This window comes from Jaculus jaculus, chromosome X (assembly GCF_020740685.1).
Source record: "Jaculus jaculus isolate mJacJac1 chromosome X, mJacJac1.mat.Y.cur, whole genome shotgun sequence".
Taxonomy (NCBI): Eukaryota; Metazoa; Chordata; class Mammalia; order Rodentia; family Dipodidae; genus Jaculus; species Jaculus jaculus.
Genome location: NC_059125.1, coordinates 40,932,360 through 41,076,538, shown reverse-complemented (window position 1 = coordinate 41,076,538; position 144,179 = coordinate 40,932,360). Strand labels below are relative to the sequence as shown.

The window sequence follows — 144,179 nt, the reverse complement described above, 5'->3', positions numbered from 1 at the left end:
GTATCATAGGGTATGCAATAAAGCCATGGCTTATTTTTCAAAGAGCAGGCCAGTGCCAGGCAATGCTTCAGCCAGTCTAAGAGGGAAATGAAGGCCTTTCATTATGTGGGTGGAGAAGTACTTTTGCTCTTGTGGACATGGTAGATTGTTGCCAGTATGGCTCCTAATGAAGTATACTTTCCAATATCCACACCCATGGACAGACCCCATTCACATTGACTGAGTTGGCCAGATATCTTGCATGGTGTTGGCATGATTTGATAAGCACTTGAGCATGGAGGCTTGCCTATTCTTATGGTGTGACTGTTTATGCCCCTCCAAATTTAGACGGTAGATGCTAATACCCAACATGCTAGTGTGATGGTTAGCCTTGTCAGTTTTATTGGCTTGAGAGATAATCAAGAGATCAGGAAAGCACACTATGGGGTGTGTCTGTGAGGATATTTTCAGAGACAATTAAATCCTGATGGCTGTGACCTAATCAATGGGTTAATCATTTGATGAATTCATAATATGATGACATTACTGAGAGGTAGGGTCTTTGGAGGATGTCTGTCCTTGGGACTGCTTACCTTGGCTTCTTCCTGTATTCGTCACTTTTCTCTATTCCTGCCTACCATGAAGTGGGCATGTGCTCTCAACACGATGATGTCCTGCTCGAGGGCAGCGAACTAAGGAACCTTAGACTGAGCCCTCTGAAACCGTGACCCAAAGCTTGTCTTCCTTGAGAGCATTCCAGTCAGCTATCTGGTTTTGGAAATAAGCAAAGTGATGGATGCAAAGAGAATTAAGAGGTGGGCTCTTCTGGAGGTGATATGGTAACCCTCCATGGTGCTGGAGGGAGCCTGTGACCCTTTTTGTGCTGTGAGGATGCAGCAATGGGGCACCATCTGTGAAGCAGAGAGTAGGCTTTCACCAGACATCAAATCTGCCTCTGTCTTGACCTTGGACTTCCCAGCCTCCAGAACGGTGAGAAGTAAATTTCTGTTGCTCATAAATTATGTAGTCTAAGGCATTTTTTTTTTCACAGCAGCAGAATAAAACTAAAATGGCTACTTCCCCCACTGCTCTCAGTGTGTGGCAAAGCCTGGTTGAGCTTCCTTGTGATGAAAACCACACCAAAACAAAACAAAACATGCAGAGCAGAAGATCCAAGTTTGCGGAATCACTTTTTATCTCAGGATAATCTAGCCTATAAAAAATTTTGTATCAGGGCTGGAGAGATGGCTTAGCAGTTAAGGCGCTTGCCTGCAAAGCCCAAGGACTGAGGTTTGATTCCCCAGTACCCACGTAATCCAGATGCACAAGATGGTACAGGCATCTGGAATTCTTTTGCAGTGGCTAGAGGCCCGGGTATGCCTATTCTCTCTCTCTCTCTCTCTCTCTCTCTCTCTCTCTCTCTCTCTCTCTCTCTCTCTCTGCTTCTCTCTCTCTCCAATTAATCAATAATACACACACACACACACACACACACACACACACATTGTTTGTTTGTTTGTTTTATTTTGTTTTTCGAGGTAGGGTCTCACTCTAGTCCAGGCTGACATGGAGAATTGAACCTGGGGTCGTTAGGCTTTACAAGCAAGTGCTTTTAACCATCTGAGCAACTCTCCAGCCCCCATTTTATTTCTTGAAATGGGTCTTCCTATGTAGCCTGGCTCTTTTGAATTTGCTATCATCCTGTCTCAGCCTCCTGAGTGCTGAGATTATAGGCATGGACCACCACGCATGGCCCAAAGTGCAATTTTCCCATGAATTTTTACTTGAATACCACAAGGTATCAAATATATTAGCTCCTTGTAATTCCTATCAATGTTGGACTTGGGGATCAACCAACTCCCAAGTTCTCCTCCTAGTACCCTGCTACCAACGATCTTATCCTTTCGGGCAACATTTCTACTCTTAGAGCCCTCCACTGTTTGTTGCAACCTCCTTGTGGGTACATTCACATTGGCTTGCTTTCTTCATCAGGGAAACTGATGGCTTAATGCCAGGAAAGCCATTCTAGCCATGCAAAGTGCTGTGGGAGCGCAAGGCAATGTGGTGTTATCATCTATAGGAACTACCATCAAATCCAATTGTTTCCCTTTGGGGCAATGAATGGGTTTTGAGTTTTTCAAGGTCATTTTGCTTTTTGGCTTCTCTTCTTTTTAAAAAAATTTTTTTTGTTTATTTTTATTTATTTATTTGAGAGCAATAGACAGAGAGAGAGTGAGAGGGAGAGAGAGAGAGAGAGAATGGGCATGCCAGGGCCTCCAGCCACTGCAAACGAACTCCAGACGCGTGCACCCCCTTGTGCATCTGGCTAACGTGGGTCCTGGGGAATCGAGCCTCGAACCGGGGTCCTTAGGCTTCACAGGCAAGTGCTTAACCACTAAGCCATCTCTCCAGCCCTGGCTTCTCTTCTTTACAGTGCACATATCAGTGCGTTCAGGAGCAACAGTGATATCCCAAAGCTTTCTCTAATTATCACTTGCTATATTTTCAAACCAGTAGAGCTATCTACAGGGGCCATCATCATTAAGAGGCTTGCCGCTTGTTTCAGGAGGAGCTGTCCCAGACCTGGTCTCCTTATGCACTGCAACTGAATCATAGCTGTCCGTGCCATCAGTACTGCTCTTTCATATTAGATTTCTTCTTGGGGCATACTATGAGTGACATGCTTCCCATGGATGCTTCACGGATGCACAGGGGCAACAGGGTGGTGCACTCTTGGGGTCATATTCTACATGTGCAAGAGTGCATCTCGCTATGGCAAAACAAGTCATATTGGGCCCATCAAGATAGCCCAGCTAGAAAAAATGCTTGCCTTAGCAGGGCGTGGTAGCACATGCCTTTAATCTCAGCACTCAGGAGGCAGAGGTAGGAGGATCACTGAGAGCTCGAGGCCACCCTGAGACTCCATAGTGAATTCCAGGTTCAGCCTGAACCAAAGTGAGACCCTACCTCGAAAAACCAAAAAGAAAGAAAGAAAGAAAGAAAGAAAGAAAGAAAGAAAGAAAGAAAGAAAGAAAGAAAGAAAGATGCTTGCCTTGTAAGCATAAGGATCCAAGTTCAATCTCCAGGACCCACATAAAAAAAAGCTGAGTATGGGCTGGAGGGATGGCTTAGCGGTTAAGACGTTTGCCTGCAAAGCCAAAGGACCCAGGTTCAATTCCCCAGGACCCACGTTAGCCTGGCATGCCCATTCTTTCTCTCTCTTTCTCTTCCTCTTTCTCTCCCTCCCAAATCAATTAAAAAAAAAAAAGCTGAGTGTGTTATGACCTGTTGATAATACCATCGCTGAAAAGGCAGAGACATGATGATCCCTAGGGTTGGCTGGCCAGCCAGTTAATCCAAACTGGCAAGCCCCAGGCTATGAAAGTCCCTCTTTAGAAAAGAGGTAGATGACATTCCTGAAGAACAAAACTTGAGGTTGTATTGTGGTCTGTGTGTGTGTGTGTGTGTGTGTGTTCATGCGTGCACGTGCGTGTGCACACACACACCTCCCATAGGCACACACATGGAAGGAATGGCCATAGGTTGCATCAGAACCACATAAAGTGAACACCAGTAGACCAAAAAAAAAAAAAAAAAAAGCCTTAACCCCCATTTCCTGGTCTGTTTCTATGAGATGGAGATTTTAATACACCAGCATTTAGCTACCAGTATTGAGAGCTATTGTTCCAAAAAGGAAAATGGCTCAAGGTGTCTGGCATGAGGCTTATGTGAGTCTTGGCAACAAGTCTTGGGTCCCCTCTCGTGTTATGTTGAAAAAACAGAGATTCGGTGGGGGGGGGGATGGTATTTTTTATTTCCTCTTTTCTTTCTTTAAAAGACTAGATTCCTCGTCTTTTCTCAGCTACCAACAACAGTGTCACAGCAGAGGCAGATGAGCTGAGCGTCCAGGGTTAACCTGGGGATTTTGACTCAATGGACCTTGAAGAACAGACAGCTCCAATGGAACTCTTCCAACAATGCTTGCTCTTTTATTTGTATTTTTTAAGTGATGCCAGCAGTGGAAGGGAGGGGGTGTGGAATTATACAAATGATTTCTCCATAAAAGCTTTGCTCCGAATTATCTTCTAGAGACCACCCACACCTAATCCTTAATGCAGAGTTATAGACTGGGGCCAAGTTCCTGGGTGGGGCTTGGAGACTGTGTGAATGGCTATAGCCTTGTTCTGGGTGGAAGAGCAGGAGGGAGATTGGGCCGTTCGAGCATATATAGCTGCTCCTAAGGGAACATGCTGCTTGGGGGTGGTCACGGAGGCAAAAGCATGTGTATGCATGTGTTCATATATGGGAGTGAGGGTATGTGTGGATGTCAGAGGACAACGTTTGTGTAGTGATCCTCACCTTCCACCTTGTTTGAAGTAGGGTCTGTCTCTTAGTCACTGCTCCATTTGCCTGGGGAGCTGGCCCATGAGCTTCCAGTAGATTTTCTTATCTCTGCCTTCCATCTTGCTGTAGGCACGCTGGGATTACAGGCTCCTGCCAGAATGACCTGCTTTGTGTGGGCGCTGTGGTTCCGAACTCAGATACTCATGCTTGCGAAGGAAGCAATTAATCTACTGCACCATTTCTTCAGGTTCCCTCTGCCCACCCAGAAAAAGCATTTTATCCGGAGTTGAGTAGTGCCTCCTTATACAGTAAGCACTCCACTCCGTGGGAGTATGGTTTTGGTTGTCACAGTGGTTGGGGGTACTACTGTTCTTAGTGGACAGGGGTGTCAAGGGTGCTTAATATCCTATATTGGGAAGACTGTTCTATGCAATAGGGTTTTGTCCAGGCTCAAATACCGATACTGTGCCCAGTGACAGACAGAACTACTACCATGTGAGCCGGGCATGGTGGCGCATGCCTTTAATCCCAGCACTTGGGAGACAGAGGTAGGAGGATCGCCATGAGTTCGAGGCCATCCTGAGACTACATCGTAAATTCCAGGTCAGTCTGAGCTAGAGTGAGACCCTACCTCGAAGAAAAAAAAAAAAAAAAAAAAAAGAACCAGTACCAAGTGTCCTTTCTAGTTTCAAGTGTTCTTTCAGTTGGTTAATAGAGACTAGGAATCATTTTTTAATGTGACTCGTGGGGTTGGGCAGGGACTGCTCTGAGTAAGAAAACTGGTGGACCCATGAAAAGCCTGGCCAGAGTGCAGCCCCAGGAGAGCAGGGGGAACAGATGCTTGCATATGCCCCCCGACACCAGAGGTCAGGCTGAGGCCACCCAGTAGGAGGAGCAGGGGTCAGTGCGGGGGAGTGGGAGGAGGCTGCATAGAGTGGGAAAGAGGGCCAACGTCCTGCTGTGAGGCTGAGAGCCCAGAGAGCACGGGCTCCGAAGTCAGAGGACCCACGATAGGAATTTAGGAAAGGGCAGAATAAAGAAGCAAAGGGAGGCTAGAGGATAGCACAGCAGTTAAGAGCGCTTCCTGTGTAAGTATGAGGGCCTGAGGAGGCCTAACAGACAGCTCAAGTTTGATCCCCAGGGCCCATATTAACAGCTGGGTGTGGCCCTGCCTGTAACGCACGTCCCATAGAAATGCACAAGCCATAGGGATGGCTGGGGAGATAGATTGTTAGCAGAAAATTTCCAGTGCCAGGGATGGGATGCCTTCCAGTGAGTTGTGGGCCAGGGAGGTCCCTGATGCCCCCAAAACATTACAGGCCATTGCCGAGGCCCTTGGTTTCCCACCAGGAATAGATGGTAAGACCCTATTGCTGAAGACTCCACATACTTGGGCTGCAAGGCCTCTGAGAAATCCTGCTGGAGCTGAGCTGAAAACCTCCTCCATGTAGACCAGCTGACACAAAGCTGGAAGAAGCCATTCTGCTTGCAGTTCAATAGGAGAGAGAGAAATCACCAGTGAAGATATTCCACAGTGGACACTGTAAGCCTTATATTTGGCCAAACAGGCCAAATGAACCAATGGGTGCAATAGTGGCATGTCTGTTATGGTGGAAACCAACTGCCCTCTAATAGGACTGGAGGCCCGCTCCATGGGAGGGAATACATCCCTGATACTGAAAACCTACAACAGGAGTAATCATGAGTCCTAGGGGTGTAATGTCTGCTGGTGTCTGGCTAAATATATATACTATGCTCACCAAACTGCCCAGTAAGCCCTTCTCTTAATGTTTATACCCATATATTAATGCTACTCTCACTTTTTTGTTAGAGAACTTTCTATTTGCAGATGGCAGTGACCTTGAGATGACTCAGAAGGCATCACGGTGCTGAGAAGTGACAGAGGAGTGCTCAGCACTGCAATATTTCTATCACACCTTCCAAGGCTCAGGGTCCATTGCAGAAGAAGTGGCAAAAAGAATGTACGAGCCAAAGGAAGGGTAGGACTCCTTACAACGTGCTCCCCCCAGACACAAAATGGCCTGGATATCCATGACCTCACAGTGCCTGACACTACCTACCCAAGACCATCATAAAAAAGTGGAAAACAAAATGATGACACCAAAATAAAAGAGAGACAGATTAAGAGGGGGAGGGGATATGATGGAGAGTGGAGTTTCAAAGGGGAAAGTGGGGGGAGGTAGGGAATTACCATAGGATATTGTTTACAATCATGGAAGTTGTTAATTATAAAAAAATAAAAATAAAAAAGAATGGCTGGGGTGCCTCAAAAAAAAAACCAAACAAACAAAAACAAAAAAAAAAACCCTGCAAGCTGAATCAATGAAATCAATAAGAATGGATAGAAGAGTCACAGAGCAATATACCTGAAATTCAGCTCAAGCCACTGTAGCACATACACATGCATACACCACACACACACACACACACACACATGAACGCACACATGCACACGCGCGTGCACACACACACACACACACACGAATGCACACATGCACACGCATGCATGTATGCACCTATGCAGAAAAAAAGAAAAGAAAGGAAGCAAGCAAAGGGGACCCGTTCAGAGGCAAGGCAGGTCTAGGCTACGCAGTGAGGCTCTCTGATGCTGGCTTGATGTCCTGCTCCACGTCTCCACTGCTCCAGGAGGGACCTGGCCTCTGGCTCTGCTAGTACCTAGAGGAGACCCAGGGCAGTGAACAGGACTCATTTGAGCTGCAATTGTCCTGGCATGGCCTTGCCTGCTTGGTGCAGGATGTGGTAGTCTCTGCGAAGTGAGATCCGTTCTGTCCCCAGGGTGTGGAAGGAACCAGAGCCTTCTGGAAGCTACAGTATGAGCTGCATCCCTCCGCCACACAACCATTGCACAATAGGCCAGGCCGAAGGTTCTTCAAGTCACCCAACTGTCCTTGTTGGCTGACTGCTCATTCTGTGTCCCACAGCTCTGGGCTAGGCCAAGGGACTTTTCAAAAGCAGGTATTCAGGTCAGTTCCGAGCCTGCGCTTTGTCTTCTGCTCATCTGTGGTTTCCAAGGTAAAGGCGTGAGATGAAGGTGGCATGGACAGAACTCAAGCATGAGGCAGGGGTGGGGAGTAGGGGAGGAGCTGCCTTCCCACTCGTGCTGGGGGCAGGGACTGGGGCCCAGCTGCTGACATTTTTACAAAGCAAATAAGTGTGGGGCCAAGCTGGTGACCTCAGTGTGATGGAAAAAGATGGTCAGCTGCTTGGCTGCCAGAAATAGCATGTTTCTCAGCCCACCTGTTAGGAAGCGGAAAGGGAGATGTTGAGTAATACCATACCCTTACCATCCCAGCAGACGGTTACCAAATGCTTGCTACATGCCTGGCATGGCACTAGGCGCTCCATGTTGGCAGACAAGGAAACTGAGGCTGAGATGTACATTATTCATCCCACACTGGACAGCTAAGAAATGGTGGAGAAGGGGTATGAATCTTGGCAGTCTTGTCCCAGAACCAACAGAGAGCTCACTGGACATCCGGGCCTTGCAGCCAGGAGCCTTGAAACAGGTTCTATGTAGGGAGGGTTTTGTGTACATGTGGGTGAATGGGCACATGCCCACTGATTTTGCTTGGGCTTATGTTCTGGTTATCTACTGTGTAATGAGTTAAATAGCTAGCTGCCATTTAACGACTGTCACAGTTCTGGGGCTTGACTGCCTTCAGGTAGAAGGTTCTCCGTCCTGCTCTGTCTCTCTTGGTTCTTCCTATGCAGTTGCCTGGGGCAAAGACACATTAAAGGCTTCCTTTCTCACGCAGCCATCTGGGCATTGATGGTTGTTGTTAGCTAGGACCTTCATTGAAGGGGCTCTAGAGATCCTCCCTGTGGGCTTCCCTACAGCATGGATACTTGTTTTTTTTAATTTTTAAATTTTTTTTGTTTATTTTTTATTTATTTATTTGAGAGCAACAGACAGAGAAAGAGGGAGAGAGAGAGAATGGGCGTGCCAGAGCCCCCAGCCACTGCAAACGAACTCCAGACGCATGTGCCCCCTTGTGCATCTGGCTAACGTGGGTCCTGGGGAATCAAGCCTCGAACCGGAGTCCTTAGGCTTCACAGGCAAACGCTTAACCGCTAAGCCATCTCTCCAGCCCTTTTTAAAATTTTTTTTTTTTTTTTGGTTTTTTGAGGTAGGGTCTCACTCTGGTCCAGGCTGACCTGGAATTAACTCTGTCATCTCAGAGTGGCCTTGAACTCATGGCAATCCTCCTACCTCTGCCTCCCGAGTGCTGGGATTAAAGGCGTGCGCCACCACGCCCGGCTCCCTTTTTAAAATTGTAATCCATTTATTTATTTATTTTCAAGGAGAGAGACACAGACACAGACACACATACAGAGAGAGAGAGAGAGAGAGAGAGAGAGAGAATGGGTGTGCTAGGGCTTTCAGTCACTGCAAATGAACTCCAGATGTATATGCCACTTTGTGCATCTGGCTTTCCATGGGTATTGAGGAATTGAACCTGGCTTATTAGGCTTTGCAGGCAAGCAACTTAACTGCTGAGCCATATCTCCAGCCCTGGATACTTGTTTTTAAGAGTAAACTATGTCATGTAAAGTGTGTTACAAGCTGACACTTTTTTATTGTCACCTATCTGTCCCCATTCAAGGGGAAACAGCTGTAGAAACCATATATATGTGTGTGTGTGTGTGTGTGTATGTAAATAAACATATGCATAGACCATAGCTGTTTAAAATTTTAAAGTTTTGTTTATTTTTATTTATTTATTTGAGAGCAACAGACAGACAGAGAAGGAGGGAGAGAGAGAGAGAGAGAGAGAGAGAGATATTGAGAATGGGTGTGCGAAGACCTCCAGCCACTGCAAATGAATTCCAGATGCATGCGCCACCTTGTGCATCTGGCTTACATGGGTCCAGGAGAATTGGGCCTCGAACCTGGTGTCCTTAGGCTTCACAAGCAAACCCTTAACCACTAAGCAATCTCTCTAGCCCCTTAAAATATTTTTTATTGACAACTTCCATAATTTTTTTTTAAATTTTATTTATTTATTTGAGAGCGACAGACACAGAGAGAAAGACAGATAGAGGGAGAGAGAGAGAATGGGCGTGCCAGGGCTTCCGGCCTCTGCAAACGAACTCCAGACGCGTGCACCCCCTTGTGCATCTGGCTAACGTGGGACCTGGGGAAGCGAGCCTCGAACCGGTGTCCTTAGGCTTCACAGGCAAGCGCTTAACCGCTATGCCATTTCTCCAGCCCGACAACTTCCATAATTTAAACAATATCCTATTGTAATTCCCTCCCTACCCCATCTTCCCCTTTAAAAGTCCACTCTCCATCATAGTCCCTCCCCCTCTCAATCAGTCTTTCTTTTATTTCGATGTCATCATCTTTTCCTCCTCTTATGACGGTCTTGTGTAGGTAATGTCAGGCCCTGTGAGGTCATGGATATCCAGGCCATTTTGTGCCTGGAGGAGCACGATGTAAGGAGTCCTACCCTTCCTTTCCTTTGGCTCTTACTTCTTTCCAGGAATTTTTATGATTACTTTTTTTTTTGTTTTTGTTTTTCAAGGTAGGGTCTCACTCTAGCCCAGGCCGACCTAGAATTCACTATGTAGTCTCAGGCTGGCCTCAAACTCATGGTGATCCTCTTTCCTCTGCCTCCCGAGTACTGGGATTAAAGGCATGCGCCGCCACACCTGGCTCTAGAGTATTTTTTGATGGGGATAATGTTTACATTTAGCCAGAGAACAGTGTGAGCTTCCCTCTAGGATCTATGACCTTCCAAGCCATAGGCTTTTGAGTCGGTTCTCAGAACCAGGCATGACTTCCCTCCCGTGGAGTGGGTCTCATACCAATCAGAGAGCAGTTGATTTCCCCCATGACTTATGTGCGCCTATGGGTAAATGTTGCTTGGCAGATAGATTTTGAAGCTTGCAGCATCCAGTGTGCGTTCCCAATGTTGATAACCTTTATGCCCCAGCAGCTCCCATAGCACTATGACAGCTAACCAGCAGGGAGACGGCTTCCATCTTGGTTCCAGCATGACTCTCAATGTCCTGCTACAGCCTATGGTGTCTTTAGCAACAGCGTCTTACCATCTAGTTCCAGTGGGTAACCAAGCACTTTGGCAATAGCCTGCATTGTTTGGGGAGGCCTTATGAGCCTTCCTGACTAGCAGCTCACTGTGGGGATAGGGGATTACCCATCTATGGCACTGGGATTTACCTGCCATAACCTGTGGCTTCAAGGTAAAGTTTTCTCCACCCTAGCAGGGTATTGTTTTTAAATTATTTATTTATTTATTTATGAGAAAGAGGGAGAGAGAATGGGCGCGCCAGGGCTTCCAGCCACTGGAGATGAACTCCAGGAGCATGTTCCCCTTTGTGCATCTGGCTTATGTGGGTCCTAGAGAGTCAAACAGTGATCCTTTGGCTTTGCAGGCAAACACCTTAACCACTAAGCCATCTCTCCAGCCCCCAGCAGAGTACTTTTATCCAAACGATCTCTCTCTTTATCTATCTTTTTCTTAACAAAACTAGATTTTTAATTTAGATAACAAAGAAGTAGGTTTCTGTAGTTCTTATTCATTCCATCTTGAGTTTTATGTATCTTCCCATTCCCTCCCTTACCCCAGTACCCCTCCACACTTCCATCCCCTGTATTCTGTCCATTTACTTGCCTGTCTACTATCCCCTCCTCTCAGCCCTCCCTGCTTCTCTTCTTTCTAAACCATATTCTAACTTCCTAACCAGTACTACTGATGCTTACTACAATGTAGAAATAAATCAAACCATTCCATGTTTGACTCTACCTATGAGAGGACATGCTGCATTTGTCTTATTGAGCCTGGATCACCTTACTTAGTATAATTGTTTCCAGATCCATCCATTTTTCTGAAAATTTCATTTTTAGTTAGGGCTGACTAGATCTCCATTGTATATATGTACCACATCTTCATTATCCATTCATTAGATGAGGGGCATCTGGGCTGATTCCATCTCCTAGCTATTGTGAATAGAGCAGCAAAACATGGCTGAGCAAGTGTTTCTATAGTAAGCTGTGGAGATGGTCAAATCTTTATGGCATATACCTAGGAATGGTATAGCTGGGTTATATGGCAGATCTATTTCTAGAGTTTTGAGGAGCCTCCATACTGATTTCCATAGACGTTCCACCAGTTTACACTTTCACCTATGTTGGATAAGAATCCAGGCAGACCTGGAATTCACTATGTGGTCTCAGGGGGGCCTCAAACTCCCAGCGATCCAGCTACCTCTACCTCCCAAGTGCTCAGATTAAAGGCGTGCACCACCATGCCTGGCTGATTATTTGATGAAAGCCATTCTGACTGGAGTGAGATGGAATCTCAAAATAGTTGTAATTTGCATTTCCCTGATGGCTAACAATATTGGACATTTTTAGATGTTTATTGGTTATTTATATTTCTTCCTTTGAGAATTGCTCCATTGTTTGAGTCGATTGATTTTTATTGCTTAGTTTTGGGAGTTGTCTGTGTATTCTAGATATTAAACCTCCATCAGCTGTATAGCTGGTGAAGATTTTCTCCCATTCTGTAGGTTGTTAATTGACTTGATGATTGTCTTAGCTGTACAATAGCTTTTAGTTTCATGAGATCCCATTGGTTGTTTGTCCTATTTGCTGGGCTACTGTGATCTTATTCAGAAAGCCTTTCTTTGTACCTATATCTTGGAGTGTTCTCCCTACTTTTTCTTATAGTCATTTAGAGTTTCATGTCTTATATAGAGGTCGTTGATCCATTTGGACTTGATGTTTTAAATATTTTATAAATATATGTGTTTATTTATTTATTTACAAGCAGACAGAGAGGAGAGGGGGAGAGAAAGAGAGAGAATGGGTGTGCCAGGGTGTCCAGTCACTGTAAAGGAACTCCAGATGAATGTGCCACCCTGTGCATTTGGCTTTATGTGGGTTCTTATGCTCTTTCCACTACCTCTTCCACAGTAGTTCCTTAGCTATTGAAAGATTTGATAGATATATGTCTCATTAAATGCTAAATACTCAATTGTCATTTTTTCTCAGCAATTTGATGAGTTCTGATTCTCCTCAGCAGCCATTGCCATCTGAAAAGAGAAAACTTCTCAAACTTAAAGTTATAGCAGAACTAATATGGGCATAAACCTAAGTATTTAGAGGGCAATTTGGTGGGCATAATATATCTATATGGCCAAGCAACATTTGTAGCTTTCTGCCTAGGGCTTATGACCTTATCAGCATAGGATTTTAACTAGGTTTTCAGATTCAGGCATGAATTCCCTTGCTTGGAGTAGGCTTCCAATCCAATCAGAGAGCAGTTGGTTACTCCCATAACAAATATACCACTATTGCACTAGTGGGCTGGCCAGTTGTGTAACTTGCATGTCCATTGCTAGTTAAGACTAAGACTATTGATAACTTTTCTCTCCCAGCAGGGTTCATAGCACTTTCCAACAGTATCACCACTAGTCAACAGGGAGGAGGTTTCCAACTCAGCTCTTGCTTGATTTTAGAGTGTCCTGCAAATGAAGTATATGGTGCCACCTTCGTTTCTTCTACTCCTCCTCCTCTTCCTCCTTTTTATTCTCAAGTGTTCTGCCAGTGAACTCTATCCCTAGACCTCTTCTGACTTTTTTTTGTGTTTTTTTGAGTTAGGGTCTCACTGTAGCCCAAGCTAACCTGGAATTCACTCTGTAGTCTCAGGGTGGCCTCAAACTCATGGCGATCCTCCGACCTCTGCTTCCCAAGTTCTGGGATTAAAGGTGTGTGCCACAACACCCAGCCTTTTTACTGTTTTGATACAGGCAGAGTCTTTCTTACTAAGTTGCTCAGGCTGGTATTAAACTCACTGTATAGCTCAGGCAGGCCTTGAACTTGGCATCTTCCTGCTACAGCCTCTGAAGCAGCTGGGAGTACATGCCTGCATTACCAGGCCCAGCTACCCTGTGATAGTTTATTGCAAGAACCTGAACAGAATATGACATTTTTCCTGAATGTCCTTGAGAGAATCCCCCTTCAAATGAAGTGAGTGGGGTTGATACAAGTTCCCAGATGCCTCTTCTCGGCTATAATAAAACCTATTGCAGTGGTTTGATCTAGGTGTCCCCCATAAACTTAGGTGTTCTGAATGCTAGGTTCCCAGCTGATGGAGATTTGGGAACTAATGCCTCCTGGAGGCAGTGTATTGTTGAGGGTGGGAATATGGGTGTTATAGCCAGTTTTCCCATGCCAGTGTTTGGCACACTCTCCTGGTGCCATCTGATGTTGGTCAGAAGGTGATGTCCACCTTTTGCTCATGTCATCGTTTTCCCCTGCTATCATGGAGCTTCCCCTCAAGTCGGTAAGCCAAAATAAGCCTTTTTTTCCCCCACAAGGTGCTCTGGGTTGGGTTTTTTCTGCCAGCAATGAGGACCTGACTGCAACACCTATAAGCACATAAAGCTCATCCCAGGCCCGTGCCAGGTGTCAAACCCGTTTGAGGGCAGGTGCAGGTCACGGGCACCATGGTAGCCACTGCCAGGCCCCAAGAGGGTCGTGGTCTGTGGACACCTATGTAGTTCCATGAATGTCCCAGTCCTGGCCCCTGGAGGTGTGCACTCAGCACCCTAGAGTTGGTGGAGGAACCTAGCAAGTGGATAAATAGGGCCAGCGCAGCCACTGGAAGTCCTAAGCCTGGCCACTCCTGGCACAGGGTGGATAAACCCTTCTTTTCCCTGGGCTATTGCCACCACATGAGGATCCAAGGCTCACCTGGCCCCCGATGCATTTTTTTTTAAATTTTTTATTTATTTATTTGAGAGCGACAGACACAGAGAGAAAGACAGATAGAGGGAGAGAGAGAGAATGGGCGCGCCAGGGCTTCCAGCCTCTGCAAACGAACTCCAGACGCGTGCGCCCCCTTGTGCATCTGGCTAACGTGGGACCTGGGGAACCGAGCCTCGAACCGGGGTCCTTAGGCTTCACAGGCAAGCGCTTAACCGCTAAGCCATCTCTCCAGCCCCCGATGCATTTTTTATTTTGCTCTTTCCTTTCCATGGTCCTGATGTGAATAATATAAAGTGACACAGAAAGGGCAACCTTTGCCACAAGAGGGGATCTGTCAGCTCTTTGAGCCTCCCTCCATTTGTTTTTGCCTCCTGAGCTCATGTCTCCCCTGTCCTGTCCTGCCTTGCTCTTGAACTTCTAAGATCCTCCTGCTTAATTCATGCACACGGCACACCTTCATCTCCTTCCCACAGGGTCTCAGTGGGCATAGTGTGGGTCCTGTGCCGGTCTGTGTCTGGGATATGGTTTCTCCCTCTTTGAATCATCAGTCTCTTCCATCTGCATTTCTCATTTCCTTTCTCCCTTTCCACTCTCTCTGAAGTTGAGCATGTGAGGAAAAGGGCCACTTCATATGGGAAAGGACTTGACTTGACCTCTTTTTGGTCACACACAGTATGGGACTCCCTCAGGGGTTATCCAGGGAAGGGAGGAGACCCGTCCAGAGAAGGTTTGTTATCCTTTCCTCAAGTTGAAGGCATAAAAGGTGAGTTTTGAGTCACAGACACTCGGGCCTTTTGTGTGTCACCTGGGTCTTCTGTAAGGAGTATGTGGAGTGTGTTGTTTGCAATGCACCTTAGCCTCTTAGCTTTGAACTAGAAAGCAGGCTATATCCATCAGGAGAAGGCATAGACAGTATTTCCTGGAGACTCTAGCCTCTAACCTGTAACTCGGTACTGTCCAATAGAAACAGAACGTGAGGCACATACATAATTTTCAATGGTCCAGAAACCACGTTCAGAAGAAAGAGGTGAGAATAATTTAAACAATATAGTTTATTTAACACCATTTATCTAAAATATTACCATTTTACTATGTAATGGAGAAAAAAAAATCTTAATGAAGTATTTGACATTCTTTTCTTGGAACTAAGCCTTGGAAATCCCCTGTGTCTTTCACACTTACAGCAAATCTCAATTTGGACTAGCCACACTGTAAGTGCTCCATAGTCACACACAGCCAGTGGCAACCATGCCAGACAGAAGAAGCGGAGCCTAGCCAAACCTGGGAACTTACACCTCCATCTCAGCTAGCCAAATGAGAGAGGCATGCAAATGTCCTTCATGTGTGCATGGGAAGGAGCAGACAAAGTGTGGAGAGGTCTCCAAACCTTCCTTCTCCCATTCCCTTGATCAGTGGTAACCATTATCAACGTGCTGGCGGATCCCATGTCCAGCCCTGTGGCTTAGTGGCTTCCAGTTCACACAGACTTCCATGCTGGTGAATTGTTGACCCACATTCTGTTCTGGGCAAGCTTAGGGTACAGTTTTCGAATGCTCTAGGCCTGGCCCCCTCCTCCAAGTCAGGGCCTCACCTCCTAGATCCACGCTCCTCCTCCTCTTCACCTTAGGTTCCAGGCACCCCTCTGGCCTGTCCCTTCTATATATAGTACTCTGTGGTGACAGCTGGCCCTGGGATGACTCATCAGTCACCAGTCACTGTTGGCGTTTCCGGATGGAACCCTGGGCATTGATGCATAGGGTGCTTTTGGCAGTTTCTGAACTCTTCCTAGTAAGTCCTGCCTTGGGAGATTGTTTAAAAAAAACATGGAGAGTGGGGGATTTGATTGATCAGTGGGTCCCTCGATGAAGGCCTCTGGGGGTCTGGAAAACCTGGTATGGCTGGGGAGACCTGATTCCAAGAAGTCTGTCAACACTGCGGAATTAATTCCTACTCTGAGGCCCTCAGCAGAGCTTTTGCTCTCTTCGTTAGTTGTTCTAAGTGCCTGGCTGGCCCTAGCCTGCCCCTTGAAGTGTGCCCCAGCAGGTGCCAGCTCCCTTCTAAAGCAACAGGGCTCCTCACAGGAAGGCCTGCTAGACCCATCTTTTTTTTTTTTAAGCAGGGCATCAAGCACCAAATGCTGGGTTATCTTTTTTTTTTTGTAATTTTATTTATTTCTTTATTTAAGAGTGACAGACAGAAAGAGAGAAAGAAGCAGATATATATAGAGAGAGAATGGGCACACCAGGGCCTCCAGCCACTGCAAATGAACTCCAGATGTGTGTGCCCCCTTGTGCATCTGGCTAACGTGGGTCCTGGGGAATCGAGCCTCGATCCGGGGTCCTTAGGCTTCACAGGCAAGTGCCTAACTGCTAAGCCATCTCTCCAGCCCCAAATGCTGGTTTTGTGGCTCAGTAGAAAGCAGGTGTTGGCATTCACTGCCTGTGTCATCTTGGGGAAGTCCCTTCTCCCCAAGCTTCTGTTAACTTCTCTGTAGCAATACGCTGTTACCACCATGGTTAGCCAGCTGGTGGCTTACAAAGCACAGAAGCATGTCCCTTGAAGTTTTGGACACTGACAGTGTGCTCTCAGGGTTCCAGCAGGATCAGCCTTGAGAAGGTTCTCTTCTGAATGGCAGACTTCCAGCTTCTCCCGAAAGAGACCAGGAACCCTCTGAAGTTTCCTTGGGAAGGGTGCTGTTCCCATCCATAAGGGCTCCACCCTCACGATGCTACACACCATTCCCCAAAGGGCCCTCCTCCTCATCCTGTCTCTTTGGGATTTGGGATTTCACCTCATGAATTTAGGGGATGCAGTTATGCATTCCTAATGATGGATTCACTTCAGTCTGAGTTCACAAGTACTTCAGACAAGAGAGCTGAGCCTTCCTATTCCCTTTCTGGCCATAGGTTCCCAGGGGTGGGAGGTAGAGACTCTCAGATACTTCTGGTTCTCAGAGCACAAGGGGAAAGTAGTATTAGCACCTCACAACAGGCCTCTCCAGACTCAAATGTGCAGGCTGTTAGAGGCTGAATGATGAATGCTCATAAGCAGCAATGGGGCTCAGGGGGGCATGGGTGGAGCACTAATAGTTCTGGTATACCCTTCTTGCTTATTTGTCCCTCCCATCAGTGTGGGGTCAGGCAAGCACCCCCATGTAGACTGGACTATGTTCCTGGAGGCAAGAAGTCCTTTCATAGGGTAGACCAACAACAGAGTGAATGAGGAGAGTGATCAAGATGAAGAAGGCAGTTTGACAGAGCACAGTTGGTAAAGTGCTTGCCAGCATACATGAAGCCCTGGCTTCTGTCCCTAGCATGTCATAAACTGGGTGTGATGCCATCTCCATGAGATCCCCGCACGTAGGAAGTGGAGATAGAAGGATCAGAAGTTCAAAGTCATCCTTATCTTCATAGTGAGTTTGAGGCCAGCCTGGGACACATGAGACCCTATCTCCAAAACAAAAGCCACCCAGGCCTAATGGTGCAGCCCTGTAATCCTAGCTACTCTGGAGGTTGAGGCATTTGCCTGGGCTACAGAGTTAAGTTCAAGACCATCCTGGTCAACTAAATTAGACCTTATATCAAAATAAAAAAGAGTGGCTAGGGACATCACACAGTGGGATAGATTGTTTGCCTAGTATGCATGAGGCCCTGAGTTCAAGCCCCAAAGGTGAAGACAGTCAAGGAGCTTCTGATCAGGCTTCCCTTCTAGGAGTGCTGAACCCCCTCCATAGTCAGAGGCAGGGTACAAAGCCAGGATTCCAGCACCTATAAGCGTTTTGTTCCTCATACAAGGTTACTTTGCTACTCCATGCTAGTTTTTTTTTTCTTTTTTTTTTTTTGGCTTGTGGGGCCTCAAGACATCTGTAGCACGGGTGTTTGGGGGCCTGGGTTTTTGTTACCTACTGTCCAGCTTCTTCCCCTTCCTTCCTCCCTCCCTCCTCCTCCTTTCCATCCTTTCTCCCCTTTCCCCAGGACTTGTAAGGGTCTCCTCTTCAGGTCACCCCACCACTACCACGGCTTCATCGGGAGGCCCCTCCCTGCCCCAGGCCAGTTTGGACTGGCCTTTCCTGCTGCTTCCAAGTCCTCTCCTGTTCTTCCAGACTTGGAAAGCTGGGGCGGGGGGGGGGGCGGTTGTCCTTATACAAGCCCCTTGCTCCCTGTTTCACTCTCCTAACTCCGGTGACCAACAGCAGGCATAGGGGACGGACGTATGATCCCGAGTCTACCTCATCAGTGTCGCTGTCTCCTCTGAGTTTTCCATTCAGCAGCAAAGGTAAGTTTATTTTCCATTCTCAGGAATTCACAGTTTGAATGATTTCACCGCTGCTCTGGTCAGGCTGCAGCTGGGATTCTGTTTATCGCAGGGTGAGGAATTTGACTTCCTGGCTTTTCCATCCCAGTAGAATTCTCTCTCTCCTCCTCTCCCCTTCCTTTTCATTGGCTTTCTTCTCCCGTTCTCCCTTCCCCCTCCTTCCTCGCTCTCGTCTTTTCTTGCCCTCTTCCTCCCTTTTTTTTTTCCCCAGTACTTTCCCCTACTTGGCTAACCCCTCCGGTTTTTCCTCCTCCTCCATTCTCCCCTTCCCTCCTCTGCCCCGTTACCTCTGCTCTTCTTCTTTTCTTCTTTCTCTGCTCTTTCTTCCCCTGCCTCTTCCCTACTGACAGTGACCCAGAACCAGAACCAGGGGTAGGCTAGTGTGGGAGAGAACACTCCAGAGCCTCCAGGCAAGCTCATACCTGAGGGGAGCAGCCGCAGCGGGGAGACAATGGACAATTGGCTGGGGACTGCATTTCTGATTCAGTTACCTGTTCCTGCCATGCACCATCACCACAGAGGCAGTCATTATCTTTAGCTTAAAAAAAATTGCTTGACACAAGGCATGGCTTGTCCTTGACATTCAGTCACAGCAGAATTGCAGAAGGATGCTTTAAGACGACCATTCAAACCAACGCTGTTGGGAAATTTTACAGAAATCCTATTGTTCTTTGAAAAGAAAAGTGTTGCATTATTTTTGTAACAATACTCGCTCTTCTGAGTTGGTCGCTTATTTTGCCTTTAGTCACTGGTTCATTAGTGGGGTTTTTTTTTTTTTTTTGGTGGCATCCCCCCCCCCCCAGTTGCTAGCCATCCTGTGGCCTGTGATCCTGCTTTGGCTGAGGAACTTTGAGCCAGCGAGTGCGGCCCTGGAATGCCAGGTCATGCTCAGCCAGTCTTGACCATGAGCTGTGCACGTGTGGACAGCGTGATCTCTGAGTTCCGGCTCGTGCAGCGAGCCCTCCACAAAGGTGCCTCTCACCAGCTCTCCCTTGGGGGAATCCCATTTGGGGAGCTCCGAAGTCCTAAAATATCCTCTGCCCCAGGGATTGTGCAGTGATTGCTCAAGACGGCACCAGCCTTGGCTGACCCACACCCACCTGAGATCAGAGTTGCCAAGTGTGGCTGTTCACATGGCGCGTGGGAACAATTCTCCTGGGTACAAACAACCCCACCTTGCCCGCTTGTTTGTGGGGGAAGGTTGCCATGTTTTTGATTCCTCACATAGGGGCAAGGTTTATGGGTGTTCCGTGGGGATAGTCAGTGTCACATACAAAATGACATAGCTATGAAAAGGATAGACCATAGTGGCTAATAGGTTTAATATGATCCAGGAGTTTCTTTCCTAACAGCTCTGCTAATTGTCTCTCTCCCGAAGAGCTCGCCTCCCTGTCTATTCAGCATCATCTCTAACAAACCCTGGGAGGAAGCCTCACAGCCACATGGGACCCCGGCTTGCCCATGTGCACACACTACAACACGATATTTAGCAGAAAAAGAGAGGGAGATTGCCATTTGCCAGTGCATGCTAAAGGAGTGCCGTGGTGCGAAACTCATTCCATGGCCCCTAACTCTGGGGCTGCCCAGTTCAGGAGGATCTGGGGCAGGTTTGAGAGCAAAAAGACCCCTGTCCAGTGGGCACAGTATGAGGAGTAAGTGTGGGGTAGCCTTTCTCTGGCTTTTCCCCAATAAAACCTGTCTCTGCTGTTGAGCCAAATCTTTCCTCTTGTTTCATTTTTTACTCTTTCCAGGCCATTTTTTTCCTAACAATTGTAAACTCGGGGGGCGGGGGAGGGTGGAGAAGAAATCCAAAAACACATTACTATCTAAGGCATTCATGTTAAGTGTTGGCATCTTGGAGAGGTTTGGTGAAAATCCATATATATCAGAAGAAATAGGCAGACCATGTGAAGATTCTGGGTTCTTACCTTGAAGCTCCTTCTCTGAGATGATCACTTGCTTGTGGAGGCCTCCCTGGCCCCTGGGGCATCTCCCTGTGCCCTCTGCATCCCCTTGGCTCCTTTTGCCAGCATCAGGATCCTTTGTAGGGGGTAGGGCACAATGTGGAGTTATGCTTGCTGTGCAGGTTCTTTGTTTGAGGTTTGTTTTCATGCTCTGTGATGGCAGAGAATATGTCCATTTCGTTCACCATATAGTCCCTACACATGGCCCAACCAAGAGCTTAACATGTGGTTCACACTCAGTATTAATTCTGTGGAAGGAATTATTACACAGCTTTAGGGCTTTCTAACCTTTTACCCTTTAAGGTGATTTTTATTTATTTGTTAAACACTTTTTTGGAGACAGGGTCCCATGGAGGTTGGCCTTGAATACACTATGTAGTTGAGGATGGCCTTGAACTCCTAATCCTCCTGCCTCAGTCTCCTAAGTTACTAACTAGAATTACAGGCTTGTGTCACCATACCCAGCTATTTTTGTTTTGTTTTGGTTTTTGGTTTTTCGAGGTAAGATCTCACTCTAGCTCAGGCTGACCTGGAATTCACTATGTAATTTCAGGGTGGCCTTGAACTCATGGTGATCCTCCTACCTCTGCCTCCAGAGTGCTGGGATTAAAGGCATGTGCCACCACGCCCAACATACCCAGCTATTTTTATTCATTCATTATGCTTTGTTAGAAAGAGCAGGTGTAACCAAAACTAAGTATTGTATTAATAAGGAATAAAAATAAATCAAAAATTAATCTTTTATTTTAAAAAATGCATTATTTATTTGAGAGAGAGAAAGAGGCAGAGAGAGAAAAAAAAGAAAGAGGAGAGAGAGAGAGAGAATGGGCACACCAGGGCCTCCATCCACTGCTCACGAACTCCAGATGCTTGTGCCCCCCTTGTGCATCTGGAGAGTTGAACCGGGATCTTTTGGCTTTGCAGGCAAACACCTTAACCGCTAAGCCATCTCTCCAGGCCGCCCCCCACATGAAACCTTACAAAAAACAGTTTTGGGTATGAAGCTCATATGTGTGTGGGAGTCGCCTGTGCACATGTGTGCATGCGCATGTGGAAGCCCAAGGATAGCCTCCGATAAGCCATCCACATGCGTTTGAGACAATTTGCTCACTGGCCTGGAGCCCGATGGTTAGTCTATAGTGGCTGGCTAGGGAGACCCAGGGATCTGCGCGTCTCCACCTCAGTGATGGGGATTACAGGCATAGCCACCATACTCAGCATTTTCACATGGATTCTGAGGCATTTTACTGAGTTATCTCAGTAGTCTCCTTAATTTTTTTTTAGATCAGCATACAAAAATAGGTCTCATTATGGCATCTTCCCACATGCAAATAATATATTTTGCTCATATTCACCACCCCCATTACCTCTCTTGTTCCTTTGGGATAGCTTTATAACATGAGCACCCCCACACCACTCATCTCTGGAGCGGGGATGCATCCAGAAGTCGAAGATGCCGGGCGTGGTGGCGTATGCCTTTAATCCCAGCACTGGGGAGGCAGAGCTAGGAGGATCACCATGAGGCTACCCTGAGACAACATAGTGAATTCCAGGTCAGCCTGGGCTGCAATGAGACCCAACCTCAAAAAACCAAAAAATTTAAAACACACACACACACAAACCAGAACTCGAGGGCTTGCCTAGCATGTGCCAGGCCCTAGGTTCCATTCCCAGCACCTCAAAATCTAGTTAATAAATAGCATGAGTCCATCCAAATTTTTGTGATACACCTTTCCATGAGAAGTGGAACGGGCTTCTCCTCCTCTTGGATGTGGATGTACTGGTGACTACTTCCATCAAGAGCAACAGAGAGGGCTGGAGAGATGGCTCAGCAGTTAAGGCGTTTGCCTGCAAAGCCAAAGGATCACAGTTCGACTCTCCAGATGCACAAGGGGACACAAGAATCTGGAGTTCATTTGCAGTGGCTGGAGGCCCTGGAGTGCCCATTCTCTCTCTCCCTCTCTCTGCCTCTCTCGTTGTCTCTCTCTCACAAATAAATAAATGACAATAAAGTTAAAAAAAAAAAAGAGAGAGAGAAACACAGAGCCAAGGCCACAAAAGGATATATAGCAGCTGTCATGTGAGAATTCTGAGTGGGCTCAATCCACAAGGGCCATGTAGAGAATGTGGAATCCACAGCACCAGCTGAGTCCAGCCTTCAAGTCACTGCTGCTCAAGGGCCATCTTATTCCAATCCCTGGGCTTCCAGGGCCTCTCAATGGCATTTCCAGATACGGTAGATCAGGGAAAAGGACACGTTGGCACACTGCCTGAGCCATAAAATTCCTGACCCAGGCAAACCATGACCATAACAAACTTGCTGTTAAGCTGCTCTGTCTTAGAATATATTTTTTTTATTTGTTTTTTCGAGGTAGGGTCTCACTCTAGCCCAGGCTGGCCTGGAATTCACTATATAGTCTCAGGGTGGCCTCGAACTCACGGCGATCCTCCTACCTCTGCCTCCAGAGTGCTGGGATTAAAGGCGTGCGCCACCACGCCCGGCTTAGAATATTTTTTTAAATAATATTTTATTTCTATTTATTTATTTGAGAGAGAGCCTCTAGCTGCTGCAAATGAACTCCAGATGTATGCACCACCTTGTGCATCTGGTTTTACGTGGGTCCTGGGGAACTGAACCTGGGTCCTTTGGCTTTGCAGGCAAGCACTTTAACTGCAAAGCCATCTCTCCGGCCCAGAATATTTTATTAATTCTTGTGAGTTTATTAATTATGCATCATTGAATAGTCATCTAATTTAGCAAGCGCCTCTTATGTACAGGTGATGGTTAGTCAGTGGTGAGCAAAGAAAAGACCCCTGCGTTCCGGGATCCTACTCTCTCTGGGCTGCTGCTGTAACTGTAGCTTGCAAAACCGTGTGTGTTGCTTTTTAACAATGATGAGTAGGTTTTTTTTTTTTTTTCAAAAGCGCTTCCAGATGGCATGGGGGAGGGGCACTTCCTGATGAGTTGCCAAGGGAAGCTCCAGAGGAAGGCGGATTAGATAACGCAGACCCGGGGAGACTGCTATCATCTGCTGGCTGTCAAGCACCACTGTCCCCGGTGTTGGCCGCGGCGAGGTGGACCCTCACACTCTGCAGGAGAGACCAGGGGAGTTGGGAGGGGCTGGGTCCCCCAGGCAGAAGGACAAAAAATAAAAATAAAATAAAACGCGTTCCTGGGAAACCCTGGAAGAGAGATGGCAACTGTCTCGTGAAGGAAAATGGCATTAACTTGTGCAAGGTGGGACTAGAGGGACTGAAGCTAAGCCAAGGCCCCTGGCCAGCACTTTGCAGGCTCCCCGAGTCGCTTGTGGATAACTGAGTTGCCCCAGGCACACCACTTGGGGAGCTGCTTGGATTTCTGCTCTTCCAGAAGTCTTTTTTGTTTTGTTTTGTTTTGCTGTTTTTTTTTTTTTTTAATTTGCTTTTCCGATGTAGGATCTTATTCTAGCACAGGCTGACTTGGGCACCCCGAGACTGACACACTAGACTTCTAGGTGCCTGTGTTCCTCGGTGGCGTCTGAGTGAGGACACCCCAGATTGAGTAGCTCAGGGAAATGGAAGCCTGAGCTTTCAATTGCTACCCATCTGCTCGCCATATATTGAGTGAGCCACAGATTCCAAGAACATTTCTAACTGTGAAAAAGATCCTTCCCTTCATGGACCTCACTTAAAATAAAAAAAAAAATGTGGGTTCTGCCAGGCGTCGCGGGGCATGCCATTAATCCCAGCACTCTGGAGGCAGAGGTAGGAGGATCGTCATGAGTTCAAGGCCATCCTGAGACTACATAGTGAATTCCAGGTCAGCTTGGGCTAGAACAAGACCCTACCTCTAACCACCCCCCCATAAAAATGTGGGGTCTAGGGAGCTGAAGTCAGGTACTCATGCCTATACAATTTGTCCACTAAGCCATCTCCCCAACCCACATTTTTTATTTTGACTTTGAGACAAGGTCTTACTCTAGCCCAAGCTACCTGGAGCTCACTCACAATGATTGTTCTACCTCAGACCTCCCAAGTACTGGTATTATAGGCATGAAGTACCATACCCACTGAGTCACACATTAAAAATATTATTTATTTGGGCTGGAGAGATGGCTTAGCGGTTAAGCGCTTGCCTGTGAAGCCTAAGGACCCCGGTTCGAGGCTCGGTTCCCCAGGTCCCACGTTAGCCAGATGCACAAGGGGGCGCACGTGTCTGGAGTTCGTGTGCAGAGGCTGGAAGCCCTGGCGCGCCCATTCTCTCTCTCCCTCTATCTGTCTTTCTCTCTGTGTCTGTCGCTCTCAAATAAATAAATAAATAAATATTATTTATTTGTGTGTGTAGGTGGGGATGCTATAGCATTCATGCAGTCAGAGGAAAACTTAGAGGTGTCTGTGCTCCACTTTCTTTGATGCAGGGTCTCTTGCTCCTGCAAATGAAGGGCTAGATTAGCTGACTTGAAAGCTTTGGATTCTCCTAGCTCCACCTCCCATTGTTACAGGTGCATTGGAATCACAGATGCATGCTCCACTTTGTATGTGGCCTTAGGTGGATGCTGGGGAAATGAACATGAGTCTGCAGGCTTTGCAAGCAAACACCTTTAACCATTGAGCAATATCCCCAGCCCGTGGAGTACGCTTTTTAATAAATAGTTTGGAGGCAGGCAAAGAGAAAATAAACAGAGATACAGGAAACTGAACCATTTGACTTAGAATTCAGAGTTGACTTTTTTTCAGCTTGCTTTCCCTGCCTCTGTAAGTTCCTGGCTGGCTGGCTGGTATCTCTTCTTAACCAAATGCCTCCTCTGAGCCCTGCCACTCATAGGAGCTTATAAGAATGTTCCAGGGGCTAGAGAGATGGCTCAGCTGCTAAGGCACTTGCCTTCTAAGCCTAAGAACTGGGGTTCAATTCCCTAGTACCCATGTAAAGCCAGATGCACAAAGAGGCACATGCATCTTGAGTTTATTTGTACTGGCTAGAGATCCTGCTCGCTCGCTCTCTCTCTCTCTTTCTCTCTCTCTCTCTTTCTCTCCTTGCAAATAAATAAATAAATACATTTTTAAAAGAATGTTCCAGGGCTAGAAAGATGGCTTCGTGGTTAAGGCACTTGCCAGCAAAGTCAAAGGACCCAGGTTTGATTCCCCAGCATCCACATATAGCCAGCTGCACAAGGTGGCACATGTTTCTAGAGTTCGTTTGCAGTGGCTAGAGGACCTGGTGTGCCTATTTTCTCTCTATTTGCCACTCTCTCTGAAATGAATACTAAATTAAATTTAATTTAATTTAAAAAAGAATGTTCCATTTGGGTGTTCTAGGCTTCATGTGTGATCCCAAAACTCAGGAGGCTGAGGAAAGAAAATCCTAAGCTGAAGGTCTGCCTGAGACCCTGTCTCAAAAACAATCAACCAACCAAACAACATAAATAGTACCAAACAGGGCTGGAGGGATTGTTTAGTGGTTAAGGTGCTTGCCTACAAAGCCAAAGGACCCAGGTTCGATTCCCCAGGACCCATGTTAGCCAGATGCACAAGGGGGTGCACACATGTGGAATTTGTTTGCAGTGGCTGGAAGCCCTGATGCGTCCATTCTCTCTCTCTCTCCCCCCCCCCTTTCTCTGTCAGATAAATAAATAAAAACAAATATGTTTTAAAAAGTGGGCTGGAGGGATGGCTTAGCGGTTAAGGTGTTTGCCTGCAAAGCCAAAGGACCCAGGTTCAATTCCCCAAGACCCAAGTTAGCCAGATGCACAAGGGGGCGCATGTGTCTGGAGTTTGTTTGCAGCAGCTAGAGGCCCTGGCACGCCCATTCTCTCTCTCTCTCTCTGTCTCTGTCTCCCTCTCTCCCTCTTTCTCTGTCAAATAAATAAATAAAAATAAAATAAAAGTACAAAACAGAGCTGAAGAGATGGCTTAGTATTTAAGGAGCTTGTCTTCAAAGCTAAAGGACCCAGGTTTGGTTCCCCCAGGACACACATAAGCCAGATACACAAAGTGGTGCATGCATCTAGAGTTCATTTGCAGTGGCTGGAGACCCTGGTGTTTCCATTCTCTCTCTCTCTCTAATAAATAAATAAGTAAGCTATTTTTTTCAAAAGTACCAAACAAAAAGAATGTTCTGGGCATGGGAGCTGGTTGAGTGAATAAAGCGCTTGCTTCCATAAATGTGAGGACCTGAGTTTGGATGCCTAGGAGCCACATAAAGCACTACAGAAGGATGGGAGGCAGAGCAAGAACCCCCTGAAGCTCACAGGCCAGCTAACCGAGCTTACACTGTGGGTGAAAAACAAAGAGAACTTGCCTCCAAAAAGGTGGAAGGAGCTTGGAGGGCACGGTGGTGCATCCCTCCAATCCCAGCACTCAGCAGGCAGAGGTAGGAGGATCACTGTGAGTTTGAGGCCAACCTGGGAGTACAGAGTGAGTGGAAACAAACAAACAACAACAACAACAACAAAAATGGTAGAAGGCGGGCTGGAGAGATGGCTTAGCGGTTCAGCGCTTGCCTGTGAAGCCTAAGGACCCCGGTTCGAGGCTCGGTTCCCCAAGTCCCACGTTAGCCAGATGCACAAGGGGGCGCACGCGTCTGGAGTTCGTTTGCAGAGGCTGGAAGCCCTGGCGCGCCCATTCTCTCTCTCTCCCTCTATCTGTCTTTCTCTCTGTCTCTGTCGCTCTCAAATAAATAAAAAAATAAAAATTAAAAAAAAATGGTAGAAGGCAAAGGCTGAAAGGCTGACACCAGAGGTTGTCCTTCCTCCCTCCATACCCTGTGGCTTGCAGTGTGCGTGCGGCAGGCGTGTGCACACACTCACACACATGGATTTAAAAAGAATGTTCTAGCGTCTGGGGATGTAGTTCAATGGTAGAGTGTTTGCCTAGCATGTGCAAAGCCCTGGGTTTCATTCCCAGTACCATGGAAGAGCAAACACCGCCCCTGCCGCCACCAATATGAAACAACAGAAAGAATGTTGCAGGCCCAAGACATTAGCCAAAGAGAAATAGATTTGTGTTTCTTCTCTTGCTTGACTAGCATGGACCATTTGAACATCAGAAGGGCCCCTTTCCAGTTCCAGCCATTTCTTTCCTGAGCGACTGACAGAACAGGCGATGCCATCTTCAGGAGACCCCTTATCCACTACTTTTGAACCCTCAGCCTATATATAGTACTATTACAGACCTTCCCTGGTTGACCACAAGACACCAAGACACACTACCTACATCGGAGGATGAACGTTGCTTCATTACTAGAAAGTTCTTTAGGCTAGAAATAGATGAATAGGGTTTTCTTTTTTTGGAGGGGGATGGGAATAACATTTCTCTAAGACAGAAATGTCGGGGTACCTGCAGTTAACAAGGCCCCCAACAGGAGAACAGGTTAAGACACTTACTCTTATTAGGAAAATAGGGTGCTTCCTGTGCCCTAGGCTTAATTCCAGCCGTTTCTCCCCTTTGGATTCCTGTCTTCCTCTGGTAAACCCCTTTGGATTAACCTGTCACACTCTGTCAGTCTTGATGCAGGCTGCTCTCTGTGTCCAGGTCCTGGTGGCATTATATTCTCTCCCACTTCGGAGTTGCATTATTTATTTTCTATCAAAAATTAGACCAGAAGCTCTGTGGAGGTGGGGGTGGGTGGGATTTATTTCTCTGATGTATTTCCTATCTTGTAGTGCCTAATTTACAGCTTGGGCAAGACGCATGTCATCCGAAAGTTGGCAAATTCTTAGCAAAACCATTTTGAACTCCCCAGGTGGCAGCTGAGGAACCCCACTTGTTCCTCTCTGCTTCTTTATCAATATCACTCTGCCCTTTGCAAATGAATTGCTGTCCCATGGCTCTCATAGAAGGGCATGGATGCGAGCAAGTGTGTGCTGCAAATGATGTAAGGGTGAGGAAGGGGAGATCTTTCCTGTTACTTTTCTCTGTGACACAAACTTTCTCCCTGTCCGTGACCCTTACCCCATGGGAACCTCAGGACCTCCCCTTCCTACAAGCTTTGGATCAGAAAAGATTTTTGCCATGAAGAAATCTGTACCCCAACCTCCCACGGTGGGTGGTGTGGGGGGTGTCTCCAAGGTGCACTCAGCTCCTTTGACTTGGAGCTCATGAAGGTCTGGGGTCCCAAGAGCCTTACTCTTGTTCTATAGTTCTATGGTTAGTCTTGCTCCTGTGGATGGCTTTGTGGCCTTTATTAGGTTGCCCTCCCAGCCATAGAATGATTAAAATTAGAAAGATAGAAGAGGCCAGGGCATGGGGGATCTGAAGTCTCATTTTGGGAGTGGAAATGGTCCAGCCATTCTGCGGAAGAGTTTCTGATAAGGTTACCCAGGAAGCCTGCTCTTGGGTATTGGCCCATGAGAAATGAAACCCTATGTTCCTACAAATATGTGCAGCGAATGTTCCAACTGCTTTTTGCCTAACAGCCCCCAGTCACAAATCCCTTAGATACTTACAAATGTGCATGGTGCCTTCATCCAGTGCAGCAGTGCCCAGTCATCAGAAGAAATCTAGCTGCTTATGATGGTGCACACTGAAATCCCAACACATAGAAGACTAAGGCAGAAAGACCTTTTGATTCCTTTCTTAACAAATGACATAAATCAATAAACATAGTTTGGAGCTATAGCTCAGGGGCAGAGTGCTTGCCTAGTATGCCCAAAGTTCTGGGTTCAATCCCTAGTACTACAACAAACAAACAAATATACATATGTCCATTCAAATTGGGATCAGCAGCTACAGATACAAAATCATGGATGAATCACAGACATGTTGAGGAAAAGAAACTAGACAGGAGCTATGTTCTATGCAATTCTACTTAAGTGACGTTTAAGAGTAGGTCAACTAATTTAGGGAAGGGATTCTGAATGTGTGCTGGCTGCCTGCTCCATTCTCTATTGGGAGACTTTAGGCAATGACTGCAGACATTTTTGTTGTCACACTGAGTGCATGTATATGCATTCCACTGGTATCTAGTGGGTTGAGGCCAGGGATTCTGCTGAACAGTGAACAGGCCAGGCCCCACCATAAAAAATATAGTGCCTTAAATGTCCATAGTGCCAAGATAGAGAACTTGGGTTTGGGATGACAGAAGTTAGAAGAGTGGTTATCTCCTCAGAGTGCTGACTGGAAAAGGGCACAAGGGAACTTTCTGGAATGATCACAATGTTCTATAATTGTCCTATCTAATATAGCAACTGTTAGACTAACTAACATGGATGTTTAAATTAAAATGAAACATAATTAAAAATTCAGTTCCTTAGTTGCACTAACTCAAGTGCTCAATAGCCGCCTATGACACGTCTAGATCATTTCCACCTTTGCAAAGTTAGATCAGGCAGCGGTGGCTCTATTTCTTGAGCCTGGCCTTGGAAAGCCATTGAGGCTACACTTGGGATGTGAATCTTACGCTGCATGTCAATTACATGCCTCAATACATATAAACCCAGTGGGGTGAGGAAAAGAGTCATCTCTGTGGGTGAGGAATGAAGATGCTGGCACGGGCCCAGCCCCCAAGAGCGTGGTTTCTGTCTTCCAGTTAGCTCTCCCAGGAACTGCCTATGCCTCCAGAAGCCAGTGGGGCTGGGAAGAGGTGGGGTTACGGAACCCTTCAAAAGGGCTTCAAAAGGCCAGGAAATGCCAAAGCCATTTACCCTACAGGGAATTCAAGGGCTACCCTGCCTTTTGGGGGACTGACTGGCTTGATCAAGTGGACTTGAGCAAAAGAAAAGGCTCTGTCTCCCTCCCCCATTGCCAGGTCGCCTCCCTCAACCAGGTCTGCAGGTTCTCTCTACAGAAATTGCTCCATTCCTCATCATTGCTGCCTCTCTCCCTCTTCTGGTGTGAGGGTTTTACAATAACAGCATTGTAACCACTTTGAGAAAACCAATAAAAAGGTGGTGACAAAAGAATAGCGAGCCGGCTGGAAATTGCACGCAGCAGCGCAGCAGCGCAGGCCTGGGCCTTTTGCCGCTGCGTATTTAATAGTACTCCCCAGCTGCAGGCTGCAAAGACGCACGTGTTTATTTGGGGGATGCGCTGTGGCTTAAATAATGAATCTCGTCTAAGCATTCAGATGAATGCAGGGAGCTGCTCCAGCCATCTCCCCCAACTGCGGCCAGTAAAGGGAGGCACAGACCTCCCTTTAGAGCCTTGGTCGGACCTGTAGAGCTGGCTGCTCTGTATGTGGGGGGGGGGGGGGAAGGTAGGAGCATGCATGTTCATTCTTCTTTCGTTCCTTCATTTATTCAGCCACAAAAATAGAGTGATCTACAAAGTACGGAGCCCATGATAGAAAATCAGTTATAAGGAAATGCCAATCCACACTGGACATTTCCAGAAGAATTACAAATCACAAACAACTCAGAGCAACTTTTATCTGAAATGATCCCGAGTGCTGGGCTCTGTCCTGTCTCATGGCCACTGGCTCATGGCTACCTTGTCTGTTGACCTTTGGGATCCCATGCTTTCCATATCTGACTGTCTGACCCCAGTTTCTTCATTTCCCCGCAGTTCTAAAGAGAAACCCAAAGTCCTTTAGATACTTGCCAATCCCTGCCTTCAAAAACAATTTTACAGGCTGAAGAGATGGCTTAGCAGTTAAGACACTTGCCTGCAAAGCTAAAGGTCCCAGGTTCAATTCCCCAGGACCCACGTAAACCTAGGTGGTGCATGCATCTGGAATTCACTTGCAGTGGCTAGAGACGATGGTGCACCCATTCTCGATCTGCCTCTTTCTCTCTATCTGTCCCAAATGAATAAAATGTTTAAAAATAATAATGATTTCATAAAGCTGGGCATGGAGGTGCAAGCCTTTAACCTCAGCGCTTGGGAAGCAGAGGATCACTGTGAGTTCAAGGCCACCCTGAGACTACAGAGTGAATTCCAGGTCAGCCTGGGCTAGAGTAAGACCCTACCTCGAAAAACAAAAGAAAATGAAATATAGAAAAATTGCAAAAATGATATAAACAATTCTGAGCTAGCCTTTACACACATTCTCCAAAGTTTAACATTTTGCTGATTTCCTTTATTATTTCTCTCTCTCTCTCTCTCTCTCTCTCTCTCTCTCTCTCTGTGTGTGTGTGTGTGTGTGTGTATTCTTTGAGGGTAAATTGCAGAAAACATGAGGACCCTTTTCCTCTGATATAAATCTTTTAAGAAGCAAGACCATTCCCTTACACAGTCATAGTACAATGGTGAAGACCAGGAAATTAATATTGCTACAATAATATTACCTAATCTATAGACATCCACATTCCTTCAACAGTCCTGCTACAATCCTTTTGTGGCAAAAGGAAAAAACAAATCTGACCCAAGATTCATATTGTATTTCATCGTCCCATGTCTTTAGTTGACTTTAATCTGTGCAAGTTCCTCGGTTCTGCATTAAGCTTTGTGATTTTTTTTTTTTTCATTCCTTCCTTGTTTTGCAGTGGTGGGGATAGGACTTGTGCATGCTGCTTTCACCACGGACCACACCCCCAGTTGGATTCAAGTGATTGTCCTACCTCAGGCTCCCAAGTAGCTGGGACCGCAGGTGGGCAAGTTTGTTATTTTATGAAATGTCCCTCGGCTTCGAGTTCCCCTTGCGCATATTAAGCAGTAATGCTGGGGCAAATATGTTGTGTCCTCTCCTTGGTGCAACTTAGGGGGCACACAATGTCAACTTGTTCACCCTCCCACTGTGGAAAGGGCAAGATCTGCCCTTTTCTTCAGTGTGATGTGGTGGATCTTCATTCGTAATTCATAGCTCCTGGTGGACAAAGCCCTTCACTATTTTGAGGGTCTTGGTCCCCAGAAGGAATGGCTGACAAGGTGCAGGTGGGATAACTCCTGCCTGTGTTTTGAACTCTCTAGGATGTCCACCAGGAGCTTTTCTAGTACATCACAGTTATATTCATAAGGATGCGGGGGAGGGGGGCTTCTGGCACCCAGACTACTCTAAACTCCCATCCCTTTTTTTTGTTTGTTTTTTCAAGGTAGGGTCTCACTCTAGCCCAGGCTGACCTGGAATTCACTATGGAGTCTCAGGGTGGCCTTGAACTCATGATGATCCTCCTACCTCTGCTTCCCGAGTGCTCGGATTAAAGGTGTGCGCCATCACGCCTGGTGACTCTTTTTTTTTTTTTTTTTTTTTTGGTTTTTCGAGGTAGGGTCTCACTCTAGCCCAGGCTGGTCTGGAATTCATTATGGAGTCTCAGGGTGGCCTCGAACTCACAGCGCTCCTCCTACCTCTGCCTCCCAGGTGCTGGGATTAAAGGCATGCGCCACCACACCTGACTCTGATGACTCTTTTCTTAAGCTTGAGATCAGAAGCTCCATCCCATTACTTCAGCAGGAGGTGTCCCAGAGTAGAAGCATGAGAATCGGAGTAGGCTGGCCATGGTGGCTCACCTGTCAGCCCAGCACATGGGATCTCTGTCTGGTGCAAAATGGTTAGCTAGACTAGATGAATTGGCGAGCCCTGAGTTCAAGTGCAAGACCCTGCTTCAGTAAAAAAGTGGAGAGGGCCGGGCGTGGTGGCAGACACCTTTAATCCCAGCACTCAGGAGGCAGAGGTAGGAGGATTGCCGAGAGTTCGAGGCCACCCTGAGACTACATAGCGAATTCCAGCCTGAGCCAGAGTGAGACTCTACCTCGAACCCCCCCCCAAAAAAAAGTACAGAGGGATGGAAGAGACTCCCCCACCCCATTGACCTCTGGCTTCTACCTGCATGTCCACACGTGTGTACATCCACACACATGTGCACCCACACACATATGAACATGCACATGCAAAATCGCACCACATTCTAGGTGGGGAGGAGGTGGAAATTGCAGAGTTTAAAGCACAGCGGGCAGCGCCTCACTGGGATTTTCTGGACTGCCAGGTCTAGCAACAATACTTGCCATCCTTTGTAGCTGTAACCTGATGCGCGACAGCCCCGTGAAACATCATTGAGTTTCTAAGATGGCCAGCATTGTCACCTGAGTGTGTGTCATTGTTGCCGATGAGGGAAGGAGCACCTTGACATTCCTGTTTGGGATTTCAAGTACTCTCATGTGATAGTGTTAGCTCTCATACCTCAGAGCATAGAGACTCTCAGGGAGAGGAGGAAGAATAACAAGAGGCCAATATCAAGACAGCCGACCGAGAAAACAGCAGGGCCCGATTTGGGTGAGAGCAAGACCACTTCGTGTCTGTGTGTGTACCAAGGGCCAAACTCTATCTAAGGTTGTTACCTAGTGATCCCAATGTCCCGCTATCAAGCCTTGGAACTATTTAAGATGAGTATTTTGGTAGCCACACTGTCTACATGTCTATGTGATAGGGGCTTGTATGTGTGTGTGTGCCCCTGTGTGCACATGTGCCCCTGTGTGTTCAGAGATGGAGATGCATTTGCACACTCTGTACTATGCAAAACCACATGAAACATAAGGGAAGCTATTTAAGATATTGATATTCTCCGTTAAACCAACAGCACACGAGAATGTCTCTGCCTATAAGAGCTTTATTTTGAAGGTGGACGGGAGACAGAGACACTTTCTCCTGCTGCAGCGCTGCCTGGCACCCAGCATCAGCACCTTGCAGCAATAAGCCTGAGTGCACAGAAACGATACTTCAACGAATGCCTAAAACCTGGTGAAACCATACTTCATAGTTAATCTGGTTACTCGGGGTTTATTTCACAGTCAGAAGTTCTTCTGATGGAAAGGGCTCCTGCTGGCTTCTCCCAGACACATGGCTGAATGAATGAATGAATGAATGCAACTTACCAGGGCAGATTTAAACTGCTTACTGAAACAAACTCTGGTCATTTTTCTTCCTTCTGTTTTCTCTTGAAACGTAAATCTGAGCCTCATATGGATGCTGTAAGAATCATTAATCCTTGATAACCGACTGTTTTATCTTTTGATTAAAAAAAGGCAGGCTGACTGACAGCTCACAGTGACAGGCTCATTAACAAGCCTGGTTCAGATGTGGTCTGGCAAACAAACACCCAGCGTGCCGTTCACCAGGCAGCACCCAGATGTGAAGGCCCTTTTGCTCCAGGGCTTAAAACGCGAGGGACAGGTAAACCTGCCTTGTCTTGCTGAGGCAGCAGAAAGTGTTCAAATTTTTTCAAATGGAGCGCATTCTGCGCTACTATCTGGTTGTCAAATTTTAATGGGTGCTTGTTAACAGGGACTCTGAAATATTGTGATGTATTTGACCATCAGCCGCTCCCGGGCTGCTGTTGGGACTGAGCCGGGGTGTGTTAATGGGCACCTTAACAGCCGAGGCCAGGGGTGGCTCCCACCGTCCTGTAGATGCTACTGGGTGGGAAGGGCCCAGTTGGTGGTGAGGGTAGGGTGAGGATGCAGGGGACCTTAGGAACCCAGACAGATAGCGGCCTAATGGGCTGTCTTGGCCGGTGACAAGGCCAGAAGACCCCTTTATTCCTGCCCGAGGCCAGGGAAGGCGGGAGCTGATTTCTGTTTGCCTGGGTGCAAAGTCACCTGGAAAAGTATGGGACCTCTGGCTTCCCCTTCTTCTTATTTTTCCTTCATTTCTCCAGTTTCCTACTCTCTCCCCCCTTCTTTTCTTTCCCTCCTTTCTCCACTTGGGGGTTCAAGGACTTTCTGGGACCCCTAGCACATCATTACACTTCCTTACTTCAACTTCTTCCAGATTTCTCCCCTCCCCCACTCCTCTATCTCCCCTCTTCCTCCTGTTTTCCTACCCCTCTTCTCTCTTCGTTCTTCCATTTCTTCTCCTTCTCCAGTCCTCTCCTGATTCCCTCCCTTTCTTCCCTAATGCTCAGTCCAAGATTTGAGAGTATCTAAATAGCTCCTGTTGAGTGCTGCTAGTAAAATGCCATTTCTCTAAATGGCATTTTCAGTCAGACTCCAGCTTGCTTGCTGCCTTCTCGCCCAGCCCCTCCCCCAACCTAGACCCTCCTCCCACCTAAAAAAAAAAAAAAAAAGAAGAAGAAAAAGAAAAAGAAAACCACACAAGATGGAGCCTCTGCTTGCTTGCCTGGTTGTCTAGGAAGGGTGGCAGACATTTCCTGGCACTTAAATCTGCGGAGATTGACCAAGAGACCTTCCAGGGCCTGGGAAAGGAGGCTGTGATTTCCAGGCTGAAGCAGCCCTGCCCAGGGCCTGGTGGCTGAGTACCTGGTGGCTGAGCAGCCCCAGCTCACACCCCGGGCTAGATTCAGGCCATTCCAAGCCAGATCTGCCCCAGAGGAAGTCAGAGCAGCTACTTTCCAAGAAGACTTCAAAATCAAGTTCTCAGAGGGAAGCCAAGTTTCCTGGACGGGGCAGAGGGTGTGTGTGGGTGTGTGCATGGTGTGCATGTGTGTGTGTCTTGTGCCCCTGGGGAGAGGGAATGACTGCTTTGGCGGGGGAGGAAGGTGACATTCTGCCTAGAGCCGCCACGCGTTCAGAAGAGGCAGGAGTGCTCTGCCAGTGGAAAGCTTATTTTGCCCAGCAGGACCAAAAATCCAATTAAAGAAAGAATGAGGGAAATGCGAAGTCTGGATTGCGCGCTGGTACCGCCCCTGCCGACTTTCTTGGCAGGGATCTTTGCTGAGGGGAAGGGCCGCGATGGCCCTGGGGATGGCCCAACAGACAGACTCTCACGCACCACAGCCAGACACAAAGCCATCGCCAGCCGCTGGGTCCTCCTGCCCCCACCACAACGGGTGCCGCAGCCTCCTGCGAGGACCCACTGGTGATCCTCGGTGGGGTGGAGGGCCCAACTAGCTGGCAGGAGCGAGGCCACCAGCCAGCCTAGGCTTCAGACCATTTGAGCCACCCACCCGCCCGCGCCTATTGACATGGGTGAGAATCGCACAGGCAGATTAAAGGCAGCATATGGCCCCCCAACTGGAAGCCAGCGGGGCTGAACCAACACTAGCAAATTGTGTTCAAACCGCATTGAGAATCCTGGCAGCTGCACCTGGCATGGGGAGCAGCCAGCGACCTGCATACAAAGGGAGTTTTATACACAGGGGGCCTTGGCAGCCACCGCCGCGGCACTGTCCCCTGCCCCGACGCCCAGCTCTCACCTCCCCCCTCCAACCAGATCTGGCCAATGGCTCTGGGACGGGGCACTCTGTCCAGGTTGCTTAACCTGGAGAAAGGAGGCCATGAGAGAAAAGTCGTCTTTGGAGCTTCTTAAGCTGGGATGGCTTTTTCAACGTCCTCTCCGGGTGCCCTCTGCCTGGGTGTCCCTCCTCTCAGTTTACCAAGGGCCACATTCCCCTAGCTAGGCAGGCAGGAAGCCCACAGTGGACAGTAAGAGGCCTGCAGTCTTTCCAGAAGAACTGGGAAGAGAAAGGTGACTGTGGCTTCCAGGCTTCTGTTAGCAGAACCCAAGTGAGGGAGCTTCCAAGTGTCCTCTGGTGTCAGGTGACATCCAAGCAGACTTGTCTCCCTTCAAAAGTGAATAGGAGGCAGAGGCACTTTGTGGAAGGTGAAGATACCACGTAGCTGGCAGGTAGAACTAAATGAGTGTGAGTGTGATGGAGCTGGGGAAAGGACATCGATTAACTTGCAAGAAACCAGCAGAGCCAGGTGGGGCAGTGCCCACACTCATGGGGTCAGTATGCAAAATGCGCTGGGCTCTGGTACCTGACTAATCGGATGTGGGCTGCAGGTCACTTGGGGATACAGCTGGGGACATGAGTGTGTTCAGTGGTAAGATCTGCTAAACCCAAAGAGATGTACCATGGGGATGGTGGACTTTGGGAATCTGCCTCACAGACTACACACAGTTGAGAGAATTCTAGTTATTGGTTTCCTGAGGACGCTCCATCCTGAAGACCGCCCCGGAGACCACATGAAGCAGCCAGCAGGTTGTGTCTCTCAATCTCTAGCCCCAAACTGTATCTCCTTCCTGATTAGCCACTGCCACGGTCCTGGAAGTAGAGTTTACGGGATAATTGGCACATCCTTAAACAATTGTGGGTGGACACTTTTGGTGGCTTCAGGGCCAGGCCCAGGGTTGTTGTCAGCGTTCTCTGCAGGAAAAGAGCCAATAGAGTGCAGTATAAAGGGGACGTATTAGATCAGCTTGCACAATAGAGGCTGGGAAGTCCAGCAATGGCTGTCTGAAGGCTGGAGACTCTGCGAACCCAGTACATGCTCAATCCGTGAGGCTGGATGCCTCAGAAGTCCTAATCTGGTGCTAAAGGCCTGGAGGATTTTTGGAGGGCCACTGGTCTTCAGTCCATGTTGGAGGACTGAAGAAGCTGGGTGCCAGTGTTTATGAAGGATGGTAGCAACAGGGTAGATGCATTTACCAGCAAGGAACAAGGGCAGCCAGGCAAAGACACTGCTTTTTTTTTTTTTTTCCTGGAATATCTTTATATACAGGCTGCCCCTGGAAGGGGAAAGATCTTCTTTCAGTTAATCCTTCCTGGAACAGTTCTCATAGACCTGCCCAAGGCATGTCTTTTACTCGATTCCTGATCTGATTAAGTTGACAATAGAAATGAACCATGTCACAGTTGTCATGAGCAGGCCCTTTGCATGGAGGCAGGGCTGTTAAATTTGCTGCCCAGACATGGGTTAAAAAGCAATCTCCATGCCCTGTGATCCTGGCATAGATCCTAGACTCCTTCTTCCCTTGTGGGAAGAGCGACTGCTAGTTTGAAAGGCAAGCTGACCGTCATGAATCTTCTGTGTGCTCTGGGCTGTCTCAGGCAAAGGTCAGGGCCTAGGAGCCTCAGCAGGCCCAGAAGAAGAAATCTCACCTTTGTTTTCCCTCTAAGTGGAACCGGACCCACACAGTGACCCACTCAAGGTCACACCGGGGTGACTAGGGAGACAGATCCAGACGACCTGAGCTGCCAATGCAGACTCCTGCACACTGCTCTTATTATCCAGCCAGCTGTGAAGGCTGGCCTTCCAGCTTCAAATTGTCCAGTAGTGGGGGCAAGACCATGACCATCCCTTCCTCTCCAAAAAAAAGATGAGGTCATCTTGGAAAGGGAACAGTCAGCTGTTCTCCAGCAGCGTTTCCTGGGGCAGGGCAGATAAAGTACACCATGGAGAGAGGCAGTTTTTTGCATCATTTTCTCATGGCCCAGCCCTCTTCCTTCAGTTCTGCCTTTCATCAGATTAGGGACATGGGACGGGGCCTGGGAACCAGGATTTGTTGACAAGGAGTGGACAGGCTTGGAGAGAGGCTGGGGCTTCCATGAACCAGGCTGGCTGCACTCTGTAATCTTCCCTAGACTGGGCAGAAATCCCCAAGAGCTGGAAAGGTGTACTCTATTGGGGTTCCTGTGGGAAGACTTCATATTAGAATGTTCCCTTCTTGTACTTAGCGACTATTTGGTTTGTTTGTTTATTTTGAGGCAGGGTCTCGCTGTAGTCCAAGCTGACCTGGAATTCACTATGTGGTCTCAGGGTGGCCTTGAATTTACAGTGATCCTCTTTACTACCTCTGCGTCCCGAGTGCTGCGATTATAAAGGCGTGCACTACCAAGCTCAGCTAAGTCACTATTTTTGAAAATTGCACCAGGCACTCATCTTTCACTTTTGGTAGCTAAAATAGCTGTTGATTTAGGCAATCAGCTTTCTTTTCTCTTCAGAACATTAACACACCCTTGTGGTCACATGGTCACATGCATACCATGTCGTTGCAACCGTAATTTGTGGTAGTAGTGGTTCCTCATTTGATCCAACTTCCTTGTGTTTACTTCCTGGAGTAGTTCCTTCCCATATGGCTATGGGTTTGGATAGGTGACTTGTCCTGGCCAATAGGACACTGTCAATTATGATTAATAGAGGATTAAAAAAAATCCTTGTGTGGGGCTGAAGACATGGCTCAGCAGTTAAAAGTGCTTGCTTGCAAAGCTTGATGGCCTGGGTTCGATTCCTCACTACCCATGTCAAGCCAGATGCACAAAGTGGCACATACATCTGGAGTTCCTTTGCAGTGGCATGAAGACCTGGCATGCCTATGTTCTCTCTCTCTCTCTCTCCTTGCAAATACATAAAAATATCTTTTTAAAAAAAGCTGAGCTAGAGAGATGGCTTAGCAGTTAAGGCTCTTGCCTGTGAAGCTTAAGGATGTGTCTGGAGTTCATTTACAGTTTCTAGAGGCCCTGGCGTGCCTGTTCTCTCTCTCTCCCCCTCCCTCTTTCACAAATAAATAAATAAATAACTTTTAAAAACCTTGTATGGTTGGCTGCAGTGATGCATGCCTGTAATCTCAGTATTTGGCAGGCAGAGGCAGGAGAATTACTGCTAATTCAAGGCCAGTAAGACCCTATCTCAATAGGTCAAAAATAAGTAAGTTAATGAATTAGTAATAATTTTTATGTATTGAGACTTGCCCTCTCAGCTGTCTTAGTTTGTTTTCTGTTTCTCTAACAAAATCGCCAAGGCTTGGTAATTTATAAAGAAAGTAGTATATTTGGCTCATGGTGGTGGAGTCTCAGAAGGCCAAGAGTGTGCTGCTAGAATCTGGTGAGGGCCTTCCTGCTGCTTCATACCATGGTGGAGGCATTATGTGCTAAAACAGAGCAAATGTACTACCTTTGGTGTGTCTTCCTCTTTTCTAAAGCCACTCTAGAATTACATCATGGGTGTCCCATCCTTATGACCTCATCAAATCCTAATGGCTCCACTTCCAAATACCATTAACATATGATTTAGAGGATTCAATTTCCAACATAATTAATTACCTTTTTTCTTTTGGCTTTCCAAGGTAGGGTCTCCCTTTAGCCCAGGCTGATCTGGAATTCACTATGGAGTCTCAGGCTGGCCTTGAATTCAGAGTGATCCTTCCCACCTCTGCCCCCCAAGTGTTGGGATTAAAGGTGTGTGCCTCCACTCCCAGCTCCAACATGTAACTTTTGAGGGACACAGTCAAACCATAGCACATGCTGTTTTTGGAACCTTTACAACTGCCAACTGTCTGGTTGAGGCAGATGGAGGTATGTGTCCCGGTCACTGCTGCCACCCAGCTGGCAGTCAGCATCAACCACAAGACATGCATGAGGCGGCCTTACATCAGTCAATGTCCTGGTAACCTGCTAGCTGACCACAGACACACGAGTGAGTCCCCAAGAACTGTTCAATATAGCCTGGCCAAAATCACAGCCCTGCACAATCATGGGTTGAAAAAATGATTGCTCCTTTAACCATTAAGATTTTTAAATTTTGTCTTTTATTTTTTTACCCTGAGGCAAAATAGACATAACATAACAATTATCACTTAAACCATTCCAACTATAGCTGCATCTTAACTTAGAATGGGGCAATCTCCTTGAAAAACCTGTCATAAGTTGTAAATGTCATAAATCAGAATCCATTTGAAGCCGGGTGTGGTGGCACACGACATTAATCCCAGTACTTGGGAGGCAGAAGTAGGTGGATCACTGTGAGTTCGAGACCACCCTGAAACTACATAGTGAATTCCAGGTCAACCTAGACTAGAGTGAGATCCTACCTTGAAAAACAAAACAAAACAAAACAAAATACATTTGAGCTGGGCCTAATGGTGCAGATCTATGACCCCAGCTACTCAGAAGGCTAAGGAAAGAGGATCACCAATTCAAGGCTTGTCTAGGTTCAGAAACTGAATTCAAGGCCAACATGAGCAGTCTAGTGAAATCCTGTCTCTAAATAAAAAGTAGGAGGGCAGGGGAGATGGCTCAATGGTTAAAGACACTTGCTTGCAAATTCTGCTGGCCTGGGATCAATTCCCCAGCACTCATGAAAAGCTGGACACATAAAAGGGCACATGTGTCTGGAGTTCTTTTGCAGGTGCAGGAGAACTTGGTGCCCCATCCCCCCACATGCATTTAAATAATAAACTTTTAAAATAAAATAAATAAAAAGTAGGGCTGGAGCGATGGCTCGGCAGTTAAGTGTGCTTCCTGCACAAGCATGAAGGCCTGAGGAAGCCTGGTACCGCCCGAGTTTGACTCCCCAGAACCCACATAAACAGCCGGGCGTGACCACACACACCTGGAACCCCAGTCCCATAAAGAAGCAGAGACCTGGGAAGTGCTGGAGCTTGAGAAGAAAACAGCAAATTCCAGGATCAGTAAGAGACTTCAGAGACACGGACTCAAAGAAGGACAGGTAAAAGAGCAATGGAGCAGGACACCCGATTTCAATTTTGCACTGTCGCCAGCACCGGTGAACCCACCCTGCTGCAGGAAAGGGCACATATAAGTATACCCCCCCCACATCTCCCAAAAAAGCAGCTAGGGATGTAACTCAGTGGAAGAATACTTGCCTAGCAAATCCTGTGTTGAATCCCTGGCATCTCTCTCTCTCTCTCTTTTCTCATAGCAGTAGACTGAACTAATAACCTCTTGTCTTTCAAGAGCTTAATGCCTACATTAACATGATATCCATGTAACTATCTGCATGGACATATGTCCATCCGAATACCACAGGGACTTGTCAGTGGTAGCAGACTAGGGAGGGATCCCTCCTCGCATCTGCTTGAGTCACTGTACTTGCAGTTCTTGGTGTGTGGGGGAGTCTTGTCCTGAGACCCTTAGTCACCAACCAGGAGGTTTGCAGCTAATGAGAGACCCAGGGCTTTGGCAAAAGATTAGAAAACCTTCGCTTTATTCTTTGAGGTTTCAAATTGTAGCAAGAGAGTGTGGAAACCACCACAAGGTGGATCCCAGTTACCAAATGGAGGGTATCGTGGCCACTTATGAGGCAGGTGAGTGTAGTGGTAGTGGAGGTAGTGGGCAAGAGCTTTCTAGAATCTTTACCAGCCAAGGGATTGAGTTGAGACATAGCTACTAGGATTTCACAGATGACAAGTGTTCTCACTGGCTGTGGCATGGATGCTACCGAAGGGTGATGGTCCCAGGGAGTTCGCCAAAGTGGCCATCTTGGAAGTTCTGGAACCAATTGCTGAAATGATATTCTCACGTGGTGTTTGCTGTGTCTATGACACTGATCAAGGGGAATGGACATCATCAACCTATTGAGTGGATTGAGAGAGACCACAGATGTCAGGATGGTTAGCTTCGTACATCAACAGAGCAGCCAGGACACAGGGCATGGGTGAGAGCAAGCTCATGGTGGGAAGTACAGGTTGGACTGCTAGCCAACTGGGCTTTACTTTCTCTTGAATCTGTCAGGAATGTCAGGGCTCGCTTGATCTCACTATACTTACCACTCATCTACCTACACCTCATTGCCTGAGAAGAGTCATAAGTCTAGGCTCAATGTCAAGGGGGGAGGGAAATACCTTCCACTTTGAGCGAGGAGAACTACAAGATCACATGGTAAGGGGCATAAAGACAAATTTGGAGGAGTGGGGAGAAACTGGGGAACCATGATACATACATCACTCCGTCCAATAGCCTGCAGACTGTTTATTAAGACCATTCTAATACAGTGGAGCATAGAGCACATGTCTGTAATTCTAGTGCTCAGGAGGGTAGTGAGTTCAAAGTCAGTCTGGGCTACATAGCAAAGCTCAAGACTTTGCATACCAAGGTAGGGGCTGTTGCTCGGCGTTGGAGTACTCATCTTGCACGGAAAGGCCACTACAGGAGAAAGAGAAAGACGAGAAAGAAAAGAAAGACCATACTAAATCTACACGAAACAATCCCAAAATCCCCAAGTCTCTGTGTGTGGGATGAGATGTGGGGAGAAGATGAGGGATCCTTGGTCTTTATCCAAACCTCTGACCTAATTCAAGTACCTCGTAACTTGCCTACCTTAGGCTCAGTGAATATTTGTCGACTGACTAATCAATGCAGACATTCACAGAGACAAAGAGAATCCTGTTGGGACTTGGATTGAATGTCACGGAGTCTTGCTCTTTCATGAAAGGACCCAGTTTCCACCCTCTGCTTCTGGGATTGACCACTGGTACTTCTTTCCTGCATCCCTTCCCAGTCAGTTAGGACGCAGCGCAGGGGTGGAAGTCGGAGGGCTGGCATGTTGGCCCCATCCACTTTGGCTCCTGAGCAGTCTTCTTGCTTGTTTCTACATCTATGCAGCTGATAGATAAATGTGCTTGTTCTCAGAGGCTGTAGAGACAACAGGTGCTTCGAGTGACATGGGTGCCCGCAGGGTGTGTGTAAGTCACATTTATGCCAAGAGGGCCTGATGATTTAGCTGGGGATAGCACACACGTGTATGCCAGATGCTGGGGCATTGAAACCTTGACAGTGTGTGGTTGGGAGGGGCGGCTCTGCACGGAGGAAGCAGCTGCCTCCTAGCAGTCCTTGGGGACCTGTGAGGTCTGGTCAAACACTGAGCTGAGGATGGGCTGCCAAGAAGCAGTGAGTCAACAGGGACTCTTCCTCTGCTTCCTCAGGAGGACAGCCAAGATGGGGTCGGCAGGAGTCAGACAAGGCCTGTCTGCATATGAAAAGGAAGGCTTCAAACCTGAAGCCCATCAGGCAAAGTGAGGTCGGTTTGTTTGTTTAGTTTTTAAGACAGGGTTTTGCCTTAAACTCACCATCCTGCTTTGGCTTCCTGAGTGTTGGGATTACAGGTGTGCACCAGGCTGCTTGGCCCTGGTGGATGAAGTTTTGCTGGTCAGGGATCCCATTTGTTTTTATTGTTATCATAAAAATAGTAATTATTCCCAGTAATCAAAGGTAATCATGTCCTATTGTACAAAGTCGGGAACATGCAGGAAAGTGTGACAATGACAGCGGCACCTGCCTATGATCTTTTTAATGATCATTGCTATTACATTTAACACATCTCTTTCCAGCATGTCATGGAAGTATACATAGTGCAGCAGTTCAGCGTGTGGGACGGGAATCTGACTCTCTGGATCCAAATCTGTGCCCTGTCAGCAAGCAAGTAAGAGCCCAAGGACGTGGTCTGAGTGCTGGGGAACGCTGTCTTGCAGACATGACATGAACGTTCCATGCAAAGTTCACAGAGGCTGTAGTGACTTGTACAAGACTTATATAATATTGGCCCAGTTACGGATGATGGGGGAGTGAGTGAGGACCCCACCTGCCCCTGAGGAGGTACTGTCAGTTGATGGCTGTTGGGGGTGGGGAACCACTTTTTTGTGTGTGTTATAGCAACTAGTAAGCTGCCCACGTTCTGGTAAATATCCTTACACATGCTCATCAAACAACTCTAATTAGGTGCAGTGGGTCACAAATAGCAACCAAAGTACAAGTAGGACAAGTTAGAAGGAAGCAAGGGTTCGGCAGGAGGGGGTGCGGGCCAAGTGAAAGTAATGGGAGGTAAAATAAAAATGCAAACTTGAACTCTATAACATTAGTAGTATCATTTTATTTATGAGAGGAGAGAGAGAATATGGGCAGGCACATCAGGGCCTCTTGCAGCAGCAAAGGAACTCCACCTACATGCATCACTTTCTGCAATCTGGCTTTGTGTGGGTACTGAGGAATTGAACCTTGCCAGCAGGCTTTGCAAGCAAGTACCTTTAACCATTTAACCTTCTCCCCAGCCCATAGCAGTATTATTTTAGACAGGTTATGTAACCTCTGTGTGGCCCACTTTCTCACCTTTAAAATGGGGATATGAGGGCTGGAGGGATGGCATAGTGGTTAAGGTGTTTGCCTGCAAAGCCAAAGGACCCAGGTTCAGTTCCCCAAGACCCATGTAAGCCAGATGCACAAGGGGATGCGCGTGTCTGGAGTTCATTTGCAGTGGCTGGAGGCCCTAGCGCACCCATTTTCTCTCTTTCTCTCTCTCTGTCAAATAAATAAATAAATAATAAAATATTTGGCCAGGCATGGTGGTGCATGCCTTTAATGCCAGCACTTGGGAGGCAGAGGTAGGAGGATTGTTCTGAGTTCAAGGCCACCCTGAGACTACATAGTGAATTCCCGGTCAGTCTGAGCTAGAGTGAGACCCTACTTTGATGGGGATATGAATAGCATTTGCCTTATAGAGACAGTACAAAAAGTAAATGAGATCATTCCTGTAAGTGTTGCACATATTAAGTGCTCGATAAATGCTAGCTCTTATTAATATATTTCCGTATGTCACCATTTATACTGAACCCTTTAGAACTTTTGAGTCTGGCGTGTTTCCTCACCTAATGTCCTACTATCAGCTTTTTCCTATTTCGTTAGAAACTGTCATAGAGCCGGGCGTGGTGGCATACACCAGTACTCAGGAGGCAGAGGTAGGAGGATCAAGGTGAGTTTGAGGCCAGCCTGAGACTAGTGAATAGTGAATTCCAGGTTAGTCTGGACTGGAGTGAGACCCTAACTCAAAAAAAAAAAAATAAGTTGTAGAGTATCACTATAAATGGCTTTGGCTTTTGAATGCTACACTTCATGAAATAATCACTAGGCCATCTCTCCAGGTTTTTGTTAATGTAAATAATACTGCAATGAGTATCTTTGCTAGGGAGCTCTGTTTCTATATTATATTATCTTTTCTTATAAAGTATAATATACTTGCCATAGAAAATGTACAGAAAGCAGTGAGGGGATGGCTCAGAAGTTAGAGGGGATTGCTTGCAAAGCCTGTCAGCCCAGGTTCAGTTCCACAGCCCCCACTTAAAGTCAGATGCACAGAGTGGTGCATGCATCTGGAGTTTGTTTCTAGTGGCAAGAGACCCTGGTGCACCCCTGTTCTCTCTTTCTTTCTAGCTCTCTCTGCTGGCAAATAAAGAAAAAGAAAATGCAGGGGCTGGAGGGATTACTTAGTGGTTAAGGCATGTACCTGCAAAGCCTAAGGATCCAGGTTCGATTCCCCAGAACCCACATAAACAAGATGCACAAGGTGACACATGCAGTTGGAGTTAGGGTGCAGTGGCTGGAGGTCCTGGTGTGCCCATTCTCTCTGTCTCTCTCTCTCTCTCTCTCTCAAATAAATAAATAAATAAACCTTTTTTTTTTTTTTAAAGAAAATGCTCGGAAAATGCAAAGAAGAAAATTAACAGAGGGGATGAGGGAGGGAACAAGGGAACCAGGGAATGAGGGGGGAGGAGAAAAAGAGGGACGGACTTTTGTTTTGGCAGAAATAAGTTGTTTGGGCCAGTCTGTGGTCCTAGCAGCATAAACATGGCCAGAGTTAAACAACAACCCGGGACAATAAGAGGGACATCACAAAGTTCCAGTGATTAATTGTCAACCAAGTACTACAAGTACCCTAACAAGCAGCACTTGCTCCAAATGACCCGTTCAGACACAGAAAGTCTGTGCAGCTTTTAAAGGACACTTGCTTTTGCTGTGTGACAGATTTTCTGGAGTCATTATAGCTAGAAAGCTTTTCACCAGGGAGGCTGTGAGTACCCTCATCCCTCCTCCCTCCCTCACCCGTCCTCTGGCCCAAGTCAATTTGGGGGATATCTTAGAGGTTTGAGCTTGCTCAGACCCCAGCTTACCTCCCCAGGTCTCCTTTGACATTCCTTGATGTTCCATGTTGGGTAAATGAGCTCCCCACACAGCGCTGAAGGAGGCTTTATGTGAGCCTTGAGCATCCCCAAGTCAAGAGTGGGCTCAAAGGGAAGAGATGACTTGGAAGAAAGACCTTTGAGCCTGTCGGGGGCCTCTGGAGGGATGTGGAGTAGAAGTTCAGTTCTGAAGTGATGATTGCTTCTGTCAGACCATCTGAAAGATGGAAGCAAGCAAGTTCTCCCACGTCTGTGTGTGCATGGATTCCTCCCTTCAGAAAAATGCAAAGGCATAGTTTCTCCTCCCCCGGAATCCAGGCTGACCTTGGGGCTTGGTTTTGCCAGTAGGATGAAGTGGCAATGTTGCTTTGTGACTTCTGTGTCTGAGCCAATTATACCTTTGTTCTCTGAGATAGAACTGTTATGTAGTGGTTCTCACCTATCTATCCTACTGGAAAGAGAAGCTGAATGGACAATAACAGCAATGCCAAGTCAGTAGCTAGCATCAACTGCCCATGTTACTTACATGTGATTCACCAAGGATGCTTTAGGTTTAGTCAAACTGCCAGCGAACTGCAGAAGCAGGAGCTGCGATTGCCAGGTGGATTGGAACAAAAGAACCAGCCTGCTGGGCAAGGCTGACCCATGGAATTGTGAGCAAAAAGCAATTGCTGGGCTGGAAAGATGACTCCTTAGTTAAAGGCACTTGCTTGCAAAGTCTGATGGCCTGGGTTTGATTTCCCCAGTACCCACCTAAAACCAGATGCATAAAGTGGTGAATGCATCTGTAGTTTGGTTATAGTAGCAAGAGGGCTTGTATGTCTGTTCCTTCTCTCTATGCTTGAACTTTGTTTTTGTTTTTTTTTTTTTTTTTTTTTTTTTTTTTTTGGAAAAGGCACTTGCTATTTTAAGCCATGTACAGAGCTGGTTGTTAGTGGAAGAGGAGCAAGTCTCAGGGATGGGATAATGACAGTGACAATGACCATAGATGAGGCAGTATGTTTTGACTCAGTACGGGTAAGAATTCTGAGATATGTGAAATCATCTAAGAAGGTGTGTGGTTTGAATCTGAAATATCTTCCACAGGCACATATTTTCAACATTTGGTTCCCAGCTTGTGGCTCTGTTTTGGAGGTCCGGCTGCAGAGCCTTTAAGTGGAGGCTGCCTGGTGGAAGTCACTAGGGGTGGGCCTTTGGTATAGACCAGCCCTAGTTCCGGTCAAGCTCTAGTTCCTGGTCCAACATAGTGAAGGAGCCTTGGGCCCACACTCCAGCCACCACATTCTCTGCCATTTCTTTTCCACTATGGTGGACTGAAATCCCTCTGAGTCTATGAGCCAAAATAAACTTCCCTCCCTTAAATGGTTTCCGTCTGGAATTTTATCACAGCCATAAGAAAATAACATAGAAGGGGACCACATGTGATGTTGGTGTCCTTGATTCAGAACATGAAGGAGAAGATGGAAGCTGCTTGCTGGTTTCTGGGAGGTGACTGTGGGGACCATATGGCTGACACAGTCCTCACTGGTGCTTGTCTTGATGCTTTGTTCCCTTTCACATTCATTCCTTCCACTTCCCCAAAGGAGGCTCTTGACAGGCCCCTTCCTGAGCTCCAGCTGGAAGACAAAATCACCCCTGCTTGGGCTTCTGTTGGCTTAGACCTTTTTTTTTTTTTTAACAAATATTTGTTCATTTTTTATTTATTTATTTGAGAGCGACAGACACAGAGAGAAAGACAGATAGAGGGAGAGAGAGAGAATGGGCGCGCCAGGGCTTCCAGCCTCTGCAAACGAACTCCAGACGCGTGTGCCCCCTTGTGCATCTGGCTAACGTGGGACCTGGGGAACCGAGCCTCGAACCGGGGTCTTTAGGCTTCACAGGCAAGTGCTTAACTGCTAAGCCATCTCTCCAGCCCTGGCTTAGACCTTTTTATATTTACATGCCACCTCCTTCTCAAAGTTTTTCTTGTAACTTTGGTCCTTTGGAATGTATACCCCTTACAATATGCTCTGCAGGGACCGACATTGTAAGCCCTCTGTAAAAGAGGTCCTGGCTGGCGTGTTTTATGAACCAGGTGTGAGCATGGGTTGAGACCAAGACAAGCAAGGCACCAGCCTGGGGACCAGTCTCCCTTCTCTCACAATACTGGGGAGCTAGGAGGGCAAGACAGAGACCCTCTGAAGGACCTCTTGTACTCATGTGCCAGTGGCTGGGTCACCATGCCTACCCTTGATGCCCATGTGCCCCACTACAGTTACAGGTATCCTCTTGTCAGGCTTGCTATAGAGCTTGGATAATCTTCCTTGGAAAAGCGAAATGTGCTTGCGAGCAAGCGCGCGCGCGCGCGCGCGCACACACACACACACACACACACACACACACACGCTCAGCACTCAGGCACGAAGACTGCCTCAGGGGAGACACTGTCTGCAGGAACCAGACTCCACAGCCTCCCAGGGGACTCGTCATCGTGTCTCTCGTCAAAGTGTCACTTGTCAAGCGTAGCTGTAGCTCAGCGCAACGCACCCCCTCAGTAGCTAGCGCCTCAGAGGAGAGCGGGTTCTGCCAGTTTCCAAGCAGGCACTGCCTGCCTGTCTTATCCTTGGCAATTTGTTGGCCTGGCCCCAGAAACCCTAAGATGAGCCGTAGGCACGAGGCAAGGCCACCTAGGTGGTTATTGGAGGTGTGCATAGAGGGTTTTGGGAGCCAGCCCTGGCTGGGCCAACTGCTGATGTCTTTAGGTCTCTCAAGAGTTCCTGGAGACTAGCAGGTGTGAGCAGCCTTGTCCTCCCCTTACCTTACAACGAAAAGCAAGAATAAAAGCAAAAACCTATCATGGGTCCGTGGCGCAGAGGTGGGGAGCGGCGGCAGCAGGTGCGGAAGGTCATGTGAGAGGATCGGGCTTTTCTGGACCTCGGGACTGTTCCGTGGGGCCTCTGAGGAGTCCCCAGAATCACCTTGGGATACCGAGCCCGACTCTCATCCCAACTTAATAGGGGCCTAGCTTTCTCCAAACAGCTTCACTCTTCTTGGATTGGACTTTGAGCCTCTGTCCTCTTAGCCCAGGGCTGAGAAGCCTGTGATCCAGTCTTTACAGTTTCCTTGGGCCTGGCCATCTGCACTGTTGCATTGGCTACATGTGGGGTTGGAATTCTGACATGTCATCAGGAAGAGACAGAGAGCAAATGCAGAAGCAGAAATTGACTCACTTTGCAGTGACCCCCCTGGGCTACAATCAGCTATGTGGTGTGACACAACTGAACTGTCCCGGGCCCAGTCAGTTGAAGACCCCAACCCCCTTGTTTTGGATTCCTCTGCTCCCTGGCCTGGTGCTCTTTGTACTCAGGAGTCTTCCACTACTACATCTCGTTCTGTCAGCATCAGAGCTGGACTCAGTGAGTGATACCTGGGAACCAGCTTCAACTTGCTAAGAGCTGGGAGCTAAACAGCTTCTTTCACTCTGGTCTTCATCAACCACAGTTTTGTGGTAGCTTGGAGTTGGAAGGAATTGTTCTATGGAGCGTGGCAAATGCTTGGAATTAGGGTTCCCCCTACCCAGAGAAGCAGCTCTTGACCATTGTCTAACACATCACTAATTCGATCCTACAGCAGGCAGCCGGGAGGACACTGTCAACGACTAACCCTCTCCCCACCACAGCTGAGACTGTATCTTTGTCACAGCCATATGCAGGGGTGGGAGGGAGGTTTCTCTTCCCTCAGCTTACCCACCCAGAAGCCTTCTCCAGAGGCAGCCAGGCAGGTCTTAAGTAGTCCTGAGATAGTCCAGTCCCGAGGGTTTACAAACATCATCTTTCAATCTCTTCAACTAAGAGCATGGGTGTGGTGGTTTGAGTCAGGTGTCCCCCATAAACTTAGGTGTTCTGAATGCTAGGTTCCCAGCTGATGGAGATTTGGGAATTAACGCCTCCTGGAGGGAGTGTATTGTTGGGGGCCGGCTTATGGGTATTAAAGCCAGTTTCCCCTTACCAGTGTTTGGCACACCCTCCTGTTGCTGTGGTCCACCTTCTGTTGGCCAGGGGGTGATGTCCACCCTCTGCTCATGCCATCGTTTTCCCCTGCCATCGTGGAGCATCCCCTCGAGCCTGTAAGCCAAAATAAATCTCTTTTTCCCAGAAGCTGCTCTTTGTTGGGTGATTTCTACCAGCAAGGCGAACCAGACTGCAACAATGGGCCATCTTGAAAGCCAGAGAACAAAACCTACCTTTTTCCTTGGGCATCTGGAATAGACATTCCTTGGACAGGAAACAAGGCTGTCAAAGACAGTCCAATGTCAGGGGCGTCAGATCACCAGAGGTACCAGATTGTCACAGTTGCTATGGATACTTAGGTTCTTGGGGAAATCAAGTCATTTGCCTGAGATCACTCAGCTGGTGATCAAATTGAAATATCAGTCTCTTTTCTCCTAATGTGAGGCTGGTTTAGCCTTCAGAGAGAGGCAGGTTCCCTAGTGTAGATAGGAACCTTGCTCCAGTGTGTGTGCATGTGTATAACCCCCACAGATAAAGACACAAACACAGTAGGGCCTGGAGGAGTGTAGATCAGCTGGTCGAGTCCCCATCATGTATTTCACCAGTCTCTCCAGGCCACCTTTGCCCTAACCAGGCCTCAACAAGTCATCAGAATCACCAGAAGGAATCGAGAGGCTGAATTTCAGAGTCACACACACCCAGGCCTGAGTTTGGATTTCACTAAGCCCTAGGTTGGACAGCCCCGCACAAGTCATTTGTTCTCTCTCAGCCCCACACCCAGCTGTCAAGAGGAGATCCTAATGCTATCTACCTCCCTGGGCTTATGGGAGGGGAAATGACACAGCCACAGGAGGGAGTGCTTAACTGTGGGCTCACTACACTTATGTCACTTCCTCTGCCCCATAGCAGCTGGGGCCTCCAGGAAACAACTGCCAAGATGGAATCAGATGAAAGGACCTCCCAGCCACAAGGAAAGATCACCCAGAGAAGAAATGGCCAGCCACAAAGGGCCATGCCTAGCCCCTGAAAGCTGAGACAGAGTCCCAAGGCACTATAGCCAGGGGCTGTCAACTGCTTGCACTTCTCAAGGGAACCTCTTTCAGAAAGGGAGATCTGAACTACGGGTCTTCATGGCTTACTTGCTTCTTCTAAACACTTCCTTGAAGAGTTCCCTTCTCGTGCCACTGTGGCCAGTACTGTGGAGTGACAGCTGACCAGCCCTGCTTCATGGTTCTCACTCACCTCCGTCCAGTGATTTCCTCAAGCCTCTCAGCAGCAAAGAACTTCAAGAACTCTTGTTCTGCTTTCCATGTCTCCCTCATTGGCAGGCTGTACCTGCCCAGGTTCAACTGGGTGGGAAACCAACTTCTGCCCATGCAGAGGGTAGTGGTTAGGTTCTGGAAAAGCATAGGAGACCAGAAATATTGCTGTGACCGTTTTTGGAAGCCAATGCACTACAGAACTTCTGTGAATCACAGAGGAGTTAGAAACTCCAATTGGTCTTCTTTGCCAGGAACGAGAGGAAGAAGTTGGACAAGTACAATTTTTTTTCAGTTTCTTCATGAAACTAGTACTTATTGAAGGCCTACTGTGTCCTAGGTTGTTTTAGATGCTGGGGACAGAAAATGAACAGAAATCCTAGTCCTGGGCTGGGAGGATGGCTCAGGGGGTAAAGTACTTGCCCCACAGACATGAGGACCTGAGTGCGTGTGGATCTCTAACACACACATAGAAGCCTGGCAAATTGACACAAATTTGTAATCCCAGCACTGGGGAGGCAGAGACAGGAGAATCCCTAAGGCTTGTTGGCTAGCTAATCTAGCAGATTTGGTGAGCTCTAGGTTCAGTGAGAAACTGTCATTAAAAAAAAAAAGAAAAGAAAAAAAACTGAATTGGCCGGGGGTGGTGGCGCACGCCTTTAATCCCAGCACTTGGGAGGCAGAGGTAAGAGGATTGCTGTGAGCTCGAGGCCACCCTGGGGCTACATCGTGAGTTCCAGGTCAGCGAGACCCTACCTCGACTAAAACAAAAAACAAAGCTAAATTGGAGAGCCACTGAGGCAGACACCAGGCACTGCCCTTTGACACCCACACGGATGTGCACACACGAGTGAGCACCTGAACACATACGCATTCCTGGGCTGTGGATCTGCACACCTGGTTCTGCTTCTCCAGAAAATGGAAGGGTCTGGGTTGAAGCGGGTCTGAGCTGTTGAGGATCCCCGGAAGGAAAGGATGTGTGGATGTAATTGGACACAGCGAACCCTTCCTGAACCAGTCGGTGTAAGTCCTAGAGGGGAGCCGCCTGGGACTAATGGCTATCCTGTGGGACTGAGATGCTCTGCAGAAGGAAAATTAGAGGGTACAATCCAGGTGGTCCCCTACATCTCCTGGCTAATCCAGCCTGACTGAGAAACCAAGTAGAGCGGGTTCCAGAAATGTAGGAAGACAGGAGAGGATGCAGTGTTCAGGAAGGTAGGAGACACGGAGGAGAGGTAGAAGGATGCCCGAGAGGGGAGCAGGACCACCCAGGGGTCCGGGAAGGGGTGCAGGGATGGAATGTTCCAGGAGGACCGGGGTTGGAGTGTGCGTCTGGGAGTCTTCTCCCGAAAGGCGTCGAGGCCTCGCGTGGGGCGCTGGATACTGGAGGCCCCCTCCACGCAGCACCTCTGACCACAAAGGGCAGGGGGGGTGCTGGGCCCGGCGGTGTTAGCAAGCCGTATTGATCGAGGGGCGGGCGCAGCGAGCGCGCCGAGAGCGGCTCCATCCATTAGGCCCGCTGCTCGCCTCCAATTAGAAAAAAAATCATTACTCAGCAGCCAGCAGCGGCCCGCGCGCCGCCCGCCCGGGACCGCCCGCGAGCGAGCGAGCCAGCGAGGGAACGGCGGCCTCCCCACCCCCGCGCTCCCCGCTCGCCGCCTCCGCGCCCCGCCTCCCCCGGCCCTAATGACAACTATTAGAACGGCCTCCCCGCACCCACCGCCCGGCGAGCACAAAAGCGCGAGATTCATTTGGTAATCGGGGTAATTACAGCGGGGCGCGGGGGCGCACGCGGCGATGGCGGGCGCGCTGGCGGAATGCTAAGGGGCCGGGCGCACCGCCCGTTCCCACCCCGCCGCCCTCCCCGCTCGGCCCCTCGCTCGCTCGGCTCCCAGGGCCACGGCTTCCGGAACTCCGGCTCTTCTCCGCGGCCGCCCGCTTCCAGCCGCTGCCAGGGGGTGAGGGGTGGGGTGGGGTTCCCAGGTGCGGGACGACAATCACCCCCCCGCCCCCGAATTCCCGGCTCCTTAGCCGTGGGCTTCCGCGGAGCGGCCAGCGGCGCCCGGGTACCAATTTGCCAAATCTAGGAGCCAGAGAAACCCTCCAAGGTCCGGATGCATAATAAATATCGTGTGTAATGTATTTACTCTGCTGCCCCCAGTTAATTTACACACCCGCGCCCTGCCGTGCGCCCTCCCCCGCGCGTCCCAGCCTCTCGTCGTTCCTATTTGCAGGCGCCAGGCTCGGTCCCCCGAGAGGGCTTTTTTACCCCCCCCTTAATTTTTTTTTTTTTTTGAGAGCTTTAGGATGGATGCAACGTGTCATTAAACCTGAAAGGAGCTGTTACTTATCAGTAATGGTGTTTTCCACAGGCCTTTTTTCCTCACCTGCACGGCGACAGGTACCGCCTGGGTGGCGCACTGAAACGGAGGTGCCCTAAGGCCTGTGTGTGTGTGTTGGGGGGGGTAATGTGTATGCAGATCTAGCAGGAGGTGGTCGAAGCATCGTAGGGGAACCCCGTCCGAACTGCGAGGAGAGATGGAGGCTTTTCCATCACCTAGAGACAGCCCCAGTTTGGTCCTGCAGGGTGCTGCACCCGGTGGGGGTGTGGATAGATGTTCTCCTTCCAGAGCTTCCTAGACACAGCAGCTCCTGAGAAATGGTCCCCTCGTCCTTATCCAGTGAGAAAGACGGCCTCTTAGAGGTGCTGTAGAAAGGCCCGGGGTCACTGTGGCACTCAGAGCAAAACACCTTATCCGGGGTGATTTCCCATAGGCCTCTCTGGGCAGCGGAATTATCTAACAGCGTAGGACTGTGCGCTGGACGCTGGCCCAGCAAATGGAATATTCACTAAGCTTTGGGTGTATACTTTTTTTTTTTGAAATTTATTTATTGTAGAGAGAGGAAGAAAGAGAGAGAGAAGGAAAGGGCGCGTCAGGGCCTCCAGCCACTGCAAACGAACTTCAGACGCATGCACCACCTTGTGCATCTGGCTTCCGAGAGGCACTGGGGAATCGAAACTGAGTCCTTTGGCTTTGCAGGCAAGCTCCTTAACTGTTAAACCATCTCTCTAGCCCCTTGTGTGTATTCTTGATGACCCACAACAGAGTTCTCAGAGGTGAAAAACAAACCCCTTTAATCCTTCCTGTACCCATCCTGGGCTGGGAGATTCTCAGGAGCCTAGCTTCTTGTCAGTGGTTGGCGTTGGGATGGGGATGGAGTCCTGCAAGGCCTTCCAGTAGGGGGCTGCCACTCCTAGAAGTGTGGGTGCAATTCTAAGTAAGTATACCGTTTTCTTTTTTCAAGGGAGGATTCTTAAAGGGATCTGAGGCAACCCCAAAGGTTAAGAACCACCTACCAGCTACTTGACCTTGTGTAGGTCTGATTGCTGATCTTCATTATCCGGAAGAACAAGGCCACCCCAAAGCGGTTGTTGTGATTAAAACAATGAGATAGTGCTTTAATATTTGTAAATTGTACAGGCATCTGCAAAGATAAATTATTAATGATACCCAAAATGGCTATGTGCATGTGTGCACATGTGTGCATGTATTTGTGAGTTGGTAGAGCTGGGGAAATGTGTGGAGGGGGTCACTGGTATATGCTGTCTGCTGTTGGGAAGCCTTTGTCCTGAACCTCATTTTCCTCTGTCAGAGGACCAAGCTGGACTGATCTTCAATGTAGCTTTCCCCTTTGAGAGTCAGGGAGCTTGGGTGTGTGGGTGAGCAAAAGGGTAGCCAGGTCTTCCTGTTCAAGCTCCTTTGATCCTCAGGAAATCCACGGCCTCCCCTGGGCACGTAACAGTCATTTGTTTGGAGTAGGCTAAGGCTCCTGTACCTCTTTGTCCAATAACCAAATCGATGGCTTAGTGGTCTTGGTCTAGCCCACCTACCTTCTCTACTTACAAATAGAAAAGGACACCAGACCTTCACAATTTCAGTCCTGGTATCCTTTCTGGTACACACCCTGGAGGAGTTCAAAAGCTACTGTCATTCTGCAACGACCAGAATCCAGAGTATTAAGTAGGCCCACAGAGAGGGGTCAGATGGATGGACAGATGTGATGCTGGCTCACTGTCTTCTTGCATACTCTGAGAAACTCAAGCAAGAGAAACTTGGCTGTCCTGAGACTAAGATTAGAGCCAGTATCCCTCCCTGGGGAAAAAAAAACAAAAACAAAAAAACAAAAACAAAAAAACAAAAACAAAAAAAGGCCTATAGCAGCCTTGAGAGGTCACTCCCCATAGCTGACAGCCTCCCTGCGCAGTCTCTCTAGTATCCTTGACCGTATCCCTGCTGAGGCTACAGTCTCCCCAGGCTGTTGCACTTGATGACCACAGGGACTTGAGTTGGGTCACTCCTGCCTGGCTGACATTTTCCTTTGCTGGTGGAAACCACCGCTCCCTCCTAACCCCTCCTTCCACCTGCATCAGGTTGGAAGCCCCTCCCCCACCTTCACCTCCTCCCTTTATTCTTTGCAGCCATCTTCCTCATGTGCATCTTCCACTGCTGATTCCAGCTTGGGGGCCATCTGGAGGCTACGAACTGCTAGAACCAATACTTGCTCGTGCCTCTCCATTTTCCGTAGGCCCGTGTGTGTGCAGGAGTATTTAGAAAGTAAAGAGTAGAGCTAGGTGCTCCATTCCAGAAAGTTCCATGTTCAGTGCTCTTCTGTGCCCCTTTGGCGCTAGGTGGCCAGCTGCCACATTCTGGCAGTAAGATTTCTCGTAACTTGTTTTTATTCCTCAGGTTGCTCCTGAGAATAACAGGTTCCATCTCTGTTCAAGGCCACTGTAGTCCAAAAGACGTCTCTGCTCACCAGCTTGCCCAGTTGTTCTGGAATGCGAGCGCAAATGCCAGACCTCCCTCAGAGACCCAGAACTCTCTGCACACAGGCACCCTGAGCCACCTCTGCAAATCTGTACAGTACACCCCTAGACCGGCTCCTAAGGAAGCATGGCTGGGTGGCTTGGGAGGCTGCACTCTGTCCGAGATGGGGCTAGTCAATGCAAAACCAAAGGCAGTGAATGGAGCAGAAAAGGCATGAGAAAACAAAGGCACCGCTCAAGCCACTGCCTGCTCCAGGAAAGGCAGTCATCTGCCCTAAGACAGATGAAGTGGATGGCTGTTTTTTGAAGGTGGGGGCAGAGGTCACAGCGGAGACAATGTGTCATCTTTGACATCAGGAGGGTGGATCCGTGAGGCTGGAAAGTGAAGCCTGGTTGGCTCAGTCTCTGTCTGACTTAGGAGACGCTATCTCTGATTCCATTCGCTGGGAGGAAAGAGCAAACCCTGAGCAAGGAGGATGTAGGGAGGAGGCGTGGGGTGTCCCTGAGGTCTGATGTCTTGTCCACCTCCTCCCTAGCGGCTCTGAAGACTTACAGACGGAGGTCAACACCCAGTTTGTAGTGGTGCTGCCTGTGGAGCTTCAGAAATGGTCAATGCCACCCTTGAGGGCTAATTGCCCCCCCCTTCCCAGAGCCACACTTTACTTGGCAAGTTCTAGGCTGCAGCTCTCTGCGCTTTGTGGACAGCACCTTTGGCCCTAGGGACCAGGTGGATCTACCAAAGCCTCTGGCTTCTGGACAACAGCCTGAAGCCTTCATCTCCCCAGAGGGGCCAGCAGGGTTGTCCGCTTCTAGGAGGGTCCTACGCAGTACCGTGGTTCTGCAAGGCGGGTACGGGCGAGAGACTTTTGGGGTACCTGCTCATTCTGTAGTCTATAGCCGTCCCTACCTGCTGCCAGCCACGGGCTCCAGATGGAAAGATACAGACAAGCAGTGAGCCAGCCAGGCCTTCGAGAGCTGGGAGAGCTGCCGAGGATTCCCGGCGCGCGAGCAAGCTTAGGCGCGTCACCTGTGCCGTGGGGACGACAGGCCTGCTTAGTCGCTCTGCAGCAACCCAGCCCTCCTTCTCGCTCCACCTCCTCACACTCTTCCCGCCAGCTGCACGCAGCTTCGGCAGGTTTCCTGGCTTTGGAGGGGGAGGGCTCAGCTTGGGCTGTGCCCCAAGCTTAAAACCCTCTTATCAAACGCCTACTCCTCCTTTCGCTTTCAGCTTAAGCTCCAGGAAGTATGGGCAACCCCCCACGGTAAACAAAGGCAAACGTTTTCTTTATCTGCAGCCTTTACTATGCTAATGCACGTAGGGAATCTTCCGGAGGGGGGTGGGGAGGCGCCAAGCCTTCTTGAAGTGTTTGGCCACAAAAGCCCTACGTCTATCTCGGGGTCTATTAACCCGATGGTGGTAAGGAGGAGGGGCTTAGATAAGGTTCCTCGGAACAAAAGGGGGCTAATAGAAACCCCTGGGGGATGGCGAGGGGGGATGCAAAGCCCCTGTCCTATGGCCTCACGTTGGCTCCTAGACCCCAGACTAGACTCTAGAGAACCAGCCCGGTTCCTAGTTACAAACTGGAGGATCAGATCCACGTATGGGGACCTAAAACCAACATGAGGTCTGGAGCCTTCTTTAGGAAAAGTAGTTTGGAGATACAAATTGCTACTTGGAGGGCCCTGCCAGGATTCCAGAAGGGGACTGTGCAAGCCAAGGTCTTCACCTTTGAGTGTCATTAGCATTAGGACCAAATTTCCACCTGTCCTGTCGGAGGTGTAAATTTGGAGCTGTGTGCAGCTGGGCACATCTTTGGGTGCAGCCACAGGTTGGACTCTTCCATACCGCAGTGCTAGGCCACAGCCTGCCTGCCTCTGGGCATACAGCCAGCCTGTGGTTTGTTCTGCCATGCCTGGCCAGGCCTCAGGCAAGTGATTGGCCCCAAGCACCACCTCTTGGAGCCGGCTGCCTGGGGAGGACAGCACCATATTGGTTGGACACATCGGTTCTCTTTTCCATCACCTGGGCTACTTTCAGTACCCTGTTCTATGTCCAGGAGGCCAATCCTTGCTCCTTTAGACTGGATCATGCTGCCTTCGTCATTGGTTTTCAGTTGGGTTCTGTCAATGGCAGACACCGGCAGGCCATCTGGTAGGGAGGAGGAGTCAGACCTTGCAGTATTTTATTTTCCCAGCTCGATGATTGCTGTTTTGCCAGTGGCTGTTTCTCCACCCACAGAGGCCCTCACCTGGTGTCCTCTCCAGGTCTACCAGCTGCTCCTAGACCCTTGCAGCTTTCTACTAAAACTTGCTACAGGGCACTTCCCAATAATCCTTGTGGTTTCCTAAGCTGCCCACCTCGGTAAACAGTTCACCAAGCGCTCCAGGTCTGAGTGCCTTCCATTTCCTGCTGGGGGCCTTGACTCACCTAGACAGCAGAAGAGGTGCACCTGGGCAGGTCCTAAGTTATCTCACCAATCACAGACAAGAGTTGCTTGGAGGTTCCCATTGGTTTACTTGAGTGTGCAAATAGGAGGCATGGTTCCTCCAGGTAAGCTTCCTATTGCACTCCACACTGTAGTTTAGTGTGTGAACTCCCTGGCTCATTCCTGCCCTGGTCACTAAGCACTTAACTGGCTTATCTATGTAGACTCCCCTTTTTGAATATTCAGATGAGGTTACGGGAGGAATATAACCTCTACTTTCCCCAGCTTTCTGGACTGGGGGGGGGGGAGGGGGTTGCTGTAATTTTTTAAGGATGTCATAGAACTGTTCATGGGATATGAAGTCAGCCACATAAATTATGAAACTTAAATGATGGTTCCAGTGATGGGCTGGTAAATGCTTAACAACTGGCTCCCTGCCCCCACTCAATCCTTGATTTGTAGCATCTGCTGATTGCCATGATGTAAATATTCCCCCCACAGCCAGTTGCATGCTCCCCACGTGATGTGCTGGCAGGGAGGCGCTGACCAAGGAGCTGGGAGGAGACTGGTATTTCTACCACACAGGCTAGACTAGAAAGCCTTCATGCCAGGGGTGATAAGTAGACCGTGGCAAGGTAGAAAGGCGTGAGTTTGGAGTATTTATTGGTTTTTAATATGATGTATCTCGTTTCAAATTTTAATTAATTAAATTTATTTATTAATGGTTGTGTTTCACCACTTGCTTGCAAATTTTCCCAAAAAAAAAAAAATTTCATGACTGGCTCTCATTAAACCAGCACACTCTGGCTCCAACATATCCTGGAAGGGTCCTATTGGTTAGGTGGTAATGAAAGAAAACCCAGTTTTCATCAAGGTAGAAAATGAAAACAAAGAAAAGCTGGTATTTCAATTGCGCCACCTTGTGGCACCACCTAACAGTACCGTACCTCCAGCAAACCCAACTCCCCCACTTTGGTCACACCATAAAATTCCAGGATGACCAAACATTGTGGTTTCCCAGAAACAATCTTCCTTTAACCCACTGTCTTGGGCTACCCCATTTACAATCTCAGAAATGCCCTGGTTTGATTAATAAAGACATAGTTACCCAACATGACCCCCTCCCCCTTCCCCTCCCCCCCTAAGGTAACTAGCTTGAGGGTAGGGACTAGTGTCTATCCGTCTATCCCATCGCATCCCTCAGGCCTAGGAGGCCTTCAACCTATGCTTGTCAAATGAGCAGTGAAAGTGAAGGCTACAGAACACGTTCCCCTGCCTCCTTGGTTACACTGATAACCACTGGGATTTGGAACTCTTTTTGTTGTGCAGAGATTTTTTTCAAGTAACGTGTTATCCCTGACCCTTCCGTCCTCATCTTTGCGCATGAAAAGCCAGGCTGAGAGGCATCAGAGCCTTGTCTCCCAGGGAGCGCGCCGCAGCCAGAGGGTGTTGGTCTGGCCATCTGCTGCAGGAATAGTCGAGCCGTGTGGGAGCCCAGCTGGCACGGGAATCCTTGGCTGTCCCCAGCAAACAGCATGGGGAGGAGAGCCGTGGGATCAATAGTAATTTCCTTCCGAAGAAGGGCGATGTAGTGCGGTTGGCAATGGCATTGGGTTTTCCCTGGCATGGAGGGCTCTAAATGCACTTGGCCCTCTTGCTTAGGAAATGGACTTCAGGAGAACGCTGGACAGGGGAGGGAACAAGGACAGGACTTTCTTGGCATGAGCCCAAGAAAGATTGCCAGGTTAGCTGCAGAAGCCAGCTTTCTCTGTGCTTGCATGTCATCAGCAGAAGCCACGTAGACACTTTGAGGCACTGACAGAAAGGAAATCATGAATGCTGGAACATTCCCACGGGCCTGCTGGCACCTCCCATGCAACATCCATCTACTCAGCACTTGAGGAGAGGCGTCTGTGTGTTCCTGGAACAGGTTGCGGCTCAGGTGGGAAAGGAGAACTACATCTACCCTCACTGTGGAGAGGGAGGGGAAGGAGTTAGCCAGCGTTTCTCAAGCAGGGCTGTCAGTGCAGAAAGAGGGGCGAGCCAGCAGTGCTCGGCATTGGCTAGGAGTCCTGCAGGAATGGGTCCGGTCCATGGGTTGCCAATGGCGAGATGACCAGCAGTTCTGTTGATGGGGTGGTGGATGAAATGCAAGATGACTCCTTCAGGGGATGGGGGTGCACCTCTGCACAATTGGAGTTGCCCTTAGCTGAAGGAAGCAGGGTTGCTTTGTCCTAGCGAATGCCCTCCCCCACTTCTGGAAGGCAACTCATCTTCAGTGACGAGTCCATGGGGGGCTATACAAAGGCTTGCCCGCTCACCTCAAATCTTCTTTTTATTCTGAGACCGGGTTTCGCTCTAGCCCAGGCTGACCTAGAACTCACTCTAGAGCCTCAGGCTGGCTTCGAACTCACAGTGGTACTTCTGGAATAAGTGCTGGGATTAAAGGCATACACTACCACGCCTGACTCCCTCACCTCAATTCTTGAAAGGCTATCCAGCTTCAGCACTTTGCACGGGTTCAGCTGAGGGCCCTTGAAATTTTACATCCTCACCTCCACCACCGCCCCCCCCCCCGCCCCATCCTGTGGTCTGCTTCCTTCACAGGTGAGATCACCAGAACAGTCAAGCTCCTACCTGCTGGTCTGCATCTCAGGAGCCATTTTCTGGGCCACCTGAAAACAGCCAGAGTGAGAGGGAGGAATGGTTTTTCAAAGGGACAGAAGGAGCCTGCAAGAAAGCAGGAAGGGTGAGCAAGCTGGCTGGAGGAATGTCCAGTCCTGTGGGCTACACCCAGGATGCAAAGTAAGAGAAGCCTGGGAGGAGTGACTTCATGTCTCCATATTGGTGGTCAGAGAGGAGTCATGATGGCAAGGTCTCCTGGTCTTAGGGTGGCTGGGAAGCATTCCCTTCTACCACCTAGTCAGAGCTGTGGCATTTCTTCATTTAGCATATATGTTCTTGCAATGGGCCTCATTGGCACCCAGTCTCTTCCTTCCTTAGGCTGATTTTAGGGCCTGGTTTGAGCTAGGAGTGAGAAAGGGCAGGCATTTTCTAGGGTTACAGTATGGATATACTCTTCTACCTTTCACAGCCCTTTCTTTTCTTTTTTCCTTCCTTCCTTTCCACCTTCCTTCCTTCTTTCCCTCCTTCCTTCCTTCCTTCCTTCCTTCCTTCCTTCCTTCCTTCCTTCCTTCCTTCCTCTCTCTCTCTCTCTCTCTCTCTCTCTCTCTCTCTCTCTCTTTCTTTTGAGGTAGGGTCTTGCTCTAGCCCAGGCTGACCTGGAATCCTGGAATTCACTAGGTAGTCTTAGGGTGGCTTCGAACTCATGGCGATCTTCCTACCTCTGCTTCCCAAGTGCTGGGATTAAAGGTATGTGACACCATCTGTATGTAAAACAGGGATAAGGAGATGATCATGCACATAAATAAATGTCCAGCATGAGGCCTGGTGTGCAGTAAGCACTCAGTAGCTGCCTTTATTTTCATTCCTGTCATTTGGGCTTGCTCTGTTCAACTTTGCCCTCTTTCATCAGAAATGCTTTCTGAGTATCCATTTGTATACAAGAGACAGGGAATGCCGTTGGTAGTAGTAGGGCAGAATATACAAACAGATGCCTACGCTGAGTCCTCTAGAGATTCAGCCCTATCCTGAAGCTATCTCACATATAGACAGTCTCACAGAGGAAGCAAACTTGGTTTTAAGGACTCCATTTATTTTCTTCCCTCCCTCCATCCCTCTCCTCTCTCTCTCTCTCTCTCCTTTTCGGAGGTAGGGTCTTGCTCTAGCTCAGGCTGATCTGGAATTCACTATGTGTATTCTCAGTGTGGCCTTGAACTCACAGAGATCCTCCTACCTCTGCCTGGGATTAAAGGTGTGTGCCACCACACCCGGCTTCCTTTTCCTTTTTCCCCTCCTCCTGTTCCCCTTCTTTCTTGTCTTTTTCCTTGAGACAAAGTCTTTCTATGTAGCTCAGGCTAGCCTAATGTTCCCTATGTAGTCTAGGCTGACCTCAAACTCACCGCAACCCTCCTGCCAAGTGGGGAATTACAGGCGTAAGCCACCAAGCCTAGCTAGCTACTCCATTTTCCAAATGGGGTACCTGAAGCTCAGAGGGAAACAGAGCTGCCCGCAGTTACCAAGTGCTGGCGGGTACACCTTCCTGTGTACCAGCCCTCAACCCACAGACCTCATGAGAAGATGTTCAGGTGTGTGTAATTCCCAGGGGTTTATCCTTGATGCTTCTGCAGCTAGTTCTCCCAATTTCTCCAAAAAGAAGGAAAGACGGCTTTGGGGTGCAGGCAGGGCTGCCTCCTGGAGCGCAGAGCCAAGCCTGGGAGCAGCCAGGAACTGCTCTTGTTTGTTCCCAAGCTTGCCAGAAGGGCACCTCCCTCCTCCCCACTGATGTTAGCTGATGACGTCTGGGCGGCATTCAGGCCATGCTGTCATTTGTCCCATGCTCATTCAGCTGATTAAAAGTCATCAATTGTTTTTTAAGCCACCAGCAGGCGAGCCACCAGGCACCATTTGTTATTGCTCGGCCATGCTGTGAGATGCTGTTTAAATGCACTGAGCAAAGCTTTCGGAAAGCAGAGGCCAAAAGCGGTTTGGGAGGAAAGCAAATAGGAGAGAAACGAGTGGGCCCACATCTTTGCCCGAAGGAACAATCAGGCCGGCAGCTGATGGACTGGTCCCCCTTTTAGAAGCTCCCACGCGGTTCTTTTCAGGGGCCTTTCTCGTGGGGCCAGAGCTACAGGGAGCCCCCTTCATCTTTGTGCCTGCTAAAATAACGTCTGATATGGCTAACAAATATTCACTTGGGGACTTTTTCATCTAATCTCCCCACTGCCAAGTTGTCTCCTTGCTTTTTGGAGGAGTTAGTGTTTGTGCAACAGGACTCAATGCCATCCTTGTTCCAACGCCTTCAGAGACAACCCCCCCCCCAATTGCCTATGCAATAAAGAATAAAACTGTGGCTTGGCATTTGAATTCTCTACGGTGTGGCCTAGGTTTTCTCCTCTGTCTGTCTTAGCCACTAAAATTAGACTTCAGTCAAATTAGACCTTTTGACCTTCCTCAGGCATGACTTCGCTCTACTCTCTTTGCTCATGCCATTCCTTCCATTTGAACCTCTTTGGAAGCCTGTGGCTCATCCACGATTGCATTGTGCTGGGGCCCATATCTGTCCTGTATTGTCACTGAGGCCAAAAATCCATATCCTCGGGCTGGAGAGATGGCTTAGCAGTTAAGCGCTTGCCTGTGAAGCCTAAGGACCCCGGTTCGAGGCTCGGTTCCCCAGGTCCCACGTTAGCCAGATGCACAAGGGGGCACACGCGTCTGGAGTTCGTTTGCAGAGGCTGGAAGCCCTGGCGTGCCCATTCTCTCTCTCTCCCTCTATCTGTCTTTCTCTCTGTGTCTGTCGCTCTCAAATAAATAAATAAATTTAAAACAAAATCCATATCCTCTTTGCCTCCACAGCCACATGTGTAGTAGAGGCTATTGCACCTTGCCCACATCCCCTGTGTGTACCATGTCTGTGCACACAGCTGTCAGCACCCATGTGCCCTTGCCTCGGAGGCCATCTCCAACCACATGAGCCCTCTGTATCTACAAGAGGTAGACAGGAAGCGTCAGGGGATTCGTTCTCCTCCATCAATGAGTGATGGGAGCCAGGGGGATAAATCTCCCAATTCTTTTCCCTCTTGGATGGGATAAGAGTTATTGCCCTAGGTCCATCCTTGGCAGCGGTTCCCAGTGGGACTGAGCCCCAGTTGCCCAAAGCCTGCTCAATGGTTACCTTCCCTTCCCAACATCCTCCCAGATTAACAATTGCACTAGGGCTGGGGATATAGCTCAGCGGTAGAGTACCTGTCTAGCATGTGCAAGGGCTCAGGTTCAATCCCCAGTAACACACAGACAAAGAGAGCCAAACAATTGTACTCAGACCCTTGTTTTAGGATCTGATTCTGGGAGATCCAAACTTAGACCAACGTCACTTTGTTCTGACTTGCCAAACCAGCTTAGATCCCCTGCAATCCTACTGTGCTACCTGGCTCATAGTGGGTACTCCGCGTAGTAGGTGATCAGCAGATGTTGCATGGCTTGAAAATCCTCTAAACAAAGTAAGTGAACATGTTTTCTATACATTGTTTTCTCTGTTTCCTTATGGCAGGGCTTAAGATCTAGCCTCAGTACTCCATACAACCCACATCTCAACCCAACTGCCCCCCAACCTCCACCTCTACCTCAAGTCTGTACACCTGATAGCTCCCTTCTCTGCACTGTCACTGAACCTAAATATGGCCACGTGGCCCTGCTTTTGTCCCTTATTTTACATGAGTTCGTTTTCTCATTCCACTGGGCTCCCCATCTCAGGAGTAAATCTCACAATTATAAGGGTTTCCTGTTAGTCACTTCAATCCCCAGCAAGAATGTGGAGGGCTAACCCTATATGAGTCAGAGTTCAGTATTAGGAGAAACAGCTGGATTTTCCAGCCACTGCTTAAGTAAATGCAAGGCTGAGTTTTGCTACTAACAAGAACAGGCTAGTGGAGTAGCCACAGATGGGCAAAATACATGTCGGTCCAGGGACCATGTCCTACCTTGGCTGCAGGAGCTTATAGTACTGCTCTTGGATTTCCATGAGACAGGAATCTACAGTGGATGTGGTGGTTTGAATAAAATGGCCCTCATAGGCTCTTGTGTTTTGAACACTTGGTCCCCAGCTGGTGGCAATTTGGGAAACTTATGGGGCCTTTGGGAGATGAAGCTTTGCTGGAGGAGGTGTGTTGCTCGGAGAGCCTTTAGGGTAATAAATTCCAGCTTCAAGCCCAGTAAGTAATCAGACTGCTTCTTTCTGCTGCCACGGAGATCTGATGCCCTACCAGGATGAAACTTCCCCTCAAAACTGGAAGCTGGAAATAAACCCTTTCCTTTCATCAGTTGCTTCTGGTCGGGTGTTTTGTCACAGCAATGAGAAGGTAACTGTTACAGTGGGAGTCTGTCACTTTGCTGAATGTGGCTTCCTCTCAGAGGTTCTGCAGAGCAGGGCTACATCACGCACCAAGGAACGCTCCCGCGCACAGGGAGAGGATTACCGTGGACCGCCAATCTGCTACGCCCTGAGCCCACGTCCTCCTTTGTTTCCAAGTCTCCTCATTCAAGGGGGAAATATGTGTTGTTCAGACAAGGAGGCCGTAACCAAGGCCAGGAGTTCAGTCAAGCTCATGGGCCTGAGGGCGCCGGAGTACCTGGAAAGAATATTCACTCCCTTGCAGACAATGTTCGTTTCCACCTCTGCTCAAAACAAAAGGCAGCCGGCCGGCCTACGGCTACGCTATGGAAAAACAAAACGCTGCAGTGCCTCACAGCTCCATCAACTTTCCCTTCTCACCACAGTCAGCTCCGGACAGCAGCTCGCGATGTTTGACACAGGAGCTGTGGCCCTCCAGGGCTCCTAGGCCCGTGATGCGCCCTGCCTGTGGGAGCGCTGGCTGGGTGCGAGCCGCGGGAAGTGCTCCTCGGGCTCGGGGCTCGGGTTTGGCCTGAACTCCAGGAGCCGCTTTCGGAGGGAAAGGCCTCTCTGGCTGCCTTGTGTGGAGCCGCTGTTACCCTGGAAACGGCCCTTCTGGCCTCCAGGGCCTAATAACATTCCTCAAAGTTTTCAGGAGTTGTGAGTTTTGGAATGATTACATAAATGTGGCTTTGTGGGCGCAGAACTCTGAGCGGGTAATACTTCGCCTCTTGAGTTAGGCCTGCGAAGAAAAACACAGCCAAACAAAGGAGAAAATGAAGGCTGTGAGTCAGAAAGACTTCTGGTTAAGAACTGTCGCTGCGGAATGGGAAACTCCTGGGCATCTTCATCCTTCTTAGATGACAGTTCCTGGAGGGTGCCCCAGTGACACTGGAACTGGGGGTACAGATTTGAGTATTCATGTCTATCCGTGAACAGGGCTCTTTATTATTCTCTAAACTTTGTCCCCAACCAGATAAGGGCCTTTCCTTGTGTCTTTCCAGGGTCATAGGCGAACGCCATGCACAGTGTGAGAAGTCAGTGAAGACAGTGTAGGAGATTGCTTCTAACTTACAGCGAGTCACTTATTGCGGATTTTGTTTTATTTTTTCACTGCTGAGATGGAACCCAGGACCTTGCAAATATTAAGCAAGTGCTGTGTCAGTGAGCCACACCTTGGCCTCTGGGGTTGCTGAGCAATTTAATTCAGCTGTCAAATGCAGATACATAAGGAGGAGTGAAGGAAGTTTCCAGAAGTAGATCCTCTGGAAGACAAAAAATTAAGAGAGGTTTTGGGATGCAGACCTTGAACCTTGAAGCTAGAAGGATCTTCTTTATTAGGACATGTGAAGGTAGAGGGGTAACTAGGAGCTATTGTGTCACCAGATGCTTTGGTTGGGGGAAATGAAAAGCTTTGAATTCCCAAACATTTTCTGCTTTGCTGTATTTTTATTGGTAACTGTTTTGCTTTTGGTTTTGATTTTTTCTTTCTCTCATTTTTTTGGGGGCGGTTTCGAGGTAGGGTCTCACTCTAGCCCAGGCTGACCTGGAATTCACTATAGAGTCTCAGGGTGGCCTCGAACTCGTGGTGATCCTCCTACCTCTGCCTCCCGAGTGCTGGGATTAAAGGCGTGCGCCACCACGTCTGGGTTGTTTTTGATTTTTTTGTTGTTGTTTTTGTTTTTTGAGGTAGGGTCTCACTCTGGTCCAGGCTGACCTGGAATTCACTATGGAGTCTCAGGGTGGCCTCGAACTCATGGCGATCCTCCTACCTCTGCCTCCTGAGTGCTGGGATTAAAGGCGTGCGCCACCATGCCTGGCTTGGTTTTGATTTTTTTCAAGGTAGGCTTTCGCTCTAGCCTAGGCTGACCTGGATCTCACATTGCAGTCCTAGGCTGGCCCTGAACTCACAGCTATCCTCCTGCTTCTGCCTCCCAACTGCTGGGAGTAAAGGCATGCACCACCATGCCTAGCTTTTATTGATAAGTTTAATGTATGAATTTGCAGTAATTTGACCATATGCCCATCCCTTTATTTCTCCTTTAATTTTCCTCACCCCTATTCCCCTTTCATGGTAGTCCTTCCTGTTTTGTCGTCTCTTTCCTTTGGTCCTCCTTTGTCCTTCATGTCCCAGTGTTGGTGATCATTGTGGGGTCATGAATGTAGCTGGCTCACGTTGGGAGGGCAGTTCTCCAGGCCTATGTACCCTGCGGCTCTTATATTCTTTCTGTACCCTCTTCTGCAGTGCTCACTGAGTTTGCAGGGTGTTATAGAAATCTCCTTTGGTTAGGCTGGAGAGATTGCTTGGTGGTTAAGGTGCTTGCCTGCAAACTGGAAGGACCCAGATTCCATTCCCCAGGACCCACATAAGCCAGATGCACCAGGTGGTCCATGCATCGGGAACTCATTTTCAACAGCTGGAGGCCCTGGGGTGCCCATTCTCTCTCTCTCTCTCTGTCTCATAAATAAACAAATAAATAACAGTTTAATTTTTTTTTAAAAGAAATCTCTTTTGGTGCTGAGCACTTGGCAACCTCTTATTTTCTACTTGGATGAGTTTTAAGTCTCCTCAATGTTTACCACCATCTCTATAGAGATAGTTCTCTGAATAGTAGTGAGAGCAGCACTCAGATTCTTCCTGAGACTTCTGTGATGTTCCCTGAACCCTGGTAGATGTGATAAAGATGACTCATCTTGTGCTAAGCAGTCAGCTTTCTCTTCTTGTCATTTTGATGAGTCGTGAGTCTCCTTGGTCTTTGCTGCTATCTGTGAAAAGAAAGTTCTCTAAATGATAATGAGAACAGCATTAATCAAAGGGCTCAACACACATATACACAGAAGGGTTTGTGATGAACTTAATGTCTCCCTTTAGCCAAAGATCAGTGGAAGCTTCCCTCCAGGGTCTGTGACCTTCTAAGCCACAGGCTTTTGACTTGGTTCTCAGTAACAGGCATGAATTTCTTCACACTGGGCAGGCTTCATATTCAATCAGAGAGCTGTTGACTTCCTCCACAACTTATGTGCCACTATTACACCCATGGGTACATCTTGCCTGACTGCCAGCCATGCTTCTCAGCATATTGTTACAGGGTCTCACTATGTAGCCTTGGTTGGTTTGGAAGTAGCTCTGAATCCTTCTGCCTTAGCCTCCAGAGTACTGAGATCACAGGTCTCACCATGTCCCACTTACTCTATTGTTTCTGTGAAGTCACTTTTTTGTTTTTGGTTCTTTGATGTAGGGTCTTGTTCTAGCCCAGGTTGACCTGGAATTCACTCTGTAGTCTCAGGGTGGCCTTGAATTCACAGTTATTCTCCTACCTCTGCCTCCTGAATGCTGAGATTAAAGGTGTGCGCCACCATGCCTAGCTTGAAGTCATTTTTGTTTAGGTTCCACATATAAGTAAGATAACAACAACTTAGTTTTGTTTCACGTGTCATTTCTGAGAACAAGTCCCAACTACTTCCTTCCCACCCCTTACTATCTACAAGAAAACTTTGGTCTATGTTTCAAGTGCTTTTACTCTAAATAGGCTTTTAAGTGTTGACTGACATTAGGTGAAAGGTTTCCCAGGAATTGATGGGCCTAGGGGCTTTGATTTTTTTTTTCCAAGGTAGGGTCTCATTCTAGTCCAGGCTGACCTGGAATTTACTATATAGTCTCAGGCTGGCCTTGAACTCACAGTGGTCCTCCTACCTCTGCCTCCTGAGTGCTGGGATTAAAGGCTTACACCACCATGTTTGGCAGGAATTTGCTTTTCTTTTTAAAAATATTTTAAATTTTATTTTTATGTGTTTATGGGAGAGAGAGAGCATGCCAGGGCCTCCAGCCATTGCAAATGAACTCCAGATGTATTCGTCACCATATGCATCTGGCTTACATGGGTTCTACAGAATCGAACCTGGGTCCTTAGGCTTTGGAAGCCATCTCTGCAGCCCACTTTGCTTTTCTTTAGAGGCAGAGGAGAGAGTGAGCAAGCGAGATCTCTCGACACAGAGAGAGAATAATAATGACTAAATGGGCTGCTTGTGTCCTCATGTGAGATACAGGACACCATTCAATGTCAAATGTCACCTGCCATCACCCTCCCCTCTCCCTAATTCAGTAGACAGCTATTCCTCATCCAAAGGCCCGTCCCCTGAGAGCTCCTGACTGTCCCCTCTTTCTTTCCTAGGTTAGTAGACCTTGTTGGCTTCATGGTCAAAATACCTCCAAAGTGTGTTTGTGGGCGATGCTACCAGGCCTCCGCTTCAGAGAAGCAGCCAGTGTGCCTGTCACGTCATGTTGTTCCTCTGCTCGAAAGTTTCCCAGCCCAGCCAGGGCAGAAGCAGTGCCCATGGCAATTCTACTGTCCCATGGCTGGGTCCTGTCACCCTTTCCCCGCTCCCACTTCCTGTTACCTGTCTGATCTTATTCTGTCTGCCTTGCCCCTTCCACTGCAGCCACATGGCCCAGAAGCCAGCAGGCCTGTTCCCACTTGTACCTGCCTCAGGGCTTTTGAACTTTGCCTCCCTCTACCTGGAATGCTCCTCCTCCGGTTCTTCTGGCTGTTCACTCCCTCTTCTCAGGTCACTTTGCCAATGTCAGCTGCACTGTCCTTTCTTCCGCATACTTTCTCCATTCTCTCCTCTCTGCTTTCTTATCCCTCTTGGCCCTCAGCATTGGATACACTATATAGTCTATTTGGTGATCTGCTCTTCCTCTTCCACCAGCACAGCATCTGCACTGAAGGCAAAGGCTTGCTGCTACACTTTTCTTTTGTGGTCCTGGCAGTTGAACCTAGTGCTTAGAACACTCTATCACTAAGCTGCTTCCATAGTTTGCTGTAAGTTGGTTTTGATTTTTGCTGCATTTCAGCCTCTAATTCAGTGCTCAGCATGTAGTGGGTTCTCATTTTTTTTTTTTTTTTTTGGAGGTAGGTTTTCACTGTATCCAGGCTGACCTGGAATTCACTATGGAGTCTCAGGGTGGCCTTGGGCTCATGGTGATCCTTCTACCTCTGCCTACCAAGTGGTAGGATTAAAGGTGTGTGCTACCAACTTAAAAAATATATTATTTATTTGAGAGAAAGGGTCAGATAGAGAGAGAATGGGTGTGCCAGGGCCTCCTGCCACTGCAAACAAACTCCAGACACATGTGCCACTTTGTGCGTTTGGTTTTATGTTGGTACTGGGGATTCAAACCCAGACTAACATTTTTATTTTGAGATAGAATATCACGGTGTATCCCAAGCTAGCCTCAAACTCAGTATGTAGCCCATGATTGCCTTTTACTTTTGATCCTCCTGCCTCAACCTCCCAAATATTGGGATTACATATGTGTACCACCACACCCAATTCAGCGTCTGTTGACTCTGAATGTGTGGGACTGGAAGCAAGTGCTGGAATAATGCCTTGGTGATGGATAGGAACTATTCTCTCTACAGATACTCAACTTCAAAATAATTTATTTTTATTTATTTATTAGAGAGAGAGAGAATGGGTATGCCAGGGCCTCCAGCCACTGCAAACAAACTCCAGACACAAGCACCCCTTTGTGCATATGGCTAACATGGGTCCTGAGGAATGGCACCTGGGTCCTTTGGCCTTGCAGGAAAACGCCTTAACTACTAAGCCATCCCCCCCCCCCAGCCCAGACGCTCAACTTTAAGTCTCAGTTGTGTCTGGCCAAAGCCTTGACACCCAGGGGCCCCCAGGAGTCTCATAAGCATTTATCTCCAGAGTCCTCCCCCGCCCAGACACCCTTAGCTGGAGGTTCTGGGCTTTCAGGAAATGACTGGGGTACAATCATGTCTTTCTGGCATCCTGCTAAAGGCTGTGGTTCCAAAAGGCTAGACTAGTCAGTACAGACCCTTTAGGTCTTTCACAGCCCCTAAGCCTGCCACTGTGGCCCACACAGATACTTGATGTATATTTCTGCTGAGCAAAAAGGGGAAGGAGAAAGACATAGCAGCAGGTGTGTACTCTGGCAACACCAGTGAAGGCCAGCCAAGCGCGTTTGCTTCAAGAGAGCAACAAACTAGCTTGCTATCTTGCAAGGGCCTTCCATCCAGTAGCCCCACGGAAGGTTCTGCCTTTCAGAGACACCTTGCCCAGGAAATACCCTTCCCATAGCCTGCAGCAAGCACAGACTGCTTCAGGGATATTAAGGCCACCCATAGACAGCATGTTCCACAATCTTGGGCTCAGCTTTAGAATGACTCCCAAGGCTTTTTTTTTTTTTTTTAAAGCACTTTCCCATTGCCTGGTCCCGCCACACACAAATTAAATCCAAATCTCTAAGTATGGGACCCAGGCACCCCAACTTTAAGAAGAGACAGTGCGCTACCTGACCTATTGGCATTTTCCATTGGGACCTTACCCCTTTGACCAGCTCATGTCTTGCTAGCATTCAAGGCCCATCTTTGGCCTTTTTAGTATGCAAAATGCTGGGTGACTGGTAACCCTTTGCTGGACTCATATCTGACCCTTTAGTGTTACTTAGCTTTCCCAGGATGCTTGGCTTTGACTCTGACCTGGGTTATATACTCTGTCCTTCTAACTTGGTTCCCTGGGGTACAAAATCCGTGAGCCAGAGTTTTAAAATGTAAAAATCCAGGCTTAGAAGTGAAGGGACCAGGGCTGGGGAGAAGGCTCAGTGGGTAAACTGCTTGCCGCTGAAGCCTAAGGACCTGAGTTCAGATCCCTAGTACCCACGTAAAATGCCAGGCGCGGTAGCACACACCAGTAATTCCAGAGCTAGGGAGGTAGAAAGAAGAGGATCCTTAGGGTGTTCTGGCCACCTAGTTTTAGCTGAATCTGAGCTCTTGGAGAATGACTGAGGAAGACTCATGATCCTCCACATGCATTTGCACACCTTTACACACTTGTGTACCTACATACACATGAACATGCTTTTATATAAATGCACACACACATATACATATAAAAAGAAAAGAAGAAAGGCTTATTAAAAAAAAAAGAATGAAGTGTTCTTAGTCCTCCTAGTCCCTAAGGCATGAGATAGAGGCTGCTATAGTCAGCTTCACATTGCTGCAGAAATTACCCAACCAAGAGCAGCTTGTGGGAGGAGAGGGTTTACTTTGGTTTATAGACACGAGGGGAAGCTCCATGATGGCAAGGGGAAATGATGGCATGGAGCAGAGAGTGGACATCACCTCCTGGTCAACATCAGGTGGACAGCAGCAGCAGCAGCAGGAGAGTGTACCAAACACTGGTAAGGAGAAGCTTGCTATAACACCCATAAGCCTGTCTCCAAAAATATATCACTTCCAGGAGGCCCCACTTCCCAAATTGTTACCAGCTGGGGCCCTACCATCCAGAACACATAAGTTTATGAGGGATACTTGAATCAAACCATCACAGAGGCCTAGATTGCCAGGCAGGTGGCAGTCATCAGAGAGGCACACTATACTTCTTGGGGGATAGCCGGGAAGGTAGTTGCTCATTTGCAGGGTTCCCTGGCTCTCAGATGGAGAAGGGAGGCCCCATTGCACTTTGGAAGCCAAGGGACCCTCCCATAGGTTTCCAGGCTCTATCACAGGACAAGCCCCATTATATATCTGTTGAATGGTTCAAAACAGCCCTTGGAGTCAGCAAGGAACTTCTAGGGACAAGTACCAACCTAAGAACTGTAAAGAGGGTCTAATCTGGATCACCTTCCACAGAGGAGGAGACCAGAGCCTGAGAGACAAAATGTGCTCTCCACCTAATGAGTTCCTGCTAGGCCCAGACCTGAAGCCCAGTGCAATTGTCTGGCTACTTTCTGGAAGGATTATTAACCTGATAGACTTGAGGAGGTCCAGTAACTTGGCTAAGAAAACAAAAAAAAAATACATTCTTTTTTAATATATTTACTTGCAAGCACAAAGAGAGAAGAGAGAGAGAAGAGAGAATGGGTGTGCCAGGGTGTGTAGCCACTGCAAATGAACTCCAGATGCATGTCCCACTTCATGTATCTGGTTTTACATGGGTCCTTAGGCTTTGCAGGCAAGTGCCTTAACCGCTGAGCCATCTCTCCAGCTCCAAAATTACATTCTTTATTCTTACTAACAGTTGACTGAAATGGAGCATTTCCTTTAATGGATGAAGGAAATAAACCACAGTAGTTGTGACTTTGCTATGTGTTAGTCCATTTTTTATTACCATAATGAAATACCAAAACCAGGCTCCTTTATAAAGAAAAGAAGTTAGCTGGGCATGGTGGCACATGCCTTTAATCTCAACACTTGGGAGGGAGAGGTAGGAGGATTGCTGTGAGTTCAAGGCCACTCTGAGTCTACATAGTGAATTCCAGGTCAGCCTGGGCTAGAGCAAAACCCTATCTTGAAAAAACAACACAAAACAACAAAAAAGAAAAAGAAAAAAAGAAAAGAAAAGAAAAAGAAGCCGGGCGTGGTGGCGCACGCCTTTAATCCCAGCACTCAGGAGGCAGAGGTAGGAGGATTGCCATGAGTTCAAGGCCACCCTGAGATGACAGAGTTAATTCCAGGTCAGCCTGGACCAGAGTGAGACCCTACCTCGAAAAACCAAAAAAAAAAAAAAAAAAAAGTTTACTTTGGCTCCCAGTTCTGGAGGAACAGTTCTAGGAGCCATATTTATTTATTTGTTTATTTTTGAGACAAGGACTCACTTTTAGCCCAGGCTGGCCTAGCACACACTACATAGCCCCAGGTTAGCCTTAAGCTCATAGCAGTACTCCTTAGCCTCTCAAGTGCTGGGATAACAGACCACCATTTCTAACTGTCTAAAGGCAATTTTGCTTGATTTCCTTGGCAGAATTCCAAGGCAGGGTAGAGCCTCACATGATAAGAGATACTTTTATGAAGTCATCAGAATTCAATCATGGGGCCTCCACCCTCAATAACCTTACTTCATCCTTATTCCTTTCCAAAGGCTCCATCTCTAAGTACCATAGTTAACTTGAGTTTCCACCCTCTTTTCTCTGTTTTGGCTTTTTGAGGTAGGGTCTCACTCTAGCCTAGGCTGACCTGGAATTCACTATGGAGTCTCAGGGTTGCCTTGAACTCACAGCAATCCTCCTGCCTCTGCCCCCCAAGTGCTGGGATTAAAGGCATGTGCCACAATTCATGGCCCTTATTATTATTATTATTTGTTGTTGTTGTTGCTAGTGATATAACCCAGAGCCTCATGCATGCTAAAATTTTCTCTACCACAGGGAAACATGCCCAGCCTTGATGGAATTTTATTGCATGTACGTAATGCCTTATTCTGAGAAGAAAGTCTATGGTCTATATCAGCTAAGAAGGGTCCATGGCACAAAGAAACCAACTTCTTTTTTTTTAAATTACTTATTTGCAAGCTGAAAGAGACAGAGAGAAGAGAGACAGACAGAGAGAGGGAATGTGTGTCAAGTCCTCCAGCTGATGCAGACAAACTCCAGAGGCATGTGTCACTTTTTGCATATGGCTTTGACATGGGCACTGGGGAATCAATCCTGGGTTTGCAAGCAAGCACTTTAACAGTTGAGCCATCTCTCCAGCCTGCAACCAACTTCTTTTTAAGGCTTGGCCTCTATGACTGCATAGGACACCTTCTACCAAATACTTAGTCCCATGGATGGCTACAGCTCAGGCCAGGTGACATTGGTGCTGGGCTCCTTTTTCATTTGGCAGTCAGGCTCAGAACCAGAGGCGGCTTGTCCATACAACAGGGTTGATAAAGCGCTTTTAAGGGTTGTGTGGGGATGCGAAGTCACACACAAGTGCTTACCAGGGGTTGGCAAGGTGCATGTTCAGCACATAACAGGGTGGCTGTCACATGCCAATGTGTTGGGGGAGTATGTATAGTTGGCTGAGGTCATGTTCTCATTCTCATTTTCAAAAATAATAAAAGGAGAAGGGGAGGTGGAGGATTAAGTTATTGAAAAATATTGTCTGAGACCACATGGCCTAAAATGGTGCTTTCAATTACATTAAAACATTTTTAAAAAATGAAAGTATAACTTATATATCATGAAGCTCACTAATCTTTTTTTTAATTTTAAAATTATTTATTTATTTATTTGAGAGCGACAGACACAGAGAGAAAGACAGAGGGAGAGAGAGAGAATGGGCGCGCCAGGGCTTCCAGCCTCTGCAAACGAACTCCAGACGCGTGCGCCCCCTTGTGCATCTGGCTAATGTGGGACCTGGGGAACCGAGCCTCGAACCGGGTTCCTTAGGCTTCACAGGCAAGCGCTTAACCACTAAGCCATCTCTCCAGCCCGAAGCTCACTAATCTTAAAATATATAATTCAATAAATTTTTACATATGCCTAGATTCATGGGATCACCTTCCAGATCAAGATATAAGACTTGCTGGTTGTGATGGCACATGCCTGTAATCTTGGCACTTTGGAGGTAGAGGCAGGAGGATTCAAAAGCTCAAGGATGGCCGGGCGTGGTGGTGCACGCCTTTAATCCCAGTACTCGGGAGGCAGAGGTAGGAGGATCACTGTGAGTTCAAGGCCACCCTGAGACTACATAGAGAATTCCAGGTCAGCCTGGGTCACAGTGAAACCCTACCTCAAAAAACAAACTAACAAAAAGTTCAAGGTTATACTTAGCTACATAGTGAGTTTGAGGCCAGCCTGATATATAAGAGCCTTGTCTACAAAAGAAAAAAGATATCAACGTCTTTGGGACTTAATTTTGGATTCCCAGCATCTATGCAAATGGATAGTATGCACCTGTAATCCCAGCACTAGGGAGGTAGAAACAGGAGGATCCCTGAGGCTTGCTGGCTAGATAATCTATCCCAATCTATAAGTTCTAGACCAATGAGAGATCCTGTCTCAAAAAATAAGATGGAGAATGATTGAGGAAGACAAGACTCCTGATATTGCCCTCTGACCTCTACACACCCACACACACATGTATACATACCTTCCTACCCCTTTTGTCTTATTTGAGGAAAGATTTCTCATTGTTCACTACTGCTTTCACCAGGCTATTTTGGCTTCTAAGGGATTCTCCTGCCTCATTTCTTATCTTACCATAGGCATGCTGGGATAGCAGATAACTGTGCTAGAGCATCCAGCCTTATGTAGGTTCTGGGAATCCAAATTCAGGTACTCATGCTTTCAGGGCAAGTATTTTTTTTTTAATTATTTATTTATTTATTTGAGAGCGACAGACACAGAGAGAAAGACAGATAGAGGGAGAGAGAGAGAATGGGCGCGCCAATGCTTCCAGCCTCTGCAAACGAACTCCAGACGCGTGTGCCCCTTGTGCATCTGGCTAACGTGGGACCTGGAGAACCGAGCTTCGAACCAGGGTCCTTAGGCTTCATAGGCAAGCGCTTAACCGCTAAGCCATCTCTCCATCAGGGCAAGTATTTTATCTACTGAGCCATCTCCCCAACTGCTCTGATTTCTGTTTCTTTAATGTAAGCACTACTATCTGCAGGCATTCCTCTGAGCTTTGCCTTTGTTGTGCTCCAAAGGTTCTGGTAAGTTGTGCTTTTGTCTTCATTTGAATCTAGGAATTTTAAAATATCCTCCTTGATTTCTTTCTTTTTTAAAAAGAATTATTTATTTGAGAGAGAGAAAGAGGCAGATAAACTGAGAGAGAATGGGTGTACCAGGGCCTCTAGCTACTGTAAACAAACTCCTGATGCATGAGTCACCTTGTGTACCTGGCTTTATGTGGGTACTGGGGAATAGAACTTGGATTCTAGAGCTTGCAGGCACGTACCTTAACCACTGAGGAATCTCTCCAGCCTATGATTTCTTTTTCTTAAAATATTTTTTTTTTGAGGTAGGGTCTTACTCTGGTCTAGGCTGACCTGGAATTAACTCTGTAGTCTCAGGGTGGCCTGGAACTCACGGCGATCCTCCTACCTCTGCCTCCCGAGTGCTAGGATTAAAGGCGTGCGCCACCACGCCCAGCTTAAAATATTTTTTTTTAATTTAATTTTATTTTTATTTATTTGACAGAGAAAGAGGGGAAGAGAGAGATAGAGAAAAATGGGCGTGCCAGGGCCTCCAGCCACTGCAAATAAACTCCAGACATGTGCGCCCCTTGTGCATATGGCTAATGTGGGTCCTGGGAAGTCGAAGCTGGGCCCTTTGGCTTTGCAGGCAAATGCCTTAACCCTAAGCCATCCCTCCAGCCCCCCCCCTTTTTTTTGGTTTTTCAAGATAAGGTCTCACTCTAGCCTAGGCTGTACTGGAACTCATTATGTAATCTCAGGGTGGTTTCAAACTCATAGCAATCCTCCTATCTCTCCCTCCCAAGTGCTGGGAGCATGGGATCAAAGGATGCATCATCACGCCTGGCTGATTACCTTTTTTTTTTAAAAAATATTTTTATTTATTTATTTGCAAGTAGAGAAAGAAAAGAGACAAGCAGAGAAAATGGGTGTACCAGGGCCTTCATCCACTGTGACTGAACTTCAGATGCACTCACCACTTATTGTGTCTGGCTTTATGTGGGTACTAGGGAATCAAATCTGAGTCATCAGGCTTTGCAGGCAAGCACCTTAATCATGGATCCATCTCTCCACCCCTCCTTTATTTCTTTAATGACCCTGATCACTCACAAGTGGATTGTTTAGTCTCCATGTTTTTGGTACTTTTTATAGTTTTTCTTGCTATTGATTTCTAACTGTATTGCACTGTGATCTGATAAGACACAAGAGATTATTGCAACTTTTTTTTTTGTAAAGCTATTGTTGCCTAGAAGGTTGTTTATTTTAAAGAAGATTTCATGGGCTGCTGATATATATATATTTCTTTGTTGAGTTTTAGTTTGGATGATCTGTTGACAAGTGAGAGTGGGGTATTGAAATCATTCATTAGTGTGTGTTTCATGAAATGAGGAGCCCCAACATTTGGTGCATGTGTATTTATAATTGTTATATCTTCTTGATGAATTATTCTCTTTCTTAATATGTGGTGGCATTATTTATGTCTCCTGATTAATTTTGGTTCGAAGTCTACTTGTTCATTCATGTATCAAAATATTTATGACACCTTGTTTTCAGTTTCCACTCACTTGATAGGTTATTTTTCATCTTCTTTTTTTTGGCGGGGGGGGTGTTTTTTGAGGTAGGGTCTTGCTGTAGCCCAGGCTGACCTGGAATTCACTATGTAATGTCAGAGTGGCCTTGAATCCACAGCAGTCTGCTTACCTTGGCCTTATCTTTTGACTGTTATAATCGTTGAGAGTCTATCAATATTCTAGGAGACAACAGAAAGTTGGATCTGATTTGTTAATCTACTCAGCCAATTTGCATAATTTTAGTGGTGAATTGAGGCCATTTGCATTTAAGGTTCTTAGCGAGATATGCTTATTATTTCCTGGAATTTTGTTAGTTGTTTCCTGGTTGTTTGGATCCTTTTTTTTTTTAAATTTTCTCCCTTATTGGTATCAGGTTTGCTAGTTTGTAGTGCTGGACATAGTGGAATCTTTGTGACTGAGCCTGACTTTCTTTTCTTATTGTTTAACTTTCAAATGACAACCTCCATAAGTAGAGACAATAATCTATGATGATATCCTCCCACCACTCCCATTTTCCCCCTCCCAAATCTGTCCTCCCCTGATTCCCTTCTTCTTTCCAATTAGTCTGTTTTCTTTCTTTTTTTGGGGGGGAGGGGAGTCATTCAAGGTAGGGTTTCACTCTAGCCCAGGCTGACTTGGAATTCACTATGTTGTCTCAAGGTGGCCTTGAACTCATAGAGATCCTCCTACTCATAGAGAGCCTCCTGAGTGCTGGGATTAAAGCCATGCGCCACTATGCTCAACTACTTATTTATTTATTTCTAAAGATTTTACTTATTAACTTATTTGAGAGAGAGAAAGAGATAGAGAGAGAGAGAGAGAGAGAGAGAAATGGACATGCCAGGGCCCCTAGCAAATGAACTCCAGACTTATGTGCTACCATGTGTATCTGGCTTATGTGGGTTCTGAGGAATCAAACATGGGTCCATAGGCTTCACATTTGGCCACTAGGCCATCTCTCCAGCCCTACTTATTTATTTTTGAGAAAAGTCCTCACCTATGTAGCCCTGGCCAGCATGAAACTTGCTATGAATACCAGACAGGGTTTGAATTTATGGCAATTCTCCTGCTTTTGCCTCCTGAGTGCTAGGATTAAAGGTGAGTGCCACCATACCTGGCTTCCCTTATAGCTTTTAATTTTGTGTCTTTGCTTTGTATATTTAAATATTTATTATATTTTATTTATTTATTTGAGAGAGGGGGAGACAAAGAGGCAGATAGAGAGAATAGGCATGCCAAGGCTTCCAGCCACTGCAAATGAAGTCTAGATGCATGTACCACCTTGTGCATTTGGCTTACGTGGGTACTGGGAAATTGAACCTGGGTCATTAGGTTTCACAGGCAAATGCCTTAACTGCTAAGCCATCTCTTCCACTCTGCTTTGTATTTTTGACATTGTTTTTCTTTTTTGAAACCAAGTTTCATGTATAGTAGGCTGATCTCAAACTCACTACTCATTATGTTCCTGAAGACGATCTTCAACTCTGATCTTCCTGCCTCCATTACCTGAGTGCTGGGAGTATAGATATAAACCTCGGTACCTGGTTTATGTAGTACTGGGGATCAAACCCAGGGCTTTATGCATGCTAGGCAAGTAGTCTACCAACTAAACCACATCCCTAGCCTCTTGACATCTTGACTTTAAGGTTCTCTGGTCATGTTGGTTTGGGATTCTTTTTTTTTTTTTTTTTTTTTGAGGTAGGGTCTCATGCTAGCCCAGGCTAACCTGGAATTCACTATGTAGTCTCAGGGTGGCCTTGAACTCATGGCGATCCTCCTACCTCTGCCTCCCGAGTGCTGGGATTAAAGGCGTGCGCCACCACACCTGGCTTGTTTGGGGTTCTTAATACCTCTTGTGTTTGAGTGTCTATTTCTTTCTCCAATTTGGGAAATTTTCTGCCACAATTTCATGGATCAGGCTGTCTAGGTATTCAGTGTTTATCTCAGCTTCTTCTATTCCATGGCTTCTTGGTCTCTGGATTACATCCTAGGTTCTTGGATGCTTGTTTGTTATTATTTTCCCTTATTGAAGTATTTCATCATCCTTGGCTTCCATCCCTGATATTCTTGCTTCTGTCTGAGTCTGTTAGTGGTGCTTCCCATTGCAATTTTTTTTATTTGATTCACTGACTTTCCATCCCAAATCTCAGTTTCCTTTGCTGATTTTCTAAACTATTTTTCTGACTGTTTTGTCTATATTGCTGACTTTCTTCTCAAGAGAGGTCCTGAATTCACCTACCTGTTTTCATCTTCTTTCAAGTCACTAATTATTTGTTATCAGAAAACTGGCATCTCACCTGTTTCAGAATCCCTGAGGTCAGGAGTTATGATCTATCTGCTGGAGGAGTCATGTTACCTTGCTTTTCCATGTTTCTGTGTTGCAATTTGCTTATTTTTTTGCTTTGGATGTCTCTTCTGGTTTGGGGGGATTTTTTTTTTAAATCCAGTTTTTTTATTGAGGCCCAATCCCCAGTGCTATTCAGCAAGGAGAAAACAATTTTTTGTAAGTGGCTTCTATATCCCCTCTCTCCTCCAGGGAACTGTGTGGCTTGATATGTTCTATAGTCTCTCTCTTTCTCTTTTTGGATTTTTGAGGTAGGGTCTCACTCTGGCTCAGGCTGACCACTATGTGGTCTCAGGGTGGCCTTGAACTCATGGCAATCCTCCTACCTTTGCCACCCAGTGCTGGGACTAAAGGCATGCGCCACCACGCCTGGCCCTATAGTCACTTTTGGTATCAGAATTGGCAGGGGATTGATGCCAGGAACCCCCCTCTCCAATCCCAAGATGCTCAGATCCCTTGTATAAAATGGCAAAGTATTTGCATAAAACCCGCCTGTACCCTTCTGTATACTTAATTGTTATTTATTTGTTTATTTACTTGCCTATTTAGCTTTTTTTTCTGTGTTCTTTTTTTTTTCTTTTCACAATTTTTATTAACATTTTCCATGATTATAAAAAATATCCCATGGTAATGCCCTCCCTCCCCCCAGCTTTTTTTTTTTTTTTTTTTTTTTTTTTTTTTTTGAGACAGTGTCTTGCTATGTAACCGAGGCTGGCCTTGAACTAATCATTTTCCTGCTTCAGATTCCTGAGTATGGATTACAGGCATGCACCACCAGTTATATATACTTTGAGTCACTTCTAGGTTGATTGTAATACTAGTACCATGTGAATGCTACATAAATGTTGTTCAACATATTGTTTAGGGAATAACGACAAGAAAAAAAAAAAGCCTGTATGTGTTTAGTACATATTCTCTGTTTTTTTTTTTTCTACAATTTTCCATGGGTGGCTGGTTGGATCCATGGATGTGCAGCTCAGGGATGAAGATGCTGACTGTATTTGCCAAGGATCGTCAGTCTCTGAGCATGGGGCTGCACGTGACTGGGGCACCTTTGGAGCTGGCCCTCCATGGCTCATGAGCAAAAGGCTGATTTTTTTTTTCAAGGTAGGGTCTCACTCTAGCCCAGGATGACCTGGGATTCGCTATGGAAACTCAGGGTGGCCTCGAACTCACGCGATCCTCCTACCCCTGCCTCCCGAGTGCTGGGATTAAAGGCACACGCCACCACACCTGGTTTAAAAATCAGCCTTTTGACAGCCGGGCGTGGTGGCGCATGCCTTACCCAGCACTCAGGAGGCAGGGGTAGGAGGATTGCTGTAAGTTCAAGACCGCCCTGAGACTGCATAGTGAATTCCAGGTCAGCCTGGGCTAGAGTGAGACCCTACCTCAAAAGAAAAAAAAAAATAACAAAAGATAAAAAGGGTCGAGTTTTGCAAGACTTGTTACAGTGGCTTCCTCAGTACTTGTCCTTTAACTCAGAGCAATGGCTCTGCTGGCTGGACACCCATTGTGGGCAGCAGGGGTCCTAGGGAATAGATTCAACTCAAGCTTGTATGAAAGTAGGGCACCATGTAGCCACTATTGATTTTCCTATAAAGAATGAACTTTCTGGGCTGGAGAGATGGCTTAGCGGTTAAGCGCTTGCCTGTGAAGCCTAAGGACCCCGGTTTGAGGCTCGGTTCCCCAGGTCCCACGTTAGCCACATGCACAAGTGGGCGCATGCGTCTGGAGTTCGTTTGCAGAGGCTGGAAGCCCTGGCGCGCCCATTCTCTCTCCCTCTATCTGTCTTTCTCTCTGTGTCTGTTGCTCTCAAATAAATAAATAAAAAATTTAAAAAAAAAAGAATGAACTTTCTGTTAAAACAATCACATACATTATTAAACAACACTTTACATAGAAGTTCATGGTACTATATAGTCAGGAGGGCTGGGATCAGGCCCATTCTTGAAAAAGAACCAGAGAGACTGTATTTGTGGCATGTGACATGAGGGGGTGGAGGTCATCACTGGACTTAAAAAAAGCTAGGGTTTTCTCTAGAGCTTTCCAGTTTGAGTAAGTCTTAGTAGACCTCCAGTGGGCAGGCACAGAAGGGCACAGTTGGGAATCTCCTGATTCCCACACTCTCAGGTAGCTCACTAGACCCTTGGGTCCCCTTAACTACTCACCCTAGCCACCTTGCCCCTGATTCCTGTGCTACCTGAAGGCCCCAGAGCTCTGGGATTACAAATGAGCGTGTCCCTTCTGTCTCTGCAACTGCTTTCATGACATCCAGGGCACGAGAAGCCACTCTATTCAAAACGAGGACATCTTCAGTTCCATTCTTATTATCGGCTCACACCCTATCATCTTTGCAACCAGCAACAGCTGCCCTCTGCCCATCTATAGGCTGGCCCCACTCCCTAGTTTGCCTCCTTTGATTAGAAGAGAGTGGGGGACAGATAGCAATGTGCTACCCAGTTCCAGAATGCTATCCCACCCTCACTGGGGCAAAGGATTCCTTGGAAACTATGGCATTCTTCACTATGCTGCTGGGCTGGATTTTAAAAAAAAAGCCATGTTTGGGGCTGAAGAGATGGTTTAGCCATTAAGGCTCTTGCCTGTGAAGCCTAAGGACCCAGGTTCGGCTCCCAATACTCATGTAAGCCAGATGCACATGGTGGCGCATGTCTGGAGTTTGTTTGCAATGGATGGAGGCCCTAATGCAGCCTTTGTCTCTCTCTCTGTCTCTACCTCTTTCTCTCGATCAAATAAATAAATAACTTTTTAAAAGCCATGTTTGGGGCTTAGAGGGATGGCTTAGCAGTTAAGGTGTTTGCCTGCAAAAACAATGGACCCAGGTTCAATTGTCCAGGACCCACATTAGCCAGATGCACAAGGGGGCACAGGTGTCTGGAGTTCATTTGCAGTGGCTGGAGGCCCTGGTGTGCCTGTTCTCTCTCTCTCTCCCCTTCCCGCTTTCTCTGTCAAATAAATAAATAAAAATATTTTTAAAGCCATGTTTGCATTAAATGACTAATTATTTTTGGTTAAGCAGCTAACACTCTTAGAGAGAGGGAGAGAAATTATGTGAATGGGTATACCAGGGCCTCTAGCCACTGCAGACAAACTCCAGATGCATATACTGCTTTGTGCATCTGGCTTTATATGGGTGCTGGGGAATGGAACCTGGGTCATCAGGCATTGCAGACAAGTGCCTTCATATATATATATATATATATATATATATATATATATATATATATATATATATATATGTTTAAATTTTTCAAAGCAAGGTCTCATTATAGTCTAGGTTAGCGCTTTGATCTTATAGAAATCCTCCTCCTTCATCCTCTTGAATGCTGAGTACTGGCATTACAGGGGTGAGTCACCATGTCCATTGCCAGTACTTTAGATTTTTTTTCTTGAGATAGGGTCTCATTCTAGCTCAGGCTGACCTGAAATTCACTATGTAGTCTCAGGATGGCCTCGAATTCATGGCAATCCTTTTCCACTCTGCCTCCCAAGTGCTGGAATTAAAGGCGTGCGCCACCACGCCTGGCCAGCCCTTTAGATTTTTAAAGGACTTCCCTCCCCCCCCCGCAACTGGTCATATAAACATTTAATATTACAGAGCTTTTGGATGAAACGGTACTTTAAAAATAGTAAATTAGACATTAATTCCTTTACATGTGGGCTTCCATAGTTGGAGACCTTGGTGTGAAGAAAAGCCACTGACTTGCGCTGGGGTGGGGGGAGGGGGAGGAGACTTGCTGCCCTGACCGGACTGACCCCAGGGAGGCTGTTAGTGGTTCTGCCTTTTGTCTCTAGCTGTCTTGGGTGGAGGACTACTGCAGCATGGGGTTAATTGCCCAGTCGTAACTCTGGTCGTTAAAATTCAAGAGGTGTGCTCTGTAAGACACTTAAGGTAGATGCACTGTCCTGTAACTTTTTATATATGGCACACCCCTCCCTTTGAGTTCCCATGTTGCTGTTGGCCTCGGCCCATGAGAACTTCATAAGGCATCCTGGCCATATTTCCTAGCTCTGCCTCTGCTGGGAGGCCCCAGCAATGCCCCTTCTAGTCTTGTGTTTACCTCTTGTGCCAGTCAGAAGGTGTTGAGTGTCTTAAAATATGAAACTGTCTCCTCTCTTTATGCTTATAGGATCGATTTCAATGATTTATTTATTTATAGACAAGGCCTGTTATGTAGCTCAGTGTGGCCTGGAATTCCTGATGCTCCTGTCTCAGTCCCCCATGGTCTAAGATTCATAGGCAGGCACCACCACTCCCCGCCTTTAAAAAAAATAGGCAATGCTGGACAAGAGTGGGAAACTGAGGGAAAACCTAAATAAACCCTCTAGCTTGGCTTGCTCTCCTCACTGATTTTAGAAAATGCTTACCTAAATAAGAAATAGACTCCTACTCTGCTATAGAGAGCACCTCTGATGCATGGTAACTATGGTAATGATTAAGTTGTTTCTTCGGAAATTTAGCAGTAGCCTTGATTAGCTCAAACAGGTTGAAGCCAGTGACCCCTTCACTTGGGCCTGCACAAGTGCCCCGTGTTCCCTAAAGAGCCATTAGGCTTAACTGCGCATGCACCTATTACCTCACTCCTTACTTCCGATGACCTTGCCCATGCTGTAGACCACCTTGCTTCTCTCTTCCGTAGAGACCCCTACACCCTATCCCCAGGGAGGCAGATTGAGGCTTGTTCTCTTGATTAGTGCCTTGTGAGGGAACTGTCCTTTTCAAAACCCATTGTTCCAGTGATTAGTAGATGGAGTGGTGGACAAAAATGGGCTTCATTCAATAACAAGGGGGAGGGCGGACTTTACTTAAATTGAACAAAGATGGTGTCCAGAGTCCTTCTCTCATTCCTACCCCTTCTCCCCACAGCGTCTGACACAATTTGTGTGTGTGTGCACACGTGCAGAAAGCAGGGGAAGACATCAGGTGTCCTACCTGAATAATATATTCTTCTTCTTATGCCTTATTTCCCTGAGACAGAATCTCTCGTTGATCCTGAGGCATTCTGGAGTTTGGTGAGACTGGCTGATCTGGGATCCCCAGTGACTCTCCTGTCTCTGCTGCCCTCAGGGCTGGAATTACAGGCATGCACAGCCATGCCCAGCTTTTCCCACGGGTGCTGGGGATTGAACTCAGATCCTCATGCTCAGGCAGCAAGTGCTCTTACCCACTGAGCCATCTCCCCATCCCCCACTTTACACCTTTCTTCCACTTCTGACTTAACTGACATCACATCAGTAGCTTGCCGTCAGTCGATGTGAGAGTGTTTATACCACAGAGATTGGCAGCTGCTACAAATCAAGGTTTTTCCCCCAAGTCACCACCATATCAGCACTTGGCTCTCACCTCCTATCTAGCAGAAACTAGAAAGTTAAAAAAAAAAAACAAAACACCCCACCTTTCCCAGACTCTCTTGCAGCTAATGTTTGGGGTTGCAAAATAGTTTTTATCTACTGGATGTGCACTGTGACTGCTCATTCAGAGGATGGAAGGAAGTGAAGGTCATACCCCCTTGTTTCTGACTGGGCTTCTACTTGCCCACAAGGTTGTAGAGATGGGATTTTCTGAGGCAGCATTCTGATTTCTATTGCCCAACTTTGTAAGCCTTATTGATAACAGCTAGGTTCCAAGTTTCAATTTCCTGAACTTGGCGTCAGCATCTTTTTGATCCTTAAATCATAGTTCTGGCTATGTTCTTGAACTCCTATGTCCCGGTGGTACCTCTTCATCCCCTCTTTTCTGACTGTGGCTCAGGAAATAGCTTTTCTGAAGGTCATTTCTGGAGGGCAGTGTAAGTCTTCATGGGCTTCCCTATGATGCTGGTAACATGGAATTCCCTGTGTTCTCCTGTTCACGTCACTCAGGCAGGGTCTGCTCCCTGTGGTGGACCCTGCTCCTTCTCTGTTTCTCATGTCTGTTCTTGCCAGCTCCCTGCATAGAGTGATCATAGTCTGTGATAAATCATAACTTCCTTGAGTGCAAAGATAAGCAGTATGAGTCTTTTTATAAAGTAACACTTAGGGATAATACGGGGGAGATATATATACCAGGGATTAAAACCTAGGGCTTTACACAAGCTAAGCAAGGCCTTTCCACTGAGCTAAGTCCCCAGCCTTCTTTTTACTTTTTGTTTTGAGATTGGGTCTCACTAAGTTTCCCAGGCTGGCCTTGAACTTGTAATCTTCCTGCCCTAGCCTATTGAGTAGCTGAGATTGTGAGCCTATGGCACCAGGTGCTACTGATCTCTAAATTCACAGTCCCGCCTGCTTCTGCTCTGATCAGTCAGTCCTGGGTTCAAACTCCAACTTGGCACTCCTTTTGTAGTATGAAAGTTAGCCAACAAGTGTTTTTCTCTACTGATGCCTCCTTTTAAGGGTTACTGGGATGATTGAAATGAGGTGAATTAGGCCTCCTACCCCAGCCACTTTTCATTTGCCTAGTAGGGCTGGCTATCAGGGTGTCCCACCTGCAGCCAGGTGGCCTTCTCGGTAACTCTCACCTCCAGGCCCCACTTGCTTTGAGTCTTGGGGCAAGGTCATTCACCTCTTTGAATTTGCGTCTCCCTCATGTGTAAGAGGAGTGAGAATACGTAACTCACTTCTTCCTTCAACAGTGACAAAGTTCAAAGGGTTCATATGTACATATTGCTTTTTGTGTGTATGTGTGGTGTGCATACATGCGTGTATGTGTGTGGGTGCACATGTACATATGTGCGCATGGAGGCCCGCAGGCAGCCTGGTGGTTATCCTTAGATATGATGTCCACTTCCAGAGAGAGAGAGAGAGAGAGAGAGAGAGAGAGAGAGAGAGAGAGAGAGGGACTCTCATTGGCCTGGAGCTCACAGATTTAGGTTAAATTGGCTAGCCTGTGAGCTCTGAAGATCCACCTGCTTCTTTTTTCCCAGGGCTGGGATGACACACACACACCGCCCTGCCTGGCATTTACATGGGTTCTGGGGATCAAACTGTAGCCCTCCTGCTTAGGAACCAAGCACTTTCCTGCCTGGGCCATCTTCCCAGCCGCTGCAGACAGTGTTTTGTGGGCGTACTCTCAGCATTGACATGTAGAACCCAGCTGGAAGATGGGAGTGCTGAGTTCCTTACCAACCAGGATACTGTTGTAAGAATCCTTCAAGAAATGGCATTGCCGGGCTGGGGAGAATGGCTCAGTGGGTCACCCAAGTTTGATTATTATATTCCCAGCACTCCTCCCATGTATACAGCTGGGCATGGCCAGCGTGTGCTGTAACCAAAATTCTGTGGGAAGTAGAGACTGGAGAATCTCTGGGCTTACTGGTCAGCTAGTCTGACCAGAAAAAAAAAAAAAAAAATTGGTTTAAAATGGCAGCTCTTGATTCAGTAAAAGTTTCCATCTCAAGGAAACAAAGAGAAGAGGGTGAGTGATAGAGGAAGATGCCTAGTGTTTTCCCCTGGCCTCTGCACGTACACACAGGTCAGTATAACACACGCAGGCATGCACACACGCACATGCCAAAAAAAGAGAGACAACATGACAGCCCCTGGCATGGAATACATGCTTCATGCATGCTGGCTGTTTTTATTAGCAGTAATGATACCCAGGAATGACTTCCACAAACAGCTTCTGCCTCAGTATTGGCAGAAAGAATTGTACTGGAGCCAAAGCCATTGTTTGTGGCAAGGACTCCCCAGACTGAACCTGCTGCTTGGCTTACAACCCCAACGACTAGTCATCTCGGTCACCTTGGAGTACAGTTTGAACTAGTGGAGCCTGGAGGCTTCATTAGGAAGTGTGGTGATCAAAGACTACTGAGTTTGGAAAGATGGTTTTTCTTGGGTGTTTAGGTATCATTGTCTTAAACTAGAAGTGATCATAGCACTGCTGGATGGCCCAGAACCACTGTGACACCTTGCTGGCTTTGTCCTTTCAAAGTTCCCCAGCCCCTGGGAAAATCTGGCATAGTTAAAAGCAGGGTCAAGGCCCTCCCATGAAGACAGAGTTCTTGTTCAGCTCTCGCTTGCAGGAGCATTTGAACCTGACCTCCAGCTCCAGCCAATGGGAAGCCTCCATCTCCAGCCTTCCTAGACAACCCTGAGAAGCAACAAAGGACCAGGAATCCGAAGAAAGCTGACTTATTGGGAAGTTTGGAATTGTGGCGGCAGTTTTTCCTCCATGTGTGTGGGATTATCTCACCCCTTTCAGTGGCCAGTGAAGGTTATAACCCACTTTCGGGAGAAAGCACACCTAGGTAACCTGCTTTTGCCAACACTGCTGAGGACTCCTGAATCCCCAAGTTCTGTTGCATGACTTCCAGGATGTGAAGCTTTGCTTGAGATACTCCAAAGTCTGGCCCACGTGGAGCCACAATAGTGTGAGGCGCTTTTTGGTCCCCCTTCAAGGCTTTTCTCTGGAGAGCTTCATTGTTGTGAAGTAATAATGGTAATATGTGGTCATGAAAGTCAGTCACGTATGTTTGTTATTTTTTTTTGTTTGTTTGTTTTTTTTTGTTTTTCGAGGTAGGGTCTCACTCTGGCTCAGGCTGACCTGGAATTTGCTATGTAATCTCAGGGTGGCCTCGAACTCTTGGCGATCCTCCTACCTCTGCCTCCCGAGTGCTGGGATTAAAGGCGTGCGCCTGTTATATTTTTCTTTGGGAGAGGGAGTGCTGGGAATTCAGCCCAGGGGCCTTGAGCATATTATGTGAGCACTGTACCACTGAATTTAAGCCCCCGCCCACTAATGTTGCAGCCAACTGAAGGAGGCTGTTCATGATACTATGCTATGATAATCTGTGGCAAAGGCTTGTCTTGCCCATCTCCACAAAGGGAAGTTGTGTTTGTTCTAACTCTTTCAGTGTTATATCATCAGCTGTGGAAATCACAGTGTAGTCATGCTGCCTTGGTCACCTAGCCTGCTGGCAAACTCAGATTCAAATTGTGTCCTGTCTCCAGTTAGGACAAGGGTCTTATGGCAGGTACTTTGCACAGTCACCTCACTTTTGGCTCTCTTTTACTTTCATATGCTTGTTTTCCCTTTACCTCATTTCCTCTTATTTCTTTGTAATTCATTTTTTTTTGTGCTGTTCTATTGTGTGCATCTTTGGAAACCTTAAATATAATCTTCAGAATCAGGCAGGTATAAATCAATAAAGATGCATAGTGACTAATGGAAGCTCTGCACAGCTTTCTTCTTGTGAAAACATTTGTCTTTGAATGTAAGCCTGTGTCCTGGGGCTGAGGAAAGCAATGGCGAGAAAACAGTGTAAGGTGCTGCATTTGGATAACCCAAATCTTCCAATTCTAAACAACCAACTACAGGCTGGAGAGGTGGCTTAGCAGTTAAGCGCTTGCCTGTGAAGCCTGAGGACCCTGGTTCGAGGCTCGATTCCCTGGGACCCACGTTAGCCAGGTGCACAAGAGGGCACACACATCTGGAGTTTGTTTGCAGTGGCTGGAGACCCTGGTGCACACATTCTCTCTCTCTCTCTCTCCCTCTCTGCCTCTTTCTCTGTCTGTCACTCTCAAATAAATAAATAAATAAGAACAACAAAAAAGCAGATTACAAAAACAAAAACAGCCACCCAGCCACATGGGAGAAGATATGTATTTTTAAAATAAGGTCACTTAAAAATTACTTATGTGGAGAATTATAAATATACATAAAAAGCTGGGCATGGTGGCACGTGCCTTTAATCCCAGCACTCAGAAGGCAGAGGTAGGAGGATGGCTGTGAGTTCAAGGCCACCCTGATACTACATAGTGAATTCCAGGTCAGCCTAGGCTAGAGTGAGACTCTCCCTAGAAAAACCTATATATATGATTAAACACTGTAATGAACATAGGTGTATTGGTATACACCTGCACTCCCAGCATGTGGGAGGCTTGAGACAGGAGGATTGCCATGAGTTTGAAGCAAGCCTGTGTTAAACAGTGAGACCCCGTGTCAAACAAACTCACACAGAAATAAACAAAACTCAGCATTGTAATGAGTCCCCACCCAGAGCTGACTGTCAACCCCACAGCCAGTCTTGCTCCATCCATATGCTCATGATTTTAAATACTTGAGTCAAAAATAGTGAAGTTTGGGCTAGAGAGATGGCTCCAGCAGTTAGTTTGATTCCCTCGTACCCATGTAAACCAGATGTGCAGAGTGGCACATGCATCTGGAGTTCATTGGCAGCAACTGGAGGCCCTAGCACACTCATTCTCTCTGTCTCTCTGCTATCTCCACTTAAGTAATAAATAAATAAATAAATAAATAAATAAATAAATAAATAAATAAATATTTTAGAAGTAGTGAATTCTGTTTTGTTACCTCCTCCCCACAAGGGCAATGGCTATGCCATAGAAGTTCTGCCTGCTATTCCGTATATACATGTGTGGTATGCACTCTTGAGGTGTGACTCATATACAAAGTCATGTTGGTTACACTCATCCAGGCTTCCTGTGACTCACTAGTTTATTCCTTTTGACTGCTGAGTAATGTTTTCTTGTAGGGATATGCCACAGTTTACCCAAGTTCCTTTCACATGGCATATAGGCAGTGCCAGTTTGGGGCCATTCTACCCAGTGGCTATGAATGTTGTAGTGCATGACTTTAGGGAAACACATTCATCTTCTTTGTTATTCTGAAGCAAGTACCATATCATTTTACCCCTGATTGTTTTAGTATGTGTCTCTGAGAGCGTATGTCACCACAATTACATTTAGGTCATGGTTGTTCAAATTATAAACATTGGCTCTTTTCAAATTTGCTCTAGTAGCCAGGCATGTGGGCCCATGCCTTTAATCTCAGCACTAGGGAGACAGAGGTAGGAGAATCGCTATGAGTTCAAGGCCAGCCTGAGACCACATAGTGAATTCCAGGTCAGCCTGGGCTAGTGTGAGATCCTACCTTGAAAAAAAAAATTACTCTAGTATAACCAAATACTAAGTCAAAATTCAAATTTCCAGTGGCAGAACTGGAGGTAGATCACAGGGCCTTAGGCATGCTAGGGAAATGCTGTACTACTGAGCTATACCCCCAGCTCAGTGGATTTCTATGAATCCAGATGAACTTTCTATCCGACAAGGAGAATGGTGTGAGTAGGCATTATAGCAGCCACTGGAGGCCAGAGTGGAGGTGGTTTTGGTCTTCCCTGCCCTACGCTCACTTCCACAGTGTTCCCAGGACAAAGGAAAAATTGTTTCAGACACACCATGATTCTCAATGATTCTCTCAAACAAGAGGAAGAATGTGCCCCTTCTCCCACCCTCTGGAGACCACTGTTTGAGAATCACTGGGCTATTCATTGATTTTTTTCTTTTACTTTTTTTTTGCCTGCTTGTGTGTAATGTGGGGGTGGGGTGTGGTGGTATGTGCTCTATGCACCCATGTGGGACACTGTGCACTTGCCTGTGGTGGCAGAAGTGGAATATCTGGTGTCCCCCTCCATCGCTTTTCCACAAGTTCTTACGTGGGCTGGAGTCTCTTAGTGAGCCCAGAGATTGTTGTGTTTTTCTTGTGTTGTTGTATCCAGGGGTGGGGGCTGTAAGCTCCAGCAATTCCTAGGTCTCTGCTCCCCACAGCACTGGGGGTTAGACTATGTGGCCATGCCCAGCTATCTTAAGTGGTCCTGGGAATCAAACTTGAGGGGTCTCTCAGGCCTTCTGAGGCCCTCATGCTTGCACAGGAAGTGCTCTCAACTGCTGCACCATCTCTCCAGTCCCAAATTTTACGTTTAACAATCTCTTTATTAGAAAATTTTTCAAACATACTCAGAAATATGGAGAATAATATAATGAACACTTCTGTATCTATTACTCAGCTTGAATAATCTCTTCAAGCATCTATGAGAAATAAGTTTGTGTCTCAAGATGGCTGACTTGTCATTTATCTTTGCCCTTCACACTCCACCAAACTGATGGAATGGGTGAAGACATGAAAACAAGAGAATATGTGTGTGTAGGGGGGGTGGCTGAAAATAGGTGGGATCATTGGGGAACTGATTATATTTGTGAAGACTGGTTAGTGGAACCAGGGAGTGGCCTTCATCATAATGTGCTAATTTTTATTTTATTTTTTAAAATTATTTATTTGCAAGCAGAGAGAGGAAGGGAAAAGGAGAGAGAGGGAGAAAGAAAGAATGAGAAGGCCAGGGCCTCTTTCAGAGACATGGGCCACTTTGTGAATCTGGTTTTACACGGGTGTTGGGGATTTAAACCCAGGCCATCAGGCATTCGGAGCAAGTGGCTCTAACTGCTGAGGCATCTCTTCAGCCCATATTTATTTATTTATTTATTTTTGAGCTAGGGTCTCACTCTAGCCCAGGCTAACCTGGAATTCATTTTGTAGTTTCGGGCTGGCCTCGAACTCACAGCAATCCACCTAGCTCTGCATGCAAAGCCTAACAACCCCAGTTTGATTCCCCAGTACCCACATAAAGCCAGATACATAAATTGGCACATGTGTCTGGAGTTCGTCTGCAGTGGCTGGAGGCCCTGACACTCCCATTCTCTCTGTCTTTCCTCTCTATTTCCCGAGTGTTGAGATTAAAGGCCTAAGCTACCATGCCTGCCTAATTTTTAATTTTATTTATTTTAATATATATATTTTATTTATTTATTTGCAAGCAGAGATGATAGATAGATAGATAGATAGATAGATAGATAGATAGATAGATGATAGATATATAGATGAGAGAGTGTATACTAGGGCTTCCAGCCAGTGCAAATGAACTCCAGATACATGCACCAACTAGGATACTGTTGCATTACTCTGTGCACTTGGCTTATGTGGGTACTGGGGAATTGAACTCTGATCATTAGGCTTGGCAGGTATTGCAGTTAGCTTCATGTTGCTGGCAGAAAACACCCAACCGAGAGCAACTTGTTGGAGGAAAGGGTTTATTTTGGCTTACGGACTCTACGGGAAGCTCTGTGATGGCAGGGGAAAACGATGGCTTGAGCAGAGAGTGGGCATCACCTCCTGGCCAACAACAGGTGGACAGCAGCAGTAAGAGAGCGTGCCAAACACTGGCAAGGGAAAGCTGGCTATGACACCTTTAAGCCCATCTCCAACAATACACTGCCCCCAGAATTACCCAATTCCCAAATTGGCATCACCTGGGGACCTAGAATTCAGAACACATAAGTTACCTGAATCAAACCACTACAGCAGGCAAGCGCCTTAACTGCTGAGCCATCTCTCCAGCCCCAATTTTTATTTTTAAATATTTTTTGTTCAGTTTTTATTTATTTATTTGAGAGCGACAGACATAGAGAGAAAGACAGATAGAGGGAGAGAGAGAGAATGGGCGCGCCAGGGCTTCCAGCCTCTGCAAACGAACTCCAGACGCGTGCGCCCCCTTGTGCATCTGGCTAACGTGGGACCTGGGGAACCGAGTCTTGAACTGGGGTCCTTAGGCTTCACAGGCAAGCGCTCAACTGCTAAGCCATCTCTCCAGCCCCTAATTTTTATTTTTAATTGTAGCAGAATAGAGACAATGTAGTTATCATCTTAATTGTGTGTGTGTGTGTGTGTGTGTGTGTGTGTGTGTGTGTGTGTGTATGGAACCCAAGGCCTCTTGCATGCTTGGCAATCAGGCTACCACCAAGCTACACTCACTAGTCTCATAACACATGTTTAAATGTATGGTTCAGTAGTTTTTGCACAATGAACACTATACCCATCCAATAGCTCTTATTTCCTACCCTTCCCCCCAACCTCTGGCAGCCATTGTATTTTCCATCTATGAGTTTTACTACCAGATAAGCGAAATCACATAGGGCTCCACATCCCAAAATTGGTATTGAACATAGGACCCTGTGCATGCTAGGCAAGCATGTAAAGTACACTCTGTACACCAAGCCCTTTTCTTACCTTTTTTTTTTTTTTAAGATTTTATTTTTTAAGCCAGGCGTGGTGGTGCACACCTTTAATCCCAGCACTAGGGAGGCAGAGGTAGGAGGATCGCTGTGAGTTTGAGGCCACCCTGAGACTCCATAGTGAATTCAGGTCAGCCTGAGCTAGAGTGAGACCCTACCTTGAAAAACCAAAAAAACAAAAAAAAGATTTTACTTTTATTTATTTATTAATTAGAGACAGAGAGAGGGAGGGCGGGCAGGAGACAGAATAAGAGAGAGAGAAAGAGAGAGAGAGAGAGAGAGAGAGAGAGAGAGAGAGAGAGAGAGAGAGAGAATGGGTGCACCAGGGCCTCTAGCCCTTGCAGATGAACTCCAGATGCATGTGCCCCCTTGTGCATCTGGCTAACATGGGTCCTGGGGAATTGAACCAGGATCCTTAGGCTTCTCAGGCATGTGCCTTAATCACTAAACCATCTCTCTAGCCCACCTTTTCTTACTTTTTTTTAATTTTGAGACAAGGTCTCATTAAATTGTCCAGACTAGACTTGAACTCACTCTATAGTTCAGGCAGGCCTTGAACTTGTGATATTCCTGCCTCATGTTCTTAACCAGCTGGGACTGGAACTATAGACCTGTGCCACCAGAAATGACAGGATTTATGTTTTTTTTATGACTGTGTGTATTCAATTTACTAGAATGGTTATTATAATATTTTATTTATATATAAGTGCATATAGGGCTGGCTCAGCAGTTAAAGGTGCTTACTTACATATATGTGCAAATGAATGGATGAAGCTTTCTATATTAAAATATTCTTGGAAACTGAAACCTAGCTAGGAAGTTTGGGAAAGTGCTACCTTTTAACCAGAAAGTTGAGGACTATGTAAAGAAGATAGGGTTCTCAGAGGACTATGAAAGCTGCTAACATTCTGCACAGGCAGAAGGAGGCATTTTCTCAAAAATGCCTGAAGAAGCTCCAATCCAGAGGCATTAAGGGATGGAGAAGGGAGAAAGGGCAGTGGAGCTGTTGGTAAGGCTGGGAATTAAGGGTGCTGCCCCTAGGACCAGCTCTCAATAAGCTGCTTCCTGGTACTTGCTTCTAGGCAAAGCTAAAGAACAGTTCCCCTATGGGAAAGCTTTGACTCTCAAGATATTCTCATAGATTGTGGCTGGAGGAAAGCCATGGCCCCAGTTAGTAGCCACTGGGAAAGGGAGTTCTCACCCTTGGAATACAAGCTACTTGTTATGGACTGAAAGCCTGTGTGTCCTTAAATTCATATGCTGAAACCCTACTGTCTTGGTTTGAACATGAAGTATCCTCTATACACTCTTTTTTTTTTTTTTTTATTTGTAGTGCTATTTTGAAAGTGGTGGAGCTTTTAGAAGGTGAGTCCTGGCTGACAAAAGTGGGTCATGGAGCTGGACAGATGGCTAGTTAAGGTACTTGCCTGTGCAGCCTAAGGACCCAGGTTTGATTCTTCAGAACCCATGTAAGCAAGATGCACAAGGTGGTGCATGTGTTTGGAGTTCATTTTCAGTGGCTAGAGGTCCTGACATGCCCATTCTCCCTGTCTCTATCTGCCTCTTCCCCCTCCTCAAATAAATAAATAAATAAATTTTAAAAAGTGGTTAACTGCGCTGGGATCCTTTGGAAGGTTATATTACTCCTGGTTCCTGTCTGCTTGCTCTGCTCCTGGTCTGCCATCATGTGAGCAATCTCTGCCACATGCCCTCAGCCAACTCCATGGAACAACTTCAACATGCAATCCCTGCTATGATAGGCTGAAAACCCCCTGAATCTGAGTCTAAATAAGTTCCTCCTACTTAAGTTGTTCCTGTCAGGTAAGTGATCAGAAACACACCGTATCTAATGCACCTACCCTTTCATGTATTAGGATATTAGAATATCTCATGGTATTAGGATATAGGAGGAGGGGTCTTTGTATTACATGAAATCATGGGAAACTGAAACCCCAGGACTTGGCATTATGGCTGGCATCTTCTTGAGCCAGCCTCTAGCCCACCTGAGCCAGAAGGTGAAACCAACCACAGTAAAGTTATAAATAGAGGCATGTGAGAGGGCAAGCTCTTTAGGCTGCCTGACTACATGTGAGTCTCCAAATTCTGGAGAGTTTCACCTCATCTTGACCAGGCTGGACTGAGACGATGGGAGAACCCCCTGACGTCTACTTCCCTCACGGGCTGTCTAGCCCCTCCTGCCCTCAATATGGCAAGAGCTCTTTGTAGTTTCTTTCCTTTCCTCTCTAACTCTCTGTATGGTTTTTCTAGGCATACCACATGGGCTCTCAGACCACACGGGTGTATTCACTTTCCTTTTCTTGGTTCTGCACTTCCCTCAATAAATATAACAAGTTAGTAATTAACCTTCTCATTCTTATTTTATTTAATTCTTTGGTTAAAAGTAGACACGAATCCAGGTGTTCAAGGACTTTCCTGAACCCATAACACCCCATTTCAGAACAATTTAAAAGAAGAAGGGTTGGTTTTAGCTCATGGATTCAGGGCATTAAAATCTATCATGGTGAGGGAAGCATGGTGGCTTCATCTTTAATTTTGAGAGTGTGAGGCAGTGGCTCCTCGCATCTGGGTGGAGAGGAGGTAGACTGCTTAGAACAGAATTAGATGTGAATATCTCTTTCAAAGCCTGCTCTGAGCAACCCATTTAAGGCTAGCTAGGCCACAGTTCCAAAGCTTCCACAACTTCCCCAAATAGCGCCACCATCTGGAGGTCAAGTGTTGAAACACATGTCCTCCTTTCCCCCCAGGGGGGATCATTTTGCGTTTAAATCATAACAGGCCCCCATGAATAGGATTAAGTTCCTAATAAGAAGGTCCCAAGAGGGCTGGAGAGATGGCTTAGCGGTTAAGCGCTTGCCTGTGAAGCCTAAGGACCCCGGTTCGAGGCTCGGTTCCCCAGGTCCCACATCAGCCAGATGCACAAGGGGGCGCATGCGTCTGGAGTTCGTTTGCAGAGGCTGGAAGCCCTGGCGCGCCCATTCTCTCTCCCTCTATCTGTCTTTCTCTCTGTGTCTGTCACTCTCAAATAAAAAATAAATAAATAAAAAAAAAACTTTAAAAAAAAAAAAAAAGAAGAAGGTCCCAAGAGAGCCAGGTATGGTGGCCTGGTGACAGCCATGCCTTTAATTCCAGCAATCTGAAGACATAGGAGGACAGAATGAGTTCCAGGTCATACTTTGCCTCAATTTATTTTTATTTGAGATAGGAAAAGCAAGACAGACAGGCAGATAGATACAGAATGAGTATGCCAGGGCCTCCAGATGCATGCACCACCTTGTGCATCTGGCTTACATGGGTCCTGGGGAATTGAACATGGGTCCGTTGGCTTTGCAGGCAAGCGCCTTAACCACTAGGCAATCTTTTTAACCCTCTTTTTTTTAAAAAAAGGAGAGAGAGGGGAGGGGAGGGGAGGGAGAGAGAGAGAGAGAGAGAGAGAGAGAGAGAGAGATTGCTTTCTCTTGCTGCTAAATGAGGATACAAGAAGTCTACAACCACGAAAAGGGCCCTCCACAGAACCAAGCCCTGATAGCACCCTGATCTTGGAATTCCAGGCTATAGAACTGTGAGAAATAAATTTCTATTGTTTAATAAGCCTTAGCCAGTGTGTGGTATTTTATTATAGCAGCTCCTAAGGTACTAAAATGCTACCCAAAGGTCCTGAGGGAAAGGTGACTGGATTCAAGTCCTTCCTCTGCAATACAACCTTTCACTATGAGGACAGACATTTTCCACTGGTGGGTTTTTCCTAATTTTTTTGGTTTATTTTTACTTATTTATTTGAGAATGACAGACAGAGAGAGAAAGAGAGAGAGAGAAAGAGAGAGAGAGAGAAGGGGGGAAAGAGAGAGAGAGAATGGGCGCACATCAGGGCCTCCAGCCACTGCAAACGAGCCCCAGATGCATGTGCCACCTTGTATATCTGGCTTACGTAGGTATCAGGGACACATTTGAGGAAACCAATGTCACGAAAGAGAGATACAACAACAATGAAACAAATTATAAACACAAAAGAGGGCTGGAGAGATGACTCAGCAGTGAACGTGCTTGCCAGCAAAGTCAAAGGACCCAGGTTTCATTCCCCAGGACCCACATGGGCAAGGTGGTGCATACATCTGTAGTTTGCAGTAGCTAGAGGCCCTGATGTGCCCATTCTCTCTCTCAAATAAATAAATAAAATATTCTTAAAAATACAAAAGAACTCAGCCCCAAAGATTTCTCTCAGGATATGGAAAGCTATTTAAGTGAGGTAAAACTACTGCCTATGAGAGAGCTGACTGCTGTCAAAAGCATATGTCAGCTGGGCGTGGTGACGCACGCCTTTAATCCCAGCACTCTGGAGGCAGAGGTAGGAGGATTGCCATGAGTTTGAGGCCAGCCTGAGACTACATAGTGAATTCCAGGTCAGTCTGGACTAGAGTGAGACCCTACCTCAAAAACAAACAAACAAAAAATGCTGGGCGTGGTGGTGCATGTCTTTAATCCCAGCACTTGGGAGGCAGAGGTAAGGAGGATCACAGTGAGTTCAAGGTCACCCTGAGAATATGAATTCCAGGTCAGCCTGGGCTAGAGTGAAACCCTATCTCAAAAAAAAAAGCATATGTCCAATTTTGGAATTTAAAATGCAATTGCTCATGTAATAAACTAATTGGAGAGACCCAGTGGCCAAATGACCATGGCCAAAGTCTGAATTGATGACAGGATTGATAATTCTCTCTGAAAATACTAAATGGACAAGGGGATGAAAAAGAAAGAAAGAAAGAAAAATTAAGAGGCTTGGGAAGGACTTGAAATTCAGCTCCCTATCAGGAATTCTCAGAAGCTAGGAATAGACAGCCTGCAGGAGAGGAAATAATCAAAGTAATAATAGGATAAACAATTTCTCTGAGCTGGAGAGAAACTGCAATCTTTAGATTTAAAGAGCAGACCAAATGCCAAACAAGAATTAAAAAAAAAAAATAACCTGTTCCCTAAGGCATCAAAATTTCTGAACTCCAAAGGTAATGGTAGAAAAAAAAGTCCAATTGTCCATGGAGATAAAAAGTAGTAACCCAGGCTGGAGAGATAGCTCAGTGGTTAAGACACTTGCATGCAAAGCCTAACAACCCTGGCTTGATTTCTCAATACCGAGGTAAAACCAGATGCATAAATTGGTACATGCATCTGGGGTTCATTTGCAATGGGTGGAGGCCCTGGTGCACCCATCCTCTCTGTTTCTCCTCTCTATCTCTCTCTGTTTGCAAATAAGTAAGCACAATATTAACGAAGTAATAAGCTGGTTTAGAGAATAGCTGGAGAGCTAGAACAGGACTTCTTAAACTCTTTTCACTCACTTCTTTTTGTCCCAAGATTTTTTATTTTTGTTTTTTGTTTTTCAAGGTAGGGTCTCACTCTAGCCCAGGCTGATCTGGAATTCACTAAGGAGTCTCAGAGTGGCCTCGAACTCACAGCAATACTCCTATCTCTGCCTCCTGAGTGCTGGGATTAAAGGCGTGCGCCACCACACCTGGCTTATCCAAGAAATTTTTATGTGACATTCAGTATATTAGCATATAAAATAGATTTAAAAATCAAGCATTTACTGATAGTAAATTCTAAATTTATTTTAAAACAATTCTTTGCTATACATATAATTTTACCACTCATTAATAGCATGCTAATGAGATAGATGTGCTAGTTCATGTTTACATAAAAAATTAAATCTTGGCTGAATATTTGATACCACAGGATGGAGAGCATCTTCAACATTTTTCAGCTAATCAATATTTTCATTTTATAATTGTCAATGCTGAGAATGCCACTTTACATAAATGTGTAGTATGAAATGACAGAAATATGTTTAGGACTATTTCAAAAATTCTTGGAAATTCTAGCCTAATCCAAAAATCAAAGTTAAATGATGTTTTTTTCACTGCCAGGGATTGAACCCAGATTCTTGTGCATACTAGGCAACTGTGGCCAGATATATCCCCAGCCCCTCTTTGAACAACTTTTTATAAATATGTCAGCAACTCAAATAGCAATTTTTAAAATAAAACACTCTAGCATAATACAATACTAAGATATACTAATTTGATATTACATAATGAAGAAAATATTTAGTTTTTGTTTTCTAAAATTAAACCATTGCATCTCTATTAGAGCAGAAAACTTTAAAAAAATACATATTTATGAGACAGAGAGAATGGGCACATCAGGGTCACCAGCCACTGCAAACAAACTCCAGACACATGCACCATCTTGTCTATCTGGCTTTAGGTGAGTAATGGGGAATCAAACCCAGGTTCTTAGGCTTTGCAGGTAAGCAACTTTAACCGCTGAGCCATCTCTCCAGCCCAAGAAAACCTTTTAAATATAGTGAAAATACTGTGATTTATAGCATACAATAGTCCTGATTCTGAGGGTTCGCTGGCATTGATGGTGTGATGCTATGCACGGTGCAAAGTGAACATGTGTGCTCAGAACCCAGGAAGCAGTGAAGTTGCATGATGCAACATGGGTGAATGCTTCCAGAAACATCTCAACTTCATTATATATTATAAATACATTTTGAATTAATTTTTGGTTGCTATGTGTTCATAAAACTTTTGCTATTGCCAAATTTCATAAAAAAATATTTTGGGGCTAGAGATATTGCTTAGTGGTTAAGGCACTTGTCTGCGAAGCCTAAGTATCCATGTTCTGCTCTCCAGATCCCACGTTAGCCAGCCACACAAAAGTGAGGCAAGGTTGCACATGTTCACGTGGTGCAAGCATATGGAGTTCAATTGCAGTGGTTGAAGCCCTGCCATGTCAATTCTCTGTATCTCCTCTCTCTCTGTCTTCCTCTTGCTCTCTCTAAAATAAAAATAAATACATAAAATATTTTAACTATTTTATTTATTCATTTATTTTCTTTTTTTTTAAAAAAAATTTATTTATTTATTTATTTGAGAGCAACAGACACAGAGAGAAAGACAGATAGAGGGAGAGAGAGAGAATGGGCGCGCCAGGGCTTCCAGCCTCTGCAAACGAACTCCAGACGCGTGTGCCCCCTTGTGCATCTGGCTAACGTGGGACCTGGGGAACCAAGCCTCGAACCGGGGTCCTTAGGCTTCACAGGCAAGCGCTTAACCGCTAAGCCATTTCTCCAGCCCATATTCATTTATTTTCAAGCAGAGAGAGATCGAGAGAAGAGAGACAGAGAGGATGGGCACACCGGGGCCTCCAGTCACTGCAAACAAACTCCAAAAGTGTCATTTTGTGTATCTGGGTTTATGTGTATACTGGGGAATTGAACCCTAGTGGCTAGGCTTTGTAGGCAAGCGCTTTAACTACTGAGCCATCTCTCAAGTCCCCCAGTTTTGTTTTGTTTTTTTTTTTACAACCTCCACATTCAGTTAGGTTATCCCATGTGGGGCTGCAGCCCACAGTTTAAGAAACTGAGCTAGAAAACAATAGCACAATGTCTGAGAAAGATCATTTTGAGACTAGAACTTGATACCTGAATTCTCTATCAGTCTGCATCCAATCAGGAAAGGGGAAGCTAGCAACCACACTCCAATGGAGCCATAAACTGGAAGCTTTTCCGGGCCAACCATCGTCTCTTGGTGCCTCCTGTTATCAGAACAGAACAGGAAGGTTGCTAGGAAATGTTGTACAAACTACATTTGCCACCCAGTCTCAGTACTATGGAGTTTCAAAAGGCATGAGAGAGAGCAAGTAAACACTGGGCACTTGGGTCAGTTAATATTCAATTGTGTGCCTGGGCATGTTACCTTCAGAGGTAGAGCATTTTTCTAGCATGCACAAGAACTTGGGTTCTATCTCCAGCACCAGAGAATAATAATATTATAATCATTATAACAAGGAGGACAATGACAAAATTCAACTGTTGGGGGATAGAGAGATGGCTTGGCGGTTAAGTTGCTTGCCTGTGAAGCCAAAGGACCCAGGTTTGATTTCCTAGTATCCACCCACATAAGACAGATGCACAAGGGGGCGCACGCGTCTGGAGTTCATTTGCAGTGTCTGGAGGCCCTGGTGTGCCCTTTCTTACCCAACTAATCCCCCCATCTGTCTTTTTCTAAAATAAGTCAATAAATAAATATTTAAAAAATTCAACTGTGAGGACAAATTCAAGATGGTTTTGGACATGAAAGGACTTGGAAGTTGAAAATTTTCCCAAGGAATTGCTCAAGGTGTTACTCATTACAGAGTGAACAAGGGCTGGAGAGATAGCTCAGCAGTTAAGGCACTTGTCAGCAAAGCCTAACAGTCTGGGTTCACTTCCCCCATACCTACATAAAGCCAGATGCACAAGGTGGCATCTGTGTTTAGAATTCACCTGCAGTGGCTGGAGGCCCTGGTGCACTCATTCTCTGCCTGTCTCTCTTCTCTCTCTCCCCTCTCTCTGCTTACAAATAGAAAAATAAAAAGATTTCAAAGAGTGAACAAATTCAGACTCTGGGAGACAGGCGCCTTGTGTCCATGGCATTTTATGTGAGGGAACAAGTGCCATAACACCCAAGGGAGACAGAACAGCCCAGTCCAACTATCTAGACATGCTCTGTGGAGAAGTTTTCAGAGCAGGAGTCTTAGCCCACTTTCTGTTGCTATCACTGAGCTCCACAGACTACGTAATTTATAAAGAAAAGACAAAGGGCTGGAGAGATGGCTTAGCGGTTAAGCGCTTGCCTGTGAAGCCTAAGGACCCCGGTTCGAGGCTCGGTTCCCCAGGTCCCACGTTAGCCAGATGCACAAGGGGGTGCATGCGTCTGGAGTTCGTTTGCAGAGGCTGGAAGCCCTGGCGCGCCCATTCTCTCTCCCTCTATCTGTCTTTCTCTCTGTGTCTGTCGTTCTCAAATAAATAAAAATTAAAAAAATAAATAAATAAATAAAGGTGTACACACCACCATACCCAGATTTGCTTTAAAAAAAAAAAAAAGAAAAGACAAAGACATTTATTTTTCGTGGTTCTGGTTGTCGAGAATGCAAGGTCAAGACTGCTTCTGGTGAGAGCCTTTTTTTTTTTGCTAGTGGGGATTTTCTGTAGATTCCTGAGGTGATGCAGAACATTACAAGGCAAGATAGCTCAAGTGTGCTGGCTTGAGTATTTTTTTTTTCTTTTTAAGATACTTATTTATTTATTTTTGAGACATACAGAGAGAGAGAGACAGAGTAGAAAATGGGCATGCCAAGGCCTCTAGTCACCACAAATGAGCTCTATACACAGGTGCCACTTTGTGCATCTGCCTTTATGTGGGTACTGGGGAACCAAACCAAAATCTTTAGGCTCTGCAGGCAAGCATCTTAACCACTAAGCCATCTCTCCAACCTGGCTCTCTTCTTTTTATGCAGTCACAAATTGCATTGTGAGGGCCCCACCATCGTAACCCCATGAAATCTTCAGCTCCCTAAAGTTCCCACCTCCAAATACCTTTAACGTGCCACTTTGGGGATTGTCTCCAATACAGGAAATGTGGGAGACACATTCAAGCCTCAGCAGCTGGCGAGGGAAAACAAGACTGTAAATGTCTAAGCAGGCGGTGTGTAAATAGAGTTTTATCAGAGGGTGGGATGGGGCAGAGATACCGAGCAGAAGTGGAAACAAATATCGATTTTCACCCCCTGCACTCTCCCAAATGCCCTTTTTATAAAACAGGATAGGTTTGGAGTGTTTGCAGTACCAGTAGTAACCCCCACCTGGGCCTTCCCCTTGTTCTGGCTTCTGGCTCCTTGGTACCTCCTTCCCCGCCATTCCCCCAGTCCTTCCGTGTGCTCTTAGGCCCTCAAAACCCGCTCAGGGCTCACCAGCTCTAAAGCATTTGCTAGTTAATTTGCACTTTACAGAGAGAATGGATTAACCACAGAAAATGAAGTACAACTTTAGACTTTCAGCTAGCTCTGGCCAGTGGAAGGGAGGGCTATTTTAGTTCTTCTCCAGTCATTTTCATAGAGGCCACAAGGTTTATACAAGGAATTCTAGGGAGGAGTATTGGGCATGGACAAGAACAAGAGAGAAAGATTGTTGGCAGGGCAGAGATGATGCAGCCCTCTGGATATTGTCCAGCAAATAAATAGGCCCTTAAAAAGAATCTGTCAAAATATTTACTAGGTGTCTGGAGAGATGGCTTAGCTGTTAAGATGCTTGCCTGCAATGCCAAAGGACCCAGGTTCAACTCTTCAGGTCCCGCATAAGCCAGGTGCACAAGGCGGCGCATGTGTCTGGAGTCCGTTTGCAGAGGCTGACAGCCCTGGTGTGCCCATTCTCTTTTTCTCTCTGCCTCTTTCTCTCTCATAAATAAATAAATAAATATTAAAAGAAAAAAATGTTTACAAGGGGGCGGGGCTAGCGAGATGGCTTAGCAGTTAAGGCATTTGCCTGCAAAGTCAAAGGACCCAGGTTTGATTCCCCAGTACGCATATAAAGCCAGATGCACAAAGTGACACATGCATCTAGCATTCATTTGCAGTGCCTGGAGGCCCGAGGGCAACTCTCTTTTTCTTTTTTCTTTTTTTAACTTTTTTTGTTTATTTTTATTTATTTTGAAAGTTACAGAGAAAGGGAGAGAGACAGAGAGAGAGAGAGAGAGAGAGAGAGAGAGGGAGGGAGAGAATGGGCGTGCCAGGGCCTCCAGCCACTGCAAATGAACTCCAGATGCATGCACCACCTTGTGCATCTGGCTTTCGTGGGTCCTGGGGAATGGAGCCTCGAACCAGGGTCCTTAGGCTTCACAGGCAAGCGCTTAATCCATCTCTCCAGCCCTGAACTCCCTTTTTCTATCTCTCTCTGCTTGCAAATAAGTAAAAATATTTTAAAAGAATGTTTACCAGGGGCTTGGTGCTCAGCAGTTAAGAGTTTTTGCTGTGCAAGAGTAAGGACCTGGGGCTGGAGAGATGACTTAGCAGTTAAGCGTTTGCCTGTGAAGCCTAAGGACCCCGGTTCAAGGCTCGGTTCCCCAGGTCCCACATTAGCCAGATGCACAAGGGGGCGCACGCGTCTGGAGTTCGTTTGCAGAGGCTGGAAGCCCTGGCGCGCCCATTCTCTCTCTCTCCCTCTATCTGTCTTTCTCTCTGTGTCTGTCGCTCTCAAATAAAAAAAAAAAAAAGTAAGGACCCGAATTTGATCCTCAGCACCTGTGTGAAAAGCCAGGCATGGTAGCACATGCATGAAACCCCAGTCCTAAGGGAGGCAGAGATAGGAGGATTACTGGGTTTCCCTGGTCAGCCAGCTTAGCCAGCAAATGAAGACTTCCAGTTTCCATGAGAGACCATGAGAGAAATAAGGCAGAAGAACGCCAGAGGTCTTCCTCTGGTGGGAGGCGGTGCGCTTGTGTATGCAACTGTGCACCCACACAAAAGCATACATATCCCCCCTCCACACACACTTTGCCAGAATGTTTGCCAAATAGCTTTGGAAAGCTCAGGTGATACAGACATGGTCTCGCCAAACGGGCCAGCTACTGGTAATTGTGACTGATGCCCATTCTCTTAGTCCTTACTAATGGTATTGCTCTACCGTGACGTAATATCAGTTGGAGTGGCTGAAACAGTCACCTTACTGTCTCATGGTTTTGGAGGCTAGAAGTCTGAGATTAAGATGTTGGCAGGGTTAGCTCCTTCTGAAGTCTCTCCTTGGCCTGCACACTGTCATCTTCTGTCTGTGTCCCCATGCAGTCCTGCGTCTGTGCATGTCTGTGTTCTCACCTCCTTTTATAAGAACGCCTGCCATATTGAGTTAGGACCCAACCTAATAGCTCATTTTAACTTACTGCTTCCTGAGCTCTGCTATTTCCAATTCCAGTCACATTCTGAAGTTGGAGGGGGGGGGGGGACTCAGGACTTCATCATAGGAATTCTGAGAGAACACAATTCAGCCCATAAAAGCAACAGAACCCCAATTTTATACATCGTGACAATACACTCAGCTAAAAGCTTAGGGATGGTGAGATGGGTTGGTGGTTAAGGTGCTTGCCTGTGAAGCCTAAGGATCCAGGTTCAATTCTCTAGTACCGGTGTAAACCAGATGCACAAGGCGGCATATGTGTCTGGAATTTGTTTGCCAGTGGTTAGATGCCCTGGAGTGCACCCACTCTCCCTCTCTGTCTCTCAAATAAATAAAATATAAAATTATAAAGCTTAGACTTCCCAGCTGCCCTCGTAGCTAGGGTTGGTCAATTGATATGCACTGGACAGAAAGGTACATATAGCTAGGGCTCTTGGGTGGAATTTCTGGGAAGGCTGCTTACATTCTGATGAGAATGTCTGGAGTTCCAGTGACTAAGGTAAGAGCATGCGGTGATTCTCACACCCCGAAAAATGGAAAAGAAATGGACTGGGTCTTCAGCGATTTCCTGGGCAACCATCCCTGGGAAGGCTGCCTTTGGACTGGTGTTATGGGAGAAAACATCATCTTCTCTCTCTTTTTCTAAAGATATTTTATTTTTATTTATTTGTGTGTGTGTGTGAGAGAGAGAGAGAGAGAGATTGAGCGAGAGAGAGAGAATGGGTGTGCCAGGACCTCTGACCACTGCAAACAAACTCCAGATGCATGCACCACCCTGTGAATCTGGGGAATTGAACCTGGGTCCTTAGGCTTTGCAGGCAAGCGCCTTAACCGCTACGAAATCTCTCCATCCCCCCTCCCACCCCCGCCTTTTCTAAGCTACCCGTTTTCAGGCTTGTGCTACTGCACTTGAACATAATATCTAATTGTCAGGGCAATAAGTACTTTGATTTCCCAGTTCTGGAAATGTGTTCCGGAAATGTGTTCCCTGCTGCCCGACACAGCAGCAGCAATCTGGGGAATGGGGCCTGGCTGGAGGAGGAGCAGTCCGGGGATGGGGGGCGATGCTGATGGAAAGGAGGCCGAGACGCTGAGCGCTGATAACTCTCGCTGCGAAATTGGCAGGCGGTGTTAGCCCCTCTGAGGAGCTTGAAACAGACGGTGTTTGAAGTGGGGTGGGGATGCCATCCTTCGTCTTCTAAGAAGCACCTAAGGATAAAAGCTCTGGAAGCTGAGGTGTCTGTAATAGTGACATGCCGAGAATCACTAAATGGCTGTGAAGGCTCCTTGGGTCCTTTATGTTCCCGGCGCGTGGAGCAGAGGCCCCCATCCGCTCAGGCAGACGGTGTCCTACCCTCGAGGGGTCAGTGTGAGTGGCGTTTGTCTGGTGGGGTGTCACCAGAGGGGAGGGAGGCTGTCGCGGCGCGGAGTATGTGGGCCAGCCTTTCAGCGGCATCCTCTCCCTGGGCACGCACTCAACATACTAAATGAACCTGAAGCTGGGATTCGTAAATGACAGCAGAGAGATAAGCAGGGAAGAAAAGGCGTGCGAGGGCGATGATGAATATTCTATTTGTGACATTTTTCCTGTATTCAGTCAAATAGAAGAAAGTGTTCAAATAACGAGCAGTCACTTTGGTGGCTAGTGTGGCAGTTCCTTAGTAATGGGGCACTTAACTCACTCCCTTCTGCGAAGAGGTGGCCGTTCATGGGGGCTGGGGACACAGGAAGGGGTGTCCCAGTGGAACGAGGTAGAGATTCAGGGAGAATATTACAGCCCATTTCTGCCCTTGACTGCCACTGTATTCTTCTTCCTTCCCTCCCCTGGAAGGAATAGAAAGGAAGCTCTTCTGTCGAGAGTGGGAAGGGCAAAATAGAAGGGAGGGTTGGGAATCCTTTAGATGGATACAGGGAGGCTCAGTGCTGCACCCATTTTTTTTTCTTTCTTTCTTTTTTTTTTTTTTTGCTTTGGTCTGCCACATGCTGGTGAGAAGGCCCCGATGTTGCTGTGAGTTATCCTGCAGGTTTGCCCTAATGGTAGAACCTAAACAAGGATTCCTGTACAAAGAGTTTGTTTGCAGATGGGGTTGCTATTACAAGGGAAGGAAAGGAAAGGAAGGGAGTCAATCGGGAGGAAGGGGCAGATAGCATTGTGGGCTGGGGCTCCGTCCCACGGAGAACGCAAGGGACAAGAAAGCTGGGACATACGACTTCACTGGCTGCTGTTCACTGTTGCTTGAGGGCCTCCCCCAGGCCCATGAATGCCCCAGCCCTTGGGGCTGCTCAGCATACAACCTGAGCATGCTCAGTGACCAGCAAAGGTCTTCAGGCTAAGTGAGGTGTCTCTGGCAAGATGCTTCTGATGTGGTACTGGTCCATGCCAGGGAGATGCCCACAGGGCTCTCACAATGAGTGCTAAAGCACTTGGCCGCTGACTTGTCTGGGGGATGCAGACAAGTGTGGAGCAAGTAAATGCTGTTACACTCACCTGTTTGCTCTCAGGCCCATGCCTGTTTTTTCAGTCCTGCACCAATGGGCTCATGGGAGCTACAGGTTTTTGTTTTTTTTTTTTAAGCTGCCTTGTCCTCTGGCTCCCTAGGATGTATGGCCATTGGGAAATACCCATGAAAGTCACAGGGCAAGGAGAGGAGGAAAGCTGGTATATTTGTTTCCCATTCTCTGTGTCCGGTGGCATCCTTATAGTAGCTGTTTCTACTTTAAAAAAAAGATTTGTTTTGTTTTTATTTATTTATTTGAGAGTGACAAAGAGAGGAAGAGGCAGATAGAGAGTGAGAGAGAGAATGGGTGCACCAGGGCCTCCAGCCACTGCAAATGAACTCCAAACACGTGTGCCCCCTTGTGCATCTGGATAATGTGGGTCCTGGGGAACCGAGCCTCAAACCAGGGTCCTTAGGCTTCACAGGCAAGCGCTAAGCTGCTAAGCCATCTCACCAGCCCAGCTGTTTCTACTTTGTTCTGACCTTTGTCCAGTTGCTTAGCTTGGGCACTGGACTTCTACCATGTTCTACCCTTTTGTCCTTTGGTCTTTTGCACTTCTGTCACTGTCATGAGACTCAGTTACAATTGAAGAGCTGAAATTGAGTGGTATTTGTGAGCCATCCATGTCTCTTTTGGGAGTTAGGATAGAAAGGAATAGTTGGATGCAGATGGAAGACAAGCCATTCTCTCTTAATTCCCACATGTGGTGTCTCTCTTAGTCTATTTGGGATGCTATAATAAGCCACCACAGACCTGGCAGTTTATAAATGAGAAGAATGTACTGCTCAGAGTTCAGGAATCTGGAATGTTCAGGGTCAAGGTACCAGGAGGTTTTGTGTTTCATGAGTGCCCACTTCCTGCTTTATACATGGCTGGCTATCTTGGCATTGTGTTCCCATGCTTCACCATGGTGGTTGTTTTCAAGATAGGTGTTCCTTATGTAGCTTAGACTGACCTAGAATGCACCAGGGCTGGCCTAGAACTTGCAACCTTCCTTCCTCCTGCTGGGATTACAGGTGTGTGCTACCATTTTCTGCTCTGGGTCATCTTTTATAAGGGTACTTCCCCAAGCCCCCACCTCTTTATATCATCATCTTGGGGGCTAAGGGTTAGAAACATTGGGAGGGGCTGCAACGATTCTGTCTATAGCAGTGAACCTTCCTCTGGGACCCAGAATCAGATCTGACCCCAGTCTGTAATGGAAAGCCAAGGGCAGGAGCAGGGCTGCCTAGTTGAATCCACTTGAGATGAGGTGATCTGGAGATGCCAAAGCAAGAACTGAGTACTATTTTAAGCTACTCAGTTTAAGGTGGCTTGTTATGTGGCAGAGGCTGACTGGTATCCAGTCATCTCCAATTTTCTTCATAACATGTATCTTCAGGAACAATGGAAGCCTGGGAGAATCCCCCATGTTAGTCAGAGCTGAGGGAAAGGAAATAGGAAGCAACATTTCTCCCAAGTGTTATTAGGTGCCAGACACTGTGTGAGAGGTTTTGCATGTGTTGCCTTCTTGAATTCCCATGAGACCCTTGGGAGCTATGTGCTGATGTCACTGTCCCACAGATGTAAAATATGATGCTGGTTGGAACTCTTTCTCATCATCTAGAAGATCCTAATTGCTCTTCTGTGGGTACCACTTTGGGTGCTCATTTGCTCTTTGCTCCAGGGTTTGTAGTCACAAACATTGTTTCTGGCCATGCACCAAACTTTATCATGGTCTGTGTTGGGATGCCCTCACTGAGTCTGGCTCCTTTAGTGTCTTCTACAAGTTGCCAGATATCAGCTGCTTCCCAGGGATTCAGATGTTTTCGGGAGACTTTGAGGAAATTAATTTCACCAAGATGTGCACATTCTCTCTTTCTTTGAGGACATTTCCCACAAGGATCAGATAAGGTCCACTGAATGCTAAGCATATCCAATGATGTCTGTTATGACATTGAGATGTGAACTAAAGTTCCCAGAAAAACATGGTATCTGCTGCACCTACTTCCAGTAAGGCTGAATGGACTGATAAAGCTCCCGTGATCACAGAGAGATGGAATGTTGCAAGTCAGAGCCAAATCACCTTGGGCCCTTAATAGCCATTTATTGCCCACATCTATATCTGAACTAACATCCTGGTGACTACCAGTTCATCAGGTGCAGCAGACCCCCAGCTTCTACCAACCCAAGTCCTAAGAATGTCATCAGATATCATCTAAGGCCTATGGTGGAGATGTCCCCGCTTCCATTTTGCTGTAACCCGCCTACCTGATGGTCAGCCAATGTGTGTGGGGGAGAGGGGTCCCCAGAGAAGGCAGATAGCTTCTTGGACTAGGCAGGATCAGGAAGGCCCTTAAAAAGAAAGATTTTAGGATGATCTTGCGTCACATTTTTGCCATGCTTATCTCAGCTAGTTTCAACTATCTCAGCTCGCCCACCTGCTTACCTCCCGTGATTTAGCATTTGCCCCTCTCACCCAATCATCTCTCTCTTGAGCTCGTACCCTGCTCAGGTGTGAGTGGATTCTTCCTCTAAGCCCAGGCCTATTGGCTGGGACCCCTGGTATAAGTATGTTCAGGTATACTGGGTGTGAATTTTAAAAGTATATCTTCTCTGACCCACAGAGAGAGGGGCCCATTCTCTCTCTCTCTCCAACTGTGGCTGCAATGCTTTTGAGTCACTGGGCTCTCTCTCCTCACCCTGGCAGCCATAGCAGGGTGGGAAGGGACATTTCTCATTTTTATTTCTGTGTTTAATATTTTTGGAAATGCATGCTTATTTTTTTTTTAAAGTCCCTTTTCAGCCTGGAGAGATGGCTTAGTGGTTAAGCACTTGCCTGTGAAGCCTGAGGACCCTGGTTCGAAGCTCTATTCTCTAGGACCCATGTTAGCCAGATGCACAAGGGCAAGCATCTGGAGTTCATTTGCAGTGGCTGGAGGCCCTGGCACACCCATTCTCTCTCTCTATCTGCCTCTTTCTCTCTCTCTGTCACTCTCAAATAAATAAAAATATTTTAAAAATCCCTTTTCATGTGTTTATTTTTTTTTTTAAATCTAAGATCCATGTTTGTTTACATGGGCTCCTGGACTCCACATAGCATATCTTCCTCCTCCCCACTTTACCTCCCCTTCCTCAGTCCTTTCCCTGTGATACCTGAATAAAATGTGTTGTTTTAAAAAAGCCTGATGCAGTGGTACACACCTTTAATCCCAGCACTTGGGAGGCAGAGGCAGGAGAATTGCTGTGAGTTCAAGGCCACTCTGAGAGTACATAGTGAATGCTAGGTCAGCCTGAGCTAGAGTGAGATCCTACTCAAAGAACCAAAAAAAAAAAAAAAAAAGTGGTGTTTAAAAAATCATTTTCTTGAGTCTGGAATTGCCAATTCATTAGTTGGTTTGCAGATATGGACTCAGGGCTTAGGGTTCCAGGAAGCACCCCAGAACCCCAAATGTTCTATTCTATTCTATTCTATTATTATATATTATATATATATAAAATATAATATATATTATATTTTATTATTTTATTATATATTATATAATATATATTATATATTATATTATATTTATATATATATATATAAATATATTTGAAAAGTGCCTTGATTTATGACTTTCTTTTGTTCTGTAACTATAGAGCCTTCATGAAATTTTTGTTTTTTTGGTTTTTTGAGGTAGGGTCTCACTCTAGCCCAGGCTGACCTGGAATTCACTATGTAGTCTCAGGGTGGCCTCGAACTCACGGTGATCCTCCTACCTCTGCCTCCCAAGTGCTGGGATTAAAGGCATGCGCCACCACGCCCGGCCTTCATGAAAGTTTTAATACATTATAGCATGGAATTGGGGTAACCTAAACCTAGGCCATGGTCACTCATATTTGATTCCAGAAGAAACTATCTGTTATCCTCTTTGAGGTGAGAGTTATGTCTTTTGGATCAACAGAGACTAAAGCTTTGTTGTAGGAATTTATTGATAATAAAAAGTAGTATGGACCTGGAGAGATGACTTAGTAGTTAAGGTGCTTGCCTGCAAAGCCTAACTACCCAGGTTTGATTCCCCAGTACCCATATAAGCCAGATGCACAAAGTGGCACATGCTCTAGAGTTCGTTTGCAGTGGCCAGAGGCCCTGACACATCCATTCTCTCTCTACCAGTCTCTCTCTCCAATAAATAATAAAATCCATTGGGCTAGAGAGGTGACTTAGTGGTTAAGACACTTACCTAGGAAGCCTAAGAACCCAGGTTCAATTCCCCAGTATACACATAAGCCAGATGTACAAAGTGGTGCATGCATCTAGAATTCGTTAGCAGTGGCTGGATGGAGACGCTGGCTTGCCCATTCTCTCTTACTCAAATAAATCAATAAGAATATTTTTAAAAAGTGATCATGGTTACTGATCATCTATTATGAGGCTGACATGATACTAGGAGCCAGGAATGCAAGATGCTCAAATCATAACCGAAGGGCATTCTTAGAAAGTTTTCTTTGGGGACAGCATCTTACTTATAGCCCAGCTTGGCCTGAAACTTGCAATCCTCCTGCCTCAAGCCTCCAAAATAGTGTGATTACAAGTGTGAATCACCACACCTGGCTAAGAGAGATTTGAATTGTAGTAGTAGTACTTTTCATATATAAAATTTTATTGACAACTTCTATACTTACAGACAATAAACCACGATTTTCCCTCCCCTCCCCTTCATAACTCTGCTCTCCATCATGTCCCCTCTCTCCATTAGTCTCTCTCTTTTAATTTGATGACATTTTTCTCCTATTATAAGGGTCTTGTGTAGGTATTGCTAGATTTAGGCATTACTACTTAAAATATTCTTGTGGACTCTAGTTCCATCTAAATAGCTCAGGTGGTATTTTGGGACCACCCACTTTGGAAACAATGATAGAAAGGAAGTGTCTGATGCCCAGAGAAGATTGGTAGTTTGTCTGTCTGTTCCTGGGTACAGTCCTAGGAGTCACTTACTTAGAATTGGTAAGGGCTGGATACCTTTCTGAAAGATCTGCTTTCTGCAAAAGATTAATAGACTGTCCTTTGCTCTCTCCTTTGTCTTTTTTTTGTTGTTGTTGGTTTGTTTGCTTTTGTTTTTTGAGGTAGGGTCTCACGCTAGGTCAGGCTGATCTGGAATTCACTATGAATTCTCATGGTGGCCTTGAACTCACAGCAATCCTCCTATCTCTCTGGGCGATCCTCCAACTTCTGCCTCTGGAATTCGAGGATGGGAAAAGGCCTGTGCCACCACGCCTGACTCTTTTGTCTGTTATTTATTTATTTATTTGAGAATGAGAGAGAGAGGTAGATAGAGGGTGTGCCAGGGCCGTTAGCCACTGCAAACGAACTCCAGACGTATATACCCCCTTGTGCATCTAGCGTATGTGGGTCCTGGGGAATCGAACCTGGGTCCTTCGGGTTTGCAGGCAAATGCCTTAACCACTAAGCCATTTCACCAGCCCTCCTTTGTCTTTTAAATAAATCAGGATGTTCTCCATGGGGCAGGCTTATCCATATTCCAGTTAACTTTCCTCAGCCATCTTCAAGGTCAGAGCTAGGGCAGCTGTGGGAATCTTCTGACACTGAAATCAAAATTCTATTGCCACCAACTGAAGCACTGCCATGAAGTGTACTCCACCAAAAACCTACATGAGGGAACTTGCAGCTGTATAGATTCCTTGGTCACATGATGATTTATTGAATCCACTTCTGGGAGCTGGGGTCAGAGAGACTGTATTTGTGTATGTGTGTGTGTGTGTTTGTGTGTGCAGGCCAAGTCACATGTGGAGGTCAGAAAACAACCTCTGATGTTGATCCTTGCCTTGCACCTAGTCGGAAGCAGGCAGGGACTCTTATGTATTGCTGCTAACACCAGGCTAGCTGGCCTGTGAGGAGAAGCCTACATTTTATTTTATTTTTTAATAGAATTTTATATTTTTGTTTATTATTTATTTATTTATTTGAGAGCGACAGAGAAAGAGGCAGAGAGAGAGAGAGAGAGAGAATGGGCGCGCCAGGGCTCCAGCCACTGCAAACGAACTCCAGACATGTACGCCCACTTGTGCATCTGGCTAACGTGGGTCCTGGGGAATTGAGCCTCGAACCGGGGTCCTTAGGCTTCACAGGCAAGCGCTTAACTGCTAAGCAATCTCTCCAGTCCTATTTTATTTTGTTTATTTGAGAGAGTCATTTATTTATTTGACAGAGAGAGAAAAAGAGAGAGAGAGAGAATGGGCATGCTAGGGCCTTTAGCTACTGCAAATGAACTCCACCTTGTGCATCTGGCTTACATGGGTACTGGGAAATTGAACCTGGATCATTAGGCTTTGTAGGCAAGTGTCTTAACCACTAAGTCATCTCTCTAGACCAAGAAGCCTACGTTTTAATGCACTGCCCCTGTTCCCATCCCTGGAAAAATACCAAGTATTCTAAACCTTTAGATCTTCTCATGATACTTCATAGCACTTCTTATGTCATTTTTCTTATTCTTGTAAGAAATTTCTAGAATTTTCTCCATTAAATGTAATAAAGAAAAAAGCAGTAAAACTGGAGCCTTGTTCCAGTTATCTATTGACTCTGAATTAATCTCCCCAAAAGCTTAAGAACTTGACGTCAAGCTTGCTGGGTTGGGTGGGGTCAGCAGAGTTCCCTCCTGGGCTGTTTTTGGCCTGGGGTTTGTTTTTACTATGGTTGTAGTTAGAAGGCATCTGGGCCTGGAGTCATTTGAGGGCTCTGCTGGGCTGGATATCCCAGGGCTCTTCCTCCTTTGCATGTCTGCTTGGCTCTGTGCTGCTCCGGCAGAGTATGGCCTGTGCTTTGCTCCTGGTGACTGGAAGGCAGAGGTGGAAAGCAGCCGTCCTCTCAAAAGCAAAGCTCTCAAGCAACAAGCTATCACACCGATGGAATTCTATCTGTTAAAGTAGTCATAGGGCAGATTAGAATCAGTGTGTAGAGGAACACACTCCATCCCTCAGGGGGATGAGTTTCAAGGATAGAGCTGGCATCATAATTGGAAGACCCAGTGCAAAATGAAAATGCAGGGGACAATATACAAAATCCCAGGGAAAAAGTTTCATTAAAAATGTTGACTTAGCCGGGCGTGGTGGCGCACGCCTTTAATCCTAGCACTCGGGAGGCAGAGGTAGGAGGATCACCATGAGTTCGAGGCCACCCTGAGACTCCATAGTGAATTCCAGGTCAGTCTGGGCCAGAGTGAGACCCTACCTCGGAAAACCAAAAAACAAAACAAAACAAAACAAAAGATGTTGATTTAGAGTCAGGCTTGCTGTCTTTAATCCCAGCACTCAGGAGGCAGAGGTAGAAGGACTGCAGTAAATTCGAGGACAATCTGAGACTATATATATCGTGAATTCCAGGTCAGCCTGAGCTAGAGTGAGACCCTACCTCAAAAAACAACAACAACAAATAAAATGAAAAAAAGTAAAAGATGCTGACTTAGTCTATTCTGTGCTACTATGAAGAAATATGTCAGCAGGTCATTCATGAAGAACAGAACTTTGAGCTGGAGAGATGGCTCAGTGGTCAAAGGCGCTTGTTTACAAAGCTGTTTTGCTCTGGTTCAATTCCCCAGTACCCACATAAAGCCAGGTGCACAAAGCGACATATGCATCTGGAATTCATTTGCAGCAACAAGAGGCTCTGGTGCACCCATTCTCATTCTTTCTATCTCCCTTTGCAAATATATGAATTAAAGATATATTTTATAAAAAGGGCAGTAATTTATTTCTTTCAATTCTGGAGGCTTGGAGTCCGAGGTCAAGGTAACAGCAGGTTCAATGTCTGGTGGGAGTCCTGTCTCAACTCCAAGATGATGTCTTCTTGTATCCTCTGGAGGAGAAAAGCAGTGACCAAAGGGTGCAAATTCTCCCCTTCAAGTCTTGTAATAGGGATACAGAACCTCATTTATGAGGTCAGCAACCTTGTAACTCAATCATCTCCCAAGGCCCCACCTCCTAGTACTTCTGTCTTTGGAATTAATATGAATTTTGGAGGGGACACAAACCTTCAAACCATAGCAGACACAAAGAAAACAATGATTTTTCCTTTCTTCCATGCACTCTCTTGACTTATGGTGTTTATTTGCTATTTAATGAGCTTCTAAGTAAAGAAAAATTAAAAGTTTAAGTTATTAACATGAATGTACCATTCATCTACATATTGTGTGAATTCAATTTTGAATGCAAATGTAAGAACATTTAACTAGGAGAATCACTGGATTTACACAATTTGTGTTCCATTGCTTGTGCATGCATATGTATTTTGTTCCTACCAGATCAGTGGAAATGCTGAACAAAATTAACTCAACTGTTTTATTTGATTTCTTGATATGTTCATATTCTACCCATACTGCCTGTTGCAGTCAGGTTCGTATTGCTGGCAGAAATCACCCGACCAAGAGCAGCTTGTGGAAAATAAAGGTTTATCTTGGTTTACAGACTCGAGGGATAGCTCCACAATGGCAGGGGAAAACAATGGCATGAGCAGAGGATGGGCATCACCCCCTGGCAAACATCAGGTGGACAACAGGAACAGGAGACTGTGCCAAGCACTGGCATGGGGAGTCTGGCTATAATTCCCATAAGCCCACCCCCAACAATATACTGCCTCTAGGAGGTGTTAATTCCCAAATCTCCATCACCTGGGAACCTAGTGTTCAGAACATTTAAGTTTAGGGGGGGCACCTGAATCAAAGCACCACATAAACTGATAACCATCAATGATGTAAAATGCAATGTGAAATACACAATCCAACTTTAAAAGTCCCTATAGTTTTTAATCAATCCCAATGATGTTCAAACATCCCCATAATCCAAGGTCTTTCAACTGAGCCATATACCAAAAAAATCCCCCAAAACCCATAATGGCACTCCCACTGCAAAAGATGGCATTGGTCATAACAAAGAAATATTCAACCAATACAAGATTTAAACAGGGCAAAAATCAAATTCAAGCTCCAAGTCCAGCAACTCTAGTCAGTGACAAATTTCCAAGTCCAATAATTCTAACCAGCAACAAGTCTCTGGAGTTCCTATTCCGCCCCTCCAGCTAGGCTACTCACAGTCCTGGAAAACTTCACTGGGGCTGGCAACTTTCATTAGCAGCCATCTCATGGTGCCAGTGTTTCTACTGGATCTCCACTGCAACCCACGTTTTATCCTCATGGCTCCATCAGGTCTCCATGCAGGCATCCAGCAAACCTGCTTCACACTGCCCACAGCCATTTCCAAAACACAAGACTGAGTTGCAAACTCAATGACCCTCTTTTTCCTGCATTTCTTATGCTCCATAATACCAGGCAGGGTGCCAATTTGTTAGTCCATGGGGAATAAAGCAGACTTTGAAGAACAGGACACTCTTTGAGCATTCAGACCCTTTCAAAAGACTGCATTTTTCTGTCATCCCAATGCAGGTCAGTTGACCCAATCTCAATGGCTGTAATTTCTCATACAATTGGAGCTGAACAGGCAGAAGTTTCAGCCCAAAAATTTCTTTCTGTGCTATATCCCTCCACATGCACCAGTCCATTTCTATGCAATGCAACTCTGCACAAATTCTCAGGACATGGGTATAATAGCAAGCCTCTCACACAAACTGCTTCTAGCCCAGTCCAGGCAAAGCTCTTTCTCACCCTCACAAGCCAAACCTCACAGTCCACAGTTCTTACTGCATTCAGATCTTTTAACTCTGGCCGAAATCGTCCATGAAGCTGTACTTACTGCTGTACATACTGCAAGGCATTGCTTAGGCCAAGGTTTCAAATCCTTCCACATTCCTCTTGAAAACCAGCTCCAAAAAGGCCAAGGCCACAAAGTCAGGTGTCTAGCAGTATACCAACTATACTGTTGCAGTCAGGTTTGCATGGCTGGCAGAAATCACCCAACTAAGAGCAGCTTGTGGGGGAAAAAAAAAAGTTTATTTTGGCTTACAGACTTGAGAGGAGGTTCCACAATGGCAGGGGAAAATGATGGCATGAGCAGAGGGTGGACATCACCCCCTGGCCAACATAAGGTGGTCAATAGCAACAGAAGAGTATGCCAAACACCGGCTTGGGGAAACTGGCAATATCACCCATAAGCCTGCCCCCAACAATACACTCCCTCCAGGAGGCTTTAATTCCCAAAGCTCCATCAGCTGGGAACCTAGCATTCAGAATACCTAGGTTTATGGGAGGACGCCTGAATCAAACCACCACACTGCCTGAAGTTTTTCAGTGAGTAAGGAAGTAATGGAAGGAAAGGAAGTTATGGACTGGCCCATCTTTTACTCTCCTTCTGATATCAACACTTGTAGTGGAAGTGGCTCCTCATACACACAAGAAACACATGGAAAAAAATATATAAAGGCCTGGGGAGGTGGCTCTTTGATAGAGTGCTTCCCTAGAATTCTCAATGAAGCCCTGGGTTCTACCCACAGCCCTTTCCAGGAATTTGTTCTGGAGAATTCTTGCTAATGTATTTTATCAAACCCCTTTGACCATTTTGCATCTGAAGCAGCTAGTGTTTCAATGGAGAGCATAGCCTTTCTAGGTGGTCAGCTGCCACTTCCTCAGTTGTAGATGTGATGTGCTTAACTTGTATTTGTTTTGCTTCATGCTGAGCTCCCATGCATTGTGGACTCACCAGAATTCTGTGCTGAGGGGCATCGCGAACACCATATGCTAATAGTGCCACCCGAAAGGCACACAGGCATGCTCTCTTGCACAAATTCACTTAGAAGGCAAAGGTTGTAACATAAAATTATTAAGAGTTTCAAGATGCAGACAGCAGTGCCTTAAACCACCCACAAGGCCGTTCTGATCACTGGTCCTGGTAACTGCTTAGGTTTCGTGCCCCATGAAGTGGGCCCTGGGCATCTCTATGCAGGAGTATGCTTATAAATACTGAACAGCTGGATGTCTGGGGGAAAAAAAAATAAAATGAAACGAAGGTCCTGACTGGGAGCCTTCTCCACCATGGCTGATCTCAAGTACCAACATGATGTTGCTGAAGGCAGCAGAGTTGGAAAAAAGTGCATGTGTTTTGCTCTGGAAGAGCTGATATGAGCTGGCCTCGGAACATGCTGGGGTTAGGGGCTTCCAATACAAAGGGGAAGGAATTGATGGAGACAAACCAGCACATATACATTGACCCTAAAGAGATGGAGCTGGCTGTCCCTGTGTGTGTGTGTGTGTGTGTGTGTGTGTGTGTGTGTAATGAAAGGAGACTGATGAGATATACACTAAAATGTTAACAGTGATTATTTCATGGTCATAGGATTAAAGGCGATAATAATGGAATAATTATTTTTGCTTATCTGTAGTATCCACATTTTCTAAAATAGATATGCATTACTCTTGTAATAAAAAATGATAAAAAGCATCCACAAAATATGTAGGAAAAGTTAGTATAATCTTTAAAGCATAGGGGTTGGTCGTGCAAGTCTGTAATAGTTGCTACATGCCATGAATAATTTACAAATTAAATTGATTTTAAGGCACAGCTAAAATAAATTTGATAAGATGGGCCACAGTTATGTTCTTTCTTATCATTCACATTTGTACGTTTTATAGTCAATGAAGAGTGACAACCACTATTTAGAATTCTAGCAAAGAACAACCATAACTATTTGTCACCTGCTCAGCATCTAAACAATGTTCACCTGCCCAGCCTGTCCTCAGCAGGAGCTAGACACCCAGAATACACACTGAATACCAGAGCTCGTGATGGCTAAGGCAGCCAGGAGGCAAAATGATCCCTTTGGCGAACTGATGAACACAGGAGAGGAGGGACTGACATGTGTCCGTGAGACTATAGTGGAGGGGAGAAGGAAGGCAGCAAGCAGTTCCGCATCAAAATCTGGGAACTGAGGCCCTGAGCTAGAGTTTAATAAAGGGGAGGAGGCAGGAACACCTCAGCCTTACTTGGTCTGGGAAGGAGGAACAAAACTGGGAAGGGAAGGCAGTGCCTCAAAGGATAAGCTCCAATGCCACCCCTGGGAACGACTATTTCAACTAAGGCTGAATGAACAAAAAAAAGATGGAGCCAAAAGCATTGCAATGCGGTGGATAGTGACATTCTAACAATGGCCAACAGGACACCCAGCTGGGTGCAGCTAAGTTCTTCTATCCAAAAGAAAAGTTGTTCTTCACCAGTCCCTGGGTGGGGGGGGTGGTGTCACTTTTCATTTGCCTGAAGGGAGGAGAATAAGGAGTCCAGGGACCCTGCCTGGCTCCTCCAACTCTAATGCACATTTGGGTGACCCGGGGAACTTGTTAAAGTGCAGGTGGGGATTCTGAGGGCCTGGATTGGGGCTGGGCAAGTTGCATTATTAATAGGCGTCCAGGTGCTGCTGGGTGGTGGGCTACAGTTAGTAGCAGGTTGACAGAGGACTCTCTTTATCCTCTGCCCCAAATTTGTATTCTGATCAACCACAGGCCCTCATTGCCTGTGTCCAGCCAAGCTGTTGGCTTTTGCAATGGGCCCAGCTGTTGGTTGGGAGGAAGCAGCCCGGGCGATTTCCCCACATCCCATCTTCCGGTTTGGGTATTCAGTTTCTCTCCCGCCTGCTCGCTTGCCTCCCTCCTCTTTCCTTCTCTGCACTCCTTCCTCCTTGCAACAGCCTCGTCATTATTGCAGCTTTATTTTTAGAGTCAAGGCCACAGAGTTGCAGATTCGGCAAGGTCTAAAACAAACGGAAAGTGTTTGTCTTTGAAGCGGTGTGAATGAGGGTCCCCGCTATCTGGACCTGTCAATTAGCTCTTATCTTGGCTTGTTTTCTGAGTCACCCATGTGGGTTGGCTTTCTCCTCCCAGATCAGAAAGGAGGTTGAAACACAGAAAGCAACCGAAATCTCCTCATCTCACCCCTGTGAGATCTTGCCAAATCCCACTCTTAGCTGACCGCCACAATATGGTGGAGTCCAGAAAAGGGGCAAGTAGAAACAAGATAAAGTTGGGATATATTTTGGTTCCAAATTTTGGTTCAGGGGTCAGGGTCAAAAAGCAATGTTCCTGGGGGCTTGGAGGGCTGATCAGTGGATAAAGCGCTTACGATGAGTACCTGAATACCTGAATTTGGGTCCCTACACCCAACACAAATGCTGGAAACCATGGTGGGATTCTGTGATCTCAGCATACCAACAATAAGAAGGGAGGCAGAGACAGGAGAATTTCCCAGAAACCTCCTGGGCCAGCTAGCCTAACAAGCTCCTGCCTCAGACAAGGTGAGGACCAATACCTGGAAGTTGTCATCTGACCACCACATGCATACTATAGTATGTGGGCACTTGTAACCAACATGAACATAAACATACAACATACGACCCCCCCAAAAAATCCCACACAATACTCCTGAATGTAAGTAAGTATGGGGTAGCAAATGAAGGCACATTTGGATATGATGGAGGTTGTGAGGATGGTCTTTCTTTCTTTCTTTCTTTCTTTCTTTCTTTCTTTCTTTCTTTCTTTCTTTCTTTCTTTCTTTCTTTTTTTTTCAACATGGGGTCTCACTCTGGCCCAGGCTGACCTGAAATTCACTATGGAGTCTCAGGGTGGCCTCGAACTTATCGGGATCCACCTACCTCTGCCTCCGAGTGCTGGGATTAAAGGCGTGTGCCACCACACCAGGCTTGGTCTTTCTTTTTCATGGAGGTCCTAAGTGGAACGTTGGTGACAGGGCCTATAGGAAAAAGACCCTGCTGGGCCAAGAGAGCCTTTCTGAGCCCGCAGCCCTCTCCTTGGAGGGCAAGCCTGCTGGATAAGTAGCTTATCTCAGATTCTTCATCTTCTCAGAGGCCTGAATAATAAAGAGCCTCGATCTCTTCTGGGTTCTGGGAATGGCTAGTGGCAGCTCTCTCATCTTAGGTGGTAACTACTACTGTTGGCTTCTTCAAAAGCACACAGAGCCAGGGGTTATGTCAAGTCCTTCTTCCCACTGCCTAGACTTTCCATGCGACACATACACCCAGGTCATAGGAGAAAGAACCCTAAACTAGTACTGACTGACCACTACCATGCCTAAGTGCTATACTGTTTAGATGTGAAGTAAAAAATAATTATTTATTTGAGAGAGCAAGAGAGAAAGGAGGAGAGAGAGAGAGAGAGAGAGAGAGAGAGAGAGAGAGAGAGAGAGAGAAGGAGAGGGAAAGGGAGAGGGAGAGGGAGAGAGAATGGGCGAGCCAGGCCTCCAGCCATTGCAAACAAACTCCAGACACGTGTGCCCCATTGAACTGAACCTGGGCCCTTTTGGCTTTGCAGGCAAACACCTTAACCACTAAGCCATCTCTCCAGCTCTAGTTGTAAATTTAATAAGCTCTCTTGGTTCTGTGAGCAGTGATTGCAGGTAAGTTTAAGATAAGTAAGATAAAAACCCAGGGCTTTGTGCACACTAGGCAAATGCTCTACCACTGAGCTGGTTTTTTTTTTTTTTTTTTTTTGCTTTTCGAAGCAGGGTCTCACTCTAGCCCAGGCTGACCTGGAATTCACTATGTAGTCTCAGGGTGGCCTCCTACCTCTGCCTCCTGAGTGCTGGGATTCAAGGCGTGTGCCACCACGCCTGGCTCCCAGCTGCTGTTTTTTTTTTTTTTTTAATTTATTTATTTATTTATTTGAGAGTGACAGACACAGAGAGAAAGACAGATAGAGGGAGAGAGAGAGAATGGGCGCGCCAGGGCTTCCAGCTTCTGCAAACAAACTCCAGACGCGTGCACCCCCTTGTGCATCTGGCTAACGTGGGACCTGGGGAACCGAGCCTCGAACCAGGGTCCTTAGGCTTCACATGCAAGCGCTTAACCGCTAAGCCATCTCTCCAGCCCCCAGCTGCTGTTTTTTAACGACAGAGCATCACTACATATCTCAGGTTGGCCCGGAACTCTCTATAAAGCCTCAGCTCACATCCATCTCGGCCTTCTGAGTGCTGGTATTATAATCCTGAGCCACCACACCTGCCTTGCAGGTTTAGTATTTTAGCCATTCTAATTTATGAACTTATGATCATGTGTCCCTGCAGCCGAGTCTGCTATCTTGGAAGAATCACATGTCCATAGCCAATGCCCAGTTTCCACTGCTTTGTGTGAGGTGACTACTCTGTACTTTTTTGGTGGGGGGGGGCAGGGTGTCACTGTAGCCAGTGTTGACCTGGACATCACTCTGTAGCCCATGCTGGCCTTGAACAAAGGGCAATCCTCCTACCTCAGCATCTCTAGTGATAAGATTAAGGGCGTGTACCACCCACCTGGCCAGAAGCGACTACTCTTAAAACATAATCACGAGGAGCTTGGAAAATGGCTCAGTGGATAAAGTGCTTGTCACACAAGCATGGGTATCTTAATTCGGATCCCCAGAACCCACATATAAAAGCTCCATGCTGTTTAGATGAGTACCTATATTCTCGCATGCCTACTGATGAGGAGAGAGGGGGAGACAAGAGAATCACCTGGAAGCTTGGGGGTATTGTAGTCAGCTCCACATTGCTGGGATGAACTTCCAAAGCAGACACAGTTTATGGGAGGAAGGGGTTTGTTTCAGCTTCCAGATCCAAGGGGAAGTTCCATCAATGGTGGCAGAAGCTGGCTCCCTTTCACAGATCCCAGCAGAGAGACACAGCCACACAGCCAGAACCACAAGCAGGCACAAATGAACAGCCAACCAGCTGTGGAACTGACAGCAAGCAGCCCCAGCTCTGACTGCTCTCTGCATACCTTTGGGCTTGAAATCAGATCACCGCCACCCCCCCCCCCCCGCCCGCCCGCCACCCCAATGATACCTCCTTCAGCCAGGCGGCTGGAGACAAGCTTTTTACTATAAATACCTGAGTGTACTGAGGGACATACAAACTGCCACAGGGGACCAGTTAGCCTCCAGTGAGTGCCACGGAGAAGGAGAGATGCTGCCTCGAACAAGGTGTTAGACAAAGACCGAATCAAAGTTGTCCTTGGACCTGATCACAAGTGCCCTAGCACATGCACACTTCTACTTGTGCAATAACACACAGGTAAATACATCATAGACACTCACCCCCCCAACACACACACAGCTGTATTCATGAGGCACGAAGCTGGTGGAGGTGTCTATGCCCATTCATTCTAATCAGCATTTCTGGAGCTCCTGCCGTGTTCCAAACTCCGTTCAGAAATGAGGACTGAGTGATGAAGAAGGACGCTCCTGCCCTCCACATGCTTCCATTCTAGTGGAAGAAGCCAGGAAACAAGGAAATGAGTGAAGGTCTCATGTCAAGTTGGGCAAGAAGAAAGGTGTCTGGCCCATACAACTTGGGGGCTGGGGACATTGCTCTTGCTTTCCAAGTCTGCTTGACCAGGTACAATTCCCTAGCACCCATGTAAATGCAAAAAGCCAAATGCAAAATTGCCGCAAGCAGCTAGCGTTCATTTGCAGTGGTAAATGACAATGGTGCGCACATACACGTGTGCAGTATGTGTACACACACACAAGCAAATAAATTTTAATTTTTTTTTAAGACAAGTAGGCCGATCATGGTGGTGCACACCTTTAATCCCAGCACTCAGGAGGCAGAGGTAGGAGGATCATCATGGGTTCAAGGCCACCCTGAGACTACATAGTGAATTCCTGGTCAGCCTGGGGTAGAGTGAGACCCTACCTTGAAAAACCAACCAAACAAACAAAAAAAAGTCATTGGGGCCAGGGAGATGGCTCATTGATTATAAGTGCTTGCTCTGCAAGCCTCACATCTGCAGTTTGGATCCTCTGAATGCCCATAAATGGGACATTAGTAGTATCTATGATCCCAATGTGTCTAATGCAATAGATGGTGGAATCAGGAGAATCCTGAAGCTGGAGGGCCAGCTAGTTTGGCATTCTAATTGGCAAAAGCAAGAAGAAAGACTTGTCTCAAACAAGGTGGAAGGTGAGGACCACCACCCAGAGGATGTACTCTTACTTACGCCATGGCATGCGTGTACTGTGCACATGTGCACACACACACACACACACACACACACACACACACACATGCACAGGCACACAAACAGGTAAAGATGAGGATCAAATCCACATGGGCTTATCCACCAGTGCTCTGTCACTGAGTTACAACCCCCCACCCCCACCTCATTCATCTTTTCTTTGACATAGTGTTCTCCCTATGCTGCCCAAACTAATTTTAAAATGTATTTTTTTTTAATTTTTAATTTATTTATTTGAGAGCGACAGACACAGAGAGAAAGACAGATAGAGGGAGAGAGAGAGAATGGGCGCGCCAGGGCTTCCAGCCTCTGCAAACGAACTCCAGACGCGTGCGCCCCCTTGTGCATCTGGCTAACGTAGGACCTGGGGAACTGAGCCTTGAACCGGGGTCCTTAGGCTTCACAGGCAAGCGCTTAACCACCAAGCCATCTCTCCAGCCCCCAAACTAATTTTAAACTTGAACTTCTCCTGCCTTAGCCTCCCAAGTATCTGGGATACTAGGTAAGCACCACCAGGCTTGGCTGAGAAGGGCTTCTGAATAGAGATCTAGGCATGGTGAGACAAATGAGGGCACGGGAGAAGCAGGCCAGTGAAGGGACAAACCCGTGCAAAAGTCCTGGGACTATGCCTACAGGAGGATCTAGTGAAAAAGCAAGTGAGGGGGCTGGAGAGATGGCTCAGTGCTTAAGGCGCTTGCCTGAAAAGCCTAAGGACCCAGATACACATCTTCAGTACCTGCGTAAAGCCAGATGCACAAAGTGGCGCATGCATCTGGAGTTCATTTGCAGTGTGGAGGCCTCTCTCTCTCTCTCTCCTTGCAAATAAATAATTTTTTAAAAAAGCAAGTGAGGGCTGGAGAGATTGCTTAGTGGTTAAGGCACTTGCATAAGAAGCCTAAGGATCCAGGTTCAATTATCCAGGTCCCACATAAGCCAGATGCACAAGGTGGCACACGCATCTGGAGTTTGTTTGCAGGGCTGGAGTCACTGGCACACCCATTCTCTCTCTCTCTGTCTGTCTCTAATAAATAAATAAAGTAAAAATAAATCTTAAAAAAAAAAAAAAAAACAGCAAGTGAGGCAGGATCAGTGGATGCCAGGTGTGGGGAGAGTAGATCTGGGGTCTGCTTTGTAGGCAGGGCCAGCTTAGGAGTGGTCTGTGGAATTTTTTTCCTGGGTCCCAGTTGTGTTGTTTTGAGACAGGGTATCACTGTGTAGCCCTGGCTTGCTGAAAACTTGCTGTTAGCCCAGGCTGACATCAAATGTTCTATTCTCCTGCCTCAGCCTCTCAGGTGCAGAGATTACATGCACGCTGCACTGAAGCTTGAGTCACAATCTTGCTTTGTTTTGTTTTTTCGAGGTAGGGTCTCACTGTAGCTCAGGCCGACCTGGAATTCACTATGGAGTCTCAGGGTGGCCTCGAATTCACGGCGATCCTCCTACCTCTGCCTCCCGAGTGATGGGATTAAAGGCGTGTAATACCACGCCCGGCTACAATCATTTTTTTAAAACATTTTGTTTTTTATTTTAGACAATTCATACATGTATATAATATGTTTTGATTGCATTCACCCCTCCCATTACCCTATCTTATCCCTTCCTATTCCTGTTAAACCCTTTACTCTTCCCAACCTACCTTCAATATTTATTTCTTTTAATTTGGTCCCACTCAGTTAAATAGTGTTGCTTGCATGGGTAGGACTTTTGTACTAGAGTATGAACAGCTTACCAGTGGCTATACCACTGAAGCGTATGTTGCATCACAATCTTGGATAGGCATCAGTCACCTAGAGGCAATGTAAGCGGTGCCTGTTACAGCTTCTTGCCAGATACTATGAATCTGCAGGTGTGTGCAGCTGGGACAAGTGAGTGACCAGCACTGATTCCTGCTGGAGGGGGTCCCTGGACCACATCTGGAAGAGCTTGCCAGTGGCCCCTTACTTTTCCCAAGCATAGCTCCTCAAATCTCTCTGCTTTTGGGGTCTTTCTGTAATTGACTGGTTGCAACACAGGTTTAGAGGCATTAAGGGAGTCAATCCCCCTCAGTCAAGGACCATCATGGAGTTGATGCATAAATAGAGACTGTCTTGCTTTATTTAGGCAGGTTTCTCAGCAGTGTCCCACGGTATTGTGCTCCAGCTGCCCACAGTGGTGGGCCAGTGCGTGCATTCCTCCTTGATGGCTTTTCTTGTCTCTCCATCTCACTTCCTCATTTCTCTACCGGTACTTCCTGAGTTCACTTCCCAAGTAAGCCACGGCCACCTAAATACTGTCTTCTGGTCTATGTTTTGGAAAAAGGGACAGGCCAAAAAAAGTGTCTGGTGGCGCGGGGGTGGAGGGGGAGGACAGAAATTGTAGTTGGTAGGACCACAGGTCCCTCACATTCTATAAGAGAAAAACTGGGAGTGGTAGCCACTATTTGATCCCAGATAAAGACCACAGCACTGTTTGGAAACATGAGAGAAAGAAGAGAGGAAATGGTTTGCTGAGAGAATTGAACATAATGGTCACTCAGTTAGGACCAGTACTTAATTTATGTGGGCAACAGCTGTGAAGACAGGTGTTATGATTTGAATCAGAAATATCTGCTCCTCCCCCCAAACTTAAGTTTTGAATTTTGGGTTCCTAGCTTGTGGTGCTATTTTGAAGGCTGTGGATTCTTTAGGCTATGGGTCTGGCTGGCAGAAATAGGTACCTATGGACAGGCTTTTAAATGTTAAAGCCTGGCCCTTGGCTCCCATCTACCTCTTTGCTTCCTATCTCCCACAGTGATGGGGAGTCTCAGCTACAAGCTCCTGTCAGCAGGAACTTTGCCATGCCTTCTCAGCCATGATGGACTAAACTTTTGAAACCATGAGCCAAAAGAGACCTTTTCCTCTCTTAAGTTGTTCCGGTCTGGCATTTGGTCATAGCAACATAAAGATAACTAATATAGAAGCAGGCCTGGTATTTGTAGGTGCTGGATAATATTTGTTGAATGAATGACTCAAGCCAAGGGAAAAAAAAATCGTCAAAACCCATGGGGTTTCACAGAATGAGAAGCTAATGAAGCTAATGAAAAGGCTCCTATCCAGCCTTTTTCCAAGACTGCTTAGCCAGCTCTTCTTTGGATTCCAGGAGGTACCCAGCAACCATCTCTGTTCAACACTTTTCCACATCACATCAGCTACGTTGTCACATGCAACCTAAAGAATTTTTACTCATACAGTCATATAACATTGAAATCTGTAGCGGGGCCACTCTGTTCCTACCACTCCTTAGATTCCATTTCCCAGACTTCCTGGAAGTTGAGTTGGGGCCACGTGACTTAGCTGTAGCCTTTAGAAAGTGGATAGAAGCAGCGCGCCTGTCTGTCTTTGACCTTGCAAGATAGACACTGATGTTGGTTATGCTATTTCCATGAAGTGAGAAAAGCCTGAGCTCAGAGTTTCTAAATCATCTTGTGGAAGGCTGTCCCTGAAATGCCTTACTGGAATGGGAAGGGAGCCAGAAATAAGGTCTTTGCACATTCCAAGAAGACAAGCTAAAGGACCCTGCATCTCAGGCAACTTGGTGACCTGAAAGGCAGCGAGGAAGGTTCCTGGAGCAATGTGTGCTTCCTTCTTGATGCACCTTGGAGGAATTGTTGGTGATGCTTCTGGAGGAGAGGGGTCATCCATTCTTATCCCCCACCCTTCCAGGTCTTGCCATGGACTCTCTGGCTGGCTGGTTACAGAGACTCAATCTAGTGTGAACAGAGGCCTCTGGAAATGGCCATCTGTAGTGGCTATGGTTCCCTGCTTCATCAGATGGTGGCTTTGAACAGGGGAGAATGTGCACTTTTCTTTTTCACCAGCCCTTCCTTACCCTGAGACAGGTACTTACACCCGAATTTTACGTTAGTTATGAGGCCACTCAATGTACTGAGAGAAGGGCGCTTTAGAGGGAGCCCTGGATTCTCGACCCAGGTCTGCGTCATAGGGGAGGGTCACTATCTCTCTCTCAGCCAGTGAGCTGGCTTGCAAAGTGAGGGTGAAGGATGGAACAGACAATTTTTTTTATGGTCTTCTGGGCCAACAGCGTACAATCCCACATCGATCTACATGCTTAATAAAAGGACGATCTGTACATTTTGTTTTTGAGAATAAAATGAAAACAGGATGGTGAGGCCCCTTGACATCTTCAGATGGCCTTTGTTCCCTATCTTGGAGCTGAGCACGGCCATCTGGCTGGCTGTAGCAGTAAGCGCTCCGCAGAGCCTGCCTCCCAGGGTCCTGGGGGACAATGGCCCAGCGGAAGGGGCAGAATTGCCATAGGAGAAAGAAATTGTGCTGCTATCACGTTTGTGACCCAGACTGCCCATCTCTGTGGCAGGCCAAACCAGAGAGCCCTGGCACAGTGCCAGAGTTGTCACTGTGTGGACATCTGAGCCCAGGGAGCCCCCGAGGTCAGCTGTGTTTCCAGAGTGTAGAGCAGCTCATTCTCACTGTCTGAACTGCCAGCTGCTGCCTAAGCACAGGAGAGAACCCAAGGTACCAAAGGCCACCCATGCTACCCTCGCCCACTTCTCTGTCTGAAGGCCAGGCTGGCCAGGGCCCTGGCACATAGGACTTGCTAGCTGAACCACCTAGTGGGAGCTTTTAATCATTGGTGGGCCGCATACTCCTTTGGCCTCTGATGAAGCCTATGGACCCCTTCTCAAACTAATGTGTTTGCATGCATAAACTAGGATTATAGAGGAAACCAATTATATTGAAATGTAGTTATCCAAATATTAAAGGAAAACAACCCTGCAAAGCAGTAATATATGTGCTCCTTTATTAATGCCTTAAATTATAAGATTTAGTGGCAGATCTAATAACTACTACTGCTTCTTGCTAGGGAGGTGTGGAAGTGATCCTTAGAGATAGCAGCAGCACCGCCCATGTGCGGGGAGGAAGACAGCTGGGGTGTCTTCTGGTGCCAGTCACATGTGGGGCTGCTGCTACCATAGCTGGAAATGGAAGGAAGTGTTTGATGTCAGTTAGAGATTAGTGACACAGGAAATGTAATACTCCCTTCGCCAGCCAAGTTCACAGATCCTCAGCCTGCGATGGGATGTCTGGTAGGGGCTAGGAATGCATTAAGGCGTGGCTGAGGACACAGGGCAGTAGAGCCGTTCTTGCCACCCTACCCATGGTAAGCAAATTAATCGATGGTGGCAGGAGACCAGAGACACAAGCTACCTGAAAGGACCTGCCATCGAACGAAACCGATTTACCATTGCAGGGCTAGAAGCTCACTAAGGCCCAATCCAGGCCCCGTCACAATATGATTATCCATGATTAAAATACACTCCCTGCCTACAAGGAACTTTTGAACCACTGAGTGTCCTGGAGGCCAGTGAGGGGCAAGCAGGGCACACCTCCACACAGTTCCTTACCAGGCGTTCAGTCATTACAGTCAGGACATCGATTTTACTTTTCAACTTGTAATTTCCACCTCCTGGATTCCATTATCACTCGCTCAATATACGACGGTTCCCCATTTCTCTGGCCACTACTACGAGACTCATGCATTGCTGAGCAGAAGCAGAACACATTGCCTAAAACACATTACTACTTGGATGTAATGATTGGGTTTTAACACAGTCAGGACCTTGATAGTTCTGTGGATAAGCAATCACTCCACCTTCCTCCTTCCTAAGTCACGTGGACTTCCCAGAAGAGATTCAGAATTAACCCTATGTTTTCAAGCCCCAAACCTGGGCTAGCCCAGTCTGTTTGGCCCCAGCTCCTCATATGACAGATTCTTTGGACAGAAAATTGATTTGTTCCATTCATAGCTGCTATAAGCCTGTTTTCCTTCCTTCCTTTCTTTTCTTCTTTCTTTATTTCTTTCTTGCTTTCATTTGCATGTTTATACATGTGTGGTGGGAGTGTGCATATGTGTGTTCAAACGTTTGTGGTTGCACTCATGTGTAGAGGCCAGACGTCGGTGTTCTCCTCAATCACTTTCCACTTATTTATGAGACAGGGTCTCTCACTGAACATGGAGCTCTCCAATTCAGCTAGACTATTTGGCCAGTAAGCCTCAGGGATTTCTTGTCTCTGCTCCTCCAGTGCTGGAATTACAAGCCACCACACCCGCATTTTATCTGAGTTCTGGAGATCTGAACACACACTCTCTCTCTCTCTCACACACACACATATACATATACATACATATATGTATGCATATACATGCATACATATATACAAACATATATATACATATACATATATATACACATATACATATATATACACATATACATATATACACATATACATACATATATATACATATACATATATATATGTATATATATATGAGAAAGAGACAAAAAGGCAGCCATCAGGCTTTGCAAGCAAGCACCTTTAACCACTGAGCCATCTCTCCAGCCCCCTCTGATCTTTTGTTGTGGCTGTTTCTCAAGGCAGGGTTTCACTGTAGCCTAAGTTGACCAGAGACTCACGCTGTAGCCCCAGGCTGGCTTTGAACTCATGGCAATCCTCCTATCTCGGTCTCCCAAGTGCTGGGACTAAAGGTGTGTGTCACCACGCCCAAACTTTGAACTCAGATGTTCGTGCTTACATGGCAAACATGCCCCCAGTCCTTGACTAACACAACTAGGAGGTGCGATGTAGGGGCAGAAGTTTTAGGCCAGTGGTCCTCAGCATGGGGCTGGCAGCCCCCTAGCAACAGCGATAGCAGGTTAGCAAAGCTGAGTCTTGGTAGTGAGTTGGAACCTGCGAAGCCTGGAATGAAAGATGCTTGTTGTGGCTGTGAACAAGCTGTCAAGGGGATTCCGATGTGCTAGCAATCCACAGCCGTTGCTGTAGCTAAGACTTGGAGCCCTTGGCTGGAGTCCCCACATGTCCATACCTGTACATAGCCTGGCACCCTTTGTGGGTCTCAGCTGCTTCCTGTCTGTCTGTCTGTCCTGGCCTTACAAAAGGACAGATGGGTTGACTAGCGTGGTGCGTGTGGGAACAGCTGGCCAAAGCTCATCCAAGGCTGGCTTAGCAGCTGCAGGATGTTTGTGGGTGGTGGGGGAAAGAAGAGGTTCCATTTTAAGATTAGAGATTCCAACTTTATTCTGCCCTGAAGCGCTGTACTTGGGGGTTGCTGTTCCCGCCTCCCCTTCATTTCCATAGTGTGAGGACTCCAGCTTAGCCTTGACCTTTGTCTGGCTAAGGATGCCGCTCTGTTGGCCCGCATGGCCGACTAGCTTCCTGGGGACTGACTGATCCACCTGACAGTCTCAGACCTTTACGTCATCTGCCCAATTCTCCAATGACTCGGTGTTAACAAAATTTCTAATTCTAGGTCAATTAGAATTCCTGGGTCTGAAACACCTGGAGGGCAAAGGGATTAATAGGGCAGCAATGGAATTGGAGGCCAATTGACAAAGCAAGTGGGGCCATTTTTATCCCCAGTTGCCTCCCCTTCTCCTGCCCATATGTTCAAGTAAAGGCCACAACGCCAGCCTTTGGCCAGTGAGTCCAGATGGGAAGAGCCCAGTTTAGTGGGCCAGGTGGTGTGACAATCTTAGATCACACAAGCAGGAGGCAGAAAAGAGGAAACTGGCTCACCTGGTACAGGACCAGAAAGTACCCACCTAATTTTAACAGTTGTCTCCATTTAATCTCCTCTACAGCCCTCCTGGGGGAACTAGAATCATCTCCACTGTACAGAAGTTGAGGTGCCGAGAATTCAGCCATTTGCCCACGTGGCGTCAGAGCTGGGGTTATGACACTCTTATGACCTCCTTAGGTGGAGGACTATTTTCTTCTGAATAATTGCATCTTAAATCCACATTCTGCCCGTGGGGAAGGACTTTGTACATTTATATGTGATAGAATAAATCAGAAAGTAGAAAATAAAGGTAAACTGTACAGATGATCAAAAAATGCCTAAATCTAAGGAAGAAAAAAATTCCAAACCACATCCCACCACATTATGAAAAGACTACACTGAGGGCAAAAAATGTCGCTGATATATAGTCATCTTTATGACATCGCTCAGTTTAACTGCTAAGAACATATTGACAAACACGCAAAACACAAAGATAATTGACAAAAAGAAAACATCATAGCCAAATATGCTATGTTGTTTACATTGTGCAAAAATGAAATGATGCAATTTTATCTGTAGTCACTAAAAATTAAAAAATATATATAATTATATCCAGTGCTCAAGAAATTAAGATAAAACCAAATATACATGGAGTGACTTGTTAGAAGTCCAGCAACAGCTGGGTGTGATGGTAGACACTAGTTATCCTGGCATTTAGGAGGTGAAAGTAGGAAGACTACCTTGACCATGTATCAAGTTTCTTCCTCTCTCTCAGCATGTGTAGTGGATGTGGTGGCGGTGTGTGTGGTGTATGCTCCATGCACTTGCAAACATGCATGGAACAGAGGAGAAGTCAGACGTCTTTCCTCCATTGCTTGTTGGTGTATTTTCTTGAGATGGAGTTTCTCTCTGAATGCAGAGTTGCAGTTTTCCAGCGCCCCAGCAATTCTCCAGTTTCTGCTCCCCACACAGCTGGGTATGGCCATGCCCAGCTGTTTACATGGGTCCTGGGGAATTGATCTCAGGTGGTCTTAGGCCTTCTCAGGACCTCCTATTTGCAGCAAGTGCTCTTACCTGGTGAGCCATCTCCCCAGCCCACCCGCTATCAAGTTTGAAGCCAGTCTGGCTCCTCGATAAAACCACTTTCTTTTCTTTCTCTCTCCCTCTCTCTTTCTTTTTTCTTTCTTTTTTTTTTTTTTTTTCGAGGTAGGGTTTCACTCTAGCTCAGGCTGACCTGGAATTCACTATGTAGTCTCAGGGTGGCCTTGAACTCATGGTGATCCTCCTACCTCTGCCTTCCCAGTTTTTTTTTTTTTTTACAAGTATGAGGGCATGTTTATTTTATTTTATTTTATGTTTTTTTTTTTTTTTTTTTTTTTTAGGTAGAGTCTTAGGGTCTAGCTCTAGCCCAGGCTGTAGTTTCGGGCTGGCTTCGAACTCACAGTGATTCTTCTACCTTTGCCTGCTGAGTGCTGGGATTAAAGGCGTTTCCACCACCCTTAGCTAAGGAGTTTGATTCCAAGCACCCTCATCAAAAGTTCGTTCTCGTAGTGGAGAGATGACTTAGTGGTTAAGCGCTTGCTTGTGAAGCCTAAGGACCCCAGTTCGAGGCCTGATTCCCCAGGACCCACGTTAGCCAGATGCACAAGGGGGCGCACACGTGTCTGGAGTTCTTTTGCAGTGACTAGAGGCCCTTGCACGCCCATTCTCTCTTTCTTTCTCTCTCTGCCTCTTTCTCTGTCCGTTGCTCTCAAATAAATAAAAAAATAAATAAATAAAAACAAAATAAAAAGTTCCTCCTCCCCAGTACTGAGTACCACCACACTTGGCATTTTTAAGTGGGTACTGGGTTTATTTATTTATTTATTTTTATTTAATTCTCTTGACCCAAGCCCAACAGATTGACCCCCACTCCAAAAAAAAAAAAACACACCCTGTCATGTCTAACTTTCCTGAGTCTATAGAACACCTAAGACCATTCAAGGGATATATGTCCCCATCCACTCTCTGGAACTGAGCAGAGAGAGCTGTAGACCACTCCTCAGTGGCCGGCTGGGCACTCCAGTCATCCGTGGGGAACTGCTGGATAGGTACCGAGGGTACCTGCACACCAGTTTGCCACCTCAGGCTGGGCAGCAGTGAACTCCGGAGCGGCGTGGTCCAGTCTCCCTGGAATGCCTCCTTGGTCACAGCCTTCTCAGCAGCGGCCTGCTCCTCCTCCTCGATCTCCTCTGGGTCTCTGGCAAAGGACAGATCAGGCATGACTTCCCTGGGGTGCTCACAGGAGATATTGCCATGCATGTGCAGGACTTCCCCGGCCAGCTTCCACCACATGAGACCCACCGAGGGCGCTCCCTTTTTGTTACATAGGATAGCAATGTCTATATAACTCAGAGGAGAGCAATGGCAGGCAGGTTGACATAGATGCCTCCTTGAGAGGCTGGTGGTCAGTCCGGGGGTCAGTCACACCAGAAGACGAGACTTCTAGAAGGTTGCCTGCATCTGGCCAGAGAAGGTCCGAGAAGGTCCCAGGGCTGAAGCGGCCAGCAAGGGGATTGGCTCCTGTGGCGCAGCCCGCTGGCCTGGGTTCCTGGAGCAGGTGACGCAGACGCAGCATGGTTCTCGATGGCAACAATGGCCCGAGTTGCCCGCAGAAGCTCTTCCTAGGTCCTCTTCAGACTGATGATGTAGATGGCGTTACTCTTCCTCTTATAAATGGACTGATCTATCTGGAAATAAGTTTGGTGCCACCTAAGTGGATTCCTGCCGCAAGGAATTTGAGAACCTCCTCCTCCTTCTTCTGGAGGACGAGGGCTCCAGACATTGTGTTGTGATAGCTTCCCCTTTAACTTAGTTCGGGAATCAAGAACAATGCAATATGGACCCTTCCGTGGGTAGCTGCCTTTCCCCCCATTTTATTCATTTATTTGCAAGCAGCGAGAGAGAAAGATAAGAGAGACAGACAAAGAGAGAATGGGCGCGCCAGGGCTCCAGCCACTGCAAACGAACTCCAGATGCGTGTGCTCCTTGTGCATCTGGCTAACGTGGGTCCTGGGGAATTAAACCTGGGTCCTTTGGCTTCACAGGCAAACGCTTTAATCGCTAAGCCATTTCTCCAGCCCCAGAGGTGACCCCCGCTTTTTTTTTTAATAAGAGGGAGAATGGAACTCCAGACGCATGCGCCCCCTTGTGCACATGTGGTACTTTGTGTGGTTCGCTGTGTGTCTGGCTTAAGTGAGACTTGAAAAGTGAACAGAGTCCTTAGGCTTCGCAGGCAAGCACTTTAATGGCTAAGCTATCTCTCCAGCCTATCTATCTATCTATCATCTATCTATCTATCTATCTATCTATCTATCTATCTATCTATCTATCTATCTATCTATCTATCTATAATTTTTAATAGGTTATAGTCTTGTATCCCCTCATCCTGGTCCCCATTTCCCTGGAGGCCCTCCTCAGTAGAGTCCTTGGTGTTCATGGTGGGGTAATTAGGGGCTCTGTTGGTTTCTGGGGGTACTGTAGTACTGAGATTTGAACTCAGGTCCTCATGCTTATAAAGCAAGCACTTAAGTGACTGAAATAGCTGCCCAGCAACTAAGGTGTCTTAGAAGGTCTCAACAAGAAGCCCAGTGTCTCTGGGTGACTTGCTTGGTAACAGTTGCTTTCTTTCCCTATTCACTACAGGACACTGAAGTAATCAAGTGACCCAAACTCTTGCTTTAGGCTCTCTTCTGAAAGGGCCCAGCCCAAGGTGCTGTCTCCTGGTCACTCTTGCTGTATGAACTTGGGAAAGGGCTTTATGCTTAGAGTCTTTCACAGGCCTGTTTGTGAAGAGAGTGGCTGAAGAAAGGTGCTCAGTTTTGCCTATATCACTACGACTCAACGCAAGCCAGTTAACAATAACTGTGGGCAACTTTCCAGAGAACAGCTGATCAGTTAAGGGTGGAAGGTTGATTTAATCTAGAAAATTGTTCCAGAAGCTATGGTCCCTTTCCATCCCTGTTCCAACCCACAAAGCAACTTTTTGATCAGTCCAAGGGGCAGGAGCAGGAGTGAAAAATCAAGAGTGCCTGGCAAGGGGCTGAGGAGATGGCTCAGTGGGTAAAATGCTTGTGGCACAAGCGTGAGAATGGAGTTCAAGTCCTGAGAATCCAAATTAACGCCAGATAGGTGTCAGGCCCTCCACTGTAATCAGTGCTCAGCAGACCAAGACAGGGAATCTGTGGGGAAACCTGGATAGCTAGACTAGCGGAATCAGTCTCCACACGTGTGCCACACACATGCAAACAGGCATAGACACATGCATGCACACCACATACAGTGCTCTTCTTTTGGAAACCCATTTGTCATTGTGGCCCAAACTGCCCAAAGGAGAGTGACTTTTGGTTCAGACTTGCCTTAGCTGCTGCTAGGCTGCCCAGAATGCTCCAGCACAAGCAATGAAGGTAGGTCTGGGGGCTGTGGCTGGACCACCTGCTTGGCAGATGGGCTACATCTTACCTTGGCCTCGCTCTGCCTCCTTTTTTTTTTTATTATTTATTTGAGAGCGACAGACAGAGAGAGACAGGCAGAGAGAGAGAGAGAGACAGAGAGAGAGAGAGAGAGGGGGGGAGGGAGAGAATGGGTGTGCCAGGGCCTCCAGCCACTGCAAACAAACTCCAGATGCATGTGCCCCCTTGTGCATCTGGCTAGCATGGGTCCTGGGGAATCGAGCCTCAAACCGGAGTCCTTAGGCTTCACAGGCAAGCGCTTAACCACTAAGCCATCTCTCCAGCCCTCCTTGTGCATCTGGCTAGCATGGGTCCTGGGGAATTGAGCCTCGAACCGGAGTCCTTAGGCTTCCCAGGCAAGCCCTTAACCACTAAGCCATCTCTCCAGCCCTCTGCCTCCTTTTGGAACTAGGCTGGTTTTAGAGCAGGGCTGAGGAGGGGCTCCAGAGTAAAAGTCACCTCTTTATGTTTTCATCTCCCCTATTCCCACTCATGTTAGTCCTAGCTACAAATGTGTTTGCTTTCAGTCCTGTGTACTGTTTCCTCATACACACAGCTGACTGTTGTCCTTGGACTAGTGTGTGTGTGTGTGTGTGTGTGTGTGTGTGTGTGTGTGTGTGTTGGAGAGGGAGGGGCTGTCTGTAAATGAGATGAGAAAGAAGCAAATAAAATGCCTCAGGCTGATGGGTGTGCTTCAAGCCTGTGTGCCTAGCACCTTTCTTGAGGACTCCAGCCAAAGCCATGGCCCACATAGGAGCAGAATTCCTGGAGGGTGTTAGTGGAGGTGAAGAAAGTGTTTTCGAGTCCATGACCTTGGCATCTAGGCCCTTGAGTGATTCCTCAAAGTGTGGCTGGTGGGTAATGGTGACTGGCCGATAGTCTGAGCTGCTGGGGCTGCCTCCTTGCCTCTTTGTCACATTAGTTTCCTCACACAGATTCCTTTGCTTACAGGAACAGCCTCACTGGAGGAGCAGCTGTGAAAACAAACACAGGGCAGCTGACTGGGGGGCTGTGCACTGTTTTCTGGGGTCTGCCTGGGCCCACAACTCCCTTCCAGCTACAATGGGTACTCTGGTTCCAACCAACCCAGGAAGGAGAAGGTGACCTGTGTCATTGCTGCCTGCCATCAGCCAGCCCTGCTCTCTGGAGTCCAAGGCCACAGCCAATAGCTCTGAGCTCTGCTCTGGGTACAGCTCTCCCAGCAGCAGGCCATGTGGTTAGTGGGAGCCCAGGTGTGGCCAGCCATGGATGCTGAGTTGTCTAGGTAATGCTCCCATGGCCATCATTCCGGGGGTCAGGAGCTGATGCTGAGGGTATGACCTCCAGGGGCGAGAGCTGAGGACTGGGCAAGTCCTTTCTCAAAGACCTGGGTGACCCGTGGCTGAAGCCATGACAGAATGTGGTAGTGATGTCACTGCCCTAAGCCTGGGAGCACTCTTAACTCAGAACTCTGACTGCGTGGTTCTCCTGTTTTCTTGTCCCTTGACTAGTGCTTGATACCTAGTAAGTGCTCACTAATTATCTGTGGGGTGATAGAGACATGGAAGAGGCCTTAGTCTCTTCCTCCCTAGGACACATGCTCCATTTCCAAGTTGCCAAGGGGACAGCTCTTTCATAGACCCTTGAGGCCAGAGGGACTCTGTGTCACATGTGAGCAGTATTCATGTGAGCAGTATTTTCCTGTGCCTCAGCAAATGGAGCCCAGAGTACCAAGGAAGAGAAAGTAGTGGGTCCTCACCAAGGAAGTCATCATTCTATTTGCTCCAATTATCCTGTTTTGGAATCTACTGGGAGAATATAGAGTTACAGGCCACCCATTGGCTGAGGGAGCAGAGCAGGGATTTCTACTTTTGTTTGTTTGTTTTGAGGTAGGGTCTCGCTCAAGCCCAGGCTGACCTAAAATTCACTATGTAGTCTCAGGATGACCTGGAACTCACAGTGATCTCCTACCTCTCCTGAGTGCTAGGATTAAAAGTGTGTGCCACCACACCTGACTCTACATTCTTTAGTTCCTACCTAGTGAGTCTAGAGGGACAGGAAGAGAAATGGGAGAGGCTGCTTTGCAAGAAGTGTCGACTGAGGAAGCTAGAGCTGGGGCATGTAATCCCAAGGAGTTCTGATCTCCCACTCTGGGACCTGGAAGGGAAGTATGTGCCAGAAGTGAGGGGGGGCATGCCTTGGGTGATGGTGTGTGGGTCCCTGGTTGTATTTGGAGATCTGGGAAGGAGCGCCAGAGTTTGGAGGCAGCACCCCACACTCATTGGTGGACTTCACATGACAGAAAACTCAATGGGTGGCACAGTATGGTGAACAGAGGTACTTTTGATTGCCTGGCACTGGTGATGGTGCCTGGCAGTACCCTGGGTGTGTCTGCCCCAGGGATGATGGGAGGTAGCCATGGTGACAGCTGATGAGTGTGGACAGGGTCCAGATGTGGTGCATCACAAATTCTTCAGTGATTTTAAGCGTCAATGATACCTGAAGGGAGTGAGTCTGCTACAGTGATGGGGTTTCCACCATGTGTAGCCGTGGTTGGACCAGCACGTGGTTGGACTCTGCCTTACCACTCTAGTCTGAGAACACCATCCACACCTCAGCAATCGCCATTATGGGGGCATCTGAGAATGGTCACCCCACTGCAGAGAGCTGGAAGTTGCCAGGGGTTCTGTGCTGGTAACATAAATTGGTAAGGGTATCCAAAGATCTAATTCCTCTCTGTACACCAAGTCCTGTAAGTCCTTGCTGTTGTTCAAAGAGTATTCACAGGAGCAGTACCTGGGTGTACTCATAGCTTTGTAGGGATGCATACCCCTACCCCAGACCAGCTGAGTCAGCATCTGCACTGGTGTTTTGTTATCGGTATTGTTGCTGTTGTCTTTAGACTATGTCTCACTATCTATCCCAGACTAGCTTCAAACTCCCTATGAGCCAAGGCTGACCTTGAACTCTTTTAAAAAAATATTTTATTTATTTATTTGAGAGGGTGGGATGAGCACATCGGAGCCTCTAGCCACTGCAAATGAACTACAGATGCATGTGCCATGCAGTGCATCTGGCTTTATGTGGGTTCTGGGGAATTGAACCTGAGTCTTTCAGCTTTGCAGGCAGACACCTTAACAGTGGAGCTGTCTTCTCCAGCCTTGACCTTGAACTTTTGATCCTCCTGCTTTAGCTTCCCAAATGCTGAGATTCCAAACATGTCCTACCATGTCTGGTCATAGCATCTGCACCTTAACAAGTTCTCCAGGGGCTTGTGTAAACATTAAACTTTGAGATACTCTAGCCTAAGTTCTGATAACTTTCTCTGCACATCCAAAATGATGGAAGAAAGGGGTTGTTGGTGGTTTGATTCAGGTGTTCCCCATCAACTTAGGTGTTCTGAATACTAGGTTCCTAGATGATGAAGATTTGGGAATTAAACACTCCTGGAGGCAGTGTACTGTTGGTGATGGCTTTATGGGCATTATAGCCAGTTTCCCCTTGCCAGTGTTTGGCACACTCTCCTCTTGCTGTTATCCACCTTATGCTGGTCAGGGGGGTGATGTCCACCCTCTGCTCATGCCATCATTTTCCCCTTCCATCATGGAGCTTCCCCTCAAGTCTGTAAGCCAAAATAAACACTTTTTTTTTTCTTACAAGCTGCTCTTGGTCATGTGATTTCTACCAGCAATGTGAACCTGACTGCAACAGTAAAGTGGTATCAAGGAGTGGGGTTGCTACTAGACACCTGACTGTGTGGCTTTGTCCTTTTGGGGCTGATTTTCAAGAGGAATGTGGAAGGATTTGAAACCTTGGCCTAAGAGATGCCTTGCAGTGCTGTAAGTACAACTTGATGGACTATTCTGGTCAGAGTTGAAAGACCTGAATGCAGTAAGAACTATAGACTGTGAGATTTGGCTTGTGAGGGTGAGAAAGAGCTTTACTTGGATTGGACGAGAAGCAGTTTGTGTGAGAGGCTTGCTGTTATACCCATGTCTTGAGATTTTGTGCAGGGCTGCTTTGCATAGAAATGGACTGGTGTGAGCAGAGGAATATGGTACAGAAATGAAATCTTTGGGCTGAAAATTCTACCCATTCAGCTGCAATTACATGAGATTACAACCTTTGAGATTGGGCTAGCTGACCTGCACTGGGGTAACATGAAGAATGTAGACTCTTTTGAAGGGGTCTGAATGCTCAAAGAATGTCCTGTTCTTCAAAGTCTGCTTTATTCCGCACTGGTCTAACAAATTGGCACTCTACCTGGTATTATGGAGTATAAGAAATGCAGGAAAGAGAGGGTCATTGAGTTTGCAACACATTCTTGTGTTTTGGAAATATCTATGGACAGTGTGAAACAGGTTTGCTTGTTTGCCTGCATGGAGACCCCATGGGGCCATGAGGGTGAACCGTGGATTGCAGTGGAGACCCAGTGGAGATGCTGGGAACATGAGATGGCTGCCAAGGAGAGCTGCGGGCCCCAGATGAAGTTTTCCAGGACTGTGAGTAGCCTAGCTAGAGGGTTGGAATTGGAACGCCAGAGACTTGTCAGTGGTTAGAATTATTGGAGATTTGTCACTGGCTAGAGTTTTTGAATTGGAGCTACAGAGTTTCATGTTTTCCCTGGTTGTTTTAAATCATGTATTGGTCGAATATTTCTTTGCTATGTCCAGTGCCATCTTTTGCAGTGTGAGAGTTTATTCTGTGTCATTATGGTTTGGGGGAACCTTTTGGTTTTATGGCTCAGTTAAAAGACTGTAGGAATGTTTGAACATCATTAGGATTGATAAAAACTGTGGGGACTTTTAAAGTTGGATGAATGCATTGCATTTTAAATCATGTATGGTTATCAGTTTATGGAGGCCAGGGGCAGAATGTGATGGTTTGATTCAGGTGTCCCCCATAAACTTAGGTGTTCTGAATGCTAAGTTCCCAGCTGATGGAAATTTGGGAACTAACACCTGCCTGGGGGCAGTGTATTATTGGGGCCAGACTTGTGGATATTATAGCCAGTTTCCCCTTGCCAGTGTTTGGCACACTCTCCTGTTGCTATTATACACCTTATGTAGGCCAGGGGGGTGATGTCCACCCTCTGCTCATGCCATCATTTTCCTCTGCCATCATGGAGTTTCCCCTTGAGTATGTAAGCTAAAAGCAATCCTTGTCCCCCACAAGCTGCTCTTGGTGGGGTAATTTATGCCAGCAATGTGAACCTGACTTCAACAGGGGTGGTAGGGTGGAAATCTGAGAAAGCTTGGGCATTTGCCTAAAAGGACCCGTGAAACAATTATCCTGTGCCTAGTCTACTATGTACATCTGAAACCTCACCCTATCCTGCTGTGCTTAGAAAGAGCAGCTCAGCCAGCAATGAAATAAAGGCCCTTTGCACACATCTGACTATAGTGTGTGTGTGTGTGTGTGTGTGTGTGCATGGACTGGGGGTCTGCTCTGTCCAAATATCAGGCCGTGTGGCCCAGACAGAGAAGGCTGCAGTCTCTACTACAGAGGGGGCAGAAGAACCAGGGCCTCAAGCATTGCTTTCTCGCTGAGCTGCAACTCC

General features: G+C 46.8%; 1 pseudogene; it reads right to left on the bottom strand.

The window, feature by feature from the left end:
* Window positions 1-53,669: 53,669 nt before the first annotated feature.
* LOC101600459 lies at window positions 53,670-136,974 on the bottom strand (annotated as a pseudogene).
* Window positions 136,975-144,179: the final 7,205 nt, after the last annotated feature.